This window comes from Stenella coeruleoalba (genome assembly GCF_951394435.1).
Source record: "Stenella coeruleoalba genome assembly, chromosome: 2".
Taxonomy (NCBI): Eukaryota; Metazoa; Chordata; class Mammalia; order Artiodactyla; family Delphinidae; genus Stenella; species Stenella coeruleoalba.
This window is the reverse complement of record NC_137147.1, coordinates 15,279,181-15,423,359: the sequence shown is the minus strand read 5'-3', so window position 1 is coordinate 15,423,359 and position 144,179 is coordinate 15,279,181. Positions and strand designations below refer to the sequence as shown.

Below are 144,179 nucleotides of genomic sequence, written 5' to 3'. Positions count from 1 at the left end.
TCACTTTGGATGAGGGAAGGGGCCGGTCTCTTTATAAACTAGTTTATGAACTCTGCACTTGGAGTCACATTGTCAGGACAGGGAAGGATGGCAAATTGCTTCAGAAGGAAACAGATCAATGCTGAGTCCCTGGGAAAGGGGTTTTACTTGTTGCATCTTCTCAAAAAGAAGTGTCCCAGTGAGGAGCTGATATTTCGAGATATTGAGAGGCTTTCTTTGGCAAAACCTACTTTGCTGAAGAGCAGACTGAAATCATTGAGTAAGAAAATAGCTGATATGACAGTGGAGTAAATGTGGCATCACCTCCTGACGTGACCACAACTCTGCCAGCTACCGAACGCATTTCACTCTGCTGCTTTATACTGACAGAAGGAACGTGTGATTTGACCCGCACGTTAACACAACATTGTAAAGCAACTATATTTCAATAAAAAAAATCTAAAAAAAAAAAGAAAGAAACTAAGCCAGAAAAAAAATATTTTAAGGGGAATAAAGGAAAAACAGCGAAAACAAAGAAAAAAATTTGTCAGTGCTAAAAAATAAAAATAAATAAATAAAGCAAAACTCCAATGGAACAGCCTGCTCAGCTACGTGCATAAACGAGAGACCCTGTCGTCAACTCCTATTGTGTTAGTTTGGGTTCTCCAAGATATAGATGCCAAAATGGGATTAGATGAGCAAGAGATTTATTGGGGAAACTGCCACTGAGGGAATATGGGAAAGGCGTAGGTGGAGACTGGGAGAGCTGTCAGACCACAATGCCGGTCTGACCTATCTGAGAAAGAGATAGAAGGAAAACGTTTGGGTGAAGTGTCTTGGACTGCCATGCAGTCTAAGGAAAGTTCCTTCAGGCTGTCAGGGAATCCTTGAGCCAATGCTACCCATCAGAGGAGCACTGCATCTTGCAGAAATGGAACTGCGTCTGTGTCCCCACTGTGCTCAGCCACTGGCTGGAAGAGTCCAGGGAAAGCCTATGGAAATAACAGCTAAAGGTGTCCGTGGAGCCTATGGGCCCACTGTGAGCTAGACTTTACCCAGGACATCGTTTATTACCCCGTCACTGTAACAGGGAGCCATGATGTGGTAGGCAGAATTCTAAGATAATTCCCATGACATCACCCTCGCATAATCTCCTCCCCTTGACTTCACGGGATACTTGTGAATAACATGAGATATCACTCCTGTGACTATGTTACATTATAGAGCAAAAGGAATTCTTGCAGATGTAATTAAAGTTACCAGTCAGTTGACTTTGCGTTGATCAAAAAGGAGATTATCTGGGTGGGCCAGCGTTTTCTCCAGCTATGGCAGAGGAAGGAGTGAGAGTAATTCAGAGTGTGAAGGGGAACTCAACTTAAGGGATCCTGCCACCACTGTGATGAGGTAAGATGCCCTGTGATAAGGTTGATGACAAGAAACTTGGCCCCTAATAGCTGAGAGAAGCTGACCTCTGACAGCCAGGAAGTGGGGACCTCAGCCCTACATCACAAAGAACTGAATTCTACCAACAACCTGAATGCAGTTAGAAGCAAATTCTTCCTCAGAGCCTCAGAAGAGATTGCAGCCACCTGAGACACCTTGAGTGTGGGTCCCTGACCAGAGAATCCAGTTGAGCCATGCTGAACTTCTGAGCTAAGAAACTGTGGGATAATAAATGGCATTGTCGTAAGCCACTGTGTAAGTGAACTGTCATACAGTGAAAGAAAACTAATATACCCTTCCTTCCCCTCTCCTCCCTCAAACACACAAATTAGTTATGTATGTATGAGGGTAGTTACATATATAGATAGATAGATAGATAATAGATATAGACAGACAGACAGACAGATAGATAGATAATGCTTATCACAATGCTCTCAAAAGCTCGTGTCCTCACACAAGTTACTTAAGCTCTCCCACAACACAGTTTCCCTGTGTGCAAAAAGTGAGGTTGAACAAAAGCAAAAGACAGGTTACCTTGCTAACTAATCTCTACGTTTCTTTCCAGTTCTAAGATTATCAAGACTCTATTGTTGTAATGACGTGCATAATTTGACAGATCCCATTTTAGTTTACTAACCTTCCTGTATTAATGTTTATTCATAACAATTTTAATAAAAATAGTACCCTTTCTTAAGCCTTTACTGTGTACCAAGTACATATATTATTTCATCTACTCCTCACCAAAATCCTATAAAGTAGAAACCCTATAATGGAGAATGTAGAAATCATCCACTTTCTTATAGGTTTGTTTGTTCACAGTATTAATCAAGCACCTACTATATGCTGAACACTGATATAAGCCCTAGGGATACAGTGGCAAATAAAGCATTAAAAAAAAATCTTGGTGCTTTCATGGAGCTTATTCTACTGGGAAAGCTAAACAGTAAATGAGTAAACAAGTAAATGAAGATGTTTCAGATTTGATAACTGCTATGAGGGAAATAAAGCAAGGTAATGGGATAGTGAGTGACTGAGGTAGAGAGTGGCCTCTTTGGGCTGAGATCTGATTAATGAAAAATATCCCATAATGCAAAGTTTTGGGGGAAGAGCAGTCCAAGCAGAAGCTACCATGAAGACAAAGACCTGAAGCAAGAAAGAGCTTCGCATAGTCACAAAAACAAGGGCCAGTGCAGAAGCCGAGGCTCGAAACAGCTAAGCTGCCAGGTTCGCCCAGCTAGTAACTTGTAGAACAGGGATTTGAATTCAGGTCTAGCTGCTGGGCCTGGGATAGTACCTATAATGCTCTTCAGCGGAGGCTGGCAAACTGTGGCCCCTGGGCCAGATCCAGCCCATCACCTGTCCTTGTATAGCTCAGGGGGTACGAGTGGCTTCTACATTTTTTAAATGGCTGAAAAAGTCAAAAGAAGAACAATATCTCATAACATATAGAAACTCTATGAAATTCAAATTTCACGGTCCACAAATAAACTTTTGTTGTTACACACCCATGCCCACTGGTTTATGAATTGTGTTTGGCTGCGTTAGCACTGCAATAGCAGAGGGGAGCGGTTGTGACAGACACTGCAAGGTCCATAAATCCTAAGATATTTACTATCTGGGCCTTTACAGAAAAAGTCTGCAGACCCCTGCTCTATAGCCTTTCATCACACCATTTAAATCAGTAGGAAAAATCTGCAACAGTGAACCACTATGATCCCCATTGGAAAACCTGGGAGGGAGATCCAGGAGCCACGCTTTTCCACTGCTGGGGCTTACAGGCAGGCAAGAGCAGCTGACAACCTGTAAATAGATGTCTTGTTTTATTGTTAGGATTATTTGTGCTAGTTTGTCATTACCATATCTTCAGCCCTAAGGGGATGGTTAAGAGAGGGGAGAGAATTGAGAAGCAAAGAGACAGAAGGCAAATACACAGGATAAAAAGGGGCGTGGTCACTACTTCCAAAATGGGGGGAGGGGAGACAGACCACTTACCATCATGAGGAAGAGAGTTAGCATTTAATTTTTTTTTTAATTTTTCTTAGATTTTTAAAAATTGATTTACAATGATGTATGTTGTTTTAATTACTGCTATACAGCAGTCATTCATATATATATATATATATACACATACATAAATATATATACATTCTTTTTTTATATTTATTTTTTATATTTTATATTCTTTTCCATTATGGTTTATAATAGGATATTGAATATAGTTCTCTTATCCATTCTATATATAAAAGCTTACATCTGCTCCCCCCAAGCTCCCCCTCCATCCCTCCCTCCCCACCACCCCTGCCTTGGCAACCACAAGTCTGTTTGCTATGTCTGTGAGTCTGTTTCTGTTTTGTAGATAGGTTCATTTGTGTCATATTTTAGATTCCACATATAAGTAATAGCATATGGTATTTGTCTTTCTCTTTCTGACTTAACTTCACTCAGTATGATAATTTCTAGTTGTATCCATGTTGCTGCAAATGGCATTATTTTGTTCTTTTTTATGGCTGAATAGTATTCCAATGTATGTATATATATATATATATATATATATATATATATATATATATATATATACACATACACATATATATATACCACATCTTCTTTAACCATTCACCTGTCGGTGGACATTTAGGTTGTTTCCATGTCTTGGTGATTGTAAATAGTACTGCTATAAACATAGGGGTGCATGTATCTTTTTGAATTACAGTTTTTTCTGGATATATGCCCAGGAGTGGGATTGCAGGATCATATGGTAATTCTATTTGTAGTTTTCTGAGGAACCTCCATACTGTTTTCCACAGTGGCTGCACCAACTTACATTCCCACCGACAGTGTAGGAGGGCTCCTTTTCTCCACACCCTCTCCAGCATTTGTTATTTGTAGATGTTTTAATGATGGCCATTCTGACCAGTGTGAGGTGGTACCTGATTGTAGTTTTGATTTGCAATTCTCTAATAATTAGCGATGCTGAGCATCTTTTCATGTGCCTATTGGCCATCTGTAGGAAATACAGTATTTTAAATGGACTCCCAGAAGACCCTCTGAGAGTGGCTTTGAAGAATCACAAGGAATCCCCGCCTCATTACTTACTGGTCAGCACAACCATTTTAATGACCCTAACCCCCAATTATCTCAATTGCAAACCCTATTTGGGGAGGGGCCCCTGCTGTTCATTCTCAAATCACCCTCTACGTGCAGCCTGGCACCATGAGACCTGTGTGCTCACCTTGTAGACCCAGCATCTGACCTATTTTCTGCTTATGGGTAGGCACTTAATAAATGTAAGCTGAATGACTAAAGGAATGCTGTGACAATTTAATGAGATGCATGTGAAATTAGACCTATATTAGACGTATGTTACAGCCCATAGCCTATGATTCAGTCTGTTCAAGAGCTCGATACATATTAGTTTCTTTTCCCCCTTCTCCTTCCTATTTGAAAGAAGCTAAATCAACTTGCCCCTCTCCTTGCTGGCTGTTGCAATTTCACAAGCTTGTCATGCTAAACACCAAAATGCCACCTGCTGAAGTTTCATAAACCCTAGGGGAAAAACTAGACTCAAAAGCAGTTTCCTTGAAAAATTACCCTGGGTGTTTCTTTCAAAAGCTGTTTGCCGATGACATAATCACTCATAAGAACTGACTCTTGTTCTCAGCTACCATTCTCAGATACAATGACTTATTTCCTAGAGAAAATTGAAGAAAGAAAAGTGTGTCGACCTTTTCTGCAATTCCTCATGAAGAACATTCTCCTTTTGTTGTTTTTGTAACTTACTTGGTCTGGTCTCCCAGTAGCAGGGCTGAAAGAATGAGTACAGCCACTAAAAGAGATTTCACAATAACTCCCATTCTTTATGTGAATTTCCAGACCCCTTGTAGATCACAACAAACCTCTTTTAAAACACTCCTTTTCTTTCTCCCTTCCACTTCCTTCTCCAATGGCAGCTGCTCCCACATCTGCACAGGTGAAACTGGAGGTACCTGAGTTTTACTTGTTTTAAAGGCCAAAAGGAGGTCCTGAAAAATCAGTGATTTGTCTTCCCACTTACCCGCTGGGATACTTTGGGAAAGCTATGTAACTTATCCAAGCCTCAGTTCTCTCATCTGCAAAATGGGCATACCGTTGCCTATATCACAAACTGTCATAATGAACAGATGAGCTAATGGGTATGTAGGCAAAGTGCTTAATATATTGCACTCACTAACTAGGGCCTTATTACTGTCTTTGAAAATTATGTTAATGATGTGATTAGAAGCAGTCTCATGTTATCTAATAATAGCTTTCACCAACTGAGAGCTTACTACAGGCAGACCTCGGAGACATTGTGGGTTTGGTTCCAGACCACCGCAATAAAGCAAATATCAGAATAAAGTGAGTCACATAAATTTTTTGGTTTCCCAATGCGTATAAAAATTATGTTTACACTATACTGTAGTCTATTAAGTGTGCAATAGCATTATATCTAAAAAAAATGTACATATCTTAATTTAAAAATACGTTATTGCTAAAAAGTGCTAACCATCATCTGAGGGTGGAGGGTTTGAAATACTGCAAAGAATTACCAAACTGTGACAAAGAGACATGAAGTGGGCAACTGCTGTGGGAAAATGGCACCAATAGACGTGCTTGACACAGGGTTGCCACAAACTTTCAAATGGTGAAAAATGCAGTATCCAGGAAGCACAGTCCAACAGGTCTGTCGGTATGTTGTAAGCCCTGTTCTAGGAGTTTTTTCCATGTTTTTATATTATCCTTGCAACAGTTACAAGAGGAGGTTTTATCATCCCCAGTTTACTGAGGAGAAAACTTGGCCAAGTTTATCCACAGGTGAGCACTGGGGTTTGAACCAGAACTACACTTGACTGCCAGTCCGGACTGCTCGTCTTGAAAACACCACTGTGGGTTTATAGTCCAGAGAGACTCACAGAGACACTAACTACCAACTGGAAAGAGAAAAAAGGTTCTGACAGTAACGACACGTGTTCTTTTTAAATTTTTTACAGTCTTTGGCTTTGATTTCCAGAAAAGTGAGCTCTACTCCTTGGACAATTTGCCCAGACTTCCATAAATTCTCAATAAATATTCATTTCACATAAACAGAAAAAAAGAATCATACAAATGATTTCGTGTATTACAATGTAATACAACTAGGCAAAATCCAAACACTAAAATAACAAAGCGTAGAAAAAACAATGGAAAGAAATACTCCAACATGTTGATAATAGTCGTCTTCTAAAAGTGATTCCTACCCTACTTTATATCTTCCTGTATTTTCCAAATTGTCTATATATCCCTATGCAGCACTTTTATGAAGGAAATACATATTCTTTCATAAAATGAATATGACCTGTTTTATCAGTTGATTGCACAGAAACCAGCATTTCTCTTAATATCTGAACTATACAGTGGAGGCCAACTGCTCTTGTTTAAATACTCCAAAGTTCCCTTAAACACATAAAAAATTAACATCTTCTATTTAAATTCAACAATCTATTCTCTTCCACTTTTCACATATGCTGGTTTAAGCCTGACATTTAGAAACTGCTTGAAACCGTTTCTGGAATGGAATTCCGCCCAAGAAATAAAAGTTTATTTTCTCTCTGGTTTTATGCCATTGGACTGCTTTGCCCTCTCTCATCCAGTTGTTCTACAAAATTCTTGCATATGTTTACCAGCCATTACCATTGTGCTAAGTACTAAACAAACATCAAACTGATAATAGAGACAAGTCAACTATATGAAGTGTCGTTCTGCGTCAGACCTAAAAGCCAGCATCACACCACAGTCAGAAAGCTTTGAACAGGCATCTTCTAAAAAGTGCCACGAGTGGGACTAGGTCCTTTTGCAGACTGTTAGTATTCTGAGAAACCTGTTGCATTAGTCAAGGCTCTCCAGAGAAAGAGAACCAAGAAGAAATATAGATAGATACGAGAGAGAGAGAGATTGAGCTTAAAGAATTGGCTCACACAGTTGTGGAGATGCAAGTCCAAAATCTACAGAGAAGGCCGGACACCTGGAAATCCAGGGAAGAGACTCAGTCCAGTTCAAAGGCCATTTGCTGGCAGAATTTCTTCTTGTTCAGGGGAGATCAGTCTTGGCTGTATTTGGGTCTCCAGCAACTGGATGAGGCTCCTCCACATCATGGATGGCCATCTGCTTTACTCAAAATCTACCAATTTATTGCTAATCTCATCCAAAAAATACCTGCATAGGAACATCCAAATTAATGTTTGACCAAATATCTGGGCACCATGGCCTAGGCAAGTTGACTCATAAAATCAACCTTCACACCTCTGATGGCTGCCATGGTTCAGAAATGAGCCTCAGAGCATCTCTAATTCCCCTCACAAAGCCCTTCTGTAGTCGACTTTTAGTAATATTTTCAAAACCCCTGTGTCATCTGTTTATATTTCTAGGAATGAAAATTCTTGAATATAAAATTCAAACATAGGAACAGAAAGCTGTCAACACTGAAGTACAGAACAGTCTCATTAATTAGGTTGATTCTGCAAATGATCCGTCAGAGAAAATAATCCTGAATTATTGGATGTTTAAAGATACTCAAGCTTATTAAGTACAGCTGTATATTTTAGCCAAAACAGGATTGCTACAAAGTAGCCAATTTCTTTCAGGATCTGCTTAAATAATCAGATTTAAATGATCAGTAAACAGCACATCAATTACTGATATGGAAATAGGGGCCGAATGGATTTTCAAATAACGTGTTCTCACGGGAGGTCAACCATGTGCTCTGCAAACTAGTTTTTTTTTTTTTTCTTTTTTTTTTTGCGGTACGCGGGCCTCTCACTGTTGTGGCCTCTCCCGTTGCAGAGCACAGGCTCCGGACGCGCAGGCTCAACGGCCGTGGCTCACGGGCCCAGCCGTGCAGCCTAGTTTTTGTTATTGATAAATGTAATTTTTCAAGCTTATGTCTGACTTGAAGTAGATTCTATATTAGTGAGGTCCAAATTATTAATGTTCTTCTAAGTAGGGGTAAAGCAGTGTTTGTCTAACAATTTCACTGAGTATATGGACTTTTTTTTTTTAAGACACAATCCTTTCCATTAGAGCAATTCCAGGGAAGAAGCCAGAAAATGCCCCATGTCTTCCACCATGAGGCATGCCCCTGTTACTGTGGTCAGTGGAATTCCTGAGGGGAGAAATACCTCAGAAGGACATAGAAGCAAATGTCTAATGCAGGGCCTGACTAAGTGGCTGCTGGATCAGAATCTGCATCTCCTACAAGGCCAAGCTGAAGAATAATTTGCAAGTTGATGCGAGTGCAAACCGGTTTCATGATAGGCTCAAGGGAGACAGAACAAATGAGGGCAGTTTATCAAATGGGGAATGAAGAGTTATTCTAATGATAAAACTAGATTGATGGGGTCTCCTTCCCAAGAAGTTTTCTTTCTAAAATTCCAAAGCTCTTTCACAAGCGTGACTTTGTTCACATGGAATCTGTGGTCGCCCCCTTTTAATAACAGAGAGATAGTCAAATGAAAAACTCTTGAAACCTCTTAGCGCATTTTACGCACAGGACTTGCCCAGGCTCACGCCTCTGCATCACCACACTTCATGCTTTTCCCTGATGGCCAGTCACTGCCCATTCAAGACTCCATTTTTCTTTAAACCTTCAAATCAATAACTTATAACACAATCACTACAGTTGGCCACACTCTTCTCGATTTCAGTTTATCCTATTCTTCATCCTTTTGGCCTTGAACTGCACTGACTGCTGATGACCAGCCTCACATCCTCCCCGTAACGTGTTGGCAAAGAGACCAGGATTCCATTTCCTATGAAAAATTGCTGGGTAAACATGGGTGTGGTTTGAGGCCCTCTGCAATTATTCTGCTTCTGGATATGTCTCAGAGCTGAACAGCTTTGAATATATTCGTTCAGAGGCCCCCCAAATTCAGGAACAGGCGTTTCCTGGGCACCTCCTGAGGCGATGAGCAGAAAGCAGGCTGGGGTCCAGGAACACTTTGGTTCAAACACTTGCTTTGGCACTGAGTAGGTTAAGTTACTTCGGCAAACTGGAGTCTCCGTTTCATCCCTTGTAAAATGGGGATAATTCCACATGTCTTGCAGGCATAACTAGACATAATATAAACATAAATGGCTGAGCGCAGTGCCTGTCACATAGTAGGTACTCCGTAAATGTTGAATCCTCGATATTAGAAAAGGAAAAATTGGGCTATAGAATTCAGGTAGTTTGAGAGAATGGCTGCGGGAAGAGATCTACTGGAAAGAAAATAATTTCTTCTTCATACTGATGCAGCATTTTTATAAGAAGTTTGACACATTCGCTTTCGGTTTTAATAAAGAGAAAAAAAGACATAGTTAAACTGGCTGCCTGTGAATTCAGCTCAGCTCAGCTCTGTCCCTGAAGGCCGTGCTGACTCAGAAAGGCCTGGGTACCTCAGGGGGTCTTTCTGTACAAGGAGCAGAAAGAAAGACGTACATGTCCTCCAAGGCAGGGGCCAGAGTGGTCTCAGAAAGCCCTTGACGACAGCAACTGCCAACACCACGCTCTTCCCACTTTTCTTCACGGCACACCTACCTGCTTACCTTCCCCAACTCCACAGGTGATTGCTAAAGTCACCTGGAACGTTAAAAGGCTTCCACCACAAGGGCTCGGAACATCAAAGACCATCCAAACTTGGGCCTTCCTCACTGATTGTTGGGACATGTCTGCCCACCTGCTTTCAACATCAGAGCTAAAAGAATCATCTGGCAAAGGCAACCCCCGAGAGGGAAGAGCCTTGCACGTTCTCTAACGCTGAACTGTTGATTGTACAGAGGTAGATGCTGAGATTCGTTTGATGTATTTATGGCCCCTACTCTGTCTGTTGCCTTCAAAGAATGCGATGACCAAACACCACAAGGCTTCCTCAGAAACTCACCATGGCCCCAATAAATACATACATAATATGACATTTCTTTGACGTTTATTGGCTTCCCTGAGGCTCGTGGTATATGAAATACAGGCTGCTTGAATTTTAAACAGTATCCTACTGACCCAGTTTGGGTTATTGTTGAAAACTACTTTATCTATGGACTATCCCCCCAATACAAGTAAAATAAAAGAAATGGGTATCAAGGAACTACACACATGGATATTGGCAGGTGCTTGAAAGTCGATGGAGACAGACGGCCATTTCTTCCCCGAGAGGTGGAGAAGCGGCACCGCAGAAGGTGATGCCTCTTCCAGGAGTCTGACCTCCCATCTTGTAAGAAGGAGTCCGTTGCTCTAAAGGTTTAATGGCGTCACTTCATTTGGGGTGAATTTAGCCAGTACATAAATGCCCTCCTTTCATATAGGTGACAACTGTGCTAAGAAAAACTAACATTACTTCAGGGCCCAGAGTCAAGTTTTTCCATTGGAACCACCTGCACCAAGAGTTAACCTAAAATCCCCCAGGAGAAGCAGGCATTGGCATGCTTCCTTCTGACATCTTGCACCAATATGCTCCAACCCACCGAGGAAGCCATAGCTGATCTTCAAATGGCTGAGTTTTCTACTGCAACTCTTAAGAAATGCTATTTGTAATTGTAACCAGATTGTCCCCCCAAACACGCCATAGAATCTGGTAATGAGGGTAATGTTCTTCTATAAAACAACAGTTTCATAAAATGATCAGAGCCTGGCCCGGTGTCCTAAACACTTACCTACCCCCATAAAGTGTTGGATTAGACTAAAGTGCCATGGGGACATAACTGATGTAATGTTTCAAAATCCTAAATGCAGGGCAAGGGATTTTTAAAGCTGGATAATGGAGAGAATGGAATAATGCAATAAAAGCTGGCTCAAACGCTGAGCCTGTGATACTTGATTTATTGTTTTAATATAATGCTGTAAAGGCCATGCTTGATTAGACAGCAGTATTTTATTTATCTGATAGCCATGATCCTAACAAGGGGTGTTTAACAGCAGCTTTATACAGGGGATGGTGGTACACACTGATGAAGCTGGTTTCAGGATGTTCCCTGAGAAAGGTAACAAAGCAGCAGGGAGAGGTCCCTGAGAGCCCCTCTGAAAAATAGAATTCCTCACCTCTCCAGCATTGGCTCTGTGGCTTTAGAACTGCCCCCAACCCTGCAAAGCTCAGCAAAGTGGACACAAGATGGAGACCTGGGTGAACAATCACAGCCCTGGCCCTGAACTTATAGTCTGGGTCCTCCCTAAAGCTAGCATTGGGGAGCATACACAGCAAGGGAAGAGTGCCACAGGAAGGTAGGGAGAAAGAAGCACCCCCATCTTCCCCATCTCCCTAAAGACCCGTCTCTGCCCTCTTGGAATGTAAGAGAGAAAATGCCAAGCCATGGGGCCAAAGTTCCACTTCATTCTGGGGAGTTTTTCAAGTTGTCCTCAGCTGAGAGACAGAGGATCAGGCTTGGTACATTGGCTGACATCCTTCTTAAAAAATTCAAGGACTTCCCTGGTGGCGCAGTGGTTGGGAGTCCTCCTGCCGATGCAGGGGACACGGGTTCGTGCCCCGGTCCGGGAAGATCCCACAAGCCGCGGAGCGGCTGGGCCTGTGAGCCATGGCTGCTGAGCCTGCGCGTCCGGAGCCTGTGCTCCGCAACGGGAGAGGCCACAACAGTGAGAGGCCCGCGTACCACAAAAAAACAAAGAAACAAACAAACAAAAATTCAAAACTCACCACCTGTGAGCTATCTCCAGCAGTTCATTGTCAGACTGTCCAATGGTAGGGTCTTTGAATGAACTACGGTATATAACCAGTATTGCTGGAACAAGAGAGTTTCAAAGGTTGTAATGAAAACTCAGAGCTTCTCTTCAGAATGTATTCAGTGGGAGACGATTTTTCTTTGCAGTTGATGGAGGTCTGTCTGAACCCTGGCCCACAACTAATGAGGCCTAGATGATAAAATCCATCCAATCACTTCTCAAATACCATCTCAATTCAGAAATGGGAAGGTCCAGTTCTAGGCAATAGTCACATGTGACTTGCTTTCGAATCTTATCCCCTCGCCAAGAGAGTGTCTATTCCACAAAGACTCTGTCCCTCTAGAGGGTCCTCTTGGGTTGTCTCCTTCTAAATGACCTTAGACCCAATATTTCCACCAGTCTGCGCCTCTGGCCAACTATTCATGTACCTTTCTTTGACCTGCTTCCCTATTTCCTCCTCCCTCCTGCCCCCTCTCCCACGTCAGACCCAGCCAATCTCAATGTGCCCCCAAATTACCAGCACAGACAATCCACTCTCCAAGTAGGTCCCACTGAAGCCCCCAAATGTGGGGGGAGGAGTTTGGCATCAGCTGTCTCCAAAGAAATCCTCTTCACAAATCCGCTCTCTCTACCCTTTACATCCTACGGGTGGGTGTGCCTACCACCGAGCCCCTGCTCCTTTGAAAATCTGCATTTAGTCTGGCATCTCACTTTGGAATTTCACGTCTATGGTATCCTGATGCCTTTATTGGAATTTCCAGTTTACTTCCTATCACATGTGTGCGTTTGCTAGCACATGCCCAGCATGTGCTTAATAAATAAGCACTTACTAAATGCCTCTACCCATAGCAATAATGTGAACATAAATTACAGCACACTGAAAGCACATCAAGTGACATCAAGTCTGGAACACGATCAGGGCACATCTCCGCTTGGCTAAAACCCGCAGCGGCCTCTCATCACACTTAGGATCACACACCCTCCCTATCACACGCCGTCCAGCCCCTGCCTGACTCCCAAGCGTCATTCCCTTCCCATCTCCATGCACTCTTCCTCCAGCCACACCAGGCTTCTTAACGCTGTTCTTTCCCCAACACCCCAAGCTCTTCCCCATCTCAGGGCCTTCGCCCTCCTGCTTCCATAGCCGAAATCCTCCTCCCAGATCCTTGCTCTCACTTGGATTCCAGCCCAAAGAGCCCCACCCTGCCTACCCAACTGGAGTAGATTTCTCTGTCCCACCCCCTTCCCAGGCACAAACAAACCCATTCTTATGAAACATTTTCTTCCTGGCATTTACCGCACTCTGAAACCATCCCTTAAATTTTCTGTTTGCTAATAGCGTGGACTGAATGTTAGTTTTCCCCCAAAATCTATATGTTGAAGCCCTAACCCTCAATGTGATGGTATTTGGAGGTGGGGCCTTTGGGAGAGAATTAGGCTTAGATGAGATCATGAGAGTAGGGCTTCTACGATGGGATTAGTGCCCTTATAAGAGGAGGAAGAGAGACCAGAGCTCTCTCTCTCTCTCTCTCTCTGCTACACGAGGACACAGTGAGAAGACAGCCATCGGTAAGCCAGGAAGAGGGTCCTCACCAGAACCCAAGCTGGTGACACCCTGATCTCAGACTCCAGCCTCCAGAATGGTAGGAAATAAATGTCTGAGTTTAAGCCATTCAGTGTGGTATTTTGTTGTAGCAGCCCGAGCTAACTAAGACAGCTTATTATCTGTCTCTTTTCCTCCCCCAAGCAATGAGTGACTCCCTTACAATTTCCATCCAAAGAAAAACATCTCCCTCTTCCCAAATGCATGATGATCTCCCAAGCCCATAAGCTATGATAAGGGCATAATAATAACTGTTAACATGTATTGAGTACTTACGTGGGAGGCAAACGGCTGATGGGTATTAACAATTTAACAAAACCCTCTAAGGTTGTTGCCATTATTATGCTCATTTTCTCCTGAGGAAACTAAGGCACAGAAAGGGTTAATAAACCTGGTCATGGTCACACAGCTAGTATATGGTGATGTCAGAATTTGAACACAGACCATCTGGCCCCAGAGCTTTGATTGTTACCCACCATGCAGTGTGCCATCTTGTACTTACCACCTCTGCGAGCAGGAGGGAGGTCCACCAGAGGGGAGACGGACACAGTCATCTCCCACCACCACACCCACTCTCTGCCTTTCCAAGTTCTCATCACAGCTACAGATTTAAGGTTGAATTTTTCACACAAAGGCACAGAGCAGTCATAAATTTATAGATGTTAAGACGCTAAGATTTTCCCACTCAAATTCTTATTCGCTTAATCATCATTTTATGATGCTTCTCTGAATTTTTTCTATCAACATCTGCTTGGCACTAACTTGAATGCTAGACTATGAAATCCGTTAATTGCTTACTGGCAGTGTCACCCGCATGTGCGTCGCTCAGCCACAGGATGGATGTCACTCCCAGATCAAGTCAATGAGAACATCTCCTGCTGTCTTCTCTTTCCCTTTCTTCTGTCTTTCTTATTCTGAGAGAAAGCAGAGAAGAACTACAGGAGTCAGGCTCCAAAACATTTATTTCTGGGCTCTATAAAAACAGTAATAGTGACCGTTTACTGAGTACTTCTTGCAGAGAGGCAGTGGAGGACAGTGGTTAAAATCTGGACTCTAGGGCTTCCCTGGTGGCGCAGTGGTTGAGAGTCTGCCTGCTGATGCAGGGGACACAGGTTCGTGCCCTGGTCCGGGAAGATCCCACATGCCGCAGAGCGGCTGGGCCCGTGAGCCATGGCTGCTGAGCCTGCGCGTCCGGAGCCTGTGTTCCGCAATGGGAGAGGCCACAACAGTGAGGGGCCCGCATACCGCAAAAAAAAAAAAAAAAAATTCTGGACTCTAGAGCCAGAAAGTCTTTGAACACTCACTTGAGATTTTGAGAAAGTTATACCCTTTCTCAGTTCCCTCATCTGAAAAATGGGGATATATCCATCATAGAATATTTTGAATATTAAATGAGTTAAAGTATATAAAGTGTTTAGAACAGAGTTGGTATACAAATTCTATATAAGTATGATAGGCCTGTCAGTTTTGGGCAAGAGAGTATAAAAGAGAGGAGTGTCAGAAGAATGGGGGAACCCCAAAAAGAGTAGGAGAGGGGCTCAACTGGCTTGTGGATTAGTCCAAATTGGCTGAAACATACCCCCAAGAAAATGCAATTACAGATAAAAGGTTTTCTGAGTTGAGATGAAACATTACAGCACAGGGCAGAGAAGAAAAGAGAAATTCTTTCATTTAGGGGTGGTACAATTTTCCCTATTGTCTTTCATTGATAATCAGTTTCTAAATGCCCACGTGTCTCTCCCAAATAGGCGTCCAGCCAGTACAAGAATCATGCTCTACCATTCCCTGCCCCCAAGATGTCCATGCCCAAAACCCCAGAACCAATGAACATCAATTCATTGGCAAAAAAGGACTTTGCAGGTGTGATTAAGTTAAGGCGTTTGCAAGGGGGAGATTATCCTTGGTCATACAGGTGGGCCCACGGACTCACAGTGTCCTTATTAAAGGAAAATTTGAATACAGAAATAGACAATTTGATGATGGAAGCAAGAGACTGAGTGCTGGAGGAAGGCATCACAAGCCAAGGAATGCAGGTGGCCTCCAGAAGCTATGAAAGGCAAGCAAATGCATTCTCCCCTAGATTCTCCACAAGGAACCGGCCCTGCCAACATCTTGACATTAACCCACCAACTATTTAAAGTGGTTAAGTAATTTGTCCAAAGTTGTAAGGCTAATTCCTAGCCAAATGGGACTTCAAGCCCAGTTTGAGTCCAAAAATAATTACATTGAATTTAACATCTAAAAATATGTAAAACTTAAATTTTCTCTCAGTGGTCTTTCTTATACTTTGGGAATCTATTATCACATGTCTGCTGGTGTGTGCTAGCAGAGGACCACACAAAAGAACTGGAAAGAATGGATATTAACAGCAAAATTCAGGATCATCAATGCCCAAGATGCAATTGTTTATTTAAAAACCCTAGGTATTTGGACCTGTAATTATAATGTTATCATGTTTTATGGAATGTACCATTTCGTTATATTCAATATTTCTAAGCATTGTAAATGGGGAACAAATAAGAGGTGACTTACATGCAAAGATGCTCATCATTGCTAATTATTAGAGGAATGCAAATCAAAACTACAATGAGGTACCACCTCACACTGGTCAGAGTGGCCGTCACTAAACAGCCAACAAATAATAAGTGCTGGAGAGGGTGTGGAGAAAAGGTAACCCTCCTACACTGTTGGTGGGAATGTAAATTGGTACAGCCACTATGGAGAACAGTATGGAGGTTCCTTAAAAAACTAAAAATAGAGTTACTATATGATCCTGCAATCCCACTCCTGGGCATATACCCAGATAAAACTCTAATTCAAAAAGATACGTACACCTCTATTTTCACAGCAGCACTATTTACAATAGCCAAGACATGAAAACAACCTAAATGTCCATTGACAAATGAAGATGTGATGTGTGTGTGTGTGTGTGTGTGTGTGTGTGTGTGTGTGTGTGTATACATATAAAATATGGAATATTAGGGCTTCCCTGGTGGCGCAGTGGTTGAGAGTCCGCCTGCCGATGCAGGGGACACGGGTTCGTGCCCCGGTCCGGGAAGATCCCACATGCCACGGAGTGGCTGGGCCCGTGAGCCATGGCTGCTGAGCCTGTGCGTCCAGAGCCTGTGCTCCGCAATGGGAGAGGCCACAACAGTGAGAGGCCTGTGTATCACAAAAAAAAAAAATAATAAGGAATATTACTCAGCCATAAAAAAGAATGAAATAATGCCAGCAGCAACATGGATGGATCTAGAGATTATCATATAAGTGCAGTAAGTCAGAAAGACAAAGACAAATATCATATGATATCATTTATATGTGAAATCTAAAATACAACATGAATGAACTTATCTATGGAACAGACTCACAGACATAGAGAACAGACTTGTGGTTGCCGAGGGGGAGGGGGAGTGGGGGAGGGAAGAATTGGGAGTTTGGGGTTAGCAGATGCAAACTATTATATATAGAATGGATAAACAACAAGGTCCTACTGTATAGCACAGGGAACTATATTCAATATCTTGTGATTAAATCATAATGGAAAAGAATATATATATATGTATAACTGAATCACTTTGCTGTTCAGCAGAAATTAACAACACTGTAAATCAACTATACTTCAATTAAATTTTTTAAAAATAAATAAAAATAATAAGGTGTGCCTTTTGAGGTTGCCATCTATGTAGAAGGCCCCAGGCCATGATAAACATTTAATTATAACAACTGTACAAATACACCAGTGATTTTTATTTTCCTCATTTTACAGTTGGGGAAACTAAGGCTTGGAGAGCTTAAATAACTTGCCTAAAGTCGCCCATTTTATGAGTGGCAGAGCCTTGGGTGAAACCAAGAGCAGTCTGCTTCCAAAATCCACGCTCTCTTCTGTAACCCCACTGAGCTGGGAGAAAACTACCAAACTCTATCTGCCTTCCCCTCGAAAATCTGTCATCCAGAAAAGTGTTCCACCCCATCCTCAGTCCCTGAGGATGACTCAGTCTGAGGGTAGCATAACAACTAGCTCTGGGGAGAGATGGGGCAGAAGGGCCAGAGGCAGAGTGAGAACTGCTCAGCCCACCGTTTTGTAGTGCTCTGCAAAGAACACGATGACTTCTTGGGATGAGAAGAAGGGATGAGCTAGAAAAGCATTCATTTTGTTGAGGCCAAGTCTGTCTGCACATGACCTCAACCCCGTTCCCATTCCCCGATCTCTGGGGTCACAGAGAACAAACCTATGCCCCCTCCAGGCGATGAAGCATTCCTGCCTCCTCCCTGTTTTTATTTGTCTCTGAGGTAAACACGTTCCTCTTTTTCAACCACCCTTGGTGAGACCAGGTTTCTGTGTTAGGATCTGTCAGAATCGGAGATGACTCTCTAACTGGCTGCTGCCTTGACTTGATTCCTGCCATCTCAGCAAAACAGACGCCTCAGGACACAGAGAAAGAAACTGTTCAGAGACTTGGGGTTTGTTTTTCTTTTCCTTCAGTTACTACTCAAGACAGTGCAATGCAATATCTAGCTCTTCTAATCGCTGCTTCCAGCCCATGGTCAAGGGAGTGATGACTTGAATGAATGGCAGCCGTGATCCCCTAAGCTGGCACTGCTCACATACACACAGGGGGCGACATACTGTGGTAGCCCACACCCCGCAGCCAACCCCATGCATGACCAAGAACCTGCTTCAGTGGGGTAGGGGGAGCATCACCTTTGATTTCCTCCCCAGGGCAGAAACATTCCTGTCTCATCCAAGGCATTCAGGGGAGGTTCCTCTCCATCTCCAGAGATACAGGCAAACATAACCTCCAGACACGGAGCCCCCTGTCACAGGAATGCCATAAATATCCCAGGGGAGAGGGCCCTGAGCACAGGGACAGTGGCCATGCTCAGTTAAGCCAATTTGTTCTCATGAAAAAGGAGAAGTTCTTCCTTCCAGGTGAGCCCCTGTGGGGTCTTCAGGCCCCTGAAGGGAATCTGACCCATGATCTCCTGTAACAGTTTCCATTTTCACCATCTTCGCTCTCCTGTAGAGAATACCATTTACGATGATGCCCTATTTCACAATGCAGTACAACTGAGGTGTTTAAGAAAATCAATGACTCATGGTGCATTCTTCTCTAAGAAAGACGGCACCGCCTCCTTCAGACAAAATCCCCTGAAGCATACCTGTGCTGAAAGAGGAGCGCACAGACTTGATCTGGATTTGGTCACAAAACAATCGATTTAAACACATATTGACCTAGGAGGATGCTACCACCTTGCAAACCAGATGCAGGGCTCCTGCCAAGAAATCTCTGACTTTCCAACAGTACGCTTTGGGCTCCAGGGTCCTCATGGACTTTGGTTCCGTAACCATTTTCACCAGGGTCTGGGAGCCCTGAGGTCTGTGGAACAAGTAGAATCAGGAATCTGGGGTTCAGGTCCTGTCTCTGCTTGTTTTCCTTCTGGGATTTTGCACAAACCCCTCAGGCTTCTGAGCTTTGACGACCTCATCTGTGGAATCACTATCAGTTCTCACAGCAATACTTGCCTTCCAGGTTACTGTGAGAAGTAACGAGGGAAGCACTGTGTCGCACAAACATAACTTGTGGGATATGATCAAGGGGCAGATTCAGTTCTCACCAGCTCTATGGGTTCATCTCCCAGAACTGGTTTTTTCTTGCCCCTGTATCAGATTTAGGGCAAGTCACATGATTCTTCCAGACACCTTAAAGTAATCAAAGAAGTCTTGGTTGGGTAATTCATATCTTTGGGTCTGAATGGATAAATAAAACTTTTCACTTCTTTGTTCACTCACAGCTTCTCCGTGTTCACTGTGGGCAAGAAGGTGGGCTGCCTGCCTGGGAGGAGGGAGCATTTGCCTTCTCTTTCCCATCCTACACATTCAGCCCTTCTCCTCAAGCTTGTTAATCATGGTTTCTGACCCTTCTGGATCAGAGCTTGAGGGAGGGAGAGAAGAAAAGGAGTTTCATCTCGGGATGACCTGGCGTGAACCCCCAGCTTCCCTCCTGGGGCTCTCCCCTGAGCCTCTGAAACATGCCCTCCCTGGCCCCATAGCTGGGGGTTGCTCTGCTGTAGTTCTGTTGACTTGGACAAATGCCTCTCTTCCAGCCGACATTCACGCATCCTGCTTTAGCCCCTGGAAATCCAGAGCCCCCTCTCCTCTGTGGTGGGAGGCACCTCACCCCTGCTGGCTTTAACATCCTGGTTAAAACCTAAGACAGCCCCACTGTCCACAAGCTCGGCCCCATCTGCTCCACAGGGCCCACTTCCTTTGCCTAGAGAAGCGCTGGGAGTGCAGCTGACCCCAAGGCAGCCGCAATCTCTCCATCACTCCATCCTCTCAGCAACTGGCCGGTCTCTCGCCCTCTGGGATCCTGGAGATGAGTCGTGTACCCGTCTGTGGTACCCACCAAGCTGCCAGAGACACATAGTATGTTGTAGTACATTCTCTGGGCAGACTCCTTACTGCCCTCCTCTCTGGACCTGAGGTGACGCACCCTTAGGAGACCAACTCACCCCCCCAACACCTCCATCTTCAATTCTCTTTTTCATCTCCCACCCTCTTGCCCATCTTTCCAACCTCTTTGAGGCTGGAGGTGAGTTGTCAGGAGGAAGTCAGAACCCACGTTTAGTTCACAGTCTTGCCTGTGGTTTTCCCCCTTACTTTGGATGGTAGCCTCTATTAACACTAAGATGTACTGGGCACTGGACCAAGCACTTTATGAGTATTCTCTCATTGAATCCTCATTACAACCCATGAGGAAGTTGTGCTGTTTGCCTCACTTGACAGATGAGGAGACAGAAGCTCAGAGAGGACCAGGTGACTTGGCTGCGATCACAGAGTCCATAAGTGGCAACGGTTGGATTAAAAATCAGTTGGGTCTCATTCTGAGGCCAGTGCCCCAATCACTCTCCTCATTAGACACTAGAAGGCTCGTGTAACCATCAAATCAGTCATTTATTTGATAGTCTATGAGAAAGCCTTTTGTAAAACGACAAAGTATTCTTCAATTATTTATATTGTTATTGTAGTTGTAAAAAACAGTAATTTTTATTATTCCCTTCTATTGGTATGGCTTGGGGCTGCTTATATAAGACACATTAAACACTCCAAAATGATTTAAACTGAGGCTGGGAATTGGGAGGTGATAGAATAAGTGTTACAGCAGCCATTAAAATGTCTTAAACATTAAGATTCCTAAAAATGGAATATTTAACTATATTAGGAGCGCCAAGTGAAACTGGCTAGTTTCCCAAAGCACAATCTCCAGTAATTGCCACTTGACTGAATAGTGAACCGAACAAACTGACACGTAGGCAACACAAATGATGTTCAAGTCCCCCCCACACACCATTAGGTACATGGCGCTTCACTGATTGCTCAGAAAACAGAACACCCATGCTTTGTTTTGGATACATACAAACATCAGAAATATTTGCACAGGTTTCCCCTCTACTTAAAAGAATTTAAAAGAGAAAGTTTTCCATTCAACCATTACATGGGTGAAAAGGATAATAATGTCAGCAGCTAACAGGAAATGAGTCGCTGCTCTTTGCCGGGCGCTGGCCTGAGCGCATCAAAAGAAAGGCTTCCTTCAACCTTCTCAACAATACTCTGAAGTAAAACCAGGAGGATTCCCGAGTTACAGAGGGGGCTTAGATAGTCACCGTGGAAGGCAGAATAATTCTCCCCAGAGATGCCCACATCCTCATCCCTGGAACCTGTGAGTGAGCTACATGGCAAAAGGACGTTGCAGGGCTTCCCTGGTGGCACAGTGGTTGAGAGTCCACCTGCCGATGCAGGGGACACGGGTTTGTACCCCGGTCTGGGAAGATCCCACGTGCCGCAGAGCGGCTGGGCCCGTGAGGAATGGCCGCTGAGCCTGCGCATCCGGAGCCTGTGCTCCGCAACGGGAGAGGCCACAACAGTGAGAGGCCCGCGTACCGCAAAGAAAAAAAAAAAAAAAGACGTTGCATATGAGATTAAGTTCACGATCTTGACATGGGGAGATGATGCTAGATGATCCAGGTGGTAATCACAAGGATCCTTGAAATCACAATGGAATCACAAGGAGACTTAAAATATGGAGGAGGGAGGCAGAGGGTAAAGTCAAATTCAAAGTCAGATTTGAAGATGTTACATTGCTGGTTTTGAAGATGGAGGAAGGGGCCATGAGCCGAGGAGTCCAGGCAGGCCCTAGAAGCTGGAAAAGGCAAGAAATGGATTCTCCAGATTCTCCAGAATCTCCAGCAGGAACACAGCCCTGCTAACACCTTGACGTTAGCCCACTGGGACCCCTTATGGACTTCTGACCTCCAGTACTCTAAGATAGGAAAACTGTACTGTTTCAAGCCACTACGTGTGTGTAACTTGTTACAGCAGCAACAGGAAACTAACACAGTCACCTCACATTAGTAAACGATGGAGGCTGGGTTTGCGCTCTGGTGTGCCTGACTCCAGATCTCATCCTGTGCTTTCTCACTGTTGTGGTTTGAATTGTGTCCCCGCCTCCCCACCCTCAAAAAAAAAAAATAATAATGTTGAAATCCTAATCCCCAGTATCTGTAAATGTTACCTTCATTAGAAATAAGGTCTTTGCAGATGATCCAGGTAAATTGAGGTCATTAGGGTGGGCACTAATCCAAAGTGATTGGGATCCTTATAAAAGGGGGAATTTGACCACAGACGTGCACAGAGGGAAGATGATATGAAGAGACATAGGGAGAGGACAGCCATCTACAAGCCAGGGAACGCCTGAGGCTACCAGAAGCTAGGAGAGATGCCTGGAACAGTCCTCACCCCCTCAGAGGGAGCATGGCTCTGCCAACACCTTGATTTTGAACTTCCGGCCTCCTGAACTCTGAGACAATAAAACTGAACTGTTCCAAGCCACCCAGAGTGTGGTACTTTGTTTCAGAAGCCCTAGGAAAATAGCACACCCACAGTGCAGAACAACCTCAAGGCCTTTGAGTCTACAGTCTAAGGAAGACACATTCTCCACAGCCAGCATTAAGGAAGCTATTAATAAGAAACTGGAAACAATACCAACTTACTTGTATGCATAAGTTTTTATTTTATAGGTACTTTTTACCAGTATAAACTTATCTGATCATACCACGATCATGTAAGCAAGGCAAGGATTGTGTCACTAGCATGGCGCTACCATAGTAGTATGTATGTTTCAGACACCAGCCTTAGACTATGCAAATCCTACCCCAGTCACTGACTCAGGAAAGTTACTAACCTTTGATGATCCTCGGTTTCTTCATCCGTGCGATAGAAATCATCATAATAGTTCCTGCCTCATGAGGTTCTTGAGATGGTTAAATTAGAGAGCACATGTAGAGTTCTTCATCCAGCCCCAAAGAAGCCCCAAGAAAACCCTTTTATATGATAGGAAAACTGAAGCTCAGAGAAGTTAAGTGATTTCCCTAAGTACGTTTGGCTTCTAAGTCAAAAAACCAGGACTAAAATCCAAGGCTTCTAAATACTAAGGCAGGGGCTTCCCTGGTGGCGCAGTGGTTAAGAATCCGCCTGCCAATGCAGGGGACATGGGTTTGAGCCCTCGTCCAGGAAGGTCCCACATGCCGCAGAGCAACTAAGCCCATGCGCCACAACTACTGAGCCTGTGCTCTGGAGCCCGTGAGCCACAACTACTGAGCCCGAGTGCTGCAACTACTGAAGCCTGCACGCTCTAGGGCCTGTGCTCTGCAACAAGAGAAGCCACCGCAATGAGAAGCCCACGCACCGCAAGGAAGAGTAGACCCCGCTCACCGCAACTAGAGAAAGCCCGCGCGCAGCAACGAAGACCCAACGCAGCCAAAAATAAAATAAATAAATAAATTTATAAATACCAAGGCAGAACTCTTTGCACCATAATATCCTGTCTCTCTATTACCTTTCATTTTCATTATTCTTTGGTTTAAATAAATCTGAACCTTTTTATCTTTTGAGCAATTCTAAATTTAGTTCTGCTTCCCATGCCCACCCCATCAGTCAAGAAAGATGACAGTTTCTATAAACCACTAAGCCTTCTTGCCCAATTCTTTTATGAGACCCTTTATGCCAAGAACTAAGTCATCTTATTGCCCAACAGCAAAGTAGTTCTCTCAAGATAATGCCTTCTCTAGGTAAAACACTGAAACGTACAAAGATGGAAGACGCCTCAGCCCCTGCCGCCAGCCCCCAAACTGCTGACTCCCCCAAACCTGCCGTATTGTATTCCAGAGTCACCATGGTTTGGCAAGGCAACCCTGAAAACTCACGAGTTCTTTTGGTGTTTGTAAATAAACTCAGCACCCTGTAGACTGAAAAGCTGCCTTGGGACCTCACTTCCCCCTTATTATATTTTCTACATTTATCCAACCATCTCAGAAAGCGGTTCTCCTTAAAATTATGAGTGCAGAATGAAAAACCCATCGGGATTTAATGACCATATTTCAGCATCTTATTGCTTAAAGGAAGTTGGCTTTTTCAGCGCTTTTGCAACTGTGCAAACAGGAAGCAGATCAAAAAGGTAGAGGGAGAGTTTGATTTTTTTTTTTAACCTCCACAAACCACCCATCAAAGTTAAACTATTGATAGGGAGAAAGGAGAAGGTAGGAAGAACCACGGGTGAGGAAGATTGGAGAATATTAAAAAAGACAATCTCTCAGTCTAATAAAATACAATTAACTGAATTTCATCAAGGCCTCTATAAAAAATACACAAAGAATCAATATTAGGCATAAAACCCAAAAGTGGGTTGTTATCTCTAAACCAGAGAAAACATTTCATTAGGCTGAAGGGTTTTATACTCCCATTGGGAAAATTGCTTTTTCCTCTCACCACTCCTTTGCTCGCTACAGAAACTCAATTGAAAAGTCAATCATCAAAATCACTTAGCAAATGTCAAAAGGTACTGCCACTTTCTAAATATATTTGTTTATGGAAAATTCAACCCCTAGAAACCCTGGCACCTTTCCTCTGAACTGACTCACACCCCTCCATCATTTTGCTGTTTTTACTTTTTCACAGATTTCTTTTTCTGTTTGCTTGTTTTTGTTGTTGGAAACAGAAAGCCCATTTTATAAGGTTATGGCGAACAGCTTTTCCCTCTAACATTTCAATGTTCTTTCATAGCCACTGCACCGCTGAGCCCTCCTGCTGCCCCGAGTTATAAATAAGTATCGCTCTTAAGTCCCACTGGCCACAGCAAGAAAAGCCTTTTCCAGGCTAATCACATGTGGGGTAGTCCTTCCACACATCTTCTCTGGAAAACACTGTTGTTTCATTTACCCTCTGCCCAGTAACAATGCTGGTTTGGTTTCAGGTCCTGCCAGCCCCAGCTGGACAAGGCACGCCGCTTCCTTCATGACTCACCAAAACACAAGTGGAACAGATACACAGAGACCCCAGGAGCGGAATGTGAAGATCAGGCACACACACACAGTCAGAGCTGGCACTTAAAGAATCACCTGGAGACCTCAAGTCATAAAGTCTTGAACCAGATAGAGCGTGATGTAAGACTGCTATGCCTGGACACCAATGACCTGACTCCTAGTAAATAGTAACCACAGTAAAATAGCAATTGATGGGGTACCTCCGATGGGCACTTGACATGTTTTATCCTTCTACTCCTGAATTCTTTCTTCACTGGCAGCTGGGGCAAATTGCTGCATTTTCTGGGCATAGTGTTGTTAAGCTCACATGTAATATATCTGAACACGCTTTATCAACTATCAAGTGCTTTAAGACAGGAAAGAATTATTTTGCCTAGCACAACTTGTTCTGTTCGTCACCAGTCTGTGTGTGTATTCATTTATTCAGCTAACTAAATTAACCAGACTGTCTACGTATTTCTAACATTTTGCCTTGTCCATGTGGATGTCTCCTAAAGATGACAGATGGTGACAATAGCGGACAGCTGCAGCACAGTCCTGGTCCCTAAAGAACATGTCTGGTGTCAGTGTTCTCCTAATAATCCTTGAATTTGGAAAGCCACCTCTGATGCTGTCAGGTCCAAACCCTTTTCCTGATCACCCAGCTCTTTCCAAAAGAACTTTCCATCATCAACAGGGAAAGTATCTAAATCTTAAAAGGACTTGTAAAACAAGAATTTACTTAGTACTGAAGGATGTACTTTACCTACGTGTCGTGGTATATCTCATTAGCGCGTAACCGCCGTGAAAACCTTGGTCTGCGTTGCCAACAGCTCACACACGGCCTGGCACTCAGTGAAAACATAATGACAACATATTGCATCCACGAAATATCAAAAATCAGACTATAGTTAATATTAAATTGTGGTAGAAAAAGAAGAAATTGACTACATCATACAACTGAGTGAAAATCAGGATTGACCAGTAATTAGCGGGATCACAGAGGTGTGGTTAATGTACGCTAAAGCCATTTAATAAATTAGCATTTGAAGAACAAAGGCAAACGTTGGGATTATTCAAGTAAGGGTGGTGGCAGCCAACAAAGGACTTTTAGCCATAACGTTAAACCTGCCTAAATCACACATGGATATGAGTAAAGATAGTAAGAATTAAGGTAAGAAAGCCAATATGATACTTCACACAATAATAGTAAGAATTATATATTAGCTATATGTAAATATATAGTTTAGTTTATAATATTTTAACAGCATATTCGTATCCATAAAACCTTTGACTTCCAACCTCTGATCAGAGTAATAAATCCCCTTTTCCATGCAGAGAAAGCTACTGAGACTTTAACCATAGTCATGCTGTCATCTAGTGGACATCCCTTAGAACTGCGGATCTTCCATCTCCTGGAAATTGTTAAAAAAGGATTTAAAGTGCTCAGGTTCATGTCAGACATCGCTTTTCCCTTAGGAGGCTAATTTGTGGAATTCCTTTATAGATTTCCTTGAGTGTATCTCAGAGAATTCTTACACTATCCCTTTCTCCTGTCTTGGTAGAAAGATATTTTCAAATATGTCAGTGACACTCGGTGAGTCAGAATAGAATTTCTGTTTATCTGCTTTTGTCTAAAAATAAGAAGCTTCTCACAAGAGAAAAGATGTCCCCTGGAAAGAAGCACCATCAGAGGGGCAATCGCCTGCCTTTTGTTGAGCTCCACGGCGTGTCTTTGAGGAGCTAGACCTCAAACGGAAACTCTGGCCTAATCGCTTCCTCTTTTTTTTTCTTTTTATTGTTGTCTGAGACATTTATGAACACTGTTTTGTGACAAAAGTGCTACTCTTTGGAAAGAGATGTTTTGCTTTAGCCCCTTTACATGCATGGCTGCAGGATTGAGGTCACACCAGGAGGAGGAAGGACATGAATGAAAAAGCAGAGAGGCTGGGCTCTTTCCTCAGCTGTGCACCCTGAAGGAGTCATCTCTCCGAGCCTTAGTTTCTCCTTCTGCCAGAAGGGCAGGGGCATTAGATGACGAAAGTAACTCCTCGCTCAAAAGCACATTCAGGTACATCTACCTACATATGTGAGCTTTACTGCCCTATGAACAAAGCAAGTACTGTCCCAGGATTACAAACATATAAATAGATAAACATGTAATACGAATAAGTACATAACATACACAATGCATTAGTTTATACATTGCCTGCTATACATAAAATAATATATAATGTATAAATATTTATATATATATGTATTTGCCAAAGTGATAAGCCAAAAAATGCTGTCCTTTTATTATTTTAATTAATCTATACATTTTCGCGATATCTCCTGTGCACTAGAGCAACGCAAGTCTCACATGGTGACCATCAGAATGCTTTGGTTGACTTGTTCTCCGCCTGGGAATGGCAGCTAAGGTGGCTTCCTCACCACAAACTGCTAAAATGGCCATTCTCCGTGGATCCTGCAGGCTTTGCAGAGGTCCTCAAGGGAAGAACTGTTTTACCTGCACACCCCGGGGTGCTCTGTTCTGAAACGCATCACCCTCCAGGGCAACACTCCTGAGGATGTGATCGACCACTGCTGAGCCCCTGGTGGCCATCTTGTCTCTGTTTGCTCTGTGGTGTCCCCATTCACTCAGCAGGAAAGGCGAGCTTTTGGTTTTAACTGTAATATAGAACTGGCTCTTCACTGGTCGAAGGCTGTTCACAGGACTCCCAGAGGCACTCAGATGGGTGCCCCTTAGGGATCTGCAGCTCCCAGCTTGGGGAAGCCTGGCGAGTTGGACACACACACACACACACACACACACACCCAAGGTGCCAGCTTCTTGACTTGGGCCACCTACGCCGTCTCTCTGTGCTTTACTTTCTGCAAATAGTACTTTACAGGATTAAAAGAGCTCACTTTAAAAGTAGCAGAAGCAGAGGCTGCCTCCAAGATGCCGACTCCCTCTTCTTACTGGAAGGGACTTCTGCCCCTGTTCCCTGGGTCTTTTCCTTCTCTGCTGAAGTGAGTAGGTCCACCTAGAAGGCAACCTTAAGGTTCCCTCTGCCTCTCTCCATAACCTGCAGCCTTGTATGCCAGCCCCGTGGGGTCTTCTCCTTTGGAAACCCCAAGCCCACCCCCACTGCTGCTGCATCTAGAAGCACTCAGGAGCCCCAGTCGTCCCTCTTGAAACACCTCAGCTACAAAGCCCTCTGCCCAGCCCCAATCAAAAGGACCCAGCTCTTTCAATTCTCCAAATCTAGAATCCCTTGACTCCTTCTACAAAGGATATTCATCTTAGGTGGCCGAAATAGCTCAGTTGGGAGAGCGTTAGACTGAAGATACTCATCTTTGCCATGTATATAAAAACCAGAAGCAATCAAAATGACTAAAAACAGGGACTATTAGATTAGGGTCCACAACCTCTAATGAATGTAACATGGCCACTAAAAATTACAATTATGAAGCCACATAAAAATACAGTACATTTTACAAAACTGCAAACTATAGACTAATGCTTTGAAGACTGATTATGACGATGTCAAAATGTGCCTATACACGGGCAAAGGAATCCAGAAAGAGGGAAATTGCTTTGTTGTTAGGATGTAAGTATTATGGCAAATTATTTAAAATTTTTAAAATGTCCTTTCCATTGTTATAATGTCTTCTTATAACAGATAAAATTTGACCTAACAAGCACGAAGAGCAGAATTTATTTAAAATTTCCATCTTAAACGGTTAAAATAAATAGAACACTAAAAATAACAGTGTTGAATTAAATACACGTACTACAAGTTTATAGTAATGATAGCTCTCATTTCCAGAATACTTAGTATATGCCATGCGTGCATAATCTCATTTAACCTGATAACCATACTTATAGGATTAATTTACCTAGTTTCACACATGAGGAACCTGCAGCCCAAAGAAGGGAAGTGTTGTGCCCAAGATCAGAGAACAAAAGGCAGAGGTGAGGGAGGCCTGTTTGGATTTCCAAGCCCAACGATGGGGGGGCAGGGGGCGGTCACTTATATTGCATGATTCATTGCTAACACAGCCGAGCACCTATGGAGTATTAACATAAAAGTTTGGTAAAGTTTTCTGCCTTATTTAGCAGTGCAAGCATGCCCAAATACTTCATCTGGGTAATTTATATTAGTGGAAAATGCTTAAAAGCAGATTACACTTTTCACTTTGCCTATCTCTGAAATGCAATTAATGGGCTACAGGTAAACTATGTGATACTTATTAAAATGGACTTTTATTGCATCCTAAATAGCTGTGGTAGCTTCACTGCAAATTTTAAATGTGCACTGCCTTTATTTTCACTCTGAAAATACAGTTGATATGATTCCTTGTTAATCCATTTCTTATCTGATTAGTATTTGATGACTGAAGTTCAGCAGCTGACACGTACTAATGATTCTGTCTACAACAGTGGAATAGGGAAGGGGTGGTGTGACCCACACGAAAAGAGTGCCTGTGATGTTCTAGACTAATTCACATCTGCAAAGCCATTTAAGCCTTCAAGAAAACACTGTACTCATGTTTTGTCATTTGGCCTCTCAGAACCTTGCATGAAAACATAATTCATCTCACACAACTGGTGTCCTAGATGTTCCAAGTAAAACAAGTTGCTGTTATTGAATTATACTTTTGGGCCTCCAAAAAGTATTGAAAGGGCCCTGCATCCCAAGCCACTACAGAAATCACACCCTCACCCCCAACAATTTTGTCTGCTAAAATTAGGTTCAAGTGTGTTTGATAAACGAGGAGACGGAAAGTTGTCATAAAGATGATAACTACAGAGGAATATAACGATAGAAGGACAATCCCGATTATTTGCTTTGTTGAGAGTGGAGGGCAATTATGGTCAGATTATCAATCTTTTAGCCTCAGGCCCTTATATTCTACCAAAAGTTAATGGACAATCCATAACACATGGAGAACGCATCCCTGGCATCACCATGTCCCTTATAATCCAGACAAGATTGTCTGTAACCCCCATTTCATTTCAACCATCCACAAGATTTCTGGGGATTCATGCCTTTCCATGGCCTCTGATTTAGAGTCCTGCTTCTGCCGAATTGACTAAATTTCTGGATTATCTCCTCATCCGATCCCTGTTCTGCTCTGCACCAACCCTCCCCGGGGGCATCGCAGTTTCCTGTATCTGCACAAACCACCTTTTCTCTTTTTCTGTCTCTCTCAATTTCTCTCTCTCATACACACACATGCTTACATACATCATACATGCATACCCACAACAATGCCTGCATTCACATGCACACACATGCACATATACATTCACACAAGCACACCACATAGAAAAAGCATACCCTTGTGTGCACAATATACTTCACCAAAGATCTCAACAAACTGGGAGGGGGGAGAGCTACATTACTAACATGCAGCCCCTTGGTGTTGAGCATTGGTCATCTCTGTGCATAAAATTCCTTTGAGCTCTTTACCAACAGGGGCACCATGATGTTTAGCTGTATGTGTCACCCTGACAAGGTCACAAGATGCCCAGATATCAAGTTAAACATTATTTTGGGGTGTGTCTGTGAGAGGGTTTCTCAAAGAGGTTAGCATTGGAATTGATGGGCTAAGGCAGGTGGCGCTCCTCAGGTGTGGGTGGGCATCATCCAGTCTGTTGAGGGCCTGCATAGAACAGGAAAGTGGAGAAAGGTTGGATTCACTCAGCCTGACTGCTTGAGCTGCTGGGACATCGGTTTCCTGTCTTTCCTCCTCCTGGTGCTCAGGCCTTCAGACCTCGACTGGAAACTCCATCTCGCAAAGAGCAGATCATAGGATTTCTCAGCCTCCATAATTATGGGAGCCAATTCCTTATAATAAATCTCTTTCTAGATTTACATATACATGTACATGTACGTATACATATACATCCATACCCTATTGGTTTTGTTTCTCTGGAGAACACTGACTAATAGAATAGAAGCACTTCATACTTCTTTGGCCTCTGGCCCCCTCTCCAGCTTCATCCTCCCTTCTCCTTCTCCCCAAGTCCTGATATCTATACACAGCACTTTTTTTTTTCTTTGCGGTACGCGGGCCTCTCTCTGTTGTGGTTTCTCCCGTTGCGGAGCACAGGCTCTGGACGCGCAGGCTCAGCGGCCATGGCTCACGGGACCAGCCGCTACATGGCATGTGGGATCTTCCCAGACCGGGGCACGAACCCACGTCCCCTGCATCGGCAGGCGGACTCTAAACCACTGCGCCACCAGGGAAGCCCTATACACAACACTTTTGAAATTCCTTGGGTTGTCTTGACTCCTAAGAACCCACAGTGCTTCCACTTCCATTCCCAGATGCCTTCTCAAGATATTTTCCTAAAATAGCTCCCTTCCTGGGAATATTTCCAGTAGCAGATGTTAAAATAATACATTCTTTCCCTACATGCTTCTCTCTTCCCTACTTTTCTCATGCCTATTTTCTCCCTGACCTACTTTGTCCTGGTAGCCAGGACAATAAACAAAAGCCATATTCTGGATTTGATAAAGCCCAGTAACACAAAGAATCATTAATTAAGTTTAAAACCATTCTATCTTTATGGGTATCCCACTAATCTAAAGGACTTTACTGGCCCAGTCTGTGTTAAACACAGAGTTTACCTGTATATTCCTTGCCTTGGGATCCAAACCATCCAGAATCCCCATCGATTTCATGGCGCTCAGCTCTATTCAGGGACAGCTGGTCAACCCTCAACCACAAGATTTGAAGCCTAGAAGGCAGACGTTCAGTAATCCAAGAAGAAAGAAAAATTAAGAAAAGAATCCCATTTACAACTGCATCAAAAAGAAATAAAATACCTAGCAATTAATCTAACCTAGGAGGTAAAAGACTTGTACTCTGAAAACTATAAGACACTGATAAAAGAAATTGAAGATGATGCAAACGAATAAAAACATCTATCATGTTCATGGATTGCAAGAATTAATATTGCTAAAATGACCATAATACCCAAAGCAATCTACAGATTCATTAAATCCCTATCAAATTATCAATGGCATTTTTCACAAAACTAGAACAAATAATTCTAAACTTTCATGGAAACACAAAATAACCCAAATAGCCAAAGCAAGTTTTAGAAAGAACAAAGTTGGAGGTGTCACACTCCCTGACTTCAAACTATCAAACTATACTACAAAGCTGAAATAATCAAAATGATATGGAACTTGGGGGGACCTTCCAGATGGTGGAGGAGTAAGATGTGGAGATCACCTTCCTCCCCACAAATACATCAAAAATACATCTACATGTGGAACAACTCTTACAGAATACCTACTGAATGCTGGCAGAAGATCTCAGACCTCCCAAAAGGCAAGGAACTCCCCACATACCTGGGTAGGGCAAAAGAAAAAAGAAAAGACAGAGACAAAAGAATAGGGGTGCTTCCCTGGTGGTGCAGTGGTTGAGAGTCCACCTGCCGATGCAGGGGACACAGGTTCATGCCCCAGTCCAGGAAGATCCCACATGCTGCGGAGCGGCTGGGCCCATGAGCCATGGCCGCTGAGCCTGCACGTCCAGAGCCTGTGCTCCACAACGGGAGAGGCCACAACAGTGAAAGGCCCGCGTACCGCAAAAAAAAGAGAGAAAAAAAAAGAATAGGGACGGGACCTGCACCTCTGGGAAGGAGCTCTGAAGGAGGAAAGGTTTCCACACACTAGGAAGCCCCTTCACTGGCGGAGATGGGGGGGTGGGCGAGGGGGAAGCTTCAGAACCACAGAGGAGAGCGCAGCAACAGGGGTGCAGAGGTCAAAGTAGAGAGATTCCTGCACAGAGGATCAGTGCCGACCAGCACTCACCAGCCCGAGAGGCTTGTCTGCTCACCTGCCGGGACGGGCGGGGGCTGGGAACTGAGGCTAGGGATTCAGAGGTCAGATCCCAGGGAGAGGACTGGGGTTGGCTGCATGAACACAGCCTGAAGGGATTAGTGCACCACGGCTAGCCGGGATGGAGTCCGGGAAAATGTCTGGACCTGCCTAAGAGGCAAAAGACCATTGTTTCGTGGTGCACGAGGAGAAGGCATTCCTCCCCGTGTGCCCACAGAAGTCAGAGCACTGCCTAAACGAGCTCCAGAGATAGGCACAAGCAGTGGTTATTAGCTCAGACACCACAGATGGGCATGGAACGCTAACGCTGCTGCTGCAGCCACCAAGAATCCTGTGTGCAAGCACAAGTCACTATCCACGCCCCCCCGGGAGCCTGTGCAGCACACCATTGCCAGGGTCCCATGATCCAGAGACAAGTTCCCCAGGAGAACACACGGTGGACCTCAGGCTGCTGCAATGTCACGCCAGCCTCTGCCACCAGAGGCATTCCAGTTATAACTACTGTACACCATCTTCCCCCCAGCCTGAATGAGCAAGAGCCCCCTAATCAGCTGCTGCTTTAACCCCATCCTGTCTGGGTGGGAATAGATGCCTGAGGGTGACCTACATGCAGAGGTGGGTCCAAATCCACAGCTGAACCCCAGGGGCTGTGCGAACAAAGAAGTGAAAGGGAAATTTCTCCCAGCAGCCTCAGGAGCAGCAGATTAAATCCTCACAATCAACTCGATGTACCTGCATCTGTGGAATACTTGAATAGACAATGAATCATCCCAAAATTGAGGCAGTGGACCTTGGGAGCAACTGTAGACTTGGGGTTTGATGTCTGTGACTGATTTCTTTCTGATTTTTATGTTTACCTTAGCATAGTTTTTAGTGCTTGTTATCACTGGTGGACTTCGTTACTGGTTTTGTTGCTCTAAATTTTTATTACTCTTTTTTTCATTTAAAATTTTTTTTTCTTTCCTTTTTTCTCCCTTTTCTTCTGAGCCATGTGGCTGACAGGGCCTTGGTGCTCTGGCCTGCTGTCAGGCCTGAGCCTCTGAGGTGGGAGAGCTGAGCTCAGGACATTGGACCACCAGAGACCTCCTGGCCCCATGTAATATCAATCGGTGAGAGCTTTCCCAGAAATCTCCATCTGAACGCTAAGACCCAGCTCCACCCAACAGCCAGGAAGCTCCAGTGCTGGACGGCCCATGCCAAACAGCTAGCAAGACAAGAACACAGCCCCACTCATTAGCAGAGAGGCTGCTTAAAATCATACTAAGTTCACAGACACCCCAAAACACACCACCAGAAGCAGGCCTGTCCACGAGAAACACAAGATCCAGCCAAACCCACCAGAACACAGGCACCAGTCCCCTCCACCAGGAAGCCTACACAAGCCACTGAACCAACCTCACCCACTGGAGGCAGACACCAAAAACAATGGGGAACATGAACCTGCAGCCTGGGAAAAGGAGACGCCAAACACAGAAGTTAAAAAAATGAGAAGACAGAGAAATATGCGACAGTTGAAGGAGCAAGGTAAAAGCCCACAAGATGAAACAAATGAAGAGGAAATAGGCAGTCTACCTGAAAAAGAATTCAGAGTAATGATAGTAGAGATGATCCAAAATCTTGGAAATAGAATGGAGAAAATACAAGAAGCATTTAACAAGGACCTAGAAGAACTAAAGAGCAAACAAACAGTGATGAACAACACAATAAATGAAATTAAAAATGCTCTAGAAGGAATAAATAGCAGAATAACTGAGGCAGAAGAATGGAAAACTGACCTGGAAGAAAAAATTGTGGAAATAACTACCTGCAGAGCAGAATAAAGAAAAAAGAATGAAGAGAATTGAAGACAGTCTGAGAGACATCTAGGACAACATTAAATGCACCAACATTCGAATTATAGAGGTCCCTGAAGAATAAAAAAAGGAAGTGTCTGAGAAAATATTTGAAGAGATTATAGTCGAAAACTGCCTTAACATGGGAAAGGAAATAGTCAATCAAGTCCAGGAAGCACGGAGAGTACCATACAGGATAAACCCAAAGGGAAACACACTGAGACACATATTAATCAAACTATCAAAAATTAAATACAAAGAAAAAACATTAAAAGCAGCAAGAGAATAACAACATAACATACAAGGGAATCCCCATAAGGTTAACAGCTGATCTTTCAGCAGAAACTCTGCAAGCCAGAAGGGAGTGGCAGGACTATTTAAAGTGATGAAAGGGAAAAACCTACAACCAAGATACTCTATCCAGTAAGGATCTCATTCAGATTTGAAGGAGAAATTAAAATCTTTACAGACAATCAAAATTTAAGAGAATTCAGCACCACCAAACCAGCTTTACAACAAACGCTAAAGGAACTTCTCTAGGCAGGAAACACAAGAGAAGGAAAAGACCTACAAAACCAAACCCAAAACAATTAAGAAAATAGTAATAGGAACATACATATCAATAATTACCTTAAATGTAAATGGATTAAATGCTCCAACCAAAAGACATAGACTGGCTGAATGCATACAAAAACGAGATCCATATATATGCTGTCTACAGGAGACCAACTTCAGACCTAGGGACACATACAGACTGAAAGTGAGGGGATAGAAAAAGATATTCCATGCAAATGGAAATCAAAAGAAAGCTGGAATAGCAATTCTCATATCAGACAAAATAGACTTTAAAATAAAGACTATAACAAGAGACAAAGAAGGACACTACATAATGATCAAGGGGTCAATCCAAGAAGAAGATAAAACAATTGTAAATATTTATGCACCCAACATAGGAGCACCTCAATACATAAGGCAAATGCTAGCACCCATAAAAGGGGAAATCAAAAGTAACACAATCATAGTAGGGGAACTTAACACACCACTTTCACCAATAGACAGATCGTCCAAAATGAAAATAAATAAACACAAGCTTTAAATGACACATTAAACGAGATGGATTTAATTGATATTTATAAGACATTCCATCCAAAAACAACAGAATACACTTTCTTCTCAAGTGCTCATGGAACATTCTCCAGGATACATCATATCTTGGGTCACAAATCAAGCCTTGGTAAATTTAAGAAAACTGAAATCATATCAAGTATCTTTTCTGACCACAATGCTATGAGACTAGATATCAACTACAGGAAAAGATCTGTAAAAAATACAAACACAAGGAGGCTAAACAATACACTACTAAATAACCAAGAGATCACTGAAGAAATCAAGAGGAAATCAAAAAATACTAGAAACAACTGACAATGAAAACATGACAACCCAAAACTTATGAGATGCAGGAAAAGCAGTTCTAAGAGGAAACTTTATAGCAATACAACTGCAAGAAACAAGAAAAATCTCAAATAAAGAACCTAACCTTACACCTAAAGCAATTAGAGAAAGAAGAACAAAAAAAACTCCAAAGTTAGCAGAAGGAAAGAAATCATAAAGATCAGATCAGAAATAAATGAAAAAGAAATGAAGGAAACAATAGTAAAAATCAATAAAACTAAAAGCTGGTTCTTCTTTTTTTCTTAATGGAATCATACAGTATCTGTCTTTCCTCTTTTTTAAAATTAATTTACTTATTTTTGGCTGCATTGGGTCTCATTGCTATACACGGCCTTTCTCTAGTTGTGGCGAGCGAGGGCAACTCTTCATTGTACAGTATGGGCTTCTCATTGTGGTAGCTTCTCCTGTTGTGCAGCACAGGCTCTAGGCGCACGGGCTTCAGTAGTTGTGGTTCGCAGGGTCTAGAGCACAGGCTAAGTAGTTGTGGTGCACAGGCTTAGTTGCTCCATGGCATGTGGGATCCTCCCAGACCAGGGCTCAAACCCGTGTCCCCTGCATTGACCAGTGAATTCTTAACCACTGTGCCACTGGGGAAGCCCTAGAAGCTGGTTCTTTGAGAAGATAAACAAAATTAATAAACCATTTGCCAGACTCACTAAGAAAGAAAACTGCAGGCCAATATCACTGATGAACATGGATGCAAAAATCCTCAACAAAATACTAGCAAACAGAATCCAACAGCACATTAAAAGGAACAGACACCATGAACAGGTGAGGTTTATCCCAGGAATGCAAGAATTCTTCAATATACACAAATCAATCAATGTGATACACCATATTAACAAACTGAAGAATAAAAACGATATGATCATCTCAATAGATTCAGAAAAAGCTTTCGACAAAATTCAACACCGATTTATGATAAAAACCCTCCAGAAAGTAGGCATAGAGGGAACTTACATCAACATAATAAAGGCCATATATGACAAACCCACAGCCAACATCATCATCAATGGTGAAAAATTGAAACCATTTCCACTAAGATCAGGAACAAGACAAGGTTGTCCACTCTCACCACTATTATTCAACATTGTTTTGCAAGTTTTAGCCACAGCAATCAGAGAAGAAAAAGAAATAAAAGGAATCCAAATTAGAAAAGAAGTAATGCTGTCACTGTTTGCAGATGACATGATACTATACATAGAGAATCCTAAAGATGCTACCAGAAAACTACTAGAGCTAATCAATGAATTTGGTAAGTAGCAGGATACAAAATTAATGCACAGAAATCTCTTGCATTCCTATACACTAATGATGAAAATATCTGAAAGTGAAATTAAGGAAACACTCCCATTTACCACTGCAACAAAAAGAATAAAATACCTAGGAATAAACCTACTTAAGGAGACAAAAGTCCTATATGCAAAAAACTATAAGACACTGATGAAAGAAATTAAGGATGATACAAACAGATGGAGAGATATACCATGTTTTTGGATTGGAAGAATCAACATTGTGAAAATGACTCTACTACCCAAAGCCATCTACAGATTCAATGCAATCCCTATCAAACTACCAATGGCATTTTTCACAGAACTAGAACAAAAAATTTCACTATTTGTATGGAAACACAAAAGACCCCGAATAGCCAAAGCAATCTTGAGAAAGAAAAACAGAGCTGGAGGAATCAGGCTCCCGGACTTCAGACTATACTACAAAGCTACAGTAATCAAGACAGAATGGTACTGGCACAAAAACAGAAATATAGATCAATGGACCAGGATAGAAAGCCCAGAGATAAACCCACGCACATATGGTCAACTTATCTTTGATAAAGGAGGCAAGAATATACAATGGAGAAAAGACAGCCTCTTCAATAAGTGGTGCTGGGAAAACTGGACAGCTACATGTAAAAGAATGAAATTAGATCACTCCCTAACACCATACACAAAAATAAACTCAAAATGGATTAAAGACTTTTAAGGCCAGATACTATAAAAGTCTTAGAGGAAAAAATAGGCAGAACATTCTGTGACATAAATCACAGCAAGATCCTTTTTGACCCACCTTCTAGAGAAATGGAAATAAAAACAAAAATAAACAAATGGGACCTAATGAAACTTAGAAGCTTCTGCACAGCAAAGGAAACCATAAACAAGATGAAAGACAACCCTCAGAATGGGAGAAAATATTTGCAAATGAAGCAACTGATAAAGGATTAATCTCCAAAATTTACAAGCAGCCCATGTAGCTCAATATCAAAAAAACAAATCCAAAAATGGGCAGAAGACCTAAATAGACATTTCTCCAAAGAGGATATACAGATTGCCAACAAACACATGAAAGAATACTCAGCATCATTAATCATTAGAGAAATGCAAATCAAAACTACAGTGAGATATCACCTCACACTGGTCAGAATGGCCATCATCAAAAAATCTACAAACAGTAAATGATGGAGAGGGTGTGGAGGAAAGGGAACCCTCCTGCACTGTTGGTGGGAATGTAAATTGATACAACCACTATGGAGAACAGTATGGAGGTTCCTTAAAAAAAACTAAAAATAGAACTATCATATGACCCAGAGATCCCACTACTGGGCATATACCCTGAGAAAACCATAATTCAAAAAGAGTCATGTACCACAATGCTCATTGCAGCTCTATTTACAATAGCCAGGACATGGAAGCAACCTAAGTGTCCATTGACAGATAAATGGATAAAGAAGATGTGGCACATATATACAATGGAACATTACTCAGCCATAAAAAGAAACGAAACTGAGTTATTTGCAGTGAGGTGGATGGACCTAGAGACTGTCATACAGGGTGAAATAAGTCAGAAAGAGTAAAACAAATACCGTATGCTAACACATATATATGGAATCTAAAAAAAAAAAAAAATGGCCATGAAGAACCTAGGGGCAGGATGGGAATAAAGATGCCGACTTACTAGAGAATAGACTTGAGGACACAGGGAGGAGGAAGGGTAAGCTGGGACAAAGTGAGAGAGTAGCATTGACATATATACACTACCAAATGTAAGACCTATAGCTAGTGGGAAGCAGCCGCATAGCACAGGGAGATCAGCTCGGTGTTTTGTAACTACCTAAAGGGGTGGTATAGGGAGGGTGGGAGGGAGACACAAGACGGAGGAAATATGGGGATATATGTATACATAAAGCTGATTCACTTTGTTATAAAGAAGCAACTAACACAACATTTTAAAGCAATTATACTCCAATAAAGATGTTAAAAAAAAAGAGGTACAAACCGCTTATAATAAATGTCACAGGGATGTAATATACAGCATAAGAGATGTGTTCAATAATATTGTAATAAGTTTGTATGGTGACAGATGGTTACCAGACTTATCTAGGTGATCATTTCATAATGTGTGCAAATGTCAAATCACTATGTAGTACACCTGAAACTAACATATATTATATGTCACTATATTTCAATTTTTAAAAAGGACTTCAGGTATTAGAAATATCTGGTAAAGAATATAAATTATGTTTGATATTTCTCTAAAAGTAGGAACTGAAACATAAGTAAGAAGTAATAATCTAACAAAATGACCAGCATAAAATTTTTTAAATAAATTAAGAATATGCTCGTAGTATTAAAAATATTACCTTGTGATGATGGATGTTCATACATTAGGTTTAAAAATAATCTTCTTTCCAGAAAGCAGTTTAGTTTTATTAATTTGGGGGAAAAAAAGCATCCCTGTAATAGTTTATTTAATGATTTAAAAGATAAAATTCCAATTTTCATTTGTTTTTTTAACTTGCCAGCCAAAGAAACACATATCTGTTACATTCGCTTCTTCATAAGTATGCCAAAAGTAAGTGTATTGGGTATAAATTGAATAGCCCGAAATACTGAATTTAACAGAAGAGATTGTTTTAAACAAGAAGACACGTGATTATCTTCTGTGAGCGAGCTTATGCTTTTTTCCTTTCCTATTCTATTGTCAGAAACGTTGCCCCCAAACACATGTGAATTCTACATCTCTGACCAAAGACCTAAACTCTTCTCTGTTTACACAGAAATAATTCCCTAGGTTAATGCCTGCAAATTACATTTATTAAATACAAAAAAAATCCAAGAAGACTGTTGGGGGGCGTGGAGTGCCAAGGGCATGATTCCGTGTCAGACAGAAGCCTGCCCCAGACTCTTCTTAGGGGGAACCAGAGGGGATCATGCCAGCAGGAGGGATTTCAGGATAATTCAGTAGGAGTGGGCACGGAGGGGACAGCTGGAGTGTTGCTTTCAAACCTCAGTCCCTCATGCCAGACACCCGAATAGAACAGAGTAGGAAAAAATAGAACAAAAGCATGAGCAGATGTGAGCTCAGAATGCCAGGTGTCATCTTTGTTGTGATGGAAAAAGGAGAGAGGAAGGAGGGGACCAACTCCCTGGATCCATGACCTTAAACATGGGGCCAGTTCTCAGTCACAGATACTCAAGATGATACACAAAAAGCCTGCTGCCTCCAGTTTCAGGGTTTCTGCCTCGGTCTTTCTCCTTTCGGCGGCCTCCTCGGGCCCCCGGGCCCTTCTCTCTCACCTCTGTCCACCCTCCCTCTCACCCCACGTTTGCTCTGTGCACACAATCACAGGCTCAGAAAAGACCATTCCTGTTGCTCCTGCCTCCATGGGAAACTGAGGATGCTTCCCACAGCCCTCAGGGGAGCTGCATTTTCACCCTGTAAGGGGAAAGCTGCTCTCTTGGCCAGGAGAGTTCATCCTGCCCCAGGGCGTAGGGAAAGGGGGTGGAGGGTATATGATGTGCCTGTATTTTTGTTAGAAAATGTTCCTCTTTGTTCCAGAAATCATTCTCTGGCTCTGCTGGCTTCCTTTTTTCAGTACAAAAGGAGTCAGCTTAGCCAAGGATTATGAGCAATTTGGGAGGTATGATTTCCCTGCCAAGTTGCAAAGAAAATGCAACTGGTGAGGCAATAAAAGGATCAGGGAAGAGTGATGGCCTGGGAGTTCGCTGAAAGCAGCAGCCAGAACCACAGGGGGACATGAAATGCAGAGTCCAAGAGGCAATGCAAAGAGCTCTCCAGCTGAGCTCCAGCATCTAATCACAGGAAGCCCCGGGTGCAGGGCTTAAGAAGCAAATGTGGGCATGCCACTCATGCCCCCCGCCCTGAGCCGGCTCTCCCTTGCCTCTCTGCTATCACGCTGCCTCCCACGCCCCCACCCCCCGCCCCTCAGCTTCCTCGGCTGCTTTCTCCCCTCCCTTCTCTCCTCTTCCTGACCTCCAAACTCAGAATCTCCCAGGGCTCAATCCTTGGACCTCTTTTCCATGCAATTCTCATTCTTTAGCTGATCTCATTCACGCTGCAAGGACCATCCACATGCTGATGACTCTCCCCTTAATCCCCGACTCATCTATCCACCTGCCTGCTCAGCAGCTTTATTTGGGTGTCTGACAGTCATCTCAAACTTAACATGTCCCAAACAGAACTCTTGGTCTTCTGACCAAAACCCATACCTCCTCCCCTCTTATTCATCTCAGTAGATGGAAAAATCATTCTTCCAACTGCTCAGACTAAAATCTTAGAGTCATCCTTGAACGTCCCTCTTTTATTTAGACCATGAGCAAAGTCTATTGGTCAACTTCTAAGTCTACCTAGAATGCAACCGCTTGTTACCACCTCATCACTCCCATCCCGGTACCAACCTCCACCCCTCTGCATCTGGACCATCACAATAACTTTCCAACTGGTCTCCAAGTGTCCACCCTTTCTGCAATGTACTCCACTGGACCTGGGAGTCAGAGCAGACCATTTCCCTGTTTAAATCGTCCAAGGATTTCCAATCTTACTCAGCATAACTTCCCGCACAATCTGTCCTCTGCTGTCCACCATGTCTTGTTTTTATTCTTAGCACTTTGTCATACCTGCCATGTTAAATAACTGTTTTATTGTCTAGAACAGGAATCAACAAACTACAACACCCAGGCCAACCATCTGTTTCATAAATAAAGTTCTGTTGGAGACAGTCATGTCCACTCATTTATATTTTATCTGTGGACGCGTTAGTGCAGAAACAGCAGAGTTGACAGTTGTACCCAGAGACCTATGGCCTGCAAAGCCTAAAATATTTATGGTCTGACCATTTATGGTCTGACACACACCATAAATATATTGACAGACAGCCCCTCACACAACCCCCAGAATTCCCCTGGGGAGGGGACGCCTATGTCTTAGAGGCAGAACATTACAGTGCAGGTACTTAAAAAGGAAAACATGACCTTATTTGGATCATACCTTTGAGACTAGGACATTTAGCTTATAATAAAATTAGTAATTTAAAGGTTATTATTTTAATGATCACCATTGAGTATTCATGTATTTATTCATTCAATATATATTGATTGAGTGCCTGCCATGTGCCCATTATTGGGCAGGTAACAGAGATAGAATAATGAGCCCAACTGACATGGCTGTGTTTTCAGAAGCTTGTGGTCTAGGAGAAGGCAGACAAAAAACAGAAATTAAACAAATGTTTATGTGCTTGTAAATTCCACAAAGGAGAAGCACAGGGAGGGAAACACAATGAAAGAAAGAGAGGGAGGAAGGAAGGAAGGAAGGAAAGAAGGGAAGGAGGGAGGGAGGGAGGGAGGAGGAAAGAAAGAGAGACGAGAGATGGAGAGGAAGGCAGGAAGGGAGTAAGAAATGAAGAAACAAGAAAGAGGGCTTCCCTGGTGGCGCAGTGGTTGAGAGGCCACCTGCCGATGCAAGGGACACGGGTTCGTGCCCCGGTCTGGGAAGATTCCACATGCCGCGGAGCGGCTAGGCCCGTGAGCCATGGCCGCTGAGCCTGCGCGTCCGGAGCCTGTGCTCCACAATGGGAGAGGCCACAGCAGTGAGAGGCCCGCATACGGCAAAAAAAAAAAAAGAAAGAAAGAAAAGAAAGAGAATGGATTCTGCAACTTCTCCACACTCCTAATTTCATCTGACCCGCTGTGATTTTCTGGTCTAAGGAACGTGCCCTATTCATAGCTAACTGGCTGGGTAACTCCATCTTACATTCCTAATCAATCTCCTTCCTTTGATCAGGAAAAGGACCCCACTCTTTGCAGGCCCCCAGGGCCCACTGCACACAGTCATGTCACCACACCCATCCACACCCGTACAGTAAAGAGAGGTCTTCTCTTCCCAACCTCTTTCACCAGACCGGGGGACTTCTAGGTGACTTGCTAAAAATGGGAAGATGATCCAGCCTCCCAGAATCCTCCATGACCATGACGGTACAGTTCCATGGATTCATTAACTGTTTTATAAATATATCCAAAGAAGCTGATTCTCTGGTGGTCCCACTCAGTGGTGATACGAACATGGAATGGACTTATTTTCTCCAGCAAATTCTCTGCCCAAAAGAATCTGCTCTGCAAATATCTCCCTGCTGGAGAAGGGGATTGTAATAATATCTCAGGCCATTCCATCACTTTTTGGTCACTTTCAATTATTAGAACAGTATAGTTCCAGCTCCTGAAGACTCAATCTTCATTTGAACTCTTCAAACTCATACTTGATTCAAAGCCCTCTCTGCAAGGCAGCCTAGACCCTCTGCCCTGTGGGTCCCCCCTCACTCTCTCTGTCTCTCTTCTGTTTCCTACTGCTGTGGTGTTGGAACAGGAAGACAGAGAGCTGCCTGGGGCCGAAGACCCTCTCAGTTGGTGGCCCCTGTTTCTATGTCAAAGTCTGACGAGACATCAGTCGTCTCCGTGGGATGGGGCTTCAAAATGGAGTCTCAGGAGCACACTTGGGGATTCTTGTGAGGGAGAGGAGTCCTCAGGGTCTCTCCCCCCAGGAAGCCCTGCTGGGTCTGTCCTTATCCCAGCTCCCTCAGCACCCCCAGAGGAGGCACCCCAGGGGAGGCTGCAGGGACCCATCTCCAGTAGGTACTCTCTCTCAGGGAGATCTGAGACAGGCAGCCAGCCACCCCTTCTGGGGCATGTCCTAGAACAAAGGATGCCCCTGCCAGGCCCACAGAGGTTGTGCAGCGTCAGTGGAGCTGTCTCTGGGAAGTCCACCTACACAGCCCAGCAGCCTGGGAACCCGGGCAGGGAACCACTAGTTCCCACACTAGTGGGAGACGGGATGGTTTAGCCTCCTTCTTTGGATTTGGGAGCCTCCTTCCCCTTATTTTGGGAAAGAGAGCAAAAGGAATGGTCTCTCTTCACCAATAATGCTCACACACACACACACACACACACACATCAAGAGGCTGCCTCTTCCTTGCCCCCAGCCCCTCTCCACCAGGAGAGGTTAGGGTGACAGGATAAGGCCACTTCTCCAGCTGGTGTTCTCTTGGAAAGCCCTGCAGAGAGGGGCTGGGTCCACCTGCTAGCAGTTCTCTGAATTTGGAACATGGGGTCCTTAGCATCATTGGGTGTCAGCCGTGGGGCTTTGTGGGCAATTCTAGGGAGAGATGATTGCACTCCACGGCCAACACCAGTCTGTTACACTATTTTAACAGCTCAAGACCAAATGGGTGAGAGCATCAGAATTCAAACATATCACACTGAAAAGATGGGGAAAGCCCCAGGGAGGACCCCCTGGTTCCCTGGTTGAAGCCCTCAAAGCACGGTGACATCTCAGTTGATGACAACTCATCTGTCAGCAGCTCAACCACACACTCACTAACAACCAACAGAACAGGAATGTCATCTTAGGTGGCACCAGCAGGGGCACCAGACATGGGGGCTTGTCCCCCTGTTCTCAGTGCCAGCCACACCGAACATACGACAGTTATCGAGTCCCAGAGTCGGATGGGCACTTGGGAATCAAAGATAGACGGCACCCCACCACCACCACCTTGAGTGACTGTGAGCCTTAGGGAGGAAATGGATCCAACAACAAACCCCCTCGCCATAGGGGAAGGCGCCACAGCAGAGGCTGGCAGCTCCCGAGAGAACCAAGAAACCTTCTCAGAGGCATAGCAAATGTCCTGGTTTTTGAAGCATAGCTAGATCAAGAGGGAAATGTGAGGAGGAGATGAGATGAGGAGATAATACATCAGCTTTTCAAACAAGACTATAAGGGGGTGTCTGCTTCACCTTCACATGCCCAAGACCTGAGGACCCCGGAAATCCCCTCCACAGACAATAAATGGATACCATTATCCAAAATGGTCCATGCCAGCCACCTTTCTGTATTTGAAAAGCTTTGGAGTGGGACAAGAATTAAACTTTCTGGGAGTTGATTCTGACCTAGAATTAGAAACAATTGGTGGCCGTTCTAGAAAGGCAGATTTGGGGCTCAAAACAGCTAATTTCTAATGATTGTAACTCTCCTACAATGAAGACATCTCTAGGCAACGAGGGACACCTATCACTAGAGGGGTCAGGCAGAAGCTAAACCACCACAGGTCAGAGCTGCAGAAGCGGGGGTTCTCCTCTCATCCAGCCTCCGAAGCACCTTTCAAATAACTCGATTTGCTGATTCTGTTCTGAAGAGAGTACCACTCGTTTGGATGCCTCATTTCCAACACGTGTGTTGAACAGTAATCTCTAGAGTCCACAGATCACCAGAACAGGTAAAATCCGCCAAAGAGCACAGTTTATGAAAAGAGCTTATATGTCAAATTATTCATTATTTGTCTGCACCTATGGCCAAAGGACTGGAATTCTTGCTTTGAGGCTTCAGTGATGGAGGAAAGAAGGCTGCTGTCAAAAATATTAAAAATATAACTTCTTATTTTTATGTCACTAATGATAGAGGCGCTTTCTTCCCGCAAAACTGCTTTTTTTAACTTTCCATCGTGGTTGCCATGGTGATTTGAGCTGGTGCCTGACTCCTGCTATGAGACCCTGGCTCCCTGCTGTGGTCCAGCGTGTTCATGGCTGACACTCCCAGTTTCTCTTCAGGGACCTTGGGGTTCTGTTTGAAACACTACATGGTACCTTATAAACACACATACATACACATACACAAATACAAGACAGTGCAAACTAAGTAAAATCACCAGAACTCCCATTCAAAGAGGACTTCTGTTAATATGGTGAACATACTCTGGAAAATTCTCTCGTTGCCTCTATTATTTAATGTGTGTGGGCTCACAGGTACACTGCTTTTTACATAAAATGGATCATAATGTACTTGATCTTTTGAAACCTTAATTTATCACTTGAAATGTCATGTGATGGTCATTGATCTTGAGCAACAAAAATAATAACGTCTAATATTCACTGAGAACTCAAAAGGAGACATTGTATTAATTCATCTAATTCTCATAAAACCCCAGCCAAGAAAGTTATCTATTATGTCTACTTTGCTGTTATTATCTCTGTTTTCCAAATGGCAAAACTGAGTACATTCCAAGATCTCAAAGCTAGTAAGTGGTAGAATCGGGATTCAAACCCAGGCTCTCTAGTTCCAAAGCCTGTGCACTTAATTGCCACATGACACTGTCCCTGCGAATGCCCCTCTTTTTCAAAGGCTATTTTGTGGTGTAAATGTACTGCCATTTATTTCCTCAGTCCCCATTTGATGGGCATTTAGTTTGCAATATTTTGCAACTGAGAGCAACACTCTGATAGCAGTACTCTGATGCTTGGATATGCCTCCTGTTACCTTCATGAGATGATTTCCTTCTTTGGCAGAGACTCCTCAAAGCAGGATTGCTAAATCAGGGGATTGACCTGCTTTTACAAAGGTTTTCTGACCTTACAGCGGAATGAGGGTGCCTCTTCCCCCCACATCCTGGCCAATACCAATTTTGTCGTTGGTAATTTCAGTTGCAGTTTTTGACTGTAATAAGGTTGACAGCTTTTCATTTCTATTGACCTCCTGGTTTTCTTCTTTTGAGTTACATGTCTTTTCCTTTGCCTGTTTTTTAAATTAGCACCCTTATCTTTTACTGGTTAGCTTCTCACAGCTCTCACTGTGTACTTGCCAGGGGGCATCAATTATGGGCAGTAGATTGGCTCCTTCAGCACCTACCCTAACCTCCTCCTGTTCCAGGAGAGCTGAAAACCATACTTTCCAGACTCCCTTGCAGCTAAGATTGCAAATGTGCTATCGTTCTACCCCTGGGACATGCTGGCAGGAAACTTGAGAAACTGGGTCAGCACACCAGGCACATGTGGCATTCACGTTTGTTGCTCTGGTGTCACTGGGCTCCATGGGGCTTGTGAGTCAACAGTGCTGGCTAAAGCTTCCTGATCTTTGGCTCACAACGGTGACCCTGGGATCCAGTGACCATGGCAGGAGACAGCAGCTTCCTCTGCAACATCCTGGGTGAACCAGAGCAGCAGTTGCCCTGGCAGGCCAGCTCTGAGATCTCCTCCTTCTGCCCTCCCAACAATTCAGGAACAGCTTAATTCCTTGTGTTAAATCCCTTCCCTTTCCTATAAGCTGCAACTGAACCACTAAATGTTAAACCATGCTAAACATGTCTTAAAATATTTTTCCAAGTTTTCCATTTAACTTACAATACTGTTCCTGCTGTTCCCTTGCCATTTAAACAATATTTTGTTTGTAGTCATATTTTTAAACTCTTTATCTTCATTTATGGCATCCCTGGAAAAAGTTTTTCCATGGCAAGTTGATAAACGCTATATTTTCTTTCAGTACAATTATTACTATTCGCAATTTGTATGTGTGTATTGGAGGAGAAAGGGGCACAAGAACTATGCCAACTGCTGTAATCAAATAATCCCAGTGATTTTTAAATGTCATCCATAGACACCTGAATGCAGACTTCATTCTATCACAAGGGTTGGCAAATTTTTTCTGTAAAGGAACAGACAGTAAATAATTTTTGGACTGCTCAAATGGTCTCTGTTGCAACTACTCAGCTCTGCCTTTGTACCATGAAAGTTGCCATAGATAATATGTAAATGGATGGGATTGGCTTGGCTGTATTTGGCCTGCTAGTCTTAGGTTACTGACCCCTGTTCTACATCCCCTATTTGTTTATTCTTGGGCCATTATCATGCGCGCTGCATGACTACAACTTGAAGTTCTTTCTCATTATACTTCTTTACAGATCTTTTCTGGCTATTCTTGAATATCTATTTCTCTAGAGGAACTTTAGAATTGCTTTTTCAAGTGAAGAAAATCTTATTGGAATTACGATCAGAGAATTGCTTAATTCATTAATAAATTTAGAGGGAATGTCATCCTTACAAAATCATCTTCCAATCTCCATTTATTCAAGTCTCCTATTATCAAGAATTTTGTTCCTAGGGCTTCCCTGGTGGCGCAGTGGTTGAGAGTCCGCCTGCTGATGCAGGGGACACGGGTTCGTGTCCTGGTCTGGGAAGATTCCACATGCCGCGGAGCGGCTGGGCCCGTGAGCCATGGCCGCTGAGCCTGCGCGTCCGGAGCCTGTGCTCCGCAACGGGAGAGGCCACAACAGTGAGAGGCCCACGTACCGAAAAAAAAAAAAAAAAAAGAATTTTGTTCCTAAAGAGGCAATGTAGGCACAAAGTCCAGTCCTAGTTCTATCACTTCCTGGCAGTGTGACTTTGGGCAAGTTACTTCTCTGTGCTTTTATTTTCTCACCAGTAAAATGTGAATAGTAGCATTTCTCTTGCAAGGTGTTGGGAGAATTCAGTGATTTGCCTGGAACATAGAAAGCATTGTTCACTTGGTGCTCTAAACTTGTTGTTACCTCTGTTAAATCACAGTGGTTATTGCTGTGGGCATCCCATCTCTCTAACTTTAAAAACTGGTTCTAGTGTTTCACCATCAGGCATAATGAAAACCTATTGAAATTTCCCTAATATGATCTATTACTATTTTACTGTTTTGTTTATCCAGAATATATATTGACTTTTATCAAATGCCTTTGCCACATCTATTGAAATCACCATACCTTTCCCTCTTCTTTACGCATCAAAATAGACAATTACTTTAGCAGATTTCCCCTACGGATCCATCTTTGATTTGTTAAAATGAACCTCTCTAGGCCATGGTGCTCACCTGTTATGCATTGCTATGCTTTAGTTGCTTATGCTTTATTTGGGAATTTTATATCAATGTTCTTAGGAAAGATTAAATTGCTTAACTGTTTTGTTCTTTTTAAAACATATTTATTGGAGTATAATTGCTTTACAATGGTGTGTTAGTTTCTGCTTTATAAAAAAGTGAATCAGCTACACATATACACACATCCCTTAACTGTTTTTAAGAGCTACCCTAACCCATTATTTTATACCAATGGTGTGCTTGTTTCAGAAAGATAATTCAGAAGCTTTACTTCTTTTTCCCTGTTCTAGAACACTTTTAAACAGCCTTGGAACCATCTGGTCCTCAATATTTTAAAATTATCCAAGCGGACACTGTTTGTATCTGACGTTTTACAGCAAATGGCTCAATTTCTTCCATGATAATTGATCGCTTTCTTTTTTCTTTTCAATTCATCTTGAGTCAGTTTTATTAAGGCCATTTCTTACAAAAGCATTCATTTAGCCTATTTTTCTCCAGTTGTTAGAAGATAATCTGTGCTCAGATTTACTGGTTACAGAAAAGCCATAAAATTTTTCTAGTTCACATTTGTTTAGTTTTAGTTATTTCTTTCCTTAGGTTTATTCATTAATTTTTTTTTTTTTTTTTTCGGTACGCAGGCCTCTCACTGCTGTGGCCTCTCCCATTGCAGAGCACAGGCTCCCGACGCGCAGGCTCAGCGGCCATGGCTCACGGGCCCAGCTGCTCCGCGGCATGTGGGATATTCATTAATTTTTAATTAAAAAGAAAAAATAGTCCACTGTTATATGTACTTCACTCTGTGATTTCATAGAAGCCTTCCGTGTCCTGTCCTCCCCACCCCAATCAAATGCACAGTCTTTAACAGTCCTTACAAATGCCATCCAATATCAGAAGACGCCCCCAGGCTGCATGAGCCAGGACACAGGAAGGGGAGAAAGGCGAAGAAAAACAATGGTCACTGGGGCAGGAGCCTACAAGAATGACGCTCAACGCCCACTACACAGCAGAATCACCTGGGACGCTTTTAAAATAAATGCCAGTGCCTGGACCTCTCTCCAAACTAATTAAACCAGACCCTTAGGGGTGGAACCTGGGCATGCATATTTTAGGTCTCCTCAGATGATTCTATGTGCACCCGTGGTCGAGAACAACCAGGCTCTGGAAATATGGAGGGAGGGAAAAAATAAAACCTTTAAAGGAATGTGGCATCATGGTCTCCAACCCACATCCACTCAAAGACTTGAGCCCTAGATCAAGTCAGTCCCGTGGACCAGCTTTAGGGATTCTGTTCCAGACACAATGGCTTAGGTCTGGCTGTAGGAGTCTGAGAAACAGGATCTCATCCTCACCACCTAACACAGACTTCTGGCATTAGTAATGCCTCAGGGGGAAAATAAAAAATCCCATACACAAAAATAGAAAAATTCTGTCCCAACGAGGTGGAAGAGCAGTGCTGAGGCATAGAAACCAGAGTCAGTTCTTGGGGCTCACTGCTCTCCTCTGCGTCTGTGCAAATGCACCATTTCCTCTGAAAGGTTCAGCATCATGGGAATAAACCCTGGAAATAAGATTTCAATGTCTCTCATCTATGATCTAGAAGTGATACACCACAGGATGGCATTTTCAAATGGAATGTACGGTTCAGAAGAGAGTCCCTGGACTCTCAAACAAGATAAGGTAGAAACTTTACTGCATAATTATTCTCCACTCAACCTCATTCTTTTCCTCCCCAAATACCCAACCATCTTTAGCTAATCCAGCAGGTCAGTCTTTTCCTATTTTATTCTTCCATTATTTTTTAAGGCTCAGTAACTTATCTTTAGTGCTGGATAACATGCCAGCTAGTCAGGCTTTTAAAATTCCCCATATTTAATCTAACAGTAGTTTTATACATTTCATATGATAATCAATGGCAACCCTGAAACCTCCAGCCTCCCTAGTAATTCAGGATGCAGTCAGACAGAGCAGTCCGGGTCCTAACACTCACTATGTTTGTATGCTTGGGCACATTTTCAAATTTTAGTTTTAAATATTACCTGCCTCATGGGATAGTTATGAAGACGGAATGAGATAACCCATAAAAAGTGCTTAACACAGTGTCTGCCACCTTGTAAACACTACGTCCACTCATCCAACAGCTATTTATTTGTTGTGTTCTGTAGTACGCATCACGGACTGGGCTAGGCACAACGGATAGAGTGATGAGGAAAATCAAACTTGATCCCTGCTTCCATGGAGCTTACAAACTAATTCTCAATAGATGCCGGCTTTTATTATTTCAAGATGCTAAGAGTGGGAATGATCCTTTCGCTGCTAAAAATAAATAGTGTGAGCGGTACAGCAAGAATTTGCAGCTTTTTACTTGGGCTTGCTTATTCCCAGATGGCAGGTATTTGTAGAGTTAAGTTTCATGGAAAGAAACAAATGCAGCCCTGAAGGGCTGGATAGCTTTGTGACTTTGATTAAACTTGAAATGACAGGGTTTGGGGTGAGGGGTGGGGTGGGTATAGGTACAGGCTGAGACAACCAACTTCCTGCTTCCAAGAAGTCTTCGCAGTGCATTGTAACTTTTAAGTCACTTCGCGTCTCTGTGCTTTAGTTTCTTCCTCCGCCACATGAAGATCATGTGCCAGACTCTAAGATCCCTGCCAGCTCCAACATTTTCCAGTAATTTGAAGTGTGTGTACGTGGCTTTTGTTTTTCCCTAGAAACAATGATGATGCAGGTCTGCCAGATTTAATGTAGCAGGACTGAAAGCCACCAGGCAAAATGCTTTTCCACAGATTGAGATTTTAAATAACACTAACAAAGATAAGCGCCAGGTGGCAGAGGCTGGTAGCTGTTGGCCCCAGTATTCACTTTCCCTTTCTCCTGAGCAACTGAACCCAATTTTATTTGGAGTGCCAACGTGCACAGCTAAAAGACCTTCATTCCCAGCCTCTCTGGTGACTCTGGCTAGAATGTTACTAAATTCCAGTCAATGACATGTCAATTGGTCTTTCCAGTACATCTTCTCAAATGCAAAGGGCCAGGCCCTTTTTCCCCTCAGGAAGAGCAGTCAACAAGAAGCATATATGGGAAGAAAAATGCTACTGAAACATGCAAAAGAGTAATTTTCAAAAGTCAGTTTTTTTTAGCAAGCTTTTTACTTAAACATCACCATAAGCCAGCAAGCCATATGCACTCTCTTTAGAGGATTAGGTAAATGGTTCTTACACCCTTTATACTGCTAGGGGAGGGAAATGTCATCACAGAGTAATTGTAGGCTTTTCATTTTACTTTCATTCACAAATGTTTATGATCATTGAAGGTTTCCCATGCACTCTTCTATCCTCTATAAAAAAAACAGCCCAAAACCCTTGGGTTTCAAGTTACATTTTTATTAGAAAATGTAATGCAGTACTCCAAATGAAAGATTTTATCTACTTCCATTTAAAGAATGCCAAAATGCACTTCTATGATAAAGGCATCTGTATTAGAGTCCTCCAGAGAAACAGGACCACCAGGATGTATACATCTAGAGAGATCTATTTTAAGGAATTGGCTCACACAACTGGGAAGCTTGGCAAGTCCAGAATCTGCCGAGTAGGCCAGCAGGCTGGAGACCCAGGGAAGAGTTGCAGTTTGAGTCCAAAAGCCATCCACTGGCAGAATTCCCTCTTCTTCAAGGAAGTTCAGTCTTTCTTTAAATTAAGGCCTTCAGCTGACTGCAAGAGGCTCAGGCACGTTATGGAGGGTAATCTGCTTCACTAAAAGTCTACTCATTTAAATGTTTGTCTCATCTAAAAACTACCTTCACAGAAACATCTAGAATAATACTTGACCTGGGTATCATGGCTTAGCCAAGTTGACACATAAAATTAAACATTCTAGCATCTTAGGTAATTTTCTTTGCAAACCTTAATTATTTGCAAAGGTAATCACAGTTTATGTAAATCTGTCACAGAGGGTACGCAGGAAGAGACTTTGGGAGGCTCTGTGGCGTGGACTGGCCAGGGGAGGCTATACCTGAGAAACTGATCTTCAACTTACCCAGTCTTACAGGAAATTCTCAAATGATCCTGGGGTTGTTACCAGTTACACAAAAGGAGTAGCCAGGCACACATCTAGTCTCCAGAGCAATTGGAAAGAGACAAGAGGGTAGAGATACCCTGAATCCCATTTGTAAACAATCTGACCATATTCCCACCCCTGTTAGACAGTATCACAAGCAGCTAAGAAATCTTATGAGCCTTCAGGGCCAGAAAGTGTGCGACCCCACCTGGGAGGGTGCCACTGTGTCCCCCAAACTGAAGAGCCATACAAGCACATGGTACCACCTTGCATATCAATCTTTAACACGGGTTCAAAAACACTCCCCACATTGTGTTCAATACATACCACACAATTCAAAAACATTAAACAGTGCAATCTGTCAAACAGATGCAGAAAGTAATAAACTGTCTTTCCAGTATAATCTTCAAATCACTGAATTTCATGCTTCCCTCCCTCAGTGAATGTGAAAATTATAAATATCCTGTTGGAATGAAATCACTTCAAGCTTCTCACCCAACAATCCCCACAATTCTTCAAAGTGTTTGCATTTTTCTAGTTGAGTAACAATTATCAATTATATGGAGCATCAAGTTCAATTTTTTTTGGAGAAGGAAGGAAAGAGAGAGGAAGAGAGAAAGAAGGAAAAAGAAGGTGGAAAAGGAGGGAGAAGGAGGAGGAGAAGGAAGAGAAGGGAGAAGGGGAGGAGGAGTGGGCTGAGGAAGAGGGGGAGGGGAGGGGAGGGGGAGGGGAGGGGAGGGGAAGGGAGGGGAGGGGGAGGGGAGGGGAGGGGAGGGGGAGGGGAGGGGAGGGGGGAGGGGAGGGGGAGGGGAGGGGAGAGGAGGGGAGGGGAGGGGGGAGGAGGACGAAGAGGAGGAGAACGTGTTTTAAGACAGTTTCAAGTTACCCATGGCCTAGAATCAAGCCAAAAGGCTATTTTCAGAATAATAAAATCAAATTATATTTCTGACATATATACAGAGAAAACAAGTACTTCTTTCAAGTGAAAGAAAAATATCAAGATAAAAGAAAAATCAAGCGTTAGAAAGAATCCACCTATGAGCAAAACTGTGGCTTCTAAATCATGCCTCTTGATTACCTCTTGACTCTAGTCTAACTTATCACAATGTTTGGACACCATGATAGTTTGAAATATTACTAATGGTCCTGTGAGAATGATAAACTAGCCTTTTCTAAGCAGGTCACATATCTCGAAGAATGGAATCTGCCACAAAGCTTATCTATATTACTTTAGAATGAAGTAAAATACCATTTGCAAAATGATTTCACTCGATGAAGCCATTTTGCTGCAGTGAAAATGTACAAGGCATTGTATGATCATCTGCTCTATGGGAAACAATGGATAGCAAACCGTACTGATTTGGAAAAGAAATTACCTCTTCAGATAAGCAAAATCTGAATTAAATAAAGAAACGCAGATTTACAAGCCACAGAATTACAGAGCAAGAGCCGGAAGGAGTCTCAGCAACCAGCCTCGCTTCTTTGCTTATAGGAACAGCAGCGTCAGTCCAGAAGGCTTAAGGGATTCAATCAGCCAATGAGTAAGGCGTTGAACCCAGACCTTAGGACTCACGTTCAATACTGTTATCATGGCGCTCCTCCAAGTGTGACTTTTAGGTGTGTGCTATGATCTGAATGTTTATGTCTCCCCCAAATTCATAGGTTGAAATCCTAATGCCCAATATGATGGTATTGGGATGTGGGGCATTTGGGAGGTGATTAGGTCATGAGGGTAAGGGATTATTATTTTCATAAAAGGGCTCCAGAGAGATCCCTAGCCCCTTCCACTGTATGAGGACTCACTGAAGGGCTGCTATGAGCCAGAAGGGGAGCCCTCACCAGAAGGCGAGCATGCTGTTGCCTGGATCTTGGACTTCCCAGCCTCCAGAACTGTGAAAAATAAAGGTCTGCTGTTTATAAGCCACCCGCTGTGTGGTGTTTTGTTCTAGCAGCCAAATAGCTAAGACAGTACGTGAAGTAACTTTAGCCGTTTACAAAGTGTTTTCATCTAGAGGTTTGGTTTGTCTGCTTTAATAAATACAATTCATGGTTCCCAGTACCCATATATAAACACAGTGCATCAAATCAAACCTGACCAGAAATCAAGTCCTTGCTGAGCACCTATTAATACTGTGCACCAATACAGGGAATGCAGAAGCATGAGACATTCTTTACCCAAAGGGTTAAAAGCTACTTAAGAAGATCAAGCTGCCACCTGAAACAGCGTCCAAGTTATAATAACATGTGGTTCATATTATTAGTGTTAAAAGATTTTGGAAAAGACCATGAAGGCTAAATATTAAATTAAACGAATGGAGAGTTCCATTTTCAGCTACGAAAGAATAGTAACTAGAAATGGACCAGTCCTTCCGCTGTAACCAACTGTTTCAGAAAGTAGACAACACATCCCAGGACTGTGATCCCTGAAAGAAGGGAAATAAATGAGGCAAGCCCTGTGATCTCCTATTTCTATGTGGAGGAATTTATCAGATTCCAGTACACAGAGGGGAAATACAGAGTATGGGGGCGGGGTCTTATAGAGCTGTGGAGATAGGTTCAGAGTTGAAGGAGGCTGAGACACCTGAAATTTGCAGTGCAGAGCACCTGAGAGAAGGAAGCTACGCAGAATGAGGTCCAGAAATCTGCAGAGGGGTCCATTTGCATCTTTGGCTCTAGGCTAAGCTAGGTATTCATAGTGTGAATCTCCATGGGCCAGGCAAAGCATCACCAGGGAGAGAATAGTTACAAAGGACCTATTAGCTGAACAACTATTAAAATTCTCACAGAGCTGGGAGATCCTCAAGATCTGAACTATAGTGGAGCTGTGTAGTGGTGAACTCATTCAACTCCCAGAGAATTCCACGCTTTAAGAACAGGGCTACTCCAGACCTGCAGTAAAGGCTAGTCTCGATCTGCCCTGACAAAGCTCTAAAAGCTCCAAAAGAATCAAACTGTCAGAGCTCAAAGGAGAAATAGAAAACACATTTGTATTCAGAGACTTTAACACTCCTCTCTCAATAATTGATAGAACAAGTGGACGGAAAATCAATAAGGACATAGACTTCTTAAACAACACTATCAACCAACATGACTTAATATTTTAAAACATTACAGTCATACACTGCAGAATCTGTATTCTTTTTCAAGGGAACATCAACTAAGATAAATTGGGTCATAAAACAAGTTGATATATATTTAAAATAATTGAAATCAAACAGAATATTCTCTGACCAAAGCATATTCTCTAACATAATGAAGTTAAATATCAATAATAAAAAAGAAATCTAAAACATCCTCAAATAATTGGAAATTAACCACCACGCTTCTAATTAACACAAAGGTCAAAAAACACCAGGGAAATTAGAAAACATTTTGAACTGAATGAAAATAAAAACATGACATATCAAAATATGGGAGATCCAGTTACATTAGTGGTTAGAGAAAATTTTAGTATTAAATGCCTATATCTAAGAAAAAGAAGATCCAAAATCAAAAATCTAAGCTGACATCTTAAGACGCTAGAAAAAGAGAAAATTAAACCCAAAGTAAGCTGAAGAAAATAACTAACAAAGGTACAAGCAGCAATCAATAAAATAGAAAATAAAGAAACCTAAGGAAAAACATCTAAGAAACCAAAATCTGGTTCTTTGAAAGATAAATAAAATTTACAAAACTCTAACTATACTAATAAATATAAAAAGAGAAAAAGCACAAAGTGGCCATATCAGGAATGTCTTACAGACAATAAAAAGGAAATACTGTAAACTAGTTTATGCCAATAGACAATTTATATAAAATGGACAAACTCCTTGAAAAACATAAATTGCCAAAACTGACATAAGAAATTTAAAAATTGGAGAACCCTGCTTCTGTTAGAGATTCTCAGCCCCAACTCCTCTTCTTTGACCTGCTTTGTGATACTGGAGCTGGGGTCTGTAAACACTTCTCTTTTGCCGGAGAGCAAGGAGGGTACTGCAGGGACATTCAGAGGAAAGGAGCTTTCATCCTTGAGACCATGTGCTTTCTTCTTCCTGCTCCTGTGGTGTGGGGCTAATAGCAGCCCTGGGGACACCCTGTGATGCACCCCTTCCAGTGAGGGCTGGGACAGCCAGTACTTACCCTCCAGTAGTCTTCACCAACACTCCAAGAGCTTTCCCAGAAAGTTTCACCAGCACCACAAAAGGTAACTTTGTAGAGAGTTTCAGCAGCATCCTGGGAGGCAGTTTCCCAATGAGTCTCAAATACAGCCCGGAAGGCAGTTTCCTGCTTGCCAGACCCAGTGCTCACCATCCCAGCTAAGTCCTATGCCATCCACAGTGCCACAGCCAAACCACCTCCAATGAGATCTGAATCCCGGCCTTGCAAGGAAGCCCTCTTCCAAATGTGCTCCTTCCTTGAGCACTTCTCCCCAGTCAAGGAAGTGGCTGGTCTCTACATCTGCCATTTCTGTATTCTTTAGGTGTCTCTTCACTCCTTAGTAGTTAATCCTATTACTAGTTAGTATCTCTCTATGTTAAGTTTTTCCTAGTGTAGCTTCTGCCTCCTGACTGGACCCTGACCAATACAACTGATGAATTCCATCTAAGATTTAAGAAACTCACAAACTCTTTCAAAAAATAAAGAAGAGGAGGGAACACTTCCCAACTGATTTTATAAGGCATCATCCTGTTACCAAAACCAGACAAAGACATTATACGAAAAAAAAAAAAAACTAGACCAATATTCCACATAAATATAGAACCAAAAACCCTTAACCAAATACCCAGAAATCAAATTCACTACTATATAAACAGGGTAATAAACCCCAGTTGGTCATGCTATATCTCAGGAATGCAAAGTTGTTTTAATACGTAAAGATCAAACATGTGACATACCACCTTAGTAAAATAAAGGAGAAAAATCATATAACTATGTTATTAGGTATAGGAAAAGCATTTAATAAATTAAATCTCTATTCGTAATAAAATTCTCAGCACACTGTAAATAGAAGGTAACTTTCCTTAGATAAAGGGAATCTACAAAAAAGAAACTCTACAGCTAACATCACACTCAATGACAAAAGATACTTTTCTCCTAAGATCAGGAATAAGGCAAGGACATCTGCTCTTACCACTTCTTCCCTGCCTTGTACTGGAAGTCCTAACCAGCGCAATAAGACAAGAACATCAGAAATAAAGCAGACATACTGAAAATGATAGGGACAGAGTAAAGGGACAAACTAGGTAATTAGTTAATCCCATTAGGGTATTGTAAGTAAAAAAAAAAAAAAAAAGTATGAGAGGCCCCTGTAAGTTAATGATCACTCAATAAAGCAGGTTTACTTAACCACAAAACCAAGCAGGCCTGCCTAGCAGCAAAACCATGCGACAAAAGCACGAGACATGCCCCAAAACAATAAAACAATGGTGGCATGAGACGCACATCTTGCCCAGTGAGCTCAGTAAGTTAATGATCCCTAGGACATGCTCTCTGCACACATAAAGAACAATAATTTATGGAAAGGTGCTCGTTGTACAGAGACCTGAAATAATTTTTACAGTCCTGGCTTGACCATGTAAGGACAAAAAAACTCCCCTGCCCAACCTGGAGGAGAAGCTGATGACGAAAGCATGACGTCTACTCAGAATGAAGAAGAAAGTGGTCTTTTCCCCTCCCCACTTTTCCTTTGATTATAAAGCTGCAGCCCACCAAGTTCTCGGGCACAGCACCCTGTTGCCCGCCCACTTGTAAGCCTCACAAGCGTCCTATTCTAATAAATCACTTCTTATCTATCACTTTGCCTCTCACTGAATTCTTTCTGCACTGAGACATAAAGGACTGGGCTCTTCAGAGCCCCCCGAAACAACACCTATATGTTTCAGAAAGGAACAAGTAAAATTATCTGTATCCACAGATGATATTATTGTATATGCAGAAAATTCTAAGGATTTTTTTTAATGCTACTAAAATAAGTGAATTTAGAAATGCAGTAGGACTGCAGGTTGACAAAAGAAAATCAACTGTATTTTGATGTATGCAAAACAAAGAACTGAAAAATAAAATGAGAAAACACCATTTACAATAGCATCAAAAAATAAAAGATTTAAGGATAAATCTAATAAAATATGTGTAAGACCTGTACACTGAAAACTACAGAAATTGCTGAGAGATATTATAGAAAGCCTAAAAACATGGAGATGGAACATGCTCATGGATTGAAGGGTCAATATTATTAAGATATCCATTCCCCCCATCTGTACTTTCAGTGTGATCCCAATCAAAATTCCAAAAAGGCCTTTGCAGAAATGAGTCTAAAATTTATGTAAGTGTAAAGGACCTAAATTATCCAAAACAATTCTGAAGAACAAAGTTGGGGGATTTAAACTGAGTTCAAAATTTACTATAAAGCTACAGTAATGAAGACAATGTGGTATTTGCCTAAGGATAGACACACAGATCAGTAGAACAGAATAGGGAGTTTATTATTGGTTGTACACATATGTGGTCAATTGATTTTTGACAAAGGAAGGTCTTTTCAACAAATGATGCTGGAAAAAATTGAATATCCATATAGGAAAAAAATGAACCTCAATCCTCACCTCTCATCATGTACAAAAATAACGCAAAGTGGATCACAGACCTGAATGTAAAAGCTAAATATATTACACTTCTAGAAGACAAAAGAGAAAATCCTTGTGAACTTGGAGCATACAAAGATTTCTTAGGACACCTAAAAAACACCTACCATAAAAGGAAAACATGATAAATTGGACTTCCAAATTAAAATTTTGTACTCCTCAAAAGATATAGACTTGGAGAAAATTGACAAAATACATATCTGATTTAAAAGAAAAATTGCACCTGGAATGTATAAAGAGCTCTCACAACTCAATAAGACAGAGTACCACATTTTTTAAATGAGCAAAAGATATGAACAAACATTTCACAAAAAAAAATACATGAATGAGAAATAAGTCCTTGAAAAGATGCCCAGCAGCTAATACACCTACTACAAACTCACAAGAAAGCGTTAAAATTAGAAAGAATAACAATAGGAAGCATTGTCAAGAATGTAGAACAACGGAAACTCTCAAACATTTCTAATGGGAGTGTAAAATCATACAATTATTTTGGAAAACAGTTTTGATAGTTTCTTATAAAGTTAAACATACACTTCCCCAAAAGATGAAGCAATTTCACTCCTTGGTATTTACCCAGAAAAAATGAAAACATATGTCCACACAAAGACTTGTACACAAATGTTCACAACAGCTTTATTTGTAATACCAAAAACTGGGGGGACAAATTGTGGTATACCCCTTCAATGGAGTACTCTTTGAAATTAGGAGCAAATCTTTGATATAAACAGCACATAAACAAATCTCAAACACTTTATGCTGAGTAAAAGAAAACATTCATAAAAGGGTACAAAGTGTATGATGCCACTTTTATGTTTTGGAACAAAGCAAACTTAACAACAGTAATAGAAATCAGATTGATGGTTGCCTGGGATCGGGGTGGGGATGAGGGGAAACGCCTGCACAGGTATACGAGAGAACTTTCTGGAGTGATGGAAATGTTCAATATCTTGGTTATATCCATTTATCAAGACTCACTGAACTGTAAACTTAAAATGGGAACATTTTATTGTATGTAAGTTATACCTCAAGAAAGTTAATTTTAAAAAATATGTAGGGACCTAAACTGGAAATCACTTAGACTTGGTTTTAATTTTTAAATTTTCTCTGTAATCTGATTTACTCTAATATTTAGCTTCTTGTCTCCAATAGTAATACAAAACTTCATATCAGTTTAGCCTACATTAAATCACTACAAATTCCAAAATTGTAGAATTAGTTCAATAGTTTTAAACTTTCATTATAAAAAATTCCAGAATTTACTTTATCCACATGAATGATTGATTTGCTTCTAGGAGGTACACTAATGATTAGATACAAATTATACTGCATTAGAAATATGCTCACCTATACCTAAATATATTTGTACTTTAACAAAAGAAATGCTTCTAACCACACAAAATATTAGAGGATGATCCAATTCTATAAAGTAGATAGGTGTTCCTTTCCTTCCAGGCACGAGGAGATAAAAGTATTCACTAGTTATTTTAGTCTGTCACCAGTGCCACAAGAGAAGACAGACAATGAAAGGCACAATGAAATGAAACACAAGAAAATTGCTACAATTTTACCTTTGGACCCACTCACAGCATTGGCTACATAGGGTTTTCTTCCTCCTTCCAGTCACCTGGGAAAATGATCACAGAGAGTTATAAGGGTCACGAGACTAAAAGTCGGACCCAAGAGAATTAAAAAATGCAGATAACCCAATTAATCTGCTAATATTTATTACTGTAGAAATAGCGTTAGAGGTAGTTTATTAATGGGGCATTCTTCAAATCAACCCACTCCATATATCTATAATTCAAAAGCCTCATCTTAAAAAGGAAAAGAAAAAAATACTTTTTAGAGTGTAAGCATAACATGTTGAAGTGGTTTGCAAGAAGCAGAATTTCCAAATTTCACAATTTGTATGGAAACACAAAGACCCCGAATAGCCAAAGCAGTCTTGAGAAAGAAAAACGGAGATGGAAGAATCAGGCTCCCCAACTTCAGACTATACTACAAAGCTACAGTAATCAAGACAGTATGGTACTAGCACAAAAACAGAAATATAGATCAATGGAACAGGATAGAAAGCCCAGAGAGAAACCCACGCACACACGGTCACCTTATCTTCGATAAAGGAGGCAAAAATATACAATGGAGAAAAGACAGCCTCTTCAATAAGTAGTGCTGGGAAAACTGGACAGCTACATGTAAACGAATGAAATTAGAACACTCCCGAACACCATACACAAAAATAAACTCAAAATGGATTAAAGACCTAAATGCAAGGCCAGACACTATCAAACTTTTAGAGGAAAACATAGGTAGAACACTCTATGACATACATCACAGCAAGATCTTTTTTGACCCACCTCCTAGAGAAATGGAAATAAAAACAAAAATAAACAAATGGGACCTAATGAAAATTAAAAGCTTCTGCACAGCAAAGGAAACCATAAACAAGATGAAAAGACAACCCTCAGAATGGGAGAAAATATGTGCAAATGAAACAACTGACAAAGGATTAATCTCCAAAATTTACAAGCAGCTCATGCAGCTCAATATCCAAAACACAAACAACTCAATCCTAAAATGGGCAGAAGACCTAAATAGACATTTCTCCAAAGAAGATATACAGATTGCCAACAAACACATGAAAGAATGCTCAACATCACTAATCATTAGAGAAATGCAAATCAAAACTACATTGAGACATCATCTCACACTGGTCAGAATGGCTATCATCAAAAAATCTACAAACAATAAATGCTGGAGAGGGTGTGGAGAAAAGGGAACCCTCTTGCACAGTTGGTAGGAATGTAAATTGATACAGCCACTATGGAGAACAGTATGGAGGTTCCTTAAAAAACTAAAATTAGAACTACCATACCACCCAGCAATCCCACTACTGGGCATATACCCTGTGAAAACCATAATTCAAAAAGAGTCATGTACCAAAATGTGCATTGCAGCTCTATTTACGATAGCCAGGACATGGAAGCCACCTAAGTGTCCATCGACAGATAAATGTATAAAGAAGATGTGGCACATATATACAATGGAATATTACTCAGCCATAAAAAGGAACGAAATTGAGTTATTTGCAGTGAGGTGGATGGACCTAGCATTTGTCATACAGAGTGAAGTAAGTCATAAAGAGAAAAACAAATACCATATGCTAACACATATATATGGAATCTAAAAAAAAAAAAAGGTCATGCAGAACCTAGGGGTAAGACAGGAATAAAGACGCAGACCTACTAGAGAATGGACTTGAGGATACGGGGAGGGGGAAGGGTAAGCTGGGACAAAGTGAGAGAGTGGCACGGACATATATACACTACCAAATGTAAAACAGATAGCTAGTGGGAAGCAGCCGCATAGCACAGGGAGATCAGCTCAGTGCTTTGTGACCACCTAGAGGGGTGGGATAGGGAGGGTGGGAAGGAGGGAGACGCAAGAGGGAAGAGATATGGGAACATATGTATATGTATAACTGATTCACTTTGTTATAAAGCAGAAACACACCATTGTAAAGCAATTATACTCCAATAAAGACGTTTAAAAAATTTTGTTTTAATAAAAATGAAATAAAGGTAATACGAACAACAACAAAAAAAGCAGTATTTCCAGTGTTCTTCAGCTTCCTGTTACAGCAGCATTACCCACGACGAGGACACCAGCTCACTAGACACACAGTCAGCATGAATAGATACATCACAGTGATGATCAAGTCCCTGCCATCTGCATGATCATGTGCAAATAAGATGACGAGAGCTACCTCAGCATTAACACAAGGCTTCGAGGTCTGAACACCCAAACGACTCTGCAGGATTTGACCAACGTACCTAGTGCCCTATGTACGGGACGTATCGGGTTATATTAAAGATTCATCTGTTTCCCCTTGGAATTCTAAAAAAAAAATCTTCAAGATGGTCAAGCAAAAATATATTTTTCTCCTCATTTACTCTCCATTTTTTGTAGCTTCCAAAAGGCTCCTATATTGATCCATCAAAACCAGAAATGGCTCTGAACCAAAACCAAAAAGAAAGAAAATCCAGAGAGCGTTCTATGGCACTCTGTGAGTATTAGTGTATGGCTTCCACACGAAAGTTGTCAAACTGTGCAAATTCAAAGGAGTGAGTTCCAATCGCGGCCCAGCCATTCTTCGGGAAGTTCACAGAGACGTTTTTCCAGAGAGGCTTGCCATTCAGCGTGCCAGAAGAGAAACCACCCTGGAGTGGGGAGAAACACATCCCTTAAAGACACATGAAACTGATCCTCTGAAGTCTGTTTCTTAATGGATGGCCCACCTACTTAGTGCAACAAATATCCTTCTCATTGAAGATTTACCACAGCAAAATGATTCCACAAGTTTGAGCAAAAGTTTGAAATACAGAAAAAATTTTCTCAAAGGAAATTCTTATCTATTTATATAAACAGTTTCCAAGGTACAAGAATACCTCAATATTTCCTTGTACTCCACCAAAATGCTGTAAAACTTGCAGAAATGTAACACTTTCCATAACATAACAATAAAATTTTAGATAAAAGTTCACTAAAATAAAAAACCATTTGTCATTTACACGTAGTGGCATGTACATGCATTGTACTGACAGCTTACAGCCACCAGCTCTTCAGACAGGACTGCTGGGGTCAAAATGTTTTATTTATTTATTTATTTTAAAGGCTTTTCTTATTTATTTATTCATTCATTCATTCATTTGGTTGCACCAGGTGTTGGTTGTGGCTCACCTGCTCCTTAGTTGCAGCTCACCAGCTCCTTAGTTGTGGCATGCAAACTCTTAGTTGCGGCATGCATGTGGGATCCAGTTCCCTGACCAGGGATCGAAGTCATGCCCCCTGCGCTGGGAGCGCAGAGTCTTAAACATTGCGCCACCAGGGAAGTCCCTCAAAATGTTCATTTAAGGTCTTCATTAAGGAGCCTCAGCCCAGCTGGGAGAGGAGTAATTAACCTTCGTTTTATTGCTTTATCCTCATGTACAGAATACCACTTCAAAGTTATATCAAGAGCCTACACTTAAGTTAGAAAAACAGTGACCATCAGTTAAACTGATGACTGGGGAGAGGCAGGGGGTTGAGTGGATGGAAGAAGAGAAATACCCACAGGAACAACTTCCTAGTCACTGACAGAGAAAGATAAAAATAACGTCCTCCTCAGACAGCTGCCATTCCTACTTAGCTAAGTGGCTGGCACACAGCTCTTATTATCATTATTATAGCATGCTTATGAGCATATATTCACAGCACACTCATTCCAGCTACATTTAAAACTAGCTAATTTCAAAGAGTGAAGAGCAAAAGATCCAAAGCACTAGGCCAAGGATCAAAATAAAATCTGCTCTGAAGTCATAAAATTATACTGGAATGGGCCTTCATTTACTTATTTTATTTTATGCATGGAGACACGGTGACTTAATGAGACTAAAAATCAAAGTCACAGATTTACCAGCAACGCTAGGACTTGAATTTGAGTTGCCCAACTCCACGTTCAGAGCCACATACATTTCTGCTACTACACACCTGCACAGCTACCTTCAGCTCTGGACGTGCTTACTGAACATCTTCTGCCACATAGGGGATACTGAATATTAACACTGAGCCAAGGAGCTTATGTACACAAATTATATTCAGCACTAAAGCTCATCCTCCCCCTGCCCCTCGCCCCCTGGGTGTCAGCCAACCTATCCTCTGGCAGCTCGTCACACAAGACCAGTCACAGCAGTGCCCTGTGCTCAGACTGCTCTTCCCACCACTCAGCTCTCAGCTCAAACGTCACCCATTTCAAGAGGCCTTCCCTGACCTCTCTATCTAGAGAATCTGGCAGGGAAGCTACTCTAACTCATTATCTCATTTTTCCTTCATAATTTTATTTATTTGTTTATTTGGAGCAGGAGTGAGCCAACCGTGGCCCACAGACCAGCCACCTATTTTTATAAATTAAATGTTATTGGCACACAGGCACACCCATTCATCTACCTATAGTCTACGGCTCCTTTCTCACTACAAAAGCAGAGCTGAACAACTGCAATGTAGACCAAAGGGCTCACAAAGCCTAAAATATTTACTCTTTGGCTCTTTAAAGAAAAAAAAAAGTTTAATAATCCCTGTCCTAGAAGAATACAGGCTCTGAGAGAGCTGGAACCTTGTCTGTCTTGTTCACTGCTGTATCCCCAGTACTTAGAACAGTGCATGTAACAGATGCTTAATAAAAATGTGTCGAGTGAAAAATAAAAAATATCTAACTCTAAAACAACCTACAGAGCCTACCTCCATTTTACAGATAAGGAAACAGAGGCTCAAAAACGTGAAATAACTTCCTGGAAGTCTCAGCATATATCAGTAAGGAAATATGAATGCTGACCTGTCTGGTTCCTAACATACCTACTCCTAAGAATATTAACTTGACTCATTAAAGTGCTCACCATATATTGGGTACTGTAACAAACTTTCATATATATATATATATATATTTATATATGATACCATTCAATCTGCATAAGGGTGTGTCTTCATGAGATTATGATGGTAAAACAGAAGCGGAGCAAAATAAAATATCTGCAAGTGACTATTAATAGACTTCAAAGTTTATCGTTCTAACCCCCATGCAACAGCGCTAAGATAAAGCATCTGATGTGTGCTGAGAAGAATTCAAAAATGGCCAATTTCAAAATCATAAAATCCTCATATTAGCAGTAATTTGGAAAATGAACATCATAAAAGATGTTGTTTTGTTTTGTTTTTCATGTATGCGACAAATATTTATATGTCAAATGTTGCTTAAGTCACTGGGGGTTTAGGACGAACAAGAAAAACAAGGTCCCTGCTCTTACACAGCTTACATTCTAGTAGAAGGAGACACACAAACACACATGATACCTAAGAGATAAGTGGCCTGTGAAGAATTAAAACAGGTTGATGTGATGATGGGCGCCTCAGAGACCGCTCTGGATTATGTGCCCAGAGTTGGTGGAACAAGAAATAATGGGGTAGGGGGTGGAGCAGGTGTAAGTCAGCAATATCCCCGCCCATCCCAGTAGCAAGACTGGAGCTAACTTCTAAAAGTAGTAAATCACATTATATAAAAGACATACCAGAAGAAAACAGCTGAAATAGTTCAAAGTGGCTGTGTCAGAGGAGCAGAACACAGAATGGGGTGAGGCGGCAGGAACAGCAGTGAGGAAGGAGGCAGGTGTTTTTGATAAGCCCTTTTTTTTTAAACATGTACGCAAAATATCTAATAAAATTCAGGAAATTTACCTTTTTAAATCCTATTCAAAATTTCAAAAAATTCATAAAATTACTAAAAATAAGCCTAACAAGTAATGTGGAAGAACTATAAAAATAAAACTGAAGGACACAGCGGGAGATCTTAATAAATGGTGAGACGCAGCATGTTCTTGTTACCATGTTCTTGAATGGGGAAACACACTATTCTTTTTTTTTAGAAAAAAAGTCTTTACTGAATTTGTTACAATGTTGCTTCTATCATGTTTTTTGGCCTTTTGGCCGCAAGGCATATGGGATCCCAGCTTCCCAAACAGGGATCGAACCCATACCCCCAACATTGGAAGGCGAAGTCTTAACCACCGGACCGCCAGGGAAGTCCCTGGAAACACATTATTCTAAAAGAATATATTACTTTTGCCCAAATTGCTGTATAAATTCAGAGTAATACTAGTAGCATTTTTCATGGAATTGAAAAGATGTTTTAAAAATTCAAATAGAAGAGTAAATATACTATTGAAATAGCAAAGGTAATTTTTAAAAAGAAATAATGAGGAACTTGCCTCACCAGATATCCACTCATTCATTCTACAAGGGTTCTTGCTCTGACTGTGTGTGCACCAGGCACTTTTCTAGGTGCCAGAGAGCCAGCAATGAATAAAACAGACGCCCGTCATTAAAGGAGCTTGGTTTTAGTGAACGGAGCAGGACAAACACACAGCGATCAACAGAACATGTAACAAGAGCTTCAGTGAAAAATTAAGGAAGAGAAGAGGGGCAGAGAGTGAGACGGGGTGCTATCTTTTAGAAGGTGGTCAGGAAGGAACTCTGAAGGAAGTAAACCATGTAACCAAAGATTTTAGAAAGTAAACACAATTAAAGGTGGGATGTTGGATAATAACAAACAAAGCAATTAAACAGAAAAAAAGCTCAGAAATAAGCCTATGTACACATGATGATTTGTTATGTCGAAAACATGGCTTTTAAATCATGGGCAAAAGGACAGTCTATGTACTAAATATGATGGCTATCCACTTGTTTTTAAAAAATTATGTTGGGCTCTTCTCCTTATGAACCACAAATACATTCCAGATGGATTAAAGACTTAAACATTTTTAAAAATCCTAAACTTTATTTGGTTTTGGGGAAAAAATGTTCCTGACCTTGAGAAAGGGGAAGCCCTTCTTAAATAAAACATAAAAGCAATGAAAAAAAGTGAAATATACGACAGTAGCAAAGTTTAAAACTTCTATTCACGAAATATACCATAAGCAAATTGAAATACATGTGACAGAATAGAAGCAAATATTTGTGACACATATAACAGACGAGTTACTACCCAGAATATATAATAAATTCATACAAATCCATCAGAAAAAGACAACACAATAGAAAAATGAGGAAAGAGTGTGAATGGGTAACTTCAGAGAAGAAAAAACAGAAACAGCCAATAAACATAGTAAGATGTGCAACCTCCCTAATTATCAAGGAAATAAAAATCATGTCTATTAATTTGAAAAAAATCTTTAAAATCAGTAATATCAAATATTATTATAACTGCTATAAAAATTGATATAGTTTGGCTAGCAATAGGGGCAGGATCTGTTAAAATTTAAAATCCAATTCCAAGACCTAGTATCTGCCTAAACAAATAACAGCACATGTGTACTGTTATTTGTTCCAGCAGGAACCACCTCACACCAAAGGCACATAAAAGATGCCTCCCCTCTATCTGCAAGTAAGCCAGCCCTTACTGCCTCAGTTCACTGCAAAAGGGAAGAACTAGGAACGAGGTTACGCCCATCGAGTGTGGTTTTAGTTATATAAACTGTATCACACCCAAACTGGATTTTCAGTAAATATTGTTACTGCCAGAAAAATTAGTACTGTCACTTTTGGTGGTTGAGTAAGAGAAGAGAACAAGTTCAAAAAGTTATTTGAATTCCATTTTTTATCTCTATTGTAACCTAAAGAAAATTATGACAGGACTGTTGGCAGAGAACAGTATATCATACAGAAGAACTTCTCTACACGGCATCCCGTGGAAGCATGTCAATCAATAACTCATGATCAACCAATAATTTTGACAAATATTTTTAGATTTCCATACTACCGTCAATCTGGTATCATCTCTGACAAAGAGTCATGGAAACTAACTTCTAAAAAAGTGTGCTTATAGCTGAAAACCAAATCATTCTTAACCATCAAAAAATAAATTTATGTGACTTTGCTTATACCTATTAGCTCCAATAAGAATCTTGGTTTAAGAAAACTTGAAAAAAAAATAGTTCAATTATTGATTCTGCCAATTACTCCTGAGTTTAAAAAACAAAAAAACAAAACAAAATACTGGGGGTGATAAAGTCAGCTGCTGATGGTTCTCGCGTGGGTTTACCCAGACACACACTGTCATCCCAGGGACTGGTGGTTTGCTGGTATCACGGCAGACTCTCTGCCTATTTTCCACTATTTATCGTACTTTCCCCTTTTGATAACAGAAACCGTTAGAAAAGCACAAGAAAAGAATATTTTTACCTCAGGCATTCTGATCAGCAATACTTACATTAATAGTTAAAGTGAGTGTATACCATTTTTTTGCTGTAACGTCAGCATGTCCTGAAGTATATATGATCCATCCAGCTGTAACACAAAGAGATTATCCCAGTTGATGTATTTTTAGAATCTAAATCACAGAATCCCATAACTCAGTGGGGGTTCTTAGGCGCATTTGTATGTAGTAAAGTCAGCCTTAATAAAGATCGACATTTCCATACCTACAGTTGATTTAAAACAAAACATCCTTCATTCAGGCATCCATCCAGCATGCAGAGAGATCCTACTCTGAGCCATATGTGAGCTCACAAGAGAACGAGCAAAATAAACTTACAAACCAAGCATGGTACAATGACGCACTAGCGTGTATAGTTCAGGTCTGCATGTACACCTGATTGGACTGAATATGAAGGATAAGGAGGAAGAGTCAAAACCTACCATAAGATTTCCAGCTAGTGTACCTGGCTACATGGTAATGGCACTCGCTGAGAATTAGAGAGAAAATAATAAGCTAATTTTTGAACGTATTATATTTGAATGCCTGAGAGAAAGCCAGGATGAGATGTCCAGTGTGCAGTTTAAGACACAGAGCAGTGGGCACTGAAGTCAGAGATTTAAATCCCTAGCTCCAATTCTGCCACTACCTCAGTTTGAGACCTTGGGTAAAGCAATTAACCTCTCTGGCACTCTCTTTTGGATTGGAAAATGCAAGGTACCTTCCAGATCAGTCATGCTATGATTATGCAATTCCTATTCTAATGTCCTCATTACCCACTCCCTCTTTAATTTTTATTTTATTATTGGAGCCCTTTTCACCTTAGGAAGAGGCATAGGGGAACAAACTGTAGGAGAGAAGATTTTTTATTAATGCAGGACGAAAGTCAAGAGCTATGAATCAAGAAGAGTCACCACCAATAAGGTCTAGTTGCAACAGAGCGGTGTGTACCCAAACCAAAGTGAAGTGGATGGGATTCAACTTGAACGGATTCTAAGCACCAATTCTGGATAAAATACTATTCTACATAAGACAAGGACTGTTAAGATGAATGAGAAAAGCCCAGCTGTTTTCAAATTATTGACTAAATTAAGAAATAGGAATTCTCCATCTTAAACAAATCAATCCTTCCTTTTGTATTTCCATAAGCACACCAGCAACATTCTTATAGTCTTGCTTTTAGTTATAGTGTTTCCTGAGTATTCTCTCCCTACTACTACCACCACACCCCAATCTCTGGTAATCCTACTCTGACAGCCTAGCTCAACTCTACAATAGCCGATAAGCTTTGCACAATTTTCTCTTTCACTGAGCTGCCTCTGTCTGTACTAATTAACACTATAATTCTGAATCGTTTGGCGTTTGCTTACACGTGTTGAATCTCTTCTCAATTAGATGTTCGAACACGATGAGGTATAAAGCTCCTTCATTACTACCATAAGTAACAGACAGATATAGCAACATATCATATAGTAACCATGTGCTATCGAAGAAGCCACTTACCTAGATCACCTGTAACTCTGTAGGTTCCATTTGCAAAAATCCAGAAGAAAACTCCCCTGGCACTTCTAATCAAAATGCCACCTTTATTCACTCTTCCAGCAATGAACACACCTCCCTTCTCAGGGGTCTCTAGGTACACATCACACTTTATAGTCAAATTGGACCTGCAAAATCAAAGTGTTAGTGCTTTTAATTACGTCATTTCAAATGTAGCACAAATGGCTCTTTTCACAGTCACATGCTTCCAAACTTCTAATCAAGGTATGTGATTTGCTAAGTCCACACTTATACCAGGGATGGGCTTCATTGATGATGGTTTCAAGTTTTACATGACGGAAGTCAAGTCATTTCATTGCCTCTTTTAATGACTTACTGTTGGAAAATAATATTTACTGTTTTCAAGCTTCTTAAGAATATATTTCCTGTCTTTCTATAATAAAATAACTTCTCATTCTAAGAATATAAGGAGAAGCCATTTTTTCTAGGAATACGTAAAAGATAAGTTTCCACATCATTCTGAACAAAAAGGTTTATTACATTTCCATCAGCAAAGAGAAGCAGTGGAGACTGCTAGGAACCTCTGGGAGAACAAAAGCTGCTTTTGAGGCTAATTTTTACATTTAACCCTAACAAGACACAGTCAACTCTACGTTGATCCTACAGTAGGGCTTTTCACACTTGAGCAGTATTGAAGTCACCCTGGAGGGCTTATTCAGTTCAGCCCCACCCCTCAGGGTCCGATTCAGTAGGTCTAGGGTGGGCCCCTTGAGTGTGCATGTCTAACAAATTGCCAGGTGATGCTGATGCTTCTGGTCCAGGAATCTCACTTGGAGGACCGTTTTCCCCTACAGAGTACCTAAGTCTGTGCAGAGGCAGTAAAACCCTGGTTTTGGTATGACTGACAGGAGATCAAAGGATGAGAAAGGTTCAGCCAACCAGGAACTACCAGAGCTTTAACAATGACATCGCCTCCAGGCTTCCTTTTACAAATGCTACTGGATTCCTTCTGCAATGAAATAACCACCCCAATCCAATACGACCTCTGAAAATAATTCCCCTCCCACTCAAATTCTAAGTGCAAATGGAAAAGAATTAGAAAGCTTGCACACAGTCATGTAATAAAGCAAGCAATTTATCTAAAATAAAACTAAGAATGCCAAGAAATATATTTTGGAAATGGGGAGAAATTATGTGACTTTTACATTTCTCAGAGTTTCCTGTCAGTGAATTTTGCACAGTGAAATTTTACTTTGTAAAGGAAAACATAAAAAAGAAGCACCTACAGCAGGTACACAACCATCAGGAAAATCTACATTTAATCATTTAATTAAAGCTGGGCTACTTTACGGGAAAATCAAATGCCAAGTAACTAAAGCCCAGTCTCTCTTGTATGTCCTCCCACAGCAGAGGGAGTTTTTCTCTCTGTAGATTATCACCAGCATGAAACCACCAAGGATCAGCCTTGTTCCTTACATCTCCTACCTCCCTGCTGGCTCATCAGAAGTTTGAAAGTGCTACAGATCCTGTCAGCACCAAAAACTTATTCTATTTAGAGGTAGAGTGAGAGAAGATCAAACGTTTTCCTTTTATACATTACAGTCCAGAATAAGTGATTCTTGCATCACAACTTACAGGCAATTTTACAGATAATGAATAAAATAGAATAAAAGTTTGGTTTAGTCTTCCACAGCCATAATCTCTTGAAAGTGCTGAGAGAACAAAAACCAGCCAACATAATTAAGCAAATTTGATCAAAAGGATTCAGAATTCAGGTCTGTGCAGCGAAAGATAATTTTGTGATTGTCCTCAGATCCCAACCAAAGCTTACTAACAAGATGGAAGTCTTTAACAGCTTTGGTAAAGTCTACCATTTATAGTCAAATTACTGTGCTGATACTTAACTAAATCTAAATATGAAAGAAGGTCTGTCCTAAACACAGTTCTAAGAACTGATGGCACTGTGCGCACATAGAGCCGATTTACTAGAACAGCACTATGGATAAACTCCACTAACTTACTAACTTTCCCTTTCCTCCTCTCAGGAAGAAGACAATGATTAAAACAAGGCTGTGAGGTATAGTCCAAGAGCATGGGCTACAGCACCAAACAGACCTGGCCTCTTGCCCTGGTTCTGGAATTTAAAAGTATGGGATCTTGAACAAGTCTCACCCTGAAGCCTCAGTTTCCCAGTCTATAAGGTTAAGAGGATGCTACCTTTGCCAAAAGGTAGTTATGGGAAGCTCATACCAGTGTTTAGTGTTACCCAGTTTTCATTCCCTCCTTTCTCTGCAATAAATGGGCATCACAGCCAGAGAACAGAAATGAACATGGGATGTGTGTACATCTCTAAACAGATCTGGCTCCCTTGAATCCAGGATAGGATAATGGGAAATAACACAAAATAAATAGGATGAGACCAAATTTTAAAAGATCTTGGAAGTCAGGCATAGAAGTGCAGATCTGGTTCGGTAGCAGGAAAGAGTCACTGCATTGCTGTGGCCTCTCCCGTTGTGGAGCACAGGCTCTGGACGCGCAGGCTCAGCGGCCATGGCTCACAGGTCCAGCCGCTCCGCGGCATGTGGGATCTTCCCGGACCGGGGCACGAACCCGTGTCCCCTGCATCAGCAGGCGGACTCTCAACCACTGCGCCACCAGGGAAGCCCCACTGCATATTCTTGAGCAGTGAAAGAACATGATGAAAGCAGGGCTTAAGAAAGACAAAAATAGTCCTTTCTTGACATGTATAATTGCCATTTCCTGGTTCTTTTTCTTTCAGAATATGTCACTCCTTCCTTCTCTCCCCACTTTCCCCCATCCTCCTCTTCACCTCCTTACACACTGCAATAGTAAAGACTGAGTATTGCTATTTAAATACTGCAAAACCTTCAAAGGTATGAAGAGTTTTGTTTAATCTGTAGATGGTGCTCTACATCATTTCTCTACTACAATGAAAGAGTCTCCCAGTTTTTCTGGAGTCCCAGCCAGAAACAATAGATTTGGGGTTCAGAGAGAGCCCTATGTAGTGTTCATGAGCGTGGGGGATATGGGTTGTCACAGAAACTTAAAGGTTTTCTATGGTGGCTGGCTTCCCGACCAGTGATCAAAATAACAGGGACCATCCCTTAGACAATTAAACGCAGCCACCTGTCTTACTGTAAGACCATTAGTAACAAATGATGAAATCACAAACCCCGCTGACATGACCAGAATGTCCAGATAAAGTGTCTGGTACAGAGATGTTGGGATAAACAGTATTTCTGTTGTATAAGAAGATAAGCCATTGAAGTTATTCTAAATTAGGCAAGAATTCTTTACTCTACCCCCAGTAACTCTCCAAGGAGCTGTAAGGGTTCTAGAAGCTCTGGATAGGAGTTTCTTAAGACTCACTATCTGAGCTTGGGACTAGAAGTGGGATTTATAACAGGGAGTAAGGCAATACAGAAAGGATAGAGACTTTCTGCAGCATTCTACAGATAAACAATTCAAAGCTCTTTTCCAAATTATCTTCCCTTCCCTGCCCAATTTCCAAGCTACAGATATGGCTATTTGGTGACTTGACATTAATAGTTACTATCACTAAGCCTGAAATGCTTGTGTTTTATGTTTCACAGTAGCATTATACTAGTTAAAAGAAAAAATAGAAAAGAAACACCTAAAACAGTTATAATTAGTCAGTACACTGGAATTCCATAACTGACTTCTCAGTTTTGCTTTGGCCATTATATTTTAAGTGAAGAATAAATACATCTTCTCTCTTTATCAAATGCCTAAATAAAAGAGTGGAATTCTCTAGCTAACTAAAAGCTGATTTGCTTTTTACTGTTGCCATCTACTGTCATCTGGTAAACAGATTTTCCACAAAAGCTAAAACAATGTAATTCAAGTATGAATCCAGCAGGTGGCAACACCATTTCAACAAATCAACTCTCCAGCAAAAACAAAAACTTAAAAAACAACACGCAAATCACAAAGTCTGCTTATAAATAAATCTTAAATTATCACTGGGTCCAAAGGTCCTCAATTTTTATATTAAAATCAATCTGATCCTGCAACAATTACTATTAAATTGGGCAAATCTGAGGGAAGGACACTTAGGCAATAAAACAATTGGCTGGTTTATGGCCACCACGATATTCAACAATTATAACACACCTATTAGGTTCTTGGACAGAAGAACTGTTGAAAAGTCCTGGCTTCAGAATGTACCTGACAACATCACAAGGTTATTGCAGCCAGATCTACATAAGGATGTCAATGTTACATACCATTTGTAATCTCCTATAATACTGATGGTGTTGAATGCATCAGCAGCCCAAGTGATGGGCCTTTGATTGAGAACCTGGCGCAGCGTGAAGCGATGCTCTCCAGGGTCTTCAATATTCATAAAGTATTCAAATACACCAGTCTGATCAGCAAAATTCGGAGCTTCACTAAAAAATGGGTAATCTGTTCAGAACACAATAAATTCTTTGTTTAGTATCAAATCTTACAGAATCTCTCCTCTCTGATATTTTCTGGTCCATTTTGATATACTTTTGAAAAGTTTTAAATAAGTAAATGATACTTATAAACAGTCAAAGTTTAGGGTTTAGGTTACTAAAGAGCTATTGACTTTTACATCATCTTTATTAAGTATCAATGTGATCAGTTTGACCTACAGACTTTACATACTTAATCCATGCAACTGCTTAAGAGGAAAGATCATGAGTTGTGGAATAAGCAGACCTGGGTTCGGATTCTAGCTCAGTCGGTTCCCCAGGCAAGTTGCTTAACGGCCCTGACTTACCAAGTTTTCAGCTTCTCAGAGGTACGAAAGCAGTATGCATTCAGCAGAAACTGTACCTCAACTTCTGAATTTTGATCAGGATGCCCTCCTGTGATGCCGGGTAGTGGCAGCAGGCTGCAGGGAGCCACACTTCCATCAGCCACGCAATCACGAGGGTGAACAACAGATACACTCAGAGCCATTCTGTACCCAGACAACCACTTTGCTTTTCACTTTCAGTACAGTCATCAATAAACAACACGACATATGCCACACCTTATTAGGCTTCGTGTTAGATGATTTTGCCCAACTGCAGGCTCATGTAAGTTTTCTGAGCACATGTAAGGTAGGCTAGACTGAGTTATGAGGTTTGGTATTTTTGACTTATGATATTTTCAACTTACGATGGGTTTATCAGGACCTAACCCCACCGAAAGTTGAGTAAGATCTGTATAACTTTCATTCCAACAATAACCTCTACATTTTTTCTGGCACTGAAACTTACAGGACCCTCAAGTTGCGATTTATCTTGAAGTAACACAAAAATTAGTTCCCGTTTACCACGTAGAGATTTAGAGCTAAATTAATGTAGTTCTCACAACCACTCCATCAGGCACCGGTTTGACAGGTAGGAATCTATCCGCTACTGCTGAAATTGGAAACCAAGTTAAGCTTTAGTACAAAAACTTACCGACATTGAAGTCATCCTTATAGACACAGGGAAAGGGCTGGGACTTCGGAGGCAGCAGGTAACTGCCTTTGCTGCCGGTGGTGAGCGTGGTGAGTGTGAACAGCTCGTCCTCTTGCAGTTCCAGCGTGAAGCTGCCACCGCTGTCTAGGAGCTGAGAAAGAAACGATGCTGTGTTCAGGCCAAGTGCTTTGGCTCATCTCATTTGGGTCAAATAGCTTTTTAAAAAATAAGCTTAAGATAAGCCAAACTCATTTCTTTTAGAATTTCCTAACTACTTGTGAAGGACACACTCAATATCAAGGCCCTTGGAATCATTTTTCTTAAGTTATTTATAAGATTTTATACAATTAAACATTCTAGAAAGGATATTAAAAGAATTTCTTTTCACAGAAGGAAGAAGGACTAGATGATCCCCAAATCTATTTCCATTACTCTGTCTTTTCCCTTAGACTGTACTATCCTTAACACCTGTGTATAATTCAATACCTGCAACTAAGAGATCTGCTTATTTATTTTTTAGGACTTTGCTAAGGTAGAAAAATCCATAAAATCTTATTGTTGACTCAGCTGTTAAACACAGAAAACGTTTACTATATAAAAAAAGTCCTACTCATTACATGTTCAATACGTATTTCAATTAACAAATTACATTTAGGTCACATTTATGACCTTGGCATATAAAGCCATAATCTCTTCATCTATAGAATGAGCGGAAGAAAACATACTTCATAGGGCTATTGTGAGGATTAAATGAGAAAATGTTTATAAAGTTCTAAGCTCAGTGAGTGACCTACGAGAAACCTTCCCTACATCATAGGTGTCCTATGGTAAAAGCAGGCCTCTGAAGACACTGAAGTCCTTTGCATAATTGTCACAGGCGCTAAACATTATGTCCACTTTATGAAACCTGAGTAGCTCTTTTTTTCTACTTTATATTAGAGGTTTATATCATACCTTTGCTTTAATAAATTGTTGGTCAGATCTATGAAATATCTAATACCATATTCTGGCTTAGGAAGAACTCCAAATGATATTATTTTTCCTATGGGGAAAATCAGTTTTATTATGCTATTTCTAGCAATGTGTTGTGCAAAAATTAGAGACTATTCCTTTTTTCAAATTTAATATACAGCGGGCGTTCAGTTATTGATACTGACTAGTTGAGTCACAGAACTTTAATAATTACCATAAAAAGTAGCAGATTTGTGTCAGTCAGGTGAAGCGATGTGCTTGCATGGGCCAATTCATTCTTTGAAACATTTACTCATGAGAAACCACCATTTGCTAAGCTCTACACTAGGCACCTGGGACAAAAAAGGTATAAAAGGCTGGGACCCAATCCTCGAGGCATCCAATGTAGTGGGGAAAGTGTTTACTAGGTAAGTACATATCCCTAGGTGGCTATGACCCAAGACTGGTGGGGAAGGCTTCAGAGGAAGCAACACTTGGGCTGAGTCTTGAAGGATGACAATGATATGAACAGAAGGCATTCTAGGACAAAGAAAAGGCATGTGCAAAGTCACAGAAGTAATTAACTTGGCATGCCATGCTCTGAAAAATGCAAGATGTTTAGACTGTGAGGAAAGGTCAGTTTAGTAGGACATGCATCTAGAAAGGAAAGCAGTCTTTTACCTCATGAGGTGATAACGTGGGTCACACGCCACACTAAGGAACGTGAACTTATAGGAAAAATCACTAAGGCATTTGAGCAGGGACTGACAAAAATCAGATCTGCATTTAGACGCATCATTCTGGTAGTAGTGTGATGGGTGGCGGGGAGTCTGAGAAAACAAGAGATAGTTCCCGAAATCTGAGAGAGACATAATGAGGAACTGAAACAAGCAGTAGCCGTGGGAATGGAGAATAAGGAGTGGGTAGGAGAGATATGTGGGTGATATTGTCTATACTTGGTCACTGATGGTACGCAAAGGGTGAGTGGGAATGACAGTCTCAAATGAGACTCAAATTTCTGACGAGCAACCAAGTGATGGTTGCTACCATTCACCAAGACAAACTAAATACCAAGAACAAACACATCTACCAAACCATACTGCCTTGAAGAGGACTTCTATTTAAAAGAATGGGGGCAAACTTTACCTCTATTATGCTTCAGCCATAAAATCAGTTATGAAATTAAAAATTAATTCATTAATCAAATTCCTGTTCCCTTTACTGTTGCAATGCTCACACTATAGGAATTGACTTAAAACTACCCAAAGAGAATCCAGTTGTTTGAAAAGAAATCTCTCCGATGGTTTTCCAAGTTTGGTATACCACACCTGCAGCTCCGGTATTTCACTCTAAGGAGGAAACACAAAGAAAGCATAGTTGAGTGATTCATCATCTCCTCTTTGAGGATTTCTAAAATCTGTACCAGCAAGAATGAATCAATGACAAGGTGCATTCTATTTCTATTTACCAAAGATCCACCTCAAATCTTAAATAGTAAACATTTTGAAAGTAGGAAGACATTATTCAAGCAAATACTTTATTTCTTAAAAATACTGCAGATTTTTGGCAAATGTTCAAAAAGATTTTAGTGTCTTTGCTTCAAAAATACTCATTATTATACCTATGTAAAAAGTTCTTTAAGAATTTTCTGGCATTAAAAAACAATTCTTACACGATTAGTAGAAAGAGCACTGTATTTCTGTATTCAAATCTAACAATAGGTAGAAATAACAAGAATCTTGTCTCTTTTTTTTGTACAGAGTACTGTAAAGATCAATGTTTGAAAGTTCCCTCAACTGCACAAATGATGCTCTACCAAAAAGAACAACTTTCTTGCAAGTGACCTTTGTTAGGATTCTTCAGAACCACAAAAAGCATTACCTCCTAGTGGCTTCTGTATGTTTGACCAAAACTAGTCAGCAGACATAAGACACCAAGGCATTTACCCATTCATATGCAAACTCTTAATCACTTGTAAGACTTCACTTAAGAACTGCTAGCCCGTGATAAAATATATAAATTCTCAAATCAAAATCAAAATAAAAGTTCCACTTATTTACTCACAAAAGAACCCTTAAGGCTGAAGGTAGCAAACTGTCGTGAAACATTGAAATAGGGAAGAAGTGGCCGTATACACATGGAATGTTTATGACTCTGAGTAGGAAAAAAAAAAAAAAAAGAATCATGTAAGTTATCCGAATGATATACAAGCCATTTGGGGGGGAAAAAACAAACAGACATTTAATGCCTATAGATTAACAGAAATGACACATAATAGGTGGCAAATAACAGTTTATTTCAAACTTTTAAAGATGTTTTTCTTAAAAACCTTTATTGAATGTCTATTGTGTGTATGCCTAGTCAAAGTAAAACTCAATGGCATTTTGACTGAATCAAACTTTGAATTCCAGTCATTTGATGGCACACAGATTAACTTTTATGTTCTGTTTTCCAAGTAATATACATCAAAACAAAAGTAAATCTTGGGACATTTTCACTGAAAAGGCATCTCACCTATATACAACCTTCAAATACACAACTGAGGTCAGCTAAATACATATAACAAATCTCACTGCCAGCAACATTTTTTTCAAAATAATCAGTACAATGGGCTGGGATCAAAAGAAGTCTGAGACATCATCCCAACTTTAGGGGATTCAACAATCACAGAGGACTTACAATATAAGGTTCTGGGACAGGCTTTGTGGGAAAATTTTAAATTACAATTACAGTTAGAGATTTCAATACCTTTCCTCAATAACTGATATACCACTAGACAGAAGATCAACAAAGACACAGGTGATTTGAACAACACTACCAAGTAACTTGCCTGGACTGACATCTATAGATCACTTCATCCAGCAATTGCAGAATGCATATTCCTGTCAAGTGCACAGGGAACATTTACTGAAGTACACCATATTCTTAGCCATAAAAGAAGTCTCCATAAATTCAAAAAGATTCAAGTCACAGAAAGTCTGTTCTCTGACCACAATAAAACTAAATCAGAAATGAATAACAAAAATCTCTGGAAAAATTCCAAAATATTTAGAAACTAAATAACAAATTTCTAAATAATTCATGCCTCAAAGAAAAAAAGTAAAATAAAAGGTGAAATTAGAAAGAATTTTGAGCTGTATGAAAAGCAAAACACAACACATCAGGATTTGTGGGATGCCAATAAAAGAGTAGTTAGAAAAAAATGTATAGCACTGAACACCTAGATTAGAAATGAAGAAAGGGTTTGAGACTTTAGCTTAAGATACTAGGAAAAGAAGAGCAAATTAAAACCAAAGTCAGCATAGGGTATGTATGGGATTAAGAGACACGAACTACTATGTATAAAATAGATAAGCAGCAAGGATATACTGTACAACACAGGAAAATATAGACATTATTTTTTAATAATTTTAAAGGGAGCATAATTATAAAAATACTGAATCACTATGCTGTGCATCTGAAGCTAATATAATATTGTAAATTGACTACATTTCAATAAAAAAATTTAATTAAATTTAGAAAAAGTAAGCAGAGGAAAGAAAATAATAGAGATGAAAGGATAAATCAAACAAAAACCAGAAAAACAAGAGAGAATAATTGAGAAACCAAAAGTTGACTCTTTGAGAAGATTAACAGAATTGAATAAACTTCTAGCCAGACTAATCAAGAAATCAGGATAAAAAGAAAACACAAATTGCAATTATGAACATTAAGAAAGGTGACATCAATACAGAGTATATAGATATTAAAAGAATAGTGGGGAATAATATCAATAACTCTGTGCCCAGAAATTTAACAACTTAAAAAGACAAATTTCTTTGAAGACACAAAAACCCAGTGCTCAATGAAAAAGACATGGACAAACTGAATAGCCCGATATCTGTAAAGGAAGTTGAAACTGTAGTTAAAAAGTTTCCCACAGAGAAAATTGTGGTCCCAGATAGATGGCTTTACTGGGAAATTCAAGTCAACCTGGGAGCTTTGCTCAAACAGGAAGTAAGAGCTAAGGCAGAGTTGTAAACTGCCTGCCTGAGTATTGAGGCATGCCCCAACTGTACACACAGAGCCCATCAGCAAAGGCTGGGACACTTGCTAGTTCCAAACATAAGGAAATCTGTACAGTCATGATCTGACCACTAAGATAATTGAGCAGAGGCTTCAGTGGCCACAAACGATAAAGCTAACAAACTACAGAATTTGTTCAGGAAAGTCACAAAGCAAATAAACAGCAACAACCACAACAAAGAGCAACAACCACAAATACCAGATAGGAGGAAGAATCTGATCTCCAGAGTCTCCATGCTATTTTATGTAATGTGTCTAGTTTTCAACAAATCATTATGAGATTTGCAGAGAACCAGGAAAGAAAGGCCCATACACAGGCATAAGAGCAGTTGACAGAAACTATGTCTGAGAAACCCTAGTCATTGCTTATTAGATATTAGACTTCCTAGACAAAGACATTAAATCAGGTATTTAAATATGTTCAAAACACTGAATGAATAATGAATAAAGGAGAGATCTGCTTCCAGAATGGCAATGGGAGGAGCTCCATGAACCTACTCCGAGTGAACCTGATGAAAACTATTTAAATAATAATTACAATAAAGTCTCTGGAAATGGTCCTAAGGCCATGCAACAAATATAGAAACATTTATTCAATAAAATCTACTAAAACTCATGGCATTTAAACCATGATCGACTCCCTCCCTGTCCCTCTCAGCCTAGAGTGACAGAAACTCCATGCCAAGTAGGTACAGCCAAGAACACAGGGTTCCCTCCCTCCCAGCTCCCAGATGAAGACAACAATATCTTCGTGAGAGAAACAGAATATCAGCATTTCTCACCCCCCTTCCCCTCAGCTACTTGATGCTGAGGACAAGTAGCCATGAGTGTGGCCAAGAGGCTGAGGGTTCCCTTCCTCTGTCCAGGTTCCATTCACAGACTCACCTTAAACAAGGCACACTGAGAATATGGGGGTTCCAAACCCCCACCCAGCACCATACTCCTAAATCAGAGGTGTCACTAAGAGAGAAACACACCCTTGTCCCCATCCCCAACTCCAAGCTTCAGCTCAGGGATTTTGTCCAGGGAGAGAGACAGGTTATAAAACAAAGAGTTCAGAAAGTCTCCCCAAAGAAATTGATTGTACTTAATGCAGAGCATGGGGAAGTTCAAGAGTAAGGGTGCTCTTAAAAATAATGGAAGTTTTGGTGGCAAGCAAATAAAAAGAGACTGTCAGCTTCATTAGATGCATAAGCTAAACCACTGCCCAGCTATTTTGACAGGGAGAACCACAAAAAAAGAAAGCTAAGAAGAACCCTCCTGATGTCAGAATAAACCTAAAACACTAACCTCAAAATCCACCTCTGCAAATAAGCTGGAATTTAATTGGATCAGCTTATGGAGCAATTTAAGCCCCTGAGCATTGCTGAAAACAATAGAGCAATCCACCAGTAATCAGTGAGGCAATAACAGAGAGGTGCACCTGCCCAAAGCTGCACTGTCTAAGAAGCAACATCTGAGGCCTCTCAGTGCGGGGGAGGGGGTGGGTGGAGGGAATAAACTTCACTAAATTTCTCCAGCCAATCACTAAGCAAACAAGCAAGCAAACAACAAACCCCAGGAAAGGAGGGAATCAGTACCCAGCATTACCACAATATATTATATAAAAGGTCTGGCTTTCAACATAAAATTAGGAGACATTCAAAGAAACAGAAAAGTGTGGCCCATACACAAAAACTAGGCAACAGAAACCACCTGTGAGAGCAACCAGATGCTGGATTTAACAGTTGAAGACTTCAAAGTAACCAATATAAATACATTTAAAGAACTAAAGGAAACAAGGCTTAGAGAAGTAAAGGAAGATATAATCACAATGTCTCATCAAGCAGACAATATCAATTAAGTGACAAAAAAATTTTAAAAGAACCAAATGGAAATTCTGAAATTGAAAAATATAATAACTGAAATGAAAAATTCACTAGAGGGGTCAACAGTAGATTTGAAATAGCAGATGAATCAGAGGATTTGAAAACAATCGATAGAAATTGTGCAACCTGAGGAACTGAGGGGAAAAAAAAAACAAAGGATAAAGAATAATGAACAGAACCTCAGAGAAATGTGGGATACCATTAAGTACACCAACATATATACAATGGGACAGTAGAAAACAGTGGAGAGAGAAAGGAGCAGAAAATATATTCAAAGAAAAGTATCTGAAAACTTTACAAATTTGATGAAAAACATTAATCTACAGATCCAAGAGGCTCAACAAACTCCAGGAGGAATAAATATAAAGAGATGCACATACAGACACCCAGTAAAAATGCTGAAAGTCAAAGAAAAGAAGAAAATCTTGAAAGGAACAAGATCATTTACAAGGGAACCTCAATAAGATTAATAGTTGGTTTATCACCAGAAACAATGGAAGACAGCACATTCAAGGAAAAACTGTCAGCCTAGAATTTTATATTAAGCAAAACTACCTTTTGAAAAATGAATATCTCACTGGAATGCAGTTAATAGAAATCTGAAGTAGACTCGAATAAGTCAAGGTTTCTACACTAAATCCTGGAACAACCACTTAAGAAAATAACTCACTAAAATATAGTAAAAAAAAAAATTAAAAGAATTTAAATATTACATCACAAAATATTGACTTACTGCAAAAGAAAACAGTAACAGAAGAATAGATAAACCAAAATAATGAGATGTATAGAAACTAAAAAGTAAGCTGAAAGATGTAAATCCAACTATATCAATATTAACATTAAATGTAAATAGATTAAGCAATTGAATCAAAAGGTCAGACTAAATATTTCAAAAAGCAAGATCCAACTATATGCTGTCAAAAAGAAAGACAACTTAGATTCAAAGAAACAAACAGAGGAGGTTGGATCAAGATGGTGGAGTAGGAGGATGTGGAGCTCACCTCCCCCCACAAACGTGTCAAAAGTACATCTACCTGTGGAACAATTCTCAAAGAAAACTAACTAGGAACTGGCAGAAGAACTTCTATACAATCAAAGCTGCAAGAAGGATCTCCACGTAACTGGGTAGAATGGCAAAAAAGGCATAAGGTTGGGTCCTCCACCCCTGGAAGGGATCTGAAAGGAAGAGAAGGTTTGCTCTCAACCTGGAGAGTGAGTAGGTCAAGCCACAGACTGGCTGTCCCAGTCCTGGGATCCTATGCAGAGGAGAATAGCTCCCCTGTTTTCTTTTTTTTTTTTAAGAAGGTGTTCAGTTGTGTTTTATGCTATATTTTCCAATACTAACAAAGTGAATTAATCCAATAAAAACAACAAAGAATTACCATAGTTTCAACGATGATGGTGAGGTTACCTAAGCCATCCGTCAGAGCTACATAGCTTCCTCCTTTTTCTAAATGGCCAACTGTCTTCAAGTAATACCAACCTGGTTGAGTAAACTGAGTGGTATGAGCTATAGACAAGCAGAGAAAGACCCAAATAAGATTAAAACTGTGATAATAGGATTCCGTCAAAAAATAAAAAGCTGTTTACTGATTTGAGTCTGAAAGAAAACAGAACATGCCACCCCAAAATGTGCCACTTTAGCATGTGGATTATTTTGAGCTGATGGCAATCAAGACCTAGCAGACAAAAGAAAAACTTTTCTCTCTCTTTTAACTGCCTGAAAGAATTTAGATAGGGGACCTGGCACAGAAAGACAGCTACTACCAGAGACAACTTTGTATCTGAAAGATTCACCTGCATGGCAGGGCAAACATCTGCTCTTCTCTTCCTATGAACTGTCTTCCTCCCCTCTGAAGCTCCAGGTCCCTATCCCATTCCTTAGCTCAGGATGGCATTATAAACCTCAACTGCCTGACTGCAAATTTGAGTCTCTTTTTTTTTTTGCAGTATGCAGGCCTCTCACTGTTGTGATCTCTCCCGTTGCAGAGCACAGGCTCTGGACGTGCAGGCTCAGTGGCCATGGCTCACGGGCCTAGCTGCTCCGCGGCATGTAGGATCTTCCCGGACCGGGGCACAAACCCGTGTCCCCTGCATCGGCAGGCGGACTCTCAACCACTGTGCCACCAGGGAAGCCCTAGTCTCATATTTTTATGTACAAAGTTAAATGTGTTTTTTTTCCTGGTGATCTGTCTTATATCCATTTAATTATTAGATTAGCCAAAGAACCTAGGAGGGTAGAAGGAAAACTTCTCCACCCCAAGTCTGATTGAGTCTAACAGCCATTTTCTATTTTGGAGAAGAATATTCACCAGTCTCATGTTTCAACTTCTAGTTAAATGGTACAATTATGGGAATATTCTTAGAATGACTGGTGAAAATAAATGAACCACACTCTGTCAGTTCAAGACTACTGAGTAGATCTTTTTTAACCAAGAGTAAAAAATAAAGTTATCCCCTCCCAACTTTTGATGATCTCTATTTAACCCATCCTAATATAACTACAAAGAATATGGTTTTTAAAAAGTTAACAAAATATTCCAAAAACTAAGCTTTATGGTTTAAAACAAGTTTATTTCCACAATATGTATTTATTGGGCACCTCCAAAGTTGGTCCTGAAAATGTACTGAGCAATATTCCTTGTCCATTTTGGGAGGTTAATTGTGTTAATTGACACAATTAACCAGTGACAAAATTAGAAAAGTACATTAGTTCACATAGATAATGTGGGACCAACTATTTCAACATTTAAGGGGTTAACCAACCAGGATATACAAATCCAACTTAATATTTCCATATTTTTGAAATAACAACCTGAGTTTAGTATAATGTCATGGTTACATAATGTCATGACTACAAAACTCTGAGAAAAATACATCAACTAAAAAAAAAGCCTGGTCTTAGAATAATTGAGAATGGAATACAGAAAGTAGTCTAGTTATAGAATAATTGAGAATGGAATACAGTTACCCAAAAGGTTCTTACAAAACACTATGACAAATCTTGCTTGAAACAGAGACACACTTAAAACTAACACACACACACACATACACAGTGTTCATATAATCCCCTCTAAGTGTTTTCTGCTTTGTCTCTTAGAGAGTAAGATAGGGATTGAGAGATGGAATCTGAACCATACCTGATATCCAGATAGGAGCTTCTACTACATAGTGCCCACTCCATGGCTCCTGAGCAGTCATCAGTCCACAACGCCCATATGGCAACTGTTCATAGTAACTAGCCACCAAATTCCAAGCAATTGTGCTAAAAGATTTGTTTGATAAAAATGAAACACCAAAGCAGCTTGTAATAAAAATGTAAATATCTACAAGCCTATAGTAAAAAAGACCTTATCAGAGTTTACACAAACATATGTAAATGACAAAAAATTACCACCCAAAACAAGAAAACATAAGTTGCCTAAAGTTCACCCACACTTTGAAAAATCAAGTATTGGATGCATCTAAATATTTTTAATGGTGAATCATATAATAAAAAATACAAATGTATATGAGGTGTACAGTTTTACTGACGAATGGTGTAACCAGAAGATGAATCATGACCTACCAGTACCAGACATGTCACAAATGTGAGTCAAATACAAATAAAGGCTTTATCCATACTTGCTTTCCTTTTGACGGTCAGCATTCTAAATGCCCCAGTTTCAAGACATAATTTTATGAACTTCACTCTGAGCTGTTGCAAAGTTTTACAAATGAGAACTTTTAGAGTCAGACTGCCAGGGTTCAAATGATGGTGTAGGCAAATAGGGTAAGGGTTCCCCAGAGGAAGAGAACCAGACATAACTTTCTTGACATAAGAGAAGCCATTTTAGGCCTAAGCCATTTTGTGATCTAAGCCTGACCACAATGCTTGCCCTTACAGAACAGTCTCAGTAGTAAGTGATTTTAAGGGAATAAAAGAACATAAGAACAAACAGCTATTATCAGGCCAGGGAGATAACTTAACCATATCTGAGACAATATATCAGACCCCAAATAAGCTCTATTACTTGCAGCTTCTTGCTTTTTTTTTTTTTTTTTTTTGAGTTGACACAGCTTAGGTATAGATGAAGGAAATAAGGCAAATGTTTAAAATCATTGCATTTAGGTTGTGAGACTACGGAAGTCCATTGTACTTTTTTCTACTTATCGTGTTTTGAAATTTTTCAAAATAAAAACCTTTAAAAGTTTCTAATAACTTACGCAGTCATGTAGCCATTGATATAATTCTGATTCAATATGCGACCCCAGCAGCCTGCACCCACATCACTATTTAAAGTGCTAAAATCTTCAGAAGACCAAAGTTTCTTCTCAGTCAACCTAGCATCCTTTACTGTACGGGTCCCAGGGTAATGAGCTCTAGAAAAGAAAGGGTGGGAGAAAATGTAAAAAGGCCAGAACATGGCACTTATATCTATTTATTGAGTGAATAAAAATACACATCTTCTCCAAGATTTCTATTTTAAAATAATGGGCAGCTTCCAGGTTGCTGTCAGACTGTAAGCATCCTCTTCCCACCCTGTGTCTCAGAACACCCTTAGAATGAGATAAACCTATAACACACAGAATGGGAAGGAAGATAGCAATGGATGAGAAATTTCTTTCTGGAAACCATAACATGGAGGGAAGGATGTTGACAGGTAGAGGCAGCAGAAGAGACCTAGAACACTCCAAAGATGAATGAGGTGGAGACAGGATTCAGACTTCCCAGGGGAAACAGAGAGCTTGGACAGTAGGAAGGAAGGAGTAAGAAAGAAACGAAAAATAAGACTAATGGGTCTATTATGTAATGTAGTATATCCTCCCCTGCTCCCACTCCTCGTAGACAGAGAGGCATTTATTGTTTATTCCCAGGCAAAAACAAAAACACTAAAACAAAAATGCACAGAGAATTCTTCTTTGAATAACAAGAATAAATCTTGGGAAAACTAGAAGTTATTATCCCAGAGCAGTGTGGTTCTCAACTTGAATGCTTTTTGCCTGGTGGAGAAGGCAGGGCAGGGCAGGATTTGCTACTGGCATCTACTGAGTAGAGGCCAGAGATACTGCTAAACATCCTGTAACACCGTGACAGGTCCCAACAACAAAGGATTGTCCGGTGAAAAGTATCAGTAGTGCAGAGGTTGAGAAACCCTGCCCCAGACTAATGAACCCCTCTCTTGTTCTAGCATTTGAGAGGAGTCAGCCTAAATATAAATGTATATTTATTGTTCTAAGAGTAAAATACTGCCATAATGATGATTGTGGAAGTGACTGATTATTGAATATAAAAACAATTAAGAAATTTCAAATGGAAAATAGAAAACAGACCACCAGTTAGTATAAGAATTAGAGAGCACATGAACCAAATAACTTTAGGGACAAGAATGTATACTTTCTAGGCCAACAACTATTTACAAATAAATTAACAATAATACAAGCAGAATAACAGAGATTGGATTATATCATAATTCTAATCTTTGTGGTTTGGTGTAGTAGTATTCATAACATGAAAAGAATGATTGTGAAAACCTTTAGTTTTTACTTATTTAATTCCATTTAGATCATGAATCTTTTAAGAAAAAAATATCCTACTTGGGAATTAATTATACTAGTAAAGACGAATTAAGGCACAACATTAATTTGGCATTCCAGGATTTTATAAGGAAGAAATGGATAAATAATAAAGAATATAAAGAATTAGGGAAAAAATGAGATTCCACCAAGGTTTTGTTGAGTCACTGAACTCAGTTGAAAACAGGCATCTATTCAGTATTGTAAACATATACAACAGAGACCCCAAGAGCAAGCCAGCACCTAACAGGGTTAAGAAATTATTGTTCTGGTACTACAATTCCCAACTTGGATAATCTGACTATTGTTCTTTGAAATTATATAATTTTAATAAACTTTTACATTTTAGATTTATTCTATATCCCAGAACTTCATTCTATGGTCATGATATTTGATTTTGACACCTCAACCAAATACTATTTTTAAGACTCATCTAGTTATCACTCAGCCAAATGTACATTTGGTGTGTCTCTGGTAAAAAGTGCTTATATAAAAAAAATAGCCTGGAAAATAATATGCTATCATGTTATTAATGATCTCGAGATATTAAGATTTTGAGTAAGATTTTGAGTTCTAACTCTATGGCTTTCTACATTTTCCAAATTTTCTATAATGAGCATGCACTATTTTTAAATAAAAAAGTATCTCTTTTAAAGTTACAGAAATAGGTATCATATCCCTCATTCAAAAAACAATGAAACTGTTACATTTTAAACCTGATTGATTTATCAAATGATCTGAGAAAAGAGGGGCAGAACTGATACTAAAATCCAGGTCTCTCCCAATGTCCAGATCCATAGTTCAACAAAATGTATAAGTTCTTTAAGAATATAATTTTTTAAATGCATATAATTAGGCAAAAACATCTCTATCATTTCATGGCATGATTTTTCAAACTTTAAATGACAAGATTAAGATCAATGAAAGTAAACCAAGGTTTATCCTAACAGAAAAATATATGTGTATTAAAAGAAAAATAGAACTTATGAATGAGGTGGACCATGGTAGCCCACTTTCTGAAACTCCCCCAGTACTCCTCCTGAAACCAAACAGACCAACCTGATGACAGAAAGTAAAAACCCACAGACAATATCCGCATCAAATCTAGGTGACAGGGAATCCCCAGGAGCCTTGCAGCATCAGGACTGGCCAGGATCAACAGACAGAATATGGAAACAGTGGAAGTGAAAGGGGACTAACAGGTACTCACCGCCCCCCAGCAGCAGACTCTATCCTGAATGGAAGAATTGAGAACAACTGGCTAAAGTGAAAATGTCTTTACAGGCTTGAAATTGGGGCCAAGTGCCAAAAACGGTAAATTCACTAAGAGATCAAACACAATACTGTGACAGTTTAAACCAGATTTGTCCAATAGAAATACAATGTGAAGTGTACAGATAACTTTACATCTTCCAGTAGCTACATTTTTTAAAAAGCAGAAGAGAAATTTTAATTATATACTGTTTAACCCAATATATCCAAAATATTGTCACTCAACATAAAATCAATATAAAAATTATTAATAACTTACTTTTTTATATTACATCTCTAAAATCCAGTGCATACTTTACACTTATAACATACCTAAATTCAGACTAGCCATATTTCAAGTGCTCCATAAACACAAGTGGCTAGTGGTTACCATATTGGGCAATACAAGCTTAAACCCTTAACTATTTCAGAAATAGATAGCAAACAATCCTTTCTGCAACGGTAGAGTCTCAACATAAGAAGAAGCTGCTTAAATTAGAATCCAAATTGAATAAGACAGGAACACTTAGGATGAGGGAGAGACAACATTTACACAGTAGGGAGAATGGGGCCCAGAGGAAGCAGACCCCAGAAAGTACTGTAACTGCAAAACAAAAATCTGCAAACATAGAGCAGGTCAAGCACAACATGAATGGGGCAGGGAGGCATACTCTTTCTATGGAGATGGGAGCCACAGAATAAACATCTCCTGAACAAAATTCCATTGTACCGCAAGAGTCAAAAATTGGAAACAATCCAAATGACCTTTAACAAAGACTAGATGGATAAATTGTGTTATATTCCTACAATTGAATTCGAAACAGTAATTAAAATCAACATGACTTAATCTTATAAATATAGTGTTGACCAAAATAACAGATACTCTAAGATGCCATTTAAATAGTTTTTAAACAGGAAAAATTAGTCTATGATGATAGAGGTCAGATTAGTAGTTGCCTTTGGTGCAAAATGAGAGGCTACTGCTTAGAAAGATTTCCAAGAGGAGAGCTTCACAGATACTGATAATTTTCTATTCCCTGACCTAGGTGGTACTTGTATAGGTATGTTCACTTTACGATAATTCATTAAGATATACTCTTATGATCTTCTATATGTATGTATGTATGTGTGTTTGTATGTTATACTTAATAATTTGTAAGGAAATGAAATTATTAGACAACAGAGGTATGTAAAACTAAAGTGAGAGAATTACAGAATAATTATTTTAAAAAGAAAAAGCATTTTAGAAATGAAGACTAAAGTAGAAGGAACACAGATTAGACACTGTCTAATAAATAAAGAGATAAAAAAAATTGAGAGAAATATAGAATAAAGACAATATGCAAAGGAGATCCAATATGTGTAACTGGGCTTTCTACAAAGAAAACCAAAGTAATGGAGCAGGATGATTATTTAAATTAAGATTTAAGTAAAACTTACTGAAAAAAGAAAATACTGAAATATAGATATTCAAAGGGTGTACAATACTTACTGGGAAATGGTAAACAGTATAAAAGTACTAGACTCTAAAGTTAAGGAGAAATATACTTTGGACATACCAGAATTATGCCAAGTCATTTATAAGAAAAAATAAGTCTGGCATCAGAATTCTCAACAGCAACATTTTATGTAAGTAACCAACGGAGCAAATTTTATGATACTCAAGAATTAAGAAAATATGAGTCAAGGATTTTATACCCAGCCAAACTGTCCTTTGAGTCTAAGGCCACAGATATATAGTAATAAACATGTAAAAGTTCAAGAAATATTGTTTCCATTAGCACTTTCTGAGAAATATAGCAGATATTAAGCTTCTGACACTCAAGAGACTAAAGGAGATACTTCAGCAAAAGACTTACAGGTGAGCACTGAATATGCTTAACAGTAGAGCTTGACTAAAAGAAAGGGTAATTAAATAGTATATAAACATTACATTTTCTAATAATGTATAACTAATATAGTTGACACAAAATAAGAGGAAAGAAAGTGAAATGTAAACTACGTTTGCCAGTTAGCTGGGAGTAAAAGATTACAACTTGCAGCTGACAAATCAAGATCATACAAGCTTATGCTCATGTAAGAGCACAAAGATTAAGAAACTCTGGTAATTAAAATTCCATTGTAGGAGAGAGGGGGAGGAAGAAGTGGTTATAAAATAATTTTAATATTAATTACAGTAAACAACTAGACAATATCTAAATAGAGAGAGAACCAAGATTATTAATATAGAGCAGATCTCAACTTCAGCACTATTGATATTTTGGCTGGATAATTCTTTGTTGTGGGGGAGTTATCCTGTGCATTGGAGGATGCTGAGAAGCAACCCTGGCCCCCCACCCATCAGATGCCAGTAGCACCTACGCCAGTGACAGTCAAAAATATTTTCAGTTATTGACAAATGTTCTGTAGGAGGCAAAATTATCCCCAGTTGAGAGCCACTGGTATAAAGGTATCAGCATAAATGTAATCAATAGAATCAAAACTTGTTAAATAACAAAAAAGACACTTCATTTTAAAAGAGCAAAGAAAACAAATCACATAGCAAAAGAATGTGTGTGGGGGGTGTATTATATATATAAATATAAATATATATATATATATATATATATTTATATATATATATATAGTACAAATCATTAAATGAAAAACACAGTAGAAAAGAAAACAAAACCTTCAGGTATATCAATAAATATAAATGAGTTAAACTCACTAAAATATGGAGATTTTCAGAACAAAATCTAAACCTATGCTATATGCAGCATCACACCTAAAACAAAATTACCTTGAAAGGTAAAGAATAAAAGTATGGGCAAAGATTCTATCAGGCAAATACAAATGAAAAAAAAAAAGGCAGAGTTCTCTCTTAGTTACATGCAAAGCGAAATTCAACCAAGAAGCATAATATGAGACAAAGAATGACTTTTTCTAATAATAATTTACAAACCATAATAAAGATAAAACATTACTAATACCTATGTACCAAATAACACAGCAACAACTTTCAAACAGCAGAAATTTCATGAGATTGAAAGGAAAAATAGAAACTCACTAATAAGAGGAAACTAACACTCTTAGTAACCTTGGATAGTTTAAGTGAACAGAATAATTAGAATACAGAATAGTGAAACAATGCAATCAGTAAGGTGGATAATATACACTCAGTTCTCGTATCCTGATAGAAAATATACCCTAATAAGATAAAAAGAAGACCTTGGGAAAGTTTATGAAAAAAATTAAATAATACATTCAGCATTAAATGACCATAATGCAGTAAATTAGAAAATAATGATAAAAAAAACAGACTCTATGAGATAGATCTAAAGCAGCACTCAAAGGAGAATTCATTGCATAAGATACCAACATCAATAAAGTGAAACCCACACTTTCATTTATTTTTTCCTAGCCAAATATATTCAAGATCAACACAACTTTTTTCCCTCAAGATTTGACCTATTTATGCAAGTTTTAATGATAAAGGCAAAAATTACATTCTAATTTCAATGTATAAAATATTAAAATACATTTTACTTTTCTTGCCAAAAATAAATAAATAAATAAGCCTAAATCTAATCTAATCACGCCTCTATAAATTTCTAACAAGAAACAGGATAGATGAGCATTTTAAACTTAACTACAAAGATGAAATCAGTAAAATCCACACTGTGAGAAGCTTTACAGGACAAACAATCCAGTTTCTTCAACAAATGAAAGGAAAAAAAAGAGATGGAGAAAGAACCAAAAAATTAGAAGAGACTTAGATATCAACTAATCATAATGTATGAATCTAAATTGGATCCAGATTCAATCAAATAAAACTATAAAATAACAATAACAGATATTTGATAATATCAAGAAACCATCACATAGTTTCTTGTGATAATGGTATTATTTATGGTGAAATGAAAGAGTTTTTATCTTGAGAGATAAATGGTAAAGTTTTTATGGAAGAAATAATATAATGTCTGGGATTTGCTTCAAAATAATGTGAGGAGGAAGAAAAGAGGAATGGATAGGCATGTGAATGGAGAATTGTTCATGGGTTCATAGTTATGTAGGCTGAATGTTGGGAACATGAATATCCACCATATTATTCTGACTACTTTTGTGCACATTGAAAATTCTTCGTTAAAAAAAAAAGCACACGTAGTTCAAGCAGAGCCTTCACACTGAATAAAGAACAAACTCCACATATATATGTATTCTATTTTTCAAATGTTTATATACATTATCATGATAGACAAAATTCAAATACACTTAAAAAAAAAAAAATACTGCTGGAACCCAGTGAGGTCAAGGCCCCAAAGGCTGAAAGGCAGAACTGGACTAAGGAGCAGGGTCAAAGCCATACTGATAAGGATATGTGACAAAAGTCACGGTCAGTGATCATATCATACCATTTACCTAAGTGTTCATGAACGCCCAAGCACAGGAAGTCTGAGGGTTAGGAACTAATTTCACAGCACTGCCTTTATAATGTCTAAAATGTAAACACTACTCTGCCCCTTAATCTAAACAAAGCCATGTTTTATTACTCCAAACATTAAAACAATATTTTAAGTTACCAGTACATTATTCCATTGTCATAGAAAGATTCCCAAAGTATATACATTTCAAAGAAAAAAGGAATGAAATATCATTTATACATGCTTTGGTTAAATAAATACAAGAAAGCTACCTTCTGAAAATATAATCAAATGGGGAGAAGCAGGCAAAAACAAAGGCACAGTCAATATCCACAGCAAGCAGTCAGAAACTTAGTTTTCAAAGTAAAACATTCCTTACCCTATGACATCAATCACCCTCAAGAGCTCAGAGTCAACCAGCATAGAAGCAGAAATGGGCTCCCAGAGATTATCACTCGCTATGATTTTCACTTGCTGGAGACCTTGATAGTTCAGCATTCTTCTTAACACCTTTCAGAGAGAGAAGCAGAACATAGGAAAGGTTAAAAATGAGTTTTCAGCGGCTGAATTACAATGAAGAAAGCTAAAATGTCTTCAAACTCAGCATCCTGGATGATAGTGTCAATATTATTTCTCAATAGAAATGTGCCCCGTGTGGGGGGAAAAAAGCATTATCACTAAGATAATCCACTTCATGGGAATGTAAGGAGAAAAAAAAAAAAACGAAGAGGTAAAAATGTTTTAGAGGGATTTTCCCTCTGAATTTAAAATTATGTTTAGCCATAGAAAATTTGGGTGCAAGGGTGGAAATATTTTTTTAAAAATCAGAGCAGTACTACCCACAAAAAAACCACTATTACCCTGGTATGCATTCTTTCATGAATTCTCTTACGCAGACACAATAAATTAGGATCAAATTAAATACACCATTTGGTAAATAAAATGCTTTAACTTAGTTTATTTTGAGTATTTTCCAATGTCTTTAAATATTCTGCCATTACTGAAAAGATTACAGTTCTTAGTATTTTGTACCACACTAGAAGTAGAAATAAGAAATATTCTGCTGTTACCCTCAAGTCTTTAATAGGTATACACAGGACAGGCAATAAAATCTGCCTGTAGGACTATCTACCCACCAGATTAAAAGTAACAAGCTAACTGTAACAGGAAATAAATGAACAAAGCACAGAGTGCCTACTCTGGTATTTAGTTCTGTATCTGGGCCCCATGAGGACTCTAAAAAAAGCACAAGATGGGGTCCTCACCGTTAGGTGGCAAACACACTCACCAGGACACTAAAACTAACAGAATGTCCTAGAAAATCAGAGAGTAGCGTATACTGAAATGTATAGATTGCCAAAATATAAAACAAGACAAGAGAAAAGACATTATTTCACCTAGGAGAAGGAGGTTCAGATTTCAAAACAGAACTAGTTTTGTTTTGTTTTTAAATAGATCTTTATTGGAGTATAATTGCTTCACAATACCGTGTTAGTTTCAAAACAGAAGTAGTTCTTGATGAATGGGGATGCATAAACCCACTGCTATACCCCCAAGCACTCTGAACTGTCAGGTTCATAGTAGCAGGTGCTCAATAAACATTGGTTGAATTAATTAAGATAAGAAAGAACAAAGATTTTCACAAGTTCTCTTTTCACTTTCTAGCTTTTCTGAACTAAAGAAATTTCCAATTAATGTGCTCTTTTAGGAGGCAAATAATGAATCAATTCCACTCTGGAAGAAATCTGAACAGATCCTTAATAGTAAATAAAGACCAACTTTCAAGATTCAGTAGGATTGAGACTCCCAAGCTCTCTATTAGGAGACCAATCTTGAGTTTCATCACCCTGAAATTCTTTCTTATTCTTACAGAGAGGAAGGAGAACAACTTAGTTAGTCACATTTGCATTTATCGCAATATTATATCTAGTTTTTCTAGTGCTATTCCTAGACCATCACCTATAAGATTGCTTACTTTTAAGTAAGTATATATTCAAATAATACTCCAAACTATACAAGCCTATAAGCTATGTTTTATAATAGATTGCCAAAATCAGTATGAATAGCAGCATTCTTTGAGCAAAGTTTTATCTAATGTATTCCAAATGTTTTTGCTGTGGAACCCATCCCTTTCTGCCCTAAAAAGCCTAGATAGAAACCCTACCTATAAGAGAAATGAAAAGGAAGCTGTTCTGATTGGACTGAATGAGAGTCCAGAGACTCACACATCCATTTCCATCCACCACCCTCAGATTCTAGATGGGATTTTCCAGACACAATTTTAAAACATCACTGAAAACCGGAGTAAATCATAAATACAATGTAAATAGCAAAAATAAAAGAAATAATAGCCTTGCCACCTTTACATACATTGCTTGTTTGTAATGTATTTATTTCTACTCTTAAAAACAAATCCTCATTATTTCCAGGGGCCATCTTATTATACTATACGGAATATATATTCATTAAGCTTATCGAACCTGAACACCTACATTCATCTGCCATTATTGAACCCTTTCAATAGGCATTTTAACAAACAGGACACAGATTCCAATAAAATCTTGCTACAAAAATGGCAAATGCAAACTAAAAGTTATTTCCTGAGACATGTTACTGCAGGTAAACTAAAGTTTCAGGGAAAAGGAAATGAAGTCTGAACTGTTTGAAACACTGATGATGAGCCTTAGAACAGGAATTACAGTCTTTCAAATCAGGTAAGCTGAAATAGAATGCAATGGAATCAGCAACAGACTCTTAATAGTAAAAAAATAAATAAATAAAATAAAATAACCACCTTAGTTGCAGACCATTAGTTTAAAGGGAAACTAAATTCTAATGCTTCTAATGCTTCCATCAAATGAACACAATTAAAGAGACATGTATAATCCCAAGGAGAAAAAAAAAACTATGAAATGTCAAATTTGGGAAGATGAAAGTCCATGACTGCAGCAACATGGTCCACCTGACTATAGGGTTACACAGGACACAGCCACTAACTTGGCTTCTGCTCTGTCCCCCTGCTGCTCTCATCAGACCTACCTGCACTCACAGCAGTCATAACTTTCCATGAACAACTCTTGTGCTTCAATCTTACACTAGTTCCACTGTCCCACCTCCACACCACCACACTCTCATCATTTCACTGGTAATGCCTACAGCATGGAGTTAACTTTGAGTTACCTGGCTCTGGCTGCATTCAGTCCTCTAAATCTATACCTTCTCCTCCCCACAACTAGTGATTAAATTGTGCCGTTACTGCAGTGAACATAATGGCCTACTGATGGCTCAGTGCCCCCACTTGTCTAATCCATCTTTCTCCACTTGCTCTTCCCCCAAATCCCTTTACCTCCCAGTCTTCACTTCTTCTCAAAGGCATGGCCCTGCCTTAGCAACTTGGGGAGTTCCTATCTATCCCACTTTGAAGATTCCAACTAGTCTTCCAACAGACTTCCCAAATCCACTCATGCAGAGGTGTCACCTCCTCTCTGTACCTTCTGACAACACTGTGCATTATTGTGCCAAAGAAATTATAGCTGATATCTTAGTTGTTCATATGGGACTCTACAGTCCCCAGATGTTAACTCTTTTGGGGAAGAAACAGTACTTTTTATCCTTGTATTCCAAGCATGTACACAATGCCTGACAAACTAGGTGTTGAGTAAATGCTTCCTGGCAGACTGAATGAATAAATAAATGAAAGAAATTTAGTGGATATTACCTGCTTAAAAACATAAGACACTCAATTTAAAGAAAAAAAATTTTTAAACTGAAAGAAAATATAACCACAAAATTATATTTCTTGGAGAAAAGACACATAAAACAAGACAAATATACCCATAAAGTAAACTAAAGTATATCTCCACCTGAAAAGTTAAACTGCCATTTGTTTTCCAATGACAGAAGGAGTTATTATTCTCAGATTTTCCTTTTCTGAAAAATAGAAATAATAGGAGTTACCTCATAAAGGAGGTAGTAAGAATTAAATAGAGATAAATATTTAGGAAAAGTGGCTCAAAAAGTAACACACTTTGCAAATGTTAGTTGCTACCTATTTGCTAATCACAAATAGAAACATCTATCTAACACACTCCAATATAATAGGCATTCCAAAGAAAACAAGAATGAGATTATATACTATAAATTTTGATATATGACGGTGAAAGAAAAATCTACATTTCTTGAAGTCCTAAAAATCTAAAATGATACAATTGTTTTTATAGCGATTATCATAATTCCACAAATAATGAATATTTAAGTAGGAAAACTCAACACAACTCTACAGACAAAGGCAATTTGGGGCATAGAGGGAATTACATATGCCTTAATCAGGAATATAAATATTATTAACATTTTGCTTGAATTTTATGTTATAACTAGCAAAATAAATAACTGTGCTATAAAAAATATGGTGTTCCTACTACTAATTTCCGTGGAACCATAAAGGAATTTTTCACTAATAAGTTAAAGATAAAAAGACTTTAAAGTTGTACAGACCTTGATATAATTGATGTCAAATGCCCTCTCATTCCAAATCTGCAAAACAGAAAGTCAAAATGTCAGAATTGAAAGTTTTTGTGTCAGAAAGCAAATTTATCATTAATATTAACCTTTCTCCATTAATATTATCTCTCATCATCTTTCTTATCATCTGAAAATCCATTTTTCTTACTTAAGGGAATGTCCTGTTATTAAATTTATAGATATTTATAAGACAACATAATTTTTAATTAAAATATTATTTTTAAAAACCTTAAAATATTTGGTGGGTATTTTTCAAAAAGTCACCTAATTCCAGAGATTTCTAAAAATGGAATATCCATTGAATCATTCAACAAAGATTGACAAGGCAATGTATGCCGAGGACTATAGCAGGCACTGGAGACCTAACAGACACAGGATTGTTGTAATAATTCTTATAAGATCCCTACACACACACCCCAAAGCCAAGTATTAATAAGGACAATGTACAGGAGTAATTTTTTTAGTGCACACAGAGAATCACAACGATGTGCTACATAACAAAAGCAAACTCTTAATGAAGACAGATAAATGGAACATGCACAAATCTCTCAGGCTTAGAATCATGTAGCAGGAGGTTTTAGAGTTAAAAGAGAACTTCCACGACTTTCAGTTTGTAGCTGAGAGATGGGCCTAGCCTCCAGGTACTCTTTTCAGCCTCCAGTGATACTGGAAAGTGTTCTTATCAAAGAAGCTTCCTCACCATAGCTTGTGATTATCAAGAGTCTAAAAGAGATGTGAATAACCCATTATTTACCAGAAACATTTTCTAAGTGTGACTTTACCATAACAGAATGCTGTTTGACCCAAAACTACATTTAGTTTCACTATGGGTTAAACATACCCTGACATTTAAGAAAGTTCTCAAACAATTTTGTTGTAATCTGGGGAAGGATAACAAAAACAAGTATATTGATTCTGGCTTCCTAGAGCCCTTGGCTCATCCTCATGTCCTATATCATGTCCTGTGATACTGTAGTTTATCTGTTCCAGTGTCTGCCTCTCTCACTGAACTCCTCAAGAGCTTATTAATCTTGGTATCCCTAAAACATAATAGTCACAATGCCTCAACACAGTAGAAGCTCAATAACTGCTTGCTAATTGCATGAAAACTTTTAAAATCAGTTTTGACAGACAGCATATTAACAAGCAAAAGTGTATAGAGACCCACTATGAGTGTGTGTGAGGCTCTATGGGGTACAGTGCAGGGTGACGTATCCCTCCAGCCTGCCAACAGACCGGCTAGAAACACAAGGTAACATGTTTTACATTTTTAAATCATTAAAAGGTGTTAAATAACGGTTTAGGAAAAGGGTAGGCAGATTTCTGCCAGCTTGCCAAATCTGGCCCACCATTTGTACTTTTTACAGCCTGAAAGCTAAAAATGGATTTTAACAGTTTTAAGTGGTTACATTTTAAATGATTATATAATTACCTACATAATATCCTTAATATTGCCTTTTGATCCACAAAGCCTAAAATATTTACCCTCTGGCCCTTTAAGAAGAAGTCGGCCACCCTCTGGTTTAGGACCACGGAAGACTCATGGAGCAAAATGAGATTAATCATTCATTAAACTATATAGTAAACACAATATTGTTGTAAGAACTAGAGAAACTAGGGAAAGCTTGGAAGAAGGAGAATTTGACCTGGGGTAGTACCAATAACAAAAACAAAGAAATAGTTCCGGGAGGCATATACTAACTACAGTTTTCTAAAGTGGGAAGAATTTGGATGGGCAGAGAGAAAGAATAAATGGTGACACGTAGTTAATTTGTTAATAGACACCAATAGAACAAATTAGTCTCATGACACAAAGTAGGCAACAAAGTGCCACAAATTACTTTAAAAATTATAAATAAATGTCCAAAGGTTAATCATGTTCTAAAAAATATATTACTAACTCCGATATAATCAATGTCCAGATCATGATAATGCTTGGCGCCCACAATCCAACTCACGACATAGTAGGCAGTCAGCTGAAGATTTACATAAGGCCAGTTGAAACCTTTCCCCAGCCATCCAGGGAACGACCATGGCAGCCCTGCAGAGAGGAAGAGGCAAAGTTGGAGTAGGTATAAGAGTGCTGGCACTATTAAAAACAAAGCAAAATAAATCAAAAAGAACAAACACAGGCTAAGCAAAGAGCCAATAAAGATCTGACTAAAGGAAAGATTACACATCATGCACAAATTCTCAAAATCCCTTCCAGTTTATGAACACAGTAATTCCTTATTGACCCCGAGAGTCAGGTTCCATAATTCCAAATGCTCTTTCAAGAAAAACAAATAAAAACAAACAAAAACAAACACCTCTCTCAATGATACTTACCAATATAAAGAAATGTAACCTACAATTTAATTTAACTTCCACACCTCCTGCTAAAAAGATATACAATGTTCAATTTTTGTTCTCTAAGGTCAAATCAAAGAGTTTTGAAAGGCTTATGCTTAACTATTTCTATGAGGTAAGTACAATACAAATTCCTTATTCACTAGTACATCTTCTTACAACCTGAAGCTATTTAAAGACTAATTAGTCAGGTAATCAAATTTAACAAAACTAGTTTGTCCTATGTCAATACAAATGCCATTGACTCAATAGGGAAATATACCTTTGTTACACGATATAGAACAAATAATCCACATTCTTCCAATACCCCAGTTATTATTAATCAAAAAAAAAAATGAGAAGAGTAGAGAAGCACTAATTAAGATTCTAAATCCTAATTCTCTTACTAATATATTAATATTAAAATAAGGTCAACATTAAGTTCCTTAACTGTTAATATATATTACCAATCTAGTTCACCACTGAAAAAAATTAAAATCAAAGTGACAAAATGCTTATTTTTCTAAACTCTAGAAGAATGCCTAAGTGTATCCAAATAATAAATGTGACATTAAAATAATGGAATGTTTTAAAACAATGAAATGCCAAATACATTCTGAAGGCCCACCATGTGAAGTCTTTGTTAGGACATGGTTCAGCATGCCAGATTTTCTGCATTTAAATTAGAACTGACCTTGAAAACAGCACAATGGGCAAGTATGTGCTGAAGTCAATGATGCTTTTTACTGCTCAAAACATTTCTGGAATCTCTTACAAAAGTCCATTTAGAAAGAACACACTGACCTCCACATTTTTTTTTTAATTTAGAAAAACTTAGGCTTGTCCTTTAATTAGATGGTTGAAAATGACTTTTAAAATAACTTGAAATTAAGTCCTATAAAATGGATCTCAACTCATGTAATTTAGCCTGAATGTATAAGCCTGTTTAAAAAAATCAAATTCATTTCAAATGATAAAAGTATGTCACCACTGTGTATGTTTGAAATCTTTTATAGGTCTGTGCACTGCTACAGGAGAACAGTGCGAGGAGTACAGTCCCATTTAAGAAGCCATCCTGCCGCTAGAATCTAAGCTCCACGAGGACAGGAACTGGGGCCTGGATTGTTCTAGGCATCCCCAGTGCCTAGAACAGTGACCACCACATCCTCGAGGTTCAAAACAAACACACATACAAACCAAAAAAAACTTTTGTATGTACCTCATCTAGAAATGGGGTCTACTACTGCATGTAGCACACAATTTTTGCAAATAGTTGGGATATACTGCTGCATACAGTATACAATTTTATAAATGGTATTGCCCTTTTACAAATTTTGATGAGAAATTTTGTTGAGGAAATTAGTATAGCACCACAAAAAAAAGAAAAAAAAATCGAAAACAACAGAATAAGATTCTCAACCTGATTTTGACATTTACTAATTTTCTGACCTTAAGTCAGTGGTATAAGCTCTCTAAGCCTCCACTGCTTCTGTAAAATGAGAAGAGTAGTGTCTTACTCCAGAGGTATGATAAATATCAGACACAATATATATGAGCAAAGAAGGAAGCATGCCTGGCACATGCTTTGCTGCTGGTAGCATACTGGTAGTATTAACAACATTATTAATACTACAGTATTAATAGATACTCCACACACATGATTCAGAATTTAAAAATTAAAGGAAAACAGACTACAAAAGTACATCAAACTTCACTTCTTACCCATGAGTGTGATCTTAGGGTTCCGCTTCTTAGCTTCCTTCATTAACCACCACTCATATCCTCGGAAATAATTCTCATCTAATGCATAGTGCATGTGGGAGGGCTCGGTGCCATCTGAATGGGAGAGAGCAAAACACAAAGGAAACTATCCGTTAATGGCACTTTGTAGGCCACTCTCCCCTACACACATACACACATTTCAGAGAAGTAGTATTCCAGATCCAATCCTGACGTAGGGCACATAAGAATAATCTTATATAACTTAAGGATGGATGATCAAAGCATATTATTTCATTTTTTCATTACCATAAGCAACATAAAGGTCTTAAATTATAAAATCACAGCTTTCTATTGTAAGCAGTGTTAAGAAAAGTGTTATCAACTCATATAATTGAAAATTCCTAGGACTATATTCTGCTGGGATTTGGTCTCTCTGGGGTTTTCAAATCCCTATGTCCACCTTTAAGCTCAGATCACCTCAGCTTCCAGCTTCTCAATCCTAGATGTGAATCCTGGGCTCCAAAGCCCCAATTTCCATACCCCAGGCCTTGAGCCTGTAACATGCCTTGTTAAATCAAGACAACAGAATTTTGAGAAAAAAGGAATGAGTACACTTTCCCACTGTAAGAAAATTCTATACTAACCTCTACAGGGTGTCAAGGTAGGTAAGTGACATCAGTCCTCATGTGTTACCACATTTCCAAACATCTGCCCTTGTTAAGAAAGGCCTCAGAAGGAGAGGGGCCCTAGCCCTTTTCTTCTTAAAGGTGAACATCAGAATTCACAAGAACTACCTGCTTCTGTATCTCTACCTCTAATTTAGCTTCAGCAAATGAAGGTGGCCAGTCATTATCACTTCTGCAAAATAGGGTTTGACAATAAAATGCATGTCTTTTATAATAGGTTGGGGATAGTCTTGTTATGGGATTTTCTTTTGTTTTTCATTTGCATTGTTTCTTTCAGCATGAATTAAATACCAATTCCACTACACAGATATATCTATTTAACAAAAGCCACTTCCAAGTCACTAACAGGTACATGGGTATATAGACAATACTCTAAGGTTCACTATAATGGAATCTAACTGATAAAAAATAAGTTATATACAATCATTGAGAGAATTTTCTTCTTCCTGAAAACCAGAGACCTATAAATTTTTTAACTGACTACATGTACTACACAAAGCCAAAATTATGACAATGAAGATTGAAAATTTAGTGGTTGAAAATGATTTTATTTTTAAAAGACAAAAAAGCTATATCTCTGAAATATCTCTGAAATTACTTATATTTTTGCCACATATTTTATTTAAAGCTAATAACATCTTACATATTTTATACATTGAAATCTTTCTTTTTTTAACTTCTCAGTAAAATTCCAAACTCTCCCTATGCTCTGTCTAGCAAATATTAGTTTATAAAAACTGTGGATTTGTTTACTACTTAGTACTTCAACTAAATAAGCAATCTAAAGTCCACAAGCTGCTTTGTATGGAAAAAATGCATATTTTGATATAATATTTTAAAAATAATTAGAATGAAGAAGGAACAATAAAGAACAATCTAAGCAGTAATCAACATCAAGAATGTTGGCATTCTTTATATTCTGAAACCACAGTCCGTAAGTTTAAATATAGGTTTAAATATTGGGGGAAAACGATGCCATTCCACAAATACTCCTACCTGTTGTCTGCCCATCACCACCTATTTCAACTTTTAGAATATGCAAAGAGGCACCGAAGTTCGGCTGGGGAAAGAAGTAACAATATTAACACTGTGATTCATTGTATGAAGGACAAAACACTTTAAGACAATTACTAATCACTGCCTTTGGTTTTGCAGATGAGAAAACCAAAGCAAAACTTCAAATAAACAGCAACTTATTCCAAAAGTAATTTGCCTAGTTTTTTAAAAACCAGAATGGTGAAGGTACTAAAGACTATTAGTGAAATTCACCACAGTTTCTAAGATATCACAGAAAGCATTAAATAATTATTTTTTCATTACCTTAAAGAGATAATCCAGTATTTGAGAACGATAGGGCTCTGGATAATTTACTAGAAGTCGGGAGGTTGCCTAAAAAATAAAGTTTTCAAAAGTATGAATAAAACAAATCCAATAATGAACACCTTTTCAGAGTGCTTATGCATGCCATCTAGCATGCCCATATTTAGCCAGCTCTTGGGCAGCGTTGAGCTGTGGAAAGTCATTTCCCAGGTTATCTGTTTGCCTGTCTTGGTTTTGCCCATCATCGGGCAAATACGGCTGTTGTCTGTCCCATAGCTAAAACATAGGTTCCAAGCAACAACCAGATTTCTCTTCTACTGAGATGAGGGTTGGCTGGGAGGTAAGCTTGCTAAGTCTATTGATGAATCTCATTATTACAAATTTATCTTGAGGACCTTGACTCACAAAGTGGTTTTTAGAAGAAATGAAGCAGTTTCTCTGTCTTAAGGCTGTTTGTCAACTACAACATCTGGGGGCCAGAATGGGAAAGATGAATCTCAGGTAATTTTTCCCCTCAACGTCTTGCAAGAAAATATTACAAGCAGCACTGCTTAAAGGAACCTCCACTCTCCTCATTCTTATTAGAGATTTATAGGTGCTACCTCTTGCTATTAAGAATGACCACAGAGTGATTCCCCAGGCCAGGCTGTACTAAGGAAACCTCACACAAGGAAACCTCACACAAGACTTTCCATCAGAATAGAAAGAGAGAGGTGGAAGATGCAGAAAATAACACTTGATCATACCTAAACCATGGCTGATGACTGCTTGAACAAAGAAATCACAAAATCAATAACCCACCAAGTATGTATACTTTGGGGGGCAACAGTAGCAAGGGGAATAAAGAGATAGGTTTTAACATGAAACAACCAACACCTTCCCAGGTGTATGCCAAGGGCAAGACTTGACTTCCATGGGGCTTGATGTTCTATTTTACTCTCATATATGCTACCACTGGTGTCTCAGCTCCTGCCACTGACACATAGTCCCATGGAGCTACTCTCCAGCCACTTCAAGCTCAACACATCCCCAACCAAACGTAGCACTTTTTCCTAAATCTGTTTCCTTCTCATGTATTTGCTATCTTAGTAAAGAATAACACCTGTCTGAGCCATAAATTTAGGAACACCCTTTCATCAAACTTTCCATCTATCTTCAGTCACCAAGACCTCCTTAATATCTCTCAAATCCATCCCCTCATCTTCAACCCCACTACCTTCCTAGGCTCTCCTCAATTATTAGAACAGCCTAAATGGTTTCAGGGTCTCCCATCTGCCTCCCCATATTTTATCTTCCATACTACTTGTCAGATTAATCTTCCCAAAACAAAAACCTAACCATGAAACTACTCTGTTTAAACATGCCAAGACTTCCCTCCCCCAAGAGCTTTCAGGATAAAGTTCAGATTGTTCAGTTTTATACCCAAATCCCTTAATTATTTGGATTCTAACTCTGACACTTTACCCCTTATCACTCTCACACCATCTATCTAGGTCTAACAAACTAATTTTTCTCTTTCTTCTGTCTGGAATGCATTCTACACCCTCATTTGGCCAAATCCAATTCAGCTTTCAGGTCAAACTCCACCTGTTCAAGGAAGAATACCTTCTGCTCCTCCCCATAAGTTTGACGTAAGTCAGGGGTCCCCAACTCCCAGGCCACAGACCGGTACAGTCGGTGGCCTATTAGGAACGGGGCCGCACGGCAGGAGGTGAGTGGAGGGCGAGCGAGCGAAGCTTCATCTATATTTACAGTCGCTCCCCATCGCTCTCATTACCGCTCGAGCTCCACCTCCTGTCAGCATTATGGTGAGTTGTATAATCACTTCATTATATATTACAATGTAATAATAATAGAAATAAAATGCACAATAAATGTAACGCGCTTGAATCATCCCGAAACCATCCCCCCTCCCCCAGTCCATGGGAAAATTGTCTTCCACGAAACCGGTCCCTGGTGCCAAAAGGGTGGGGACCACTGACGCAGATTGGACTGTGGACTCCCTTGGCACAAGGTCCACATGGCTACCATAACTCTTCTATCCCTGCACCCTCATCACTGCTTTACTTTTCTGTTTCACCTCTAAGTTCCTTGAGGACAAGGACTGTGTCTTATTCAAGTTCATATCCCCATTTATTCTATTATTCAATAACCGTTTATTTAATAGCTTTTATGTTATCATTTGTTGCACTGCACAGGCAACATAATATAGGCTTTGCATCCATGAAGCTGGTATCCTGATTACATCATTTACAAGCAATGTGACCAAGGGCAATTTATCATAAAGTGGGTTATCTTATTCATTCAGCTGTCCTAAGACTAAAATAAAGTATATGTAAAGGACTTAGCACAGTAGCTGGCACATAGTAAGCTCTCAAGAATTGACAGGCACTGTATACACAAATTGTTTTTAAAAATAGTCACTTTCTCAAAGAGCTTACAGACTAGCAGAGGCTCAAATATTAAAGTGAATGAATGCTGCATATGCACACTAACCTATCCTTGACCCAAGGTAAACAAAGCTGCCTGCTCTGCATTATGCTAACGATATACATTGTTGTTAGAACAGTGTGTTTCACTGTTTGGGGGTTATTTTTCTCTCTGTGCTCTTCTATCGCTAACACAGAAAGTGCCAACTTTGAGTAACCACACCACATCATTACTCTATTGCAAGCCTACAGTCACACCGAATGCAAAAGCATTAGTCAATGGCAATAGTCAGTTAGGAGCAGTACAGCCAAACGTTGAAACGTACCATGAAGCAATAACAAATTACCAAATTACTAATCACGCTCCCTGAATAAGGCCTGGAGCTCTTTACAAGCAGCCCAGGAAGCCTTAGCACAGTAGCTGGAACATAGTAAGCTCTCAACAAATGGCAGGCATTGTATACCCAAACTGGAACACGTTTTTCATTTAAAATCCTTAGAATAACTTCCTCCCCACTAATCTATGAAACAGAATGATATTAACCAAAATTAGTCATGTGACAGATGCCATCCTGTGCTTTGACATCTATCCTCACAATGTTCCTACCAGGTAGGTATCACTGTGTCCCCAGAAAAAAACCTGAGATACAGGGAAGTTAAATAACCTGCCCAAGGCTGTACAGTGAGTGGCAGGGCCCAGAACAGATCCCTAGCAATCTGCTCTTCAGTCCATGTACACCATACTGCCTTCCCTATCAAATATGAAGATTCCAAACACTTATTGCCACAAACTGTGCTAGGTACCAGGGACTTCAGAAAGAAGTTTAAAGTGGTGTACAAATATAGTCTTGCAACCATTTTCATCCAATCGTATTTACCGAACTTCTAAGATGAGTGATGCATTACACATAAGGACACTATTAGAATAGATAACAGTCTCCTATTCTGAGTTACGAAACAATTCTTCTCATTTTAATAATTTTAAACTGAGTTAGTAAACATAAAATAACAAAACATTTCCATTTTCAGCAAGTTAAACAATGGATTTAATATCAAAGTAAAGATATTAGGACATTATGAGTCCTCATTTTAAGAAATACTGGCTATTCCAGGTTTAAACCACAAAAATAGAAAGGAGAATGGTAGTAGTAAAGAATAAATACATTAGCCCATTAGTCTACTGTTTACCTTGAAATATGCACCAGCACCTATGAGTGAGATTGCAACATTAGAAAATAAAAATGTAAAAATCAGCTGGGTTAGGGAAAAGATTTTTTTTTCCCACAGTAGAAGGTCAGATCTGTGATCAGACTACAGACCAAGTTATCCACTGGCTTTTCCTTCTTGTAATGCAAATGCAAAACTTAATCTCTGATCACCAAGGCATCCACTTTTCAAAAATAATTATGTTTTCTGGTACATCTACTTAAAAATAGTCACCCAAATCTCGTCGGTAACTTGAAACCTTAGAGTTTTGCTAAGTTAAATGATGGAAATTAATTAAATATATAGATAATTTCCGAATAATATAAAATGCTAAAACATTAATTACTGAACATAGGTTTATCTACTTTTGGTTTCTTATCACAGAGAAACAAAAGATATTTAGATCTGTTAGAAAACATGTCTTGTGCTACAATGAAAAACTGTACCAAAAAAGAAGCATATGCTTCTAGAAATTATAAAATATATTCATAAATTTGCCAACCTACAGAATACTGGTATAACAGTTCACAATTGTTTACTTCCTAGTTTTCACTAGAAATTAAAGTTTATAAGAGTCAAGCATTCTAACTAATATATGTAATTAAAATACTGGAAATAATAAGGGAAACAATTCTATCAAGGGAAGTAGGATGTATTTTGGCTAAGAAAAGGTATGAGGTAGAGAGATGTATTTTTGTTAGGGAAATGAAAGTAATTTTGTCCTAAAGTAGACAAAATGAATGGATATAGAAGCTGGGGAAAGAGAGAGAGAGAAGAAGAGAGGGAATTTTACCTGTGTAGTCAAGCTAGCTAAAAATGAAATAAATTTATTATAAGGATTTTTTTAAATAAACTTTAATAGTGTACTTATGTAAAACTAAAACTTAATTATCTTTCATCTGCTAAGAAGACAAATTTTTATTAGACTATTGGTCTGCTCTTGATAAGCCTGTGAAAGGTTTTTCTTTACCTTTTAAGTAATCTGCCTAGGAAATAAAGATTCTGTGTTTTATCAAAATAATATTCTATGCTTCATATTATCTTTACTGAATCTTTAATTACTTAAAAAAAAAAACGTGAGTCTTCTCTATTAAAAGAGCTAAGGTTGTGTGTTTGGGGTGGGGGGGTTAAACTGGGATTAAAATAAGTAACTTTATGTATTTGCCTGTGAAGTTCTTGTCATTTTGGTTAAATGGATAACTAAGTATTATTTCACAGTGACCAACAATCCTATTTAATCAAGTGTTTTAACAGCTTTTGATATTTTGACAAACTTCCCAAAATCAAATTCTAAATGAAGTCTTTTTGACCTCAAAATAACTTTGAGATTTTCCAGATGGGCCCTGGAACATCTCAAAAGATGTGGTCTTTCTCCTTATAAAAAGACAGACATTAAACTAATTAGGCTTATTTGGTATGTTAAATTGCATGGGAAGCACTGTCAAAGACATAATGCTAAACCTTCTTTGGGTTATATTTGTATTGATATATGTTACTAATATATGTGTTCCAGAAATTACATGAAATTCCTAGATACCTGCTATATCCTGGTATAATGTTATCACTTGTAATTCTAGTTATTAACTTAAAATGTTGTATGTCACAGAAATAACCTAATTTCCTTGTCATTTGCATTATAATAAACTTTATCAGATCTTTAACATGGTCGTGTTTAAGTCTTTTTGTCATTTACAGACAATTATTTACTCTGACACTTTTGCAAAAGTGTTCTTTGAAAAGTGCTTCATCTTCAAGAAGACTTGTGAAAAGGACTCTAACTTAAAGTACAGGATTCTGATAATTTTCAGATCATATTGCTCAACTGGGTAAGAATTTACAGAACTCTAAGGTAAAAAAAGATTCAGGGCTTCCCTGGTGGCGCAGTGGTTGAGAGTCCGCCTGCCGATGCAGGGGACATGGGTTCGTACCCCAGTCCGGGAAGATCCCACATGCCGCGGAGCAGCTGGGCCTGTGAGCCATGGCCGCCGAGCCTGCGCATCCAGAGTCTATGCTCCGCAACGGGAGAGGCCACAACAGTGAGAGGCCCGCGTACCGCAAAAAAAAAAAAAAGATTCATAAAACTGCTAACTAAAGATCAGGTTCAATCAGAATTAATTACAAGGAACTGAATGAACTGATGAGGATAATTATAATTTTTATGACTTTTTATCTGAAACATTATTAATTCTTGAATGTTTTTTTTTTCCCCCAGACTTAAGGAAACCCTTTTTCCTAAGCTGTCTATGACTTACAGCAATTTGGTAAAGTGTACCCTTATAAACAAAGATAAAACAAATTTCTCCCTACCTGATCCCTTCAGAATTTAGAAACTCTTAGAGAGTATTCTCATTTTCATAGCAATATATTTATTTGCATAAGTTCCTAAGAATCTGTCCTCCTTATAACAGGACACAATTGGAAACATTGATTATATTACTAAGGTTTTAACTGGAATGTCATATCTGAGAGAGATGAACATAGACTCAGATATGACCAGACAGATTTAAGGAACTAAGCTTGACTTATGGAGCCAATAAAGCTCCTTGGAAAAATCAGCCTGGCAACTTGCTTACAGAAGCCTTACCAGGTGAGTAAGGAAGGTCGCTTCCTGGCAGATGTAGGAACCTCAGGATATTCGGTGGACCTCAAGAAGAAAGGAATTCACCCAAATCTATCAGTACTGCAGGGAAAGTCTGATGGTAAGCTCATAGCTTGGCTTCCTACCTTGAGAGAGACTTCTAAGAGTCCAATCTGTGATTCCTTGTGTGAAGGTCCAGCAGAGTATACTTGAAAGAGCCTATATGGTCTATCACTATTCTTGTTGCACTTAATAAATAATAAATTAATTAATTATTAAATAATCAGGCCAGACTTATTTTGCAAGTAAATTAGCATTATTTGGGTTATCTCTGATAAAAGGTGGGGGGAAGGGGAAACTATAGGACACCCTGTGGATATCAGATTTTAGTCCTGTTAATTGCCTTTGAGGTTTGTTTTCTACCTGTAAACTGGACTGAAGACTGAATTCTTCTCACTTCCTCTAATATCTGGCTACAACTCTCCAGATATTGTTTCCAACTTTTTCCCACCTTTCTGATTTGGAATTATTGAGAACTAAAATTGCCCTTTTCCTGAAGCCATGCAAGCTAAAGTGGGACAACTAGATATAAACTCCAGAGAAATCACTACAACAGTTCATGTATGAACAATCTTTGTGCCTCTTGCTGCATGCACCACTCAGAAAGAACCCCCCCACCACCAGAGATATTCAGACTACAAACCAGGAAAATCTATGATTGCCACCATCTGTCCCCACCCCGTCTGAATATGCTTCAAGTCCTACATCTAGAAATCTCAACTGGCTACCCTCAGGCCTCAGACTAGGTTTATAATCTGCTCCAACCACTAACCATTGTTTTTCTTTTGTTTCCGTAGAAGTGCCTCTTATGAAATAACCTGAATCAAATATTTGCACCATAGAGGCCTAACTTTATAAACACACCTGCATCGCTGCCTCCTCAAATGAGACACAATCCATTAATTGAACTGACCTATTCTAAGACAGTGGTTGGGTGCGATACGGAGCAATCCACCAACTCAGCACAGATTCAAACCTACTTACACCAGATGTCCCAAGATGTTAATCATAACATTATCTAATCTTTGAATGGATCCCTAGGGCCCCAACATCACTGATCTCGTTTCAAGGTGTGACCCTTTAAGCTTGGGTCAATGGCTACCAGCTGGATTTCAGGACTACTGCTTGTTCGATATAATTATTATAGGAGTGCTACTAAAATCCTTTCTAGGTTACAACATGCCCTATCCCTGACTTTGAGTAAATCAGCTACTCAGGCAGTTAACGTCCTCACCACTGACTCTGATGCCTAGGCATGAAGGGTGGATTGTAGTGTAATCCCCAACAGTCGGTTTTTCCTTTTTTGTAATGGAAGGGCAGGACTTAAGCTTTGATTGCAAGGCATCCACTCCAGGGTTATCCACTTCAGAGATAGCTATCTCAAATAAACACACTGCCAGCCACAGAACTAGATAAAGAGCCAGGCTGGGGTTGGCGGGAGCGGGTGGGGGGGATTCTTTGTTTGAGATCTTGGTTGATTTCGATAACTGACCATCATTAGGGTCATTTTTTTTTCTCTTCCTTCACTTTAAATTTCTACTCTTAGGTTTTGAACTCACCAATAAAAAGTGAGCACACAAAACCCTAGGCCTCACCCTTGACCCTAATGAAAGCAGAACCCCAGGCCCACACCCCCCTCTCTACCTACAACCTCCCTGTGTGGCCCAGGTGTGCCATGTGCTTTCCAGGGCCTGTGAGTAATAAACTTTTTATTTTCAAGGTTTTCTGACGGTTATCACTGAGGGCATCTTGCAATCATAGTAAATAGCACAGAGAGGAGCTTCAAGATGGCAGAAGAGTAAGATGTGGAGATCACCTTCCTGCCCACAAATACATCAGAAATACATCTACATGTGGAACAGCTCCTACAGAACACCTACTGAACGCTGGCAGAAGACCTCAGACCTCCCAAAAGGCAAGAAACTCCCCATGTAGGGTAGGGCAAAAGAAAAAAGAAAAAACAGAGACAAAAGAATAGGGACGGGACCTGCACCAGTGGGAGGGAGCTGCGTGAACACAGCCTGAAGGGGGCTAGTGGGCCACAGCTCGCCAGGAGGGAGTCCAGGAAAAGGTCTGTAACTGCCAAAAACGCAAGAGACTTTTTCTTGCCTCTTTGTTTCCTGGTGCGCGAGGAGAGGGGATTAAGAGCGCTACTTAAAGGAGCTCCAGAGACGGGCGCAAGCCGCGGCTAACAGTGCAGACCCCAGAGATGGGCTAAGGCTGCTGCTGCAGCCACCAAGAAGCCCGTGTGCAACCACAGGTCACTATGGTTGACGGAAATCTCTCCCAGCAGCCTCAGAAGCAGCGGATTAAATCTCCACAATCAACGTGATGTACCCTGCATCCGTGGAATACGTGAACAGGCAATGAATCACCCCAAATTGAGGAGGTGGATTTGGGGAGTAATGATTTTTTTTTTTTCCCTTTTTCTCTTATTGTCAGTGTGTATGCGTATGATTCTGGGTGTGATTTTGTCTGTATAGCTTTGCTTTTACCGTTTGTCCTGGGGTTCTGTCCTTTTCTTTTTTTTCTTTTCTCTTTTTAATAAACTATTCGGCACTTGCTATCATTCGTGGATTTGCTTTCTGGTTTGGTTGTTCTTTCTTTTTTTTTAAATTACTTTAAAAAATTTTTAATAATTATTTTTTGTTTTTTATTTTAATAACTTTTTAATTTAATCTTTATTTATTTTATCTTTTTCTTTCTTTCTTTCTTTTCTCCCTTTTATTCTGAGCCGTGTGGATGACAGGCTCTTGGTGCTCCACTCAGGCATCAGGGCTGTGCTTCTGACGTAGGAGAGCCAAGTTCAAGACATTGGTCCACCAGAGAACTCCCAGCTCCACGTATTATCAAACAGCAAAAATCTCCCAGAGCTCTCCATCTCAACACCAAGACCCAGATCCACTCAATGGCCAGCAAGCTACAGTGCTGGACACCCTTTGCCAAACAACTAGCAAGACAGGAACACAACCCCACCCATTAGCAGAGAGGCTGCCTAAAATCATAATAGGTCACAGACACCCCAAAACACACCATCAGACATGGGCCCGCACACCAGAAAGACAAGATCCAGCCTCATCCACCAGAACACAGGCACTAGTTCCCTCCACCAGGAAGCCTACACAACCCACTGAACCAACCTTAGTCACTGGAGGCAAACACCAAAAACAACGGGAACTACAAACCTGCAGCCTGCAAAAAGGAGACCCCAAACACAGTAACTTAAGCAAAATGAGAAGACAAGGAAACACACAGCAGATGAAGGAGCAAGGTAAAAACCCACCAGACGTAACAAATGAAGAGAAAATAGGCAGTCTACCTGAAAAAGAATTCAGAATAATGATAGTAAAGATGATCCAAAATCTTGGAAATAGAATGGAGAAAATATAAGAAATGTTTAACAAGGACCGAGAAGAACTAAAGAGCAAACAAACAATGATGAACAACAAAATAAATGAAATTAAAAATACTCTAGAAGGGATCAATAGCAGAATAACTGAGGCAGAAGAACGGATAAGTGACCTGGAAGATAAAATAGAGGAAATAACTATCACAGAGCAGAATAAAGAAAAAAGAATGAAAAGAATTGAGGACAGTATCAGAGACCTCTGGGACAACATTAAACGCACCAATATTCGAATTATAGGGGTCGCAGAAGAAGAAGAGAAAAAGAAAGGGACTGAGAAAATATTTGAAGAGATTATAGTTGAAATCTTCCCTAATATGGGAAAGGAAATAGTTAATCAAATGCAGGAAGCACAGAGAGTCCCATACAGGATAAATCCAAGCCAAGACATATATTAATCAAACTATCAAAAATTAAATACAAAGAAAAAATATTAAAAGCAGCAAGGGAAAAACAACACATAACATACAAGGGAATCCCATAAGGTTAACAGCTGATCTTTCAGCAGAAACTCTGCAAGCCAGAAGGGAATGGCAGGACTATTTAAAGTGATGAAAGGGAAAAACCTACAACCAAGATTACTCTGTCCAGCAAGGATCTCATTCAGATCTGACGGAGAAATTAAAACATTTACAGACAAGTAAAAACTAACAGAATCCAGCAACACCATACCAGCTTTACAACAAATGCTAAAGGAACTTCTCTAGGCAGGAAACAACAGAAGGAAAGGACCTACAATAACAAACCCAAAACAATTAAGAAAATGGTAATAGGAACATACGTATCAATAATTACCTAAAATGTAAATGGATTAAACGCTCCAACCAAAAGACATAGACTGGCTGAATGGATACAAAAACAAGACCTGTATATATGCTGTCTACAAGAGACCCACTTCAGACCTAGGGACACATACAGATTGAAAGTGAGGGGATGGAAAAACATATTCCATGCAAATGGAAATCAAAAGAAAGCTGGAATAGCAATTCTCATATCAGACAAAATAGACTTTAAAACAAAGAGTATTACAAGAGACAAAGAAGGACACTACATAATGATCAAGGGATCAATGCATGAAGAAGATATAACAATTGTAAATATTTATGCACCCAACATAAGAGCACTTCAATACATAAGGCAAATACTAACAGCCATAAAAGGGGAAATCGACAGTAACACAATCATAGTAGGGGACTTTAACACCCCACTTTCCAGTGGACAGATCATCCAAAATGAAAATAAATAAGGGAAGACAAGCTTTAAATGATACATTAAACAACATGACTTAATTGATATTTATAGGACATTCCACCCAAAAACAACATAATACACTTTTTCCTCAAGTGCTCATGGAACATTCTCCAGGATAGATCATATCTTGGGTCACAAGTCAAGCCTTGGTAAATTTAAGAAAATTGAAGTTGTATCAAGTATCTTTTCTGCCCACAATGCTATGAGATTAGATATCAATTACAGGAAAAAGTATGTAAAAAATACAAGTACATGGAGGCTAAACAATACACTACTTAATAACCAAGAGATCACTGAAGAAACCAAAGAGGAAATCAAAAAATACCTAGAAACAAATGACAATGAAAACACAACAACCCAAAACCTATGGGATGCAGCAAAAGCAGTTCTAAGAGGGAAGTTTATAGCAATACAATCCTACCTTAAGAAACAAGAAACATCTCAAATAAACAACCTAACATTACACCTAACGCAATTAAAGAAAGAAGAAGAAAAAAACCATAAGTTAGCAGAAGGAAAGAAATCATAAAGATCAGATCAAAAATAAATGAAAAAGAAATGAAGGAAACGATAGCAAAGATCAATAAAACTAAAATCTGATTCTCTGAGAAGATAAACAAAATTGATAAAGCATTAGCCAGAATCATCAAGAAAAAAAGGGAGAAAACTCAAATCAATAGAATTAGAAATGAAAAAGGGGAAGTAACCACTGACACTGCAGAAATACAAAGGATCATGAGAGATTATTACAAGCAACTATATGCCAATAAAATGGACAACCTGGAAGAAATGGACAAACTCTTAGAAATGCACAACCTTCCGAGACTGAACCAGGAAGAAACAGAAAATATGAACAGACCAATCACAAGCACTGAAATTGAAACTGTGATTAAAAATCTTCCAATATGGGCTTCCCTGGTGGCGCAGTGGTTGAGAGTCCGCCTGCCAATGCAGGGGACACGGGTTCGTGCTGCGGTCTGGGAGGATCCCACATGCCGCGGAGCGGCTGGGCCCGTGAGCCATGGCTGCTGGGCCTGCGCGTCCGGAGTCTGTGCTCCGCAACGGGAGGGGCCACAACAGTGAGAGGCCCGCTACCGCAAAAAAAAAAAAAAAAAAATCTTCCAATAAACAAAAGCCCAGGAGCAGATGGCTTCACAGGCAAATTCTATCAAACATTTAGAGAAGAGCTAACACCCATCCTTCTCAAACTCTTCCAAAATAGCAGAGAGAGGAACACTCCCAAACTCATTCTACGAGGCCACCATCACCCTGATACAAAAACCAGAAAAGGATGTCACAAAAAAAAAACACTACAGACCAGTATCACTGATAAACGTAGATGCAAAAATCCTCAACAAAATACTAGCAAACAGAATCCAACAGCACATTAAAAGGATCATACACCATGATCAAGTGGGGTTTATCCCAGGAATGCAAGAATGTATATTCTTCAATATATGCAAAATCAATTGATGTGATACACCATATTAACAAATTGAAGGAAAAAAACCATATGATCATCTCAATAGATGCACAGAAAGCTTTCAACAAAATTCAACACCGATTTATGATAAAAAACCTCCAGAAAGTAGGCACAGAGGGAACTTACATCAACATAATAAAGGCCATATATGACAAACGCACAGCCAACATCGTCCTCAATGGTGAAAAACTGAAACCATTTCCACTAAGATCAGGAACAAGACAAGGCTGCCCTCTCTCACCACTATTATTCAACATAGTTTTGGAAGTTTTAGCCACAGCAATCAGAGAAGAAAAAGAAATAAAAGGAAACCAAATGGGAAAAGAAGTAGCAAAGTTGTCACTGCTTGCAGATGACATGACACTATACACAGAGAATCCTAAAGATGCTACCAGAAAACTGCTAGAGCTAATCAATGAATTAGGTAAAGTAGCAGGATACAAAAGTAATGCACAGAAATCTCTTGCATTCTTATACACTAACAATGAAAAATCTGAAAGTGAAATTAAGAAAACACTCCCATTTGCCACTGCAACAGAAAGAATAAAATACCTAGGAATAAACCTACCTAAGGAGACAAAAGACCTGTATGCAGAAAATTATAAGACACTGATGAAAGAAATTAAAGATGATACAAATAGATGGAGAGATATACCATGTTCTTGGACTGGAAGAATCAACATTGTGAAAATGAGTATACTACCCAAAACAATCAACAGATTCAATGCAATCCCTATCAAACTACAACTGATATTTTTCACAGAACTATAACAAAAAATTTCACAATTTGTATGGAAACACAAAAGACCCCGAATAGCCAAAGCAATCTTGAGAAAGAAAAACGGAGCTGTAGGAATCAGGCTCCTGGACTTCAGACTATACTACAAAGCTACAGTAATCAAGACAGTATGGTACTGGCACAAAAACAGAAATATAGATCAATGGAACAGGATAGAAAGCCCAGAGATAATCCCATGCACATATGGTCACCTTATCTTTCATAAAAGAGGCAAGAATATAGAATGGAGAAAAGACAGCCTCTTCAATAAGTGGTGCTGGGAAAACTGGACAGCTACATGTAAAAGAATGAAATTAGAACATTCCCTAACACCATACAAAAAATAAACTCAAAATGGATTAAAGACCTAAATGCAAGGCCAGACACTATCAAACTCTTAGGGGAAAACATAGGCAGAACATTCTATGACATAAATCACAGCAAGATCCTTTTTGACCCATCTCCTAGAGAAATGGAAATAAAAGCAAAAGTAAACAAATGGGACCTAATGAAACTTCAAAGCTTTTGCACAGCAAAGGAAACCACAAACAAGATGAAAAGACAACCCTCAGAATGGGAGAAAATATTTGCAAATGAAGCAACTGACAAAGGATTAATCTCCAAAATTTACAAGCAGTTCACGCAGCTCAATATCAAAAAAACAAACAGCCCAATCCAAAAAAGCAGAAGACCTAAACAGACATTTCTCCAAAGAAGATATACAGATTGCCAACAAACACATGAAAGAATGCTCAACATCATTAATCATTAGAGAAATGCAAATCAAAACTACAGTGAGATACCACCTCACACCGGTCAGAATGGCCATAATCAAAAAATCTACAAACAATAAATGCTGAAGAGGGTGTGGAGAAAAGGGAACCCTCATACACTGTTGGTGGGAATGTAAATTGATACAGCAACTATGGAGAACAGTATGGAGGGTCCTTAAAAAACTAAAAATAGAACTACCATACGACCCAGCAATCCCACTACTGGGCATATACCCTGAGAAAACCATAATTCAAAAAGAGTCATGTACCACAATGTTCATTGCAGCTCTATTTACAATAGCCAGGACATGGAAGCAACCTAAGTGTCCATCAACAGATGAATGGATAAAGAAGATGTGGAACATATATACAATGGAATATTAGCCATAAAAAGGAACAAAATTGAGTTTTGTAGTGAGGTGGATGGACCTAGAGTCTGTCATACAGAGTGAAGTAAGTCAGAAAGAGAAAACAAATACCACATGCTAACACATATATATGGAACCTAAAAAAAAAAAAAAAATAGTCATGAAGAACCTAGGTGCAAGACAGGAATAAAGACGCAGACCTACTAGAGAATGGACTTGAGGACATGGGGAGGGGGAAGGGTAAACTGGGACAAAGTGAGAGAGTGGCATGGACATATATATACTATCAAATGTAAAATAGATAGCTAATGGGAAGTAGCCGCATAGCACAGGGAGATCAGCTCGGTACTTTGTGAACAGCTAGAGAGGTGGGATAGGGAGGGAGGGTGGGAGGGAGTCGCAAGAGGGAAGAGATATGGAGATATATGTATATGTATAACTGATTCATTTTGTTATAAAGCAGAAATTAACACACCATTGTAAAGCAGTTACACTCCAATAAAAACGTTAAAAAAAAAAAAAAAGAATAAAAAGAAGCACAAGGACCAGTCCCTCCACAGCACTGGTTATCAATAGGCTGAGACCAGCCCAAAACATCCACCCAGCAAGCAAGCATTCAAGCTGGTTCTGAATTGCATCTAAGGATACAAGCACCAATCTGACTCAACCCAACAAACAACCCATTCAACCAATTCAAGAATTCTGCCTTACCATTTTCAAATAAAATCAGTTTTAGCTATGATCTGGGGTACAAAAAAGCAAATCCCTCTCACCCAAAGATCTGCCACCATAAACCCCATGGACCCAAAAGCTATAAACACAAGGGGATAAAACAAAGACAAGACAATGGTTACAAAGAGCATGAGACAGGACTAAGTAAATTGTTAGGAGCCAAGAACAATCAAGCTACTGTGGCAAGCTCCCAGGCCTAGGAGCCACCCATCAGCATGACTAGGGAACTAAGGAAATTACCAGCTGTGCCCACACAAATGTTGCATTAAGCTGGAATGGCCCTCATGTCTCCCTTAACATAAGTATTTTAAAATGCCCAGATAATACAAACTTATCCCAAGTGACACAGCCTAAAAAAGACTAAAAAGACATGCCAATTAAATGCAATTAGTATCCTGGATGGGATCCTGAAACCGAAAAAGAGCATTAGGTAACAACTAAGGAAATATGAAAGGAAGTACAGACTTTCATTAACGTAATTAATATTGGTTGGGACAAATGTCCCGTACTAATGTGGGATGCTGATAACAGGAGAAAACTGGCTACAGGGTATATGAGAACTCTGTATTGTCTTGGCAACTTTTCTGTACATCAGAAACTATCTTTAAATTAAAATTTTATTTAAAAAACAGAAAACCGCTTGCTCCAGAGATCCTTGAATCAGGAAAATAGTTCTCTCAACATTTAGTATGAGAAGGCACTGGCGCATTTGTTAAAAAGCAAATTCTCAGGCCCCACTCCAGAACTGTAAAGTCAGAATGGGAGCTGGCGGGGAGGCCAGAGTCTGCATGGAAACAAACGACCAGGTGATTCTTACGCATCTTAACGGTGGTGAGTCACTATCTTGACTGGTGACCCACCGTTTCCCTCTCCTCACACACATAAATAGCCACCAATGAGGCATTGCCCCTTCCAGAGGGCAACTCACCCCCTTAGGCCTTTGCCATCCCAGGGGAAAACAATCCTCCAACAGTAAACAATCCTAAACTATCAGTTGATACTGGTGTAGCCTGCCATTAGAAAAAGAAAAAAAAAAAAAAAAAAAGTCCCAGACAGTTTCTAGCCTCTCACCTTCCTAAAGAGGCCTTGAGATACCTGCTGTGCCTCCAAACAAAAACTTATCCGGGTGCTTCCCTGGTGGCGCCATGGTTGAGAATCCGCCTGCCGATGCAGGGGACGCGGGTTCGTGCCCCGGTCCGGGAAGATCCCACATGCGGCGGAGCGGCTGGGCCCGTGAGCCATGGCCACTGAGCCTGCGCGTCCGGAGCCTGTGCTCCGCAACGGAAGAGGCCACAACAGTGAGAGGCCCACGTACCGCCAAAAAAAAAAAAAAAAAAAAAAAACTTATTCGGTAGTTGACCCTTTGAAAGAGCCCAACCGCATCCTGCAGTACTGGTCCAGGACTCCCGAACCCCCTCCCTAAAAAAGAAGAGGCACAGCCAAAGCATCCCACTGGGGCATCCTCTTCAGCAGACGGATGCTCCTCGGCTCCCTGGCCGTCTCTGGAGCGACCCTCCCAGAGTGCCCTCTCCAAGGCGAAGAGACCCCCCCCCCCCCCCCACACACACACACAGGCCCCGCTGCCCAGAGAAAGGAAGGGTTTGAGCTCCAGCCTTGTCACTATCTAGACCTGTCACTTACTCGGTGGACCCCCGGATGTGTTAAATCTAACTGGCTCTACAAGTTCATTTTAAACCAGCAAACGCAGGTTACAGCCTCGCGGCCGGCGGGTCCGGACAGCCAGGCGAAGGGCGCCCGCCGGCAGCCGGGCCGCGACGGGAGAGCGTCGAAACGCTGGGCTACGCCGCGGGGGCTTGTGGGGCGAGACGGAGCTGTGCCCTGACGCCAACCGTGCGTCCCAGCCCCCGTTGCTCACCCCGCCGCCGCTGATAGCTCCGATGCCGTCGAACTCCCGGCCCAGCCCGTCGGAGTCGTCGAGCACGTACGCGCTGCCGGGCGCCAGCAGCGCGCACAGCAGCAGGGGCACCGCGGCTTGGCCCGCCGAACCCGCGGCGGCTGTCATGACTTTCACTTGGCGTTGCCGGGAAGCCTGGAGTAGGTGCTCAGCCATTGTGTGGGTCACATGACTCCGGCGCCCGCGGAGGCGGGTCCGGTTGCCGCCATGATGGAGAAGGGCAGGAGGCCGCTGGCGCCGCCGCCGCCATGTTGAGTGTGGGCCGCAGCTTGTTGACGCAGCCGCCGTAATGTTGGGGGAGGGCGGAGCGAGCCTTTCCTACTCGGCCGAACTTCACGGTCCGAGTTAAGCCTTCGCGTGTATCCGTTCGCTGCCTCTCCTTCGGCTTCACCCACTGGAGCACTTTATCGAAGGGGAGGTGGATGTCCAAGGCCAAGGGAGCAGGGCAGTGCGTGGCCTATTATGGACCTCCCCGAACGTCTCCGGGCGCTTCTGCCACCTGCCAGTACGTGGCAGAACGAGAAAGAGGAGCAGGCTTGAGTCTCTATCCTAGTCCCTGTTCAGCTGTCACCTTGGTAGAGTCACTTAGCTTTATGAGCCTGAGTCTCCTCTTACGTAAGATGAAGCAAGAAGAGCAGCCGCATGGGGACATATGATTAAATGAAATACGAGTAAGGCAACAGACAGGCAGTAAATCTTAGCTGAATGCGTGACACACTTAGCAAGCCTTAGCTAACATGGATCTTCATCCTGGTAACAACTTCATCCTGGTAACAACTTCATTCTGGTAACAGCTTCATCCTGGTTGCTTCATAAGGTACTTGCCGCTGCCAGTTGAAATGGTTCCAGGCAGATAACCCTAAATTGGCAGGGAAGTTGTGGATTGTCCTGGGATTCCTGCCACATCCGGCATTGGTCTGAGATATCTGATTTCCTTGGTATTGAAACAAATTGAAGAGACTATTGAGAGGCTGCAGAGAAAGCATCTCTGATCCCCAGGTCTGATTGTTTTGCCCCTTAACTGCAAACGTAAATTTAAGTGTCAAGACTACGATTATACCAGGAGGAAAAATTTATCTGGGCAGTCCCGTAAACACACTCGTCAGGCCCTTATGATAGCTCTAGGTTCTTAATGGACAGTATGCTTACTCTTTCCACCTTCCTAAATTACTATAGGTCTATTGTGATTTACCAAGGACAGTCCCAGCTTGTGTCTATTGTCCTAACATAATTATTGATAGTATCCCTTTCACCCTCAAAAATGTTCTGGCTTGTATGATAAATTATATAGTTCCCTGTATATTGGCCACTTGTTTTCTTCCATTTCTTCTTTTCCCCATACAGCACTTATCTGAACTACCTTCCTTACAATCACCATTCTGTGATTCAAGTCAGTAACTTGTCAAGTTCCATAGATGTACCTTCTCTGAACTCACTCTGATCCATCTGTTCTAATAAAATTTTAAACATGAGCGGAGCACCAGTGGCTGCAAGACGTGGCTGATAAATCAAGTAACTGCTAAGCTTCCTACCAACCCTGAGATTTTATATCTGGGATATGCATGTAACATCTGCATAATCATGTAACTAGAAGAAAATAGAGGAAAAAATACCATACAAGCGAAACTGGGAAGTTGAAACCAGAACCCAGCATATGTCATTCTGTAACACACTGTTGCACCTTGTATTTGGAAGGCACACCACAAATATTTGTGCAATGTGTGATATTTGTAAAAGAGGAAACAGAATATTTAACAGTAAATATGTACCACTAGTTCCCATTAGTTCATAACCAAAGTAATTCCTTACCAGAGAAAATGTCTCTTGTTGCAAATTTCTAATCTACGCTCAGGAAACCATTAGACGAGAAAGTTTCTAATAGGGCTTCCCTGGTGGCGCAGTGGTTGAGAGTCCGCCTGCCGATGCAGGGGATACGGGTTCGTGCCCCGGTCCAGGAAGATCCCACATGCCGCGGAGCGGCTAGGCCCGTGAGCCATGGCCGCTGAGCCTGTGTGTCCGGAGCCTGTGCTCCGCAACAGGAGAGGCCACAACAGTGAGAGGCCCGCGTACCGGGGAAAAAAAAAAAAGTTTCTAATAAAAAAGCAGTAAATACAAGCTGAGAAAGAGAGATCCTTGAACTGCTGGGCATGGCACTCAGATGTGCTCAAGACATGAGATAAAGGGAAACGGCCGTTATCAGACAAGTGATTGTGTGTTCGGCTTCCCTTGCTTCTGTGGTTTCAGGGTCCCTGATATACACCAGACAGTAGGAAAGAAGCGTCTCTCAGTTCTCAAAAGTCAGATGAGTTTAAAAAGTAAGGACAGTTTTTCTCTTAAATAAGCAACGTTTCTGAGTATCACAGCTGTACTTCAGCCACAGCAAATTTCTCAGTTTTCTGAAGTGATCAAAATCAGATGGTCTTGAGAAAAGTGAGCAATCTTGCCTTTTAATGAAACGTTATTGATAAAGTCTGTTGTCTCACTTTAAGAAATGGCTTTACTTTTAGAAGTCTGAATTAGGTGATGGTGTCTTAAATCACTGGAAGAGGATGGGCTTTTTAAAACATGATATTGGGACAGCTGGATAACTATTTGGGAAAAGATCAAATTTTAGATCTATACCTCACACCACACATAAGTATAACCGCCAAATGGATAAAGCTCTAAATGTAAATAAATGAAACCTTACAAGTTCTATTAGAAAACATGAGTAAATTCCTGTATAACCAGGGGTCTGGATAGGACTCAATATCTTGACACAACAAAATAAAAGTTTGATTTTTAGAAAATCACTGAAAAATCATATAAGGGGGTAAGAAAAAAGAATTATTTATAAAAGAAGTTGGAAACATTTCTTAAAGTAAGAGTCCTCTGGGGCCAAAAGTATGAAGTATTTTCTTATCATGAACTATCCTGTAACATCTGTCATTTATCTGATCTTTACAACTTGTATGTAAGTTCCTTGATTGCAGTTGTTAATTACATCACCCGCTATTCAATGACTTCTCTCTGTAAACTCAGGGCTTTATATATAAAGACAGTAAAAATGGTTCAAAGGATAGAACCCACATAATGGAATAAATTATATATTGCTTACTAAACATCTTCTTAAGCATAACTACAGATAAAAATTGCTATAGTAAGGAGCAGTGTGGTATAGTAGTTAAACGATCAGCCCTGGAACCCCAGACTACATAGCTTCAACTCTCTCCTACCACCTACTAGCTGTGTGATTTTGGCCAAGTTACTTTACTTCTTTGGGCTTCAGTTTAACCATCCATAAATAGAGATGATGATAGAGAAGTTGATATGAAGGTTAGCAGAATTAATATTTATGAAACATTTAGAAGAGTGACCACCATATTTATATTTATATATATATATGATCATACTGCATGCTATGAAAGGGTTTATTATATAAATAATAACATAAATAGAATACAGATTAACTATAGTGTAGCTCTTGAGTTTATTGCTCTCCACAAAACTAAGACAGTCCTGAGGAAAAGGATTCTTCCTGTCTTTGTACTGGTCTGAATTTTTTTTTCTGTTTTCGTTGTCTACACTCATCCAAATCCATGTCCCGTGTGGCTGATTCCCCTCATGTGAGTCTTGGTGGGAGGCAGATTCCACCTCTTTCAGGAGTTAAGGTGCCACATCCTCCCTCTTCTCACCCCCAGCAGCATGGGCTCTAGAGCCCCAGTGACCCAGCTCCCTCAGTCAGTTCCCCAAACCTGTGACTTTGATCTTGGAAGAGTGATTAGAGGTATGGACAGCTGAGAAAGCACCCTGGAGCAGTGTCAGAGTGCAGAGGAGGTGGTGGCATAGAGGCTCCACCAGATGGGCTTCAAGTGCCAGGAGCAGTAGGGTGAGAAGTGCCATCCTAACCTATTGCTCAGGCAGGATGACCTGGGCTGTCTTTCTAGTCCTTTGGCCCATTTAACAAGACAGGTTCTGCAGCCTCAACAGCAATTCTGTGCCTTATCTTGATTTCTAAGTCTTTCATTTTTGCTCAGGTTAGCCAAAGATGGTGCTGTTGTCTGCAGCTGAGAACCCTGACTGATACACCAGGTAATAATCAAGACCAGTTGTGATCACTGCAAAGAATTCTCAGCCTCTGGGTCTGCATTTACCCTACTTTAAACACTGCCTTCACCACCTGTAGTTCTTTTGTTGGTAATTGTTTTTTTGGGTTTTTTGTTGTTGTTGTTGGGTTTTAGTTTTTCTTTTGGCCGTACTGCGCGGCATGTGGGATCTTAGTTCCCCCACCAGGGATTGAACCCACACCCACTGCAGTGGAAGTGTGGAGTCCTAACCACTGGACCGGCAGGGAAAAGTCCCTGTTGGTAATTGTTAATGCGTGGATTAGTTCCAATAAAGGAACTCCAGGAAGTTTTGCTGTCCTCCTATTTCACCTGTGATATGTCTATTCTTCTTTGGATCGTCAATACCGTTTTCTGCACTCCTACCAGGGGAAGAATTCTAGAGTCCACCTAATTTCAAGTCTTAGGCATGAAGAAAATAAGGGTACAAGAGGTTCCCATGGCTCAAAAGATTTTTTTTAAACATCTAGTACAATTCCATCCCACAAATGTAAGGCAAAGCACATACATAATTTGAAATTTTCTAGTAGCCACATTAAAGTTAAAAAAAAAAGCAGGTGAGATTAATTTTTGGTGATACATTTTATTTAACCCCAGATATCCAAAATATTATTGATAAATATGTAATCAATATGAAAATATATTAAAGATTTTGTGGGGGTTTCTTCATACGAAGGTTTCAACAATCTAGAGTGTGTCTTACACAGATAGCACACCTCAATTCGGATTAGCCTCATGTCAAGTGCACAATAGCCACATGTGGCCAGTGATGCTGGGGTTGGACTGAGCAGATCTCATGTATGCCAGGCCCTGGGTTGCCTCTGGCTGCTAAAGATGAGATTGAAGGATATCCACTCTTTGCTGGGGCTGCCATAACAAAATACAACAAAACAGTGGTTTAAACAACAGAAATTTATTTTCTCAGAGTTCTGAAATTCAGCATCAAGGTGGTGGGAACTTTGGCTTTTTCTGAAGTCTCTCTCCTTGGCATGCAGGTGGCCACCATCTCTCTGCATCCTCACACGGTCTCCCCTCTGTGCATGCGCATCCCTGGTGTCTCTTTGTGTATCCAAATTTCCTCTTCTTATAAAGATACCAGTCAGATTGGGTTAGGGCCCATGCTAACAATTTCATTTTAACTTAATCACATCTATAAAGGCCCTATCTCCAAATACAGTCACATTCTGAGGCACTGGGGTTAGAGCTTCAACATATGAATTTGAGGCAGACAAAATTCAGCCTGTAACAATATCTAACAGTGGTTCAGTTGTAACAAACTGGTAAATGTCAGTAAAATGCTTTCCTGAGTTCCAAGAGCCATTCTGGCAAATTATTGAACCTGAGGAGTGGGTTGTGGGAACCCCCAAATGACAGCCAGTTGGTCCAAAGTACTGGAGACTGAGGTCTTGTGACCAGCATCTGAAGTGGAAACAGCCCTGTGGGATGGAGCTCTTACCTTGTGGAATCTGGTGCGTACTCCAGGTAATTAGTGTCAGAAGTGAACTAAATTGAAGGACTTCTAGCTGGTGTCTGGAGTACTGGAGAACTGGTTGTTGGTGGAAGGAAAACCCACACACACTGGGTGTCAGAGGTGTCCTGCAAGGAGAAACAGAACAGTAGTGGCCAGTCATCCCAGGCACCAGCCTGCAGCAAACATAACCCCACCATGTGCATTCATGCCTATTTGTAAGAATTACCTGCCAGTACTTGTTCTACATTCACTGCTGTGATCTTCCTCCCTAGATTTCCGACTCCCGTCTCCATACTCTGACTGCCAGTATTGTTTTGGGCTCTATCCCTCCAGTCACAGGCTACTTCAGCAGCCCTGGCTTCTCACTTTGCTTAATTGATTTTGACACCAACAGTTTGGATGAAAGACCTCCCCCTTCTGCATTCTGGCCCCATGGAAGCCTCAAATGCTGTTTGGTTTCCATCCCCCATTCACTGCACTTCTCCCCAACCTCAGGAGAGGATAATTTGGACAACAACCTGCTTTCCCACCCCATCTCAGACTTTGATTACTGGCTAAATTGTTTCCCTCTAAAATTCATATATTGAAGCCCCAACCCCCATTGTGACTGGATTTGGAGATAGAAACTATAAGGAGGTGATTAAAGTTAAATGAGATCATAAGGATGGGGCCCTGATACACTAAGATTAGGGTCCTTATAAGAAGAGACACCAGAGTGCGCTCTTGCGGGCTCTCCCCCCACCCCCCGCTCTCGCATCCTCTCTCTCTCTCACTTCATCCCTTCTACCCCACCACCTCTACCATGTGAGAACACAGTGAGAAGACAGCTGTCTGCAAGACAGAAAAAGATCCCCTACCAGAAACTGAATGGCAGATACCTTGACCTTGGACTTCCAACCTCCAGAAGTATGAGAAAATCAAGGCTTCTACTGTTGAAGCCTCCCAGTCTACGGTATTTTGTCATGACAGCCTGAGCTGACTTATACACCTACCGTCTGTACTGCTTGCATGTCCAAACCATAGGATTAAAATTTCTTTTTTTTTTTCAGACAGTTGTCTTTTAATCAGCAATAAGTAACCATGATTATTAGGAAATTTTGTTTAAAATGAGTTAAGTATATGCCATAAACCCAGAGAGTTAACAGAGTATTTTTGTTATAAAAAGGGGAAATTTCTTGAACACTGACAATTGCCTGAATTAATCCCAAATTCATAATTTCTCCATGTCACAACATTCACATCAACTCAACAATATATATACTGAATTTGTTATCTGTTCCTGTGTCACAAAGTACCCAAAGTTCAGTAGCTGAAAACAACAAATATTTAGTATCTCTCAGTTTCTGTGGGTTGGGAATTCTGGATCACCTTCACTGAGTGGTTCTAGCTCAGAATCCCTAGTGAGGTTGCGGTAGGGATGTTAGCAGGAGCTGTAATTATCTGGAGGCTTGAAGATGTACTTCCAAGATGATTACTCAGTACTGTTGGCTCACTCAAATCCCCACCACGTGGACCTTTTCTCACGACAGGGCAGCTGGCATCCCTCAAGACCAAGTGAGCAGAGAGAGAGAGAGCATGAGGAGGAATTCACAGGATTATTCCGACCTAGTCTCCAAAATAGTGCACCATCACTTCTGCTTTATTTTCTAGGAATGAGTCATCTAGTCTAGCCCACACTCCAGGGGAGGGAAATTGGGCTCCACCTCTTGAAAGGAGGGGTGCCAAGGAATTTGTGAACATATTTTAAAATCACAACACTTACCCATGATGCATTTCAGCAAACCACTCATATGATATAGTATTAAATATTGCAGTAACTAATATTTTGAGGGCTTATTCATAGAAATGGGTATGATAAAATGATATAAGGGATTTACTCAGTTACTGCACGTTTGCAAAGATACTTTAGCATCCTCTAAAAAAGCACCAAGGAAAATAAACACTCTAGCATTATTTTCTGTAAAATGGCAGGTATTCCTATCACTCTTGGGTTTTCACTATAATCTCTGCTCTGCTCTGCTCATTCTATGGATTCTGGTATGACCCACAGCTTTGGGTAACAGAACCTGCCTTCCCCAGTCCAGATGCCATAGAACCCACAACACTTAAGCTGGCTTCAGATCCTCCCTCCTGTCTGTCCCTAGCCCCTCTGCCCCAGTTGACTCAATTTTTGCCAATCATTTCTACTTCTCTGCCCTATCCTTTGGATTGAACCTCCTTAAATATTAGTACATGTCTTGGTTAAATCTAAGTTCATGAAATATTTTTTCGATCCTAAAACTTAAACGATTAGCTGGTTATCCCTACCATAAGCAAACTCAACAGATAATTCCACAAGGACTTACACTTCTTATCCTGACTTTAAAAATTAAGCTAATCAGCAGTCTGCACATCCGCAATACATCAGAGGAAACTATTTGGAGTTAATCTTCTTAAATTTGGTTATTTCAATCAATGAGTATAACAAAGGAATTAAAAGGCATTTATGTAATTTACAGACATCATGAAATACATATTAGATCTTTTGAAAAGGTATTTAAGATATTAAAGACTCTAGTCCTTAGTTTGATAACATATCTCCATTTTAACTGTTACTATACTTACATTCTGACTTAAGCTTTAAGTTAAAATCATTTACAAGTCTGAAATGAGAGGCTGTATTAGCTCAACTGTTTTGAAAAGGGCAGAGCCAAGTGAACTAATGGTACAATGATGCAGAATGGAATTTAAATACTGATGACGGGATAATAGGGCTGTAGGGGAACAAAATCTGCCACCCCAAAATGTGTCTCTTTGGTATGAGAATTGATTTAGACTGATTATTTTTAAGAAACAGAAGACTTGGGAAGTTTTTCTTGCTACCTCCCCCCTTAACTGTCTAAGAGAATTTGGATAAAGGGCCTGTTCCCAGATTAGAGCTATCACCAGAGATATCTGCAAATGTGGACTGTGATGGGGGAAACTCAGCAGAGCCTAGAGATCAGAGTCCTCTGTGTGCCCCATTGTCTCTGCACGACCCAGCAAACATTTGTTTACCAAACATTTGCTTTTTCATCTCCATATGAATTGCCTTCCTCCCCTTTGCAGTCCTGAACAACTACCCACAACATCCTCTTTTGTCTTTAGCTGAAGATAATACTTAAGGTGAGGATTTCAGCCATTTTAGTGAGTTACTCAGTTTTCCTGGGCCTCTCCAGTGCATACATGCTATTAAACTTTTGTTTTATTTTCTCCTGTTAATCTGTCTCATGTCAATTTCATTCTTGGACCAGCCAGAGGAACACAGAAGGGTAGAGAAAAATTTCTTCCTTTCTGACAGGGTTAAAGTACCAAAAGCAAGCAAGAATTTGAACATAAAGTGTTTCCATACTCTTCCCTTTTTAGAGGTTCTGTTCTCCCTGCCTCTCCACCACCCACCCCAACAGTCTCTTACTCAGGCAACCATCCTGTACACCAGTTGTTCTCAAACCTTGGGGCAACTGAGCCCACGTGCCACAACTACTGAAGCCCGCATGCTTAGAGCCTGTGCTCCACAACAAGAGAAGCCACTGCAATGAGAAGCCTGCGCACCGCAAGGAAGAGTAGCCCTCGCTCGCAGCAACTAGGGAAAGCCCTCATGCAGCAGCAAAGACCCAACACAGCCATAAATAAATAAATAAATAAATAAATAAATTTATTTGTTTATTTTAAAAAATAACTTTGTTCCTTAAATAAAACAAAACTTTTGGCATCAAAACTACTCGGAGTGTTTTTTATAACACACATCACTGAACTCCAGCCCCAGAGCTTCTGATTCCCTGGGCCTGGGGTGAGACTGAGAATTTTAATTCTCCAATGTTCAGAGGTGACATTGATGCTGCTAATCCAAGAAGCATACTTGGAGAACCATTGATGTAAATGGATCTCAGGGAGCTTTGCCATAATGTGGAAGCCAAGTAAGGTTTTATCTGACAACTTAATATTCCGCACCCCCCCCCCCCCCCACCGCCGGAACACAAGGGATATATTTGCATCCTTAGAAAGGAAGCCTGCTGGTAAAAGTTTCAAGACCCTCCCCCAAATAAAAGTCATCTAATAGTTACATTTTAGGCTCCTTGACAAGTAATGAGAAAAATATTTTTGCTCAGTAGTTCTATTCAAAGGCTTAATAAATGTTTGTTGAATTACACATTTTAAATCAAACACATGAAGTGGATTCCTATCTCAGGCCATAATCAGAGATGCCAGAAATAAAATATTCTTTATCTTTCTGTAACTCAACTAAAATTCCATTTCAATACCCCATTCTACCAAACTGGTGGACACTTAATCACAGTCAATTCAGGATCCTACGTCTTCTTCCTCTGGATTCTGCCTGTGTTTACTTTGCTAGGACTGCCATTACAAAACACCACAGACTGGGTGGTGTAACCAGCAGAAATTTATTTTCTCACAGTTCTAGAGGCTGGAAGTCCAAAATCAAGGTGTCAGTAGGGTTGGTTTCTTCTGAGGTCTCTCTCCTTGGCTTACAGATGTCTACCTACTCTCTCTGTCCTCACCTGGTCTTTCCTCTGTGCATGCACATACCTGGTGTCTCTTTGTGTGTCCAAATCTCCTCTTCTTATAAGGACACTACCGATCAGATTGGATTAGGACCCATGCTAACAGTTTTATTTTAACTTAGTCATCTATTTAAAGAGCCTAACTCCAAGTACAGTCACATTATGACATACTAGGGATTAGGACCTCAACATATGGATTTTGGCAGAGAGGTAAGGGGATGCAAGTCAGTCCATAACACCATCTAGGATCCAGGGAGTTTGTATGTAGGTAAGGCTGGAGAGGTTTAGCTCAAGCCCCAATTCTCAAGGCTGCCCTCTGTGCATGCTGGCCTCTCGTGAGATGTCCTCATTCCCTTCTGGTCCTCAGTAGTTAGCCCATGCAGGACTCACCTGGGTTGTCCCCCATCAATGGGGACAAGGCTTCTTCTGTGACACACTGGGCCATTGGAAGCGCCATGAGGTGGGCTGAGGCTCTGCATCACTTCTGTGCACCCCTCATGTGTCCTGACCAGCGCTGTGCTGGGCACAGGGGAATGTGGTAAGTTTGTCTCAGGCCTCTCACACATGTAGTCCTGAGATAGCCTCCTATCTGGACTTCACCCTGGACATGAGAGACAGGATCACTCTCCTCCCACATCATGCAGTTCATCAGAGTAACTGTCACCCCACCCCCACCTCAGGGATTGCAGGGGAGAGGGTACAAACAGTCAGGATGCAGTGTCCCTGTATCAGGCAACCACATCTGAATTCTCATGACTTCCCTTCTCACAACCCTAAGCCCCAGCCCCACCGGCAGGAAAAACCTTTTATCTGTTCTTGGGGGCCGGAAGATTTGTTTTAGCTCAACAGATATTCTTCCAAGCAGATTGTCTGCACCTCAGTCCTTTTCATTCTCCTGAGTTGCATGAATCCTTTGAGACTCTAAACCTAGGATTGTCTTCTCCTCCCAACCTCGTATTTTTCTGCCAAGAATTCCTTCTCTTGAGGCAATAAATGCAAAATGGCTAATTGAGTGTGTGGGGGGGGGGGGGAATAGGGATGGGGTAAAAGGAAGTAAGCCTGGGAAAATAAATCAGTATTTCAGAATGTTCCCTGCCATGTTTAGCTGCTACTTGAACTAGTGAAATTGCAGCAAGTGGAAAATGTGGATGCAAAGGACCCTTCATCAGCAGATTAGATTCTTCCACTGTCTGCCCCACGGAGAAGTTGGAGCCAAGCAAGACCACATTCACTTCCCCTTTTCCCCATGGGCAGCCCAAGTGCCCTGCACGGGCCAGTGTTGGGTGTCCATTCTGTGGCCTCAGGAAACCAGATACCAACATGCCAGGAACACCAAACCCCTCAAGGTAGTATTCTGAATGCTTCTAATTGGCTTTTTCTCACCTTGGAGTTGTTTAAATGTCAGAGACTCAACAGCTCTGGAATTTCCATCTCTTCATCAGCTAGCTCTGTAGTTGAAAATACAGTATTGTCAAATATTCTGGACTAAATAAGAAGCAGAGTTATTACAGGTTCTTAAATGTCCTATTATGTGGAACTGACAAAGTTTCAGCATAAGGCAGCCACAGTTTTTCTCCTAATTAATCAGAAGTGAAAGTTTGCGTTTCCTGTGCTTTGTAACAACATCCTTTTTTTCTTTTGAAGAGCAAAATACATAAAAATCTGATGTGGATATTAAGATGCCATTTCCCTAAAAGCAGAAGTATAGTCTATTTAAGTAAAATAAGAAATTGTGAGTGTCATGAGATACCCATGTATAGAAGCCACAGATAAGTGGATGTGCAAAACCGAACAAAAATGAGAATTTTGGATTAGAGTGACAAGTAAACTGAAATCATTGCTTTCATTTTTTTTTAAAGGCTTGTCTTACTATTAATTTTCTACATTGTACTTAAATTTTTTATTATTTCAGTAAAAATAGAAAGTATTCTGAATTTTTAAGTTCCTATATGCTAAATTACTTTGCAAATGTACTTTATAAACCTAAATGATTACTTTTATTATTTTCAATAAAAGACCTACAAAGGAAGTATAGGAAACCCATTATACTCTTGTTACATCCTGAATAACCTCAAGGTTAAAAATCTTGGTTATATCACAATATCATCTTTTCCAGTTCTGGGGAGAAATTTTAAAAACCCTACCAACAGGAACTTCTAATGTCCTTTTACAAAGGCAGGCTCAAATTGTCATGATTACAGTTTTCAAAATGAAGTTAAATTTTTCCATCCCAAATTAATTCTGTCCTCATAAAGTAAAAATTTCCTCTTCGTGTGTAATAAAAGTTTATTAAAGCAAGGTTCAAAAGTGAAGTCTCTGGCTTTTTTATATCTCAGAAGTTCCAGGAGCTAATTTCACTTCACATTAAATCACTTACAGGGCTTCCCTGGTGGCGCAGTGGTAGAGAGTCCGCCTGCCGATGTAGGGGACGCGGGTTCGTGCTCCAGTCCGGGAAGATCCCACATGCTGCGGAGCGGCCGGGCCCGTGAGCCATGGCCGCTGAGCCTGCGCGTCCGGAGTCTGTGCTCCGCAACGGGAGAGGCCACAACAATGAGAGGCCCGCGTACCGAAAAAAAAAAAAAGATCACTTACAGATTTGGCAACAACTGTCAAGGTGTTACTATACTAAGTGAATTTTCATTATAACATCCCATGTCTTTCTCAAATAAAGTTTCAAGTCTCATAAAAGTATTGATTTGCCTAAGCCAGTTAGTTCAAGTGGCTTTAGCATGGTTTAGCAATTTCTGATGGAATCTTCTCTTCCAAGAGGAAAATCAAAGGAGAAAATGGTTCTACAATAAAATACTGTATAGCTAATATATAATCCCTTTGAAAAAAAACAAAAACTTTACCTGGTTGGCTACCTTGACCCCACCATCATGCCATTAAGCAATGAACATGCTCTTTATACACACATCCGCATTCTCTCTCTGTTGTTTTTCTCCCAGGATCTTGATCACCCTGATTCCATCTACAACAGCCTCTCCTATTCTACACATCCAACGACTCATCCTATCTTTTCGTACCTCTCTTGGAGTATTTATCCATTTTTACTATTTTTACCATTGCGGTTATTAGCGCTTTCTCCTTCCCTAAGTGATAAGCTCCTTATGGGTTAGGGTCAGGTCCTATATATCAGCCAGCACAGTGGTCTCTTAGGAGAGGAGGATAGATATATGTGTTGACAGACAAATGAGTGAGGGAGGGAGTGAATGAATGAATGAGATTCTAGTACATATTCTATCAAACAAAGCACATATAGTATCAATATACAATTGTAATTAAGATGCAAAGAGAAAAGTGAGTAATAAAAATTATACTACAGTAAATAATACATAAAACATCTTTTAAAATACTTAGGAGACTTCTGTTGCTCAAACTTGGATAATGTACATCCTTCTCATTAATATGCTGCTTCCTCATTGGTTTGTGATGAAATATGAGTGCAATTTCCTGTCCCCTCAATAATATTGGTTTCTCTTCTGGGTGCAAGCAGATTTATCTGGCTCCTCGGTCAACAAAATCGTCATCCCAAGAAACATGGGTAAGTGTAAGATTAAAAAATAAGACTTTAAGTAGATAACATACTTTTGAATGATTGTCAGTAATACTTGCAACATTTTTTTCTAGTTTGGGCTGTATAAATGTGGTCATGCAAAGTATTATAAGACGGGGAGAAATGAGGATGACACATGGCTTCTCTACTTTGAGCAGTAGTAAAGGATGTCAAAATTTACATTTAGAAATAGGTAACACTATCAAAATATAAAAGAGGAATGCTTATGCTCCATTTCCTCTACCAGAAACAGTATATTGGCAAAATGAAAATTAAGTGGTTAGGGAAGAAATGTACCAACTCCTGGCTGTAGAGCTATCTAGCACCACTTCCTCAGCAGTATAAAGGTCTAGTGATATGTTTTTATACCATCAGAAACTATGTGAAATTTGAAAATAATATTTCCAGTATTAATTAATATTTCTAGTATGTATTAATTAATTAATAATTCTTAAGAGATGACTATCACATTGACACACAGTAGAGTGTTAATAAGTAGCTATTCAACTGATAAATGAAGGCAAATGTTTCCTATAACATTTTATCTTCTGATCATTGTCATCAACGGTTGGTACTGTTTTAATTCTGATTTTTACCAACCATCAATGGTTGGTACTGTTTTAGGAGCTGTGGATTATCTTCTTTGGGCATCAGGTAAAAATTAAAATCAGATAAAAACTTATCCAAATTTCTCAGCACTGGATCTAAAAACAGTTTTCTCAAAATATGATTAAAGCAATCAAAATAATATCTGAAAAGATGTATGAATAATAAGAATTACGTATTCTGTTAAAATCTCAGATTCACACAAATTAATTTAACAGCTCTCCTCTGCAGCGTTTGGTATCATATGTGAAATGTTATTATATAAATTATATACTGAGTGCCTCTGGTTTCTCTGCTATGCTCTGGATAGGTGGCCAAAGATGATCTGCTTTCAGGAAATGTAGGGAACAACACAGGCTGCCAGTGTTGTCATTAGAACAATATCAGTTAACATGTCATGAAGGCTTACCATGTGCTCAGTACTGAGTTTCATGTGTTATCTCATTTAATCCTCACAAGAATTCTGTGAAATGGTTGCTATCTTACGCCTGTGAAAATTGAAACTTAGAGAGGTGACGGAACACACATGGTCACAAATCCCCCAAGAGCTGCTGGGAACCTTTGAGTCTCCAGAGCCCTCACACGTGTAACCACAAGCCCCCAGAAACACTGCCTCTGTTGCCCAACCCAGAAGACACCCAGTATCTGCTTCATTAAACCATTCAGTCTTATGGTTGCTTTAGTTAAGGCAGGAAATATTTCTACAGAGAAAGGAATTTATTCCACTGAGAATTTTGTAAGTCCTCTCAAAACTATTTTTCCATTTGACCCTTCCTATCTTTTTTTTTTTTAAGATGAGCATTTGTTGAGTAACATGGACAAAGCAGGAAGGGGCACCTTCCTGCTCATCACCCAGTTCTCCCAAGTCCTTCTTCTAAGGAAGAATATTTTCATGGTTTAAGTGTTCTTCCCCAGACGCATGAGCCTAGTGATAGACATGATGTTGCGTAACCGTCAGAGTTCCATCCTCTGTATCTTATTAAATTTTGTGCATCTCAGACATTTTTCGAGTGTCATTTTCCTTCTTCACTTATGTTCTTTAGAAGTCTCTTTAATGAGGATTTTGGGGGCCAATGTTCTCAGTGGTAGTTTATCTTAAAATATCCTCATTTGTGCTCTCATTTTGAAATTTAGTTCTGTTGGGTATTCAGTTATAGAATGACATATATTTTCATAACAATTTGGAAATATCAATCCACTGTCTTCTGGTTTATGTTATCATTGTTGTTGAAAATGTCATTGTCGGTCAAAATTTCATCCTTTGTAGGTAGTCCATTTTTTCTCTCTGGCTCTTTTTTTTCTTAGTCTTTGGTGATCTGCAGCTTGATTGCAATGTCGGCTAAGTATAGATTTCCAGCTCTGTTTGTTTCTAATCTTATTTGGGGTTTGCTGAGCTTCATAAATCTGAGGATGCCATGTCCTTCATCACTTTCAGACATCTCTCAGTCAGCATATTTTCTAACGTTGCCTCTCCCCTACTTTCTGTCTTCTGTCCTTGTGAACTTTAATTATACATACGCTGACCTTTTCACTTTATCCTCCATGTCTCTGTGGTATTTTCCTGTCTCTTTAGCACTCTGATAATTTTGTGTTATTTCTTTAGCTCTGTCTTACAATATACTAATTTTCTCTTCAGCTGGAGCTAGGCAGTCGGTTAGTCCCTGTGTTAATTTTTAATTTTACATTACTGTATTTTTTAATTTCTGAAAGGTCTATTTCAATCTTTTAAAAAATATGCCCAGTCATCTTTTATAGTCTCTTGAGCCTTACTCATGTGTTCAGATTCCTTCTCTTATTTCTTTAAATGTATTAAACATACTTGTTTTGTGTTATATATCTATTAATTTTATCTCTAAAGCTTTTGTGGTTCTAGTACTCTTCTTTCTTGCTTTTGCTGAATCTCACACATAGAAGCTAATTTCTGTATGTGTGTAAGTGTGTGTGTTTTCTTCTAGTGTGGTAGCAGGATATTTGTTCTTTTTATCCATCTATTTTTAAAATCGAGTGTGTTTGGGGTTGGGGGGTTTTAATCAGTCTATATTTGTTAGAACAAGATCTGTGAGAACTCTTTAAAGCCTGGGTTGAGGGAGCTTCCCTCAAGGCATGGTTTGTATTTACTTCTTCCACGTGCCTAGAATACTTATTCTTTCATATGGTAAACTTTTATTATGGGTGAATTTATTTTCAGATTATTTAAGTTGTTTATTGTTTGTTTTGTTGTGTTTCTATAAATTACTTTTTATATGTGAGGAAAGAAGTGAAATCATACCATTTCTTAGGAAGACATATATGCTGTATCTGCAGGTTATTCAGATGTTAGTTGTCAAGATTCTTTACATCTCATCTCACATAGCATTTTGATTTCACTTTTTAACCTTAATTGCAATATAATCTGCATGCAGCAAAAAGGAACATATCCTAGGTGTACAGCATGATTCATTTTTACAAACTTAACTTGTTCATGGAATCAACACTCATATCAAGAAACAAAACATTACCCAATTCTCAGAAGTCCTGCTGGTGCCCTCTTCCTGTCATTACTCACCCACCACCACCACCACCACCACCCCCGCCAAAGATAACAGCCATCTGATTCCTCTTTCTCTGTTTTTGTTTTGTTTTGTTTTGTTTTGTTTTGTTTTTTTGCGGTACGCAGGCCTCTCACTGTTGTGGCCGCTCCCGTTGCGGAGCACAGGCTCCGGACGCGCAGGCTCAGCGGCCATGGCTCACGGGCCCAGCCGCCCCGCGGTATGTGGGATCCCCCCGGACCAGGGCACGAACCCGTGTCCCCTGCATCGGCAGGCGGACTCTTAACCACTGCACCACCAGGGAAGCCCTCTTTCTCTGTTTTTTATAACTAAATATTTAATATGACATTCTACATAGTTGTTTGCAACAATGTAGGTGGGCTTTGTTGAGAAGAACGGGAATGCATGATGGTTTTCCCACTTCCAGTTGGTCTTATTTACATTTTTTTATTACCACATTGTGAGTGGTGAAAGATAATTAATTTCGGCTTTAAACCAATTCACAGATGATTCCTGATCTAAACAATAGACCCTTCAAAATTCAGCCTCCTGACTCAAAAAACTGGGAGATCTTCCCCCCACTCCCACCCCGCTCCCGCCCTCCCCGTGGTAGCAGGATATTTGCTCCTTTTTAGCCATCTGTTTCTAAAATCAAGTACAGGAAAGATAAAAGCCTAAATAAAATGTTGCCTTATCCATTATATAAATTACTGAAAAGGAACGTGTTTAACCTTCCAAAGAAAATGTGTTGACAGATATACAGAAACATAAGGACACATTGTCAGAGTGTGAGACATGATGTAAGGTGATGATTCTCACAAGTTTATTTGAAGTCCACACAGTTTAATAGAGAACATAAAAGTGACATCTTTTAGAAAATGTAGGGTTGATTATTTTATATCTAGTTTGCAGAAATTTTCATTCACGTTGTTTTCTTTAATTAGAAGAGCCATTAGAGTTGAAAGACCTGTACGAATCCATCAGTGCTACTATTTAGGAGGAAAGTAGAAAATATTCTCTTCCTTTTCAACAAAGCTAGTCTGTGCCGTAGCAAAAATACCTCAGACATCTAAGGCATTTTTATGTAAAAGGCAGAAGACAAAATAGTTGAGTCAAGAGGCTTTAGAGTTAAACCTAGGATTGCAGCCAAGTTCTACCAAGATTAGACAGGCAATATGGGGCTAATTGCCTAATATGTGGCTCAATTCTTCTTTGTAATATAGGATTGTAATAAACAGCACAGAGTTACAATAAAACATAAATTATAATAAATATGCACGCCATTTTATATGGAGTCCAGCACACAGAAAGCCCTCAGTAAATGGATTGCTACCCTGATTTCTGACAGCATAGATTAACACTACCTGGTTCTTCATCAGATAATATGTACCCTTTCTGCCTGCCTTTTTCTATCCCTCTGCATTGTTTCTGAGCCTCAACCATGTTATTGCATGTAACAATAATTTGTTCATTTTCATTAATGTATAGATTTCATTGTGTTAATATAGCACAATCTATTTACCTCTCTTAACACTAATAGGCATTCCAGTTGGGGGATATTACAAATAGTGCTACTGTGAACATTCTAATTCTACCACACGTCTTTTGGGAACCACATGGATGTATTTCTATTGAGCATATACCTAGAAGTAGAGTTGCTGAACCATATGATTTGCATAAGAGCCAAACAGTTTTCTAGCCAACAGTATATGAGAGTTCCAGGTGTTCTACATCCTCACTAAGACTTGGTATTTGCTATCTTTTTTCATTCCGTTTATTCTGGTGGGTGTGTAGTTGTATCCCTCTGTGGTTTTAGTTTGTAGATTTCTGACGACTAGTGAAGTTGAGCACATAGATCCAATATTAATTCACTATTGGCCTGAAGTTTATGGAACCAGATTAATAGTATAGACTCAGACCCCATTCCCAAGTGAGGACCAGCCAGAGACCATGAGTACTCAGGGATTGTTTTTTTTATGATAGCTCCTCACAGAAACAAAGGTAAGACAGGGAATTTGCCAACGTTCCCTGCTGTCTGTCTGCAAATATCTGTAAAGTTTGTTATTTTGTTTATTTTGATGGCTGAGGCTCCTGGATCCCAGCATGAGTGGGATGTCGAGGACCCCATGCTACCTGTGTGGGCCCATGCCCTGCCACTGGCCCATGCCCTGCCACTGGTCCATGCTCTGTCACTGGCCCATGCTCTGCCACTGGCCCATGCCCTGCCACTGGCCCATGCCCTGTCACTGGCCCATACTCTGTCACTGGCCCATGCCCTGTCACTGGCCCATGCTCTGTCACTGGTCCATGCTCTGCCACTGGCCCATGCCCTGCCACTTGTCCATGCCCTGCCACTGGCCCATGCCCTGCCACTGGCCCATGCTCTGTCACTGGTCCATGCTCTGTCACTTGTTCTCTGCAGTCAAAGCTCTAGTTAGTTCCTCCAGATCCACGTATGCCTTAGGGTACCCAGAGCTTTACTGCTCACTTACCTCTCTGATCTTAGCTCCTGCTTCCTTTTTTTCCTCTCTGGAAGGTTTCCCTATTTATTTAAAGGCTGTTTAAGAGGGGGAGAGATAAATTGGGAGATTGGGATTGACATATAAACACTACTATATATAAAATAGATAACTAATAAAAACCTGCTGTATAGCACAGGGAACTCCACTCAATACTCTGTAATGGCCTATATGGGAAAAGAATCTTAAAAAAAAAAAAAGAGTGGCTATATGTATGCGTATAACTGATTCACTTTGCTGTACACCTGAAACTAACACAACATTTGTAAATCAACTATATTCCAATAAAAATTTAAAAAATAAAAGACTGTTTATTCATATTTTTAGGTGTGGAAAAATTAGGTGATTTCAGGAATTTTAGTGCTCCATTTTGTGTTAAGAGTGACGTATCCTATGGGCTCTGGATATGGTTTACTCTCCCAGCAGAATACTGGTGCCTTGTGGTGGCAGGTCTCTTTTGTGCTAAGGGCACGTCGACACTTGGAAAGGGACGGTTTTGAGGTCCTGTAGGCCTCACAGCACACAGGAAGAGGACATGTCTTCCTCCCCCTACATGGTGACTCTACAAAGCTTTCTGTGAAGATTCCCCTCAGATAAATCATCCAAAGCACCAACAGGACTCACTAGCAGAGGAATAAAGCTAGTATTTCTCTATTCCAATATGGAGAGAAGGATGGATTCTCTGTTCCTATGTGGATGTACATCAGACATTTTTAGAAAGCTAACCTGGTAAACAATCAGGTATAAATGTAGAAACTGATGACCACAGATTTTACCCAGAATGGAGCACATTCTGCCCTCTCTTTCACAAGAGTACGAGAAAGATAACGTAAATTAGCCCACAAAGAAAGCAAAGGAGAAACAAATGAGGTAGTGTTGTCTAATTATTTACAAAGTTTCAGCAAACTGCTATATTTTCAAGTGCTTCACTTTATCAAACTTCTTGTGACCATTTTTTCTTGGCTAATAAGCATATTTTGCAAATAAGTGCCTTATACATAGATTGCACACGAAATAAAAAAATTGAAATCCTATAATCATACAGTTTACCATACACTCAAATGCATTTACTGATTACAAACAAATAATTGAATCCGCCATCTTTTTTTTAAATTAGCTTCTAAAATGACTTTTAACTTTAGTTTTGCGTGCTTAGATTGTGTCTAGTGAGCAATATAATTCCCTCTAACCTGGCATCCCTTGGATAATTCTTATTTGAAAAAGGTCAAATATCTCAGCCTGATTTCATTTACTGAAGTCAATTAGACAATTTTCCCTTTTTAAACACCTTCATTGTATGCAGTTTCATGCATTTTGATATCCTCAATAAATGAAATAAAATAAGATTGTTTCAAAACTCATGATGTCTCTTTTAAGCACCCAAACTATTCTAGTTTGTCTTTCATTACAGAAACGAAGGCATTTTAAAAAGAGATGTCAACCTTTGTGAAAATAAAGCCTTCTATATTCACGTTCGCACCAGTCTCCTCTGAGTTTCACGAAGAAAACCAAACTGAAGACAGCATTCTATGAAAACTGATGGATAATGTGACGAATCCTCCAGGGTTCTTCATCAGCAAGCTGTGAGTAAGCACATGGACTTCTGCACATTAAAATCACTGATCACTTTAGTAACTGCCGGGAACCTGGATCCTGACTTCCAGCCATCGATACCTGTGTGAAACTTGATCTCCACTCATCCTTTATGACCATTGATGAATCCATCAGAACTTTTGAAAGCAAAGGACAACTGAAGAAATCTTAGTGAAAGAGAGTTAGGTGTTGAAAACAAACTACCAAGAGACAAGACTTATCTTGGTACTTACCATCTAAGAACACATATAATCAGCACCTAAAAAAGAAAACATGAACAGCACATGTATTGAAGAACAGCATGACTTGGATCACTATTTGTTTCCAGTTGTTTACATCTTTGTGACAATAGTCAGCATTCCAGCCAACATCGGTTCTCTATGTGTGTCTTTTCTGCAAGCAAAGAAGGAAAATGAATTAGGCATTTACCTCTTCAGTTTATCCTTATCGGATCTGCTGTATGCCTTAACTCTCCCTCTATGGATTGATTATACTTGGAATAAAGACAACTGGACATTCTCTCCTGCCCTGTGCAAAGGGAGTGCCTTCTTCATGTACATGAACTTTTACAGTAGCACAGCTTTCCTCACCTGCATCGCGATTGATCGGTATTTAGCAGTTGTCTACCCTTTGAAGTTTTCTTTTCTTAGGTCAAGAAGATGTGCGTTCATGGTGAGCCTTTTCATCTGGATATTGGAAACCATCTTCAATGCTGTCATTCTGTGGGAAGATGAAACAGCTGTTGAATATTGTGATGCCACAAAGTCTAACTTTACTTTATGCTATGACAAATATCCTTTGGAGAAATGGCAAATCCGGTTTAACTTTGCTAGGACGTGTGTAGGCTATATGATACCTTTGGTCATCATAATGGCTTGCAACCAGAAAGTCTACAAAGCTGTGCAGCAAAATCAAGCTACAGAAAACAGTGAAAAGAAGAGAATCATAAAACTACTTGTTAGTATCACGTTGACTTTTATCTTGTGTTTTACGCCCTTTCATGTGATGTTGCTGATTCGCAGCGTTTTA

General features: G+C 40.0%; 2 protein-coding genes across 6 annotated transcripts in view; one reads left to right on the top strand and one right to left on the bottom strand.

Moving 5' to 3' along the window:
- Positions 1 to 61,451: 61,451 nt before the first annotated feature.
- GALC (galactosylceramidase) lies at positions 61,452 to 122,489 on the bottom strand. Of its 5 annotated transcripts, XR_013826959.1 has the most exons (18): positions 122,195 to 122,489; positions 105,255 to 105,323; positions 104,931 to 104,994; positions 103,249 to 103,362; positions 101,100 to 101,239; positions 99,172 to 99,210; positions 95,057 to 95,187; positions 87,674 to 87,829; positions 86,608 to 86,732; positions 84,850 to 84,977; positions 79,599 to 79,688; positions 78,797 to 78,883; positions 76,584 to 76,734; positions 75,393 to 75,573; positions 71,128 to 71,291; positions 69,640 to 69,716; positions 63,677 to 64,063; positions 61,452 to 61,467 (listed from the first exon to the last, which is right to left on the bottom strand). XR_013826959.1 is itself a non-coding variant. In XM_079912145.1 (17 exons), the coding sequence occupies exons 1-17, from the start codon at positions 122,387 to 122,389 to the stop codon at positions 63,917 to 63,919; spliced, it is 2,058 nt and encodes a 685-aa protein (XP_079768271.1). In that variant the 5' UTR covers positions 122,390 to 122,489; the 3' UTR covers positions 63,391 to 63,916. The 5 variants fall into 5 exon arrangements, 4 of the variants coding, with proteins under 4 accessions (XP_079768271.1, XP_079768272.1, XP_079768273.1 ...); XM_079912145.1 differs by lacking the exon at positions 61,452 to 61,467 and having other exon boundaries at positions 63,391 to 64,063; XM_079912146.1 differs by lacking the exon at positions 61,452 to 61,467 and having other exon boundaries at positions 63,391 to 64,063; positions 101,157 to 101,239.
- A 20,850-nt stretch (positions 122,490 to 143,339) lies between these two features.
- The window catches only part of GPR65 (G protein-coupled receptor 65), a 1,577-nt gene continuing 737 nt past the window's right edge, over positions 143,340 to 144,179 (top strand). The window contains exon 1 of the mRNA XM_079913420.1: positions 143,340 to 144,179. This exon is cut by the window's right edge and continues 737 nt beyond it. Within this exon, the coding sequence (XP_079769546.1) occupies positions 143,424 to 144,179 (756 nt within the window). The 5' untranslated portion in view covers positions 143,340 to 143,423.

What these genes read in the sequence shown, in the direction of transcription:
- GALC (XM_079912145.1), bottom strand. Translation starts at nt 122,389, where the DNA reads ATGGCTGAGCACCTACTCCAGGCTTCCCGGCAACGCCAAGTGAAAGTC. An exon ending in TACTGGATTATCTCTTTAAG is followed by an intron (nt 104,995 to 105,254) that starts GTAATGAAAAAA and finishes TTCTTTCCCCAG; the next exon opens with CCGAACTTCGGTGCCTCTTT. An exon ending in AGCTCCTATCTGGATATCAG is followed by an intron (nt 84,978 to 86,607) that starts GTATGGTTCAGA and finishes GCTTGTCTATAG; the next exon opens with CTCATACCACTCAGTTTACT.